Source organism: Hesperophylax consimilis, chromosome 12 (assembly GCF_061612785.1).
Source record: "Hesperophylax consimilis isolate HC1 chromosome 12, BYU_Hcon_1.0, whole genome shotgun sequence".
Classification (NCBI taxonomy): domain Eukaryota; kingdom Metazoa; phylum Arthropoda; class Insecta; order Trichoptera; family Limnephilidae; genus Hesperophylax; species Hesperophylax consimilis.
In genome coordinates, this window is record NC_142847.1 from 19582440 (window position 1) to 19726618 (window position 144179).

A 144179-nucleotide genomic window follows, 5' to 3' on the forward strand; every position below is an offset into this window, starting at 1 on the left:
AGATATAAGACAAAAGACAATAATTAATTATTTTATAAAATGCCCAAGTAATAAATAGCGATGGGCCTTTATCATCTTTGTCTACTCCTGGATCTTGAATTATGTGTCGGCGTATCAAAATTAATCTGTCTTACAACAGATAAATGCGCAATACTTCTTATTGGAGGTAGCTGTGGTGACATGGGTAAACGATGAGGTGTACACAAATTTCCTGAAGATCCAATAGACGACCCTCCCACTAGAGAATGTTCCTCACGAGATATGTTTTGCGACCCACCTATTGACCTACGCCTAGGAATACTGTATGTTCGATCACGCGGTATACTGTATGTACGATTTCTCGGAATACTGTAAGTACGATCGGCAGCACCCATGGGTGATCCCCCAACAAGTGAATACTCTTCTTGGGATATGTTGGAGGTATTCGGTAGTCTTCTGCAACTTTGATCAAGTGGAGATCCCCCTACGAGTGAATACTCTTCTTGGGATATGTTGGAGGTATTCGGTAGTCTTCTGTAACCTTGATCAAGTGGAGATCCCCCTACGAGTGAATACTCTTCTTGGGATATGTTGGAGGTATTCGGTAGTCTTCCGTAACCTTGATCGAGTGGTGATCCCCCTACGAGTGAATACTCTTCTCGGGATATGTTGGAGGTATTTGGTAGTCTTCCGTAACTTCGATCGAGTGGTGATCCCCCTACGAGTGAATACTCTTCTCGGGAAATGTTGGAAGTATTTGGTAGTCTTCCGTAACCTTGATCGAGTGGTGATCCCCCTACAAGTGAATACTCTTCTTGGGATATGTTGGAGGTATTCGGTAGTCTTCCGTAACCTCGATCGAGTGGTGATCCTCCTACGAGTGAATACTCTTCTTGGGATATGTTGGAAGTATTCGGTAGTCTTCTGTAACCTTGATCGAGTGGTGATCCTCCTACGAGTGAATACTCTTCTTGGGATATGTTGGAGGTATTCGGTAGTCTTCCGTAACCTTGATCGAGTGGTGATCCCCCTACGAGTGAATACTCTTCTTGGGATATGTTGGAAGTATTTGGTAGTCTTCTGTAACCTTGATCGAGTGGTGATCCTCCTACGAGTGAATACTCTTCTTGGGATATGTTGGAGGTATTCGGTAGTCTTCCGTAACCTTGATCGAGTGGTGATCCCCCTACGAGTGAATACTCTTCTTGGGATATGTTGGAGGTATTCGGTAGTCTTCCGTAACCTTGATCGAGTGGTGATCCCCCTACCAGTGAATACTCTTCTTGGGATATGTTGGAGGTATTCGGTAGTCTTCCGTAACCTTGATCGAGTGGTGATCCCCCTACCAGTGAATACTCTTCTTGGGATATGTTGGAGGTATTTGGTAGTCTTCCGTAACCTTGATCGAGTGGTGATCCCCCTACAAGAGGATATTCTTCTTGGGATATGTTTGTCGGAAAACTTCTGTAACTTGGAACGAGTGGTGATCCCCCTGCGAGAGCATATTCTTCTTGGGATATATTTGTTGGAAAACTTCCGAAACCTTGAACGAGTGGTGATCCCCCTGCAAGAGGATATTCTTCTTGGGATATATTTCTCGGACAACTTCTGTAACCTTGAACAAGTGGTGATCCCCCTACAAGAGGATATTCTTCTCGTGATATATTTGAGGTGTCCGGTAGTCTTCTGTAACCTCGATCAAGCGGTGATGATGCAACTAGTGGTGATCCTCCTTGAAGAGTGTATGTTTCGTCAGATATATTAGAGGTGTCGGGAAGCCTTTGGTAAGAGCGGTCAAGGGGAGATTGGGGATATTCTTCTTGAGATATATTGGTATTAGTGGGGTTTAAAGATGCATATTGCTCATTGAAGATGGCCATCGGCACGCACATCAAACCAAGGTTAGCAGCTTCATGTACAACATAATCACTGTATTCTAAGATTGATGGTGATTCATTTGAAATGTTGTTGGGCGTACGCGGGGAACCTGAAAATAAATTAAGATAACAGACTTTTAGAGAAGAATCAAAGAAAAATAATTTTATATTTTTAAAAATTGCACAATTGTAAAAACATAAAAATAATCCATTGCATGTCATTGGGTAAAATTGAGTTTCCCCTTTTTAATGTATTTTATTTGAAAAAACGTATCTCTGATGGACTTACCATTAGGAGAACGCATAATTTAATCCCTCCTCTGCAAAAATCACTATTAAAGAAATTCTATATAAAAAATCTTGCGTGTTATCTCAATAAGTTTTTGAAGATTGCTAATTTGCAAAACGTATTTAAAATAACGGAAACATTTAAAACTTTAAGATTTGGGGTTTTAAAACTTATTTTTTCGTGATTAAACTTGAGTTGATTTAGCAAGAATTTGAGGTGATCTAAACATCTTCCAGATTCGACAGAATTTAAGTTATTTGTTTTAGATTATACGTCGTCTACTTGATGGTTGAAAAGAATCCGTTGGGGTACCTTTTTCATTTTTGTATTCTTTACTTAATAATTTTTTAAATGTAGGTATTTTAAACCATTTACAATTTTTTTTTTAATCAGACGTAGTTCCATGAGTTTCCAAATAAATCACACTTCAACAGTCAGAATATAATTTTCTTTTAGTAAATAATTTCTATTTATCAAAATGCATTTTTTACTACTGCTTTGGCATAGTGATGCTGATATTATTATCGAATGACTTCATTTTTTTAAAAACTGAAATTTTGATTTGTTTTTACAACAAAATGAATAAAAAAACATATGTAAATTTTGATGCTTCAAATAATTTTATGGAGTAATGTTTTATTTGTTGGTTCACACTGGTTGACACTGACAGATTTTTTTTTTCGGGACTAGTTCCATTTTTAAATAATAAGGAACCTACTTGTGTGTAAAGGGGCTTACCTGCCTGAAATGATGGGAGTAATAATATCATTCTCGTCTTATCTTCTTTCCCTTTTCCTATTCTAGTCTAGTTTACTTGTGCTCTCTGTCCATCATCTCTTCGCAGTCTCTGGAGTTGCTACAACTTTGCCAACGGTAGAAATACCACCGATAGTTTATAAGGAAGTCGGCATTCTGGCATCGGAGTGCATGTTTATTTTGACCAAGCCACCGTTTTTGCCGCGTTTCACAGTGCTGCCGTCCCATACAACCTTATTAAAAAATATTGTAAAAACATTTAACCCAAATGATTAACATTTCTATTGGCAGGATGCCATTAGGCAAACAAATCGATAATCTCATGTAACCATGAACAAGGTCATTAGACACGATGCGTTAAATAGTTAGAAAAGTGTAAAATGTGTATTTTTTAAATACATTGTAACTCAAATAATTAACATTTCTATTGGCTGGATGCCTAATGCATCACGTTAATTTGGCAAACAAATCAATAATCATTTGTAACCACGAACAAGGTCATTAGACACGATGCATTATATAGTTGGAAAGTGTAAAATATGTTTTTATTAAAAACATTGTAACCCAAATAATTAAAATTTCTATTGGCTGGATGCTTAATGCATCGCGTTAATAAGGTTAAAAAAAAAAAAACAAAAAATCACATATAACTATGAACAAGGTCATTAGACACGATGTATTATAAAGTTTGAAGAGTGTAAACTCAATCAGTTGTTTTATGATGCTGATGAAAAAATTATCTTATTTATTTGTGATTGTTTCGAGTATGGAGTCTATTACCAAGGTACCTATGCATATTATTTGGCATAATATTTTTTACTATCATGTATGTGGCTGCCGAAAATGCTCTTGGCAAAAGTTCCCTGACCTGACCAATAAAACAAAATGTCCCTGGCAAAAGTTTCCTGACCTGACCAATAAAACAAAATGTCCCTGGCAAAAGTTTCCTGACCTGACCAATAAAACAAAATGTCCCTGGCAAAAGTTTCCTGACCTGACCAATAAAACAAAATGTCCCTGGCAAAAGTTTCCTGACCTGACCAATAAAACGTCTAATAAATAAGTACTTTAATTTTATGCTTGCACGGCCGCAGAATTCTGTTAGTAACAAAATATCATACAAAATAATGTAAATAGCTGCATTGGCTAAATGACTAGCGATCTCTATACTCAAAACAAGGTATAATTTACCACTGATGCTCACACTTCAAACTTTGTGTTTGAGATTGCACTTTCCCAATTTAAAGACTGCATGAATGCAATGTCACTGGTGCATCATTATCTAAGATTATTTCTAGTTTAGTGGTTTCTCCAGTATTATGTAGTTTTGTTTGGCCAATACATTTTTGCAATCGGTAGAAATTGGGTACCTACGCTTAATTATTATCATTTTTTTTAAATGATAAACTAACGGATAACAAATAATTATAAGCAATAATTAGTCATCCGAAATACTAATACAATTACTCGGGAGATATTTTCAATTTGTATTAGTATTTCGGATGACTTATTATTGCTTATAATTATTTAATTATTATCGTTTTAAATATTAGCGCGCTCCCCTCTAATATTCGTATTTAGATATCTCCCTCTTAAACCATCTTCTTCTTCTTTTTGTATCTAGTACAAAAATAAATCATTCCATTCTTAATAGTTAAATCGTTATCATAACTTTAGACTGCTTTTCATCACTATCCCAGGGTGGGATTTGACCTCCGCAAACGTTCTCCACTGGATGTGGTCCCTCGTCATTCGCCAAAAGTTTTACCGAAAATGTCTGTTACATGGAATCTTGCCATATTATTATGACTGCAGATTGCCAACGAAACAACAACAAGTTATCGACATTATTGATAAATTCTTTATCCATGTACTGTGCTAGACAACCTGATCATTGTACATAAAAAAATGTTTATTTTATTTTTATTTAATTTTTGTATATTTTTTCCATTGTAATTTTATTTTATTTTTATTTCTTTCTCATGTTCCACATTATTCTTCATGTCAAAATTATACCACATTTACTTATGTAAAAGCCCTATGGGCGTAAAATGAATAAAATAAAATAAATACGTCCTTCCCGTATTGCTCCAATACTTTTCCACGTAGTCTGTCCACCTCTGTGTCAATCTGTCTCTGTTACACCGAGGCATTCTTGGAGTAATAAAGGGGGCACTTTCTTGCCCATAATCTTCGGAGTACCTCACCTATGCTAGAAACTACCCATCTTTTATTAACATAGCAAATTATTTTTACAGTATTACTATTTGGAGAAACATTTATTTAAAATGAAGTAAAATACTTTTTGTTTTAAAACCACGAGTTTTTAATAATTTTTTGAACCGACCGGTTTCGGTTTACTCAAGCATCTTCATTTTATTTGTTATATCTTTATTATTTGTTATATTTATATCATGTTGTCTCCCTCAATTTTTTTATATATAAGCTCACACTTTGTACTTCTTGTCTAGTAATAATTTGTACCCTGAAGATGCTCGAGTAAAGCGAAATTAAAAACTCGTGGTTTTAAAACAAAAAGTATTTTAAATATTGAAGACAATATTAGTGATTTCTAAACGAAAATCTGAAACAGAAAAATCAGAAAAGGAAACGGTCACATCTGGGACTCATGTGACCGTTTCCTTTTCTGATTTTTCTGTTTCAGATTTTCGTTTAGAAATCACTAATATTGTCTTCAATATTTAAATATTACAATTTGAGGTTTTACTCAATAAAGTTATTCCGAAAAAATAAAAAAGTGTTTTATTTCATTTTAAATATGTCAAACCACAAAGTGATTGCTTTCTAAAATAATAAACATTTATTTAATAATATATCAAATAAATGAGTGATTACAATCATTATTGATTATTTAAAAAATGTTATACAAGCATATTTCATTAAAAAAGGTCCTGTTTGTTTCTCAGAGAAATAAAATTAATTACCAATTTGTAGCATTGTAAATATGTTTTGTTTTCGTAAGAATTTCCTTACAAACATTCAGACTTCAACATATTATTTCTCATACTCATTTTCTGTACAAAGCAACAGATGATATTGTCTACGCTTCGAATCTTTGATATTGTGAGTCGCACACCTTTAGAAATATACATTTTATGAAAGTAAGGATTGTAGACGAGATGTTTAGGGATTTCTCGTAATGTTCAAGGACCATATTAATAAATATTTCATCAATAAATGCCTAAGAAGTAGTGCTGAGATTTTATCATCTACTTCTAGATCTTGAGTTACCTATATGGTGAGCCAAAAATAATCTGTCTTAAGACAGAAAACTGCACTATACTTCTGATTGGAGGTACTTGTGGTGACATGGCAGAACGACGAGGTGAACTCCGATTTCCTGAAGATCCAAAAGAGGACCCTCCCACTAGAGAATGTTCCTCGCGAGATATGTTTTGCGATCCACCTATTGACCTATGTCTCGGAATACTGCACGTTCGATCACGCGGTATATTATAAGAACGGTCTCTCGGAATACTACAAGTACCCATGGGTGATCCCCCTACAAGTGAATACTCTTCTTGGGATATGTTGGAGGTGTTCGGTAGACTTCTGTAACCTTGATCGAGTGGTGATCCCCCTACGAGTGAATACTTTTCTTGGGATATGTTGGAGGTGTTCGGTAGTTTTCTGTAACCTCGATCGAGTGGTGATCTCTCTACTGGAGGGCATTCGTCTTGCGATATAGTTGAGGTGTCCGGTATGCTTATGTAACCTTGATCAAGCGGTGATACATAATAATTACTGCTTTCTAAGAATGACGGCGATTCACCTGAAATATTATTGGGCGACCGCGGGGAATCTGAAAACATGAGCAAATAAAAATATAGATAACCAACTTATGTTTGCCGAAGAAACATTGTGAAGGAATTTAAATTTGGAAAAATTGGATAAGATTGATTTTAATCAATGCACTTAGTGCTCGGCCTGAGTGCAAACGTGTTTGAGGCACTGAAGCGGTGCGGGAGCGATTCGGGAGAGGTGTGGGAGCGATGCGGGAGAGTTGCGGAATGGTGCGGATGCGGTGCGGTAGCGGTGCGGTAGCGGTGCGGGATCGGTGCGGGAGCGATGCGGGATTGGTGCGGAGCGGTCCGGGAGCGGTGCGGTGTTCTTAAACATAATAATATGATAAGCAAGTGAAATGTCCGATTTCCATAGTGACTGCGCGTTTTCGGCAATCTGCGCCCGCCTCGGCACTCTGGCCGAGCACTCAACTCAATTCGATAACCAAAATATTCCATCACTGGCCATTGAAAAAATTCCCCCTTTTCAGAGCATTTTTATTTGCATCCATACGGCTGGTGAATTTTACAGTTTGCGGACATAGAATCTATACATTACTATAATATATAAAATAAAAAAGTGATGTATAGCTAGTTTGGGTTGCAAGAAGAGGATGGAGAAGTCATAATATCAAAAGTTATTATATTTGTATTAAGTGATGTAGATGTCATTTTGCTGTCCTATTATATTTTTTTTCAATTAAAAAGAAAAACAATATTATGCGCATCGCGTTATATGCACTCCCTCTCGTTCCAGCAGCACCTTACAGATGAGACAGAGCGCGTACCTTTTATCCGTTATGACGTGAGGTATTGTGATCAGATTTAGAAATCTTTACCGAATCGAAAAAAATAATAAAATCAAGTAAGCGTCGGTTATTACCTGCCATTTGTAAAATGTTAGTTCCGTCATCATCTTCTTCAACCTCACCAAAATCCAAACGTTTCGGCATGGCAGCTCTCGGATTATCACGGTAGCGATAGAACCGTCTGTCGCGGGGCGCGAACCTCCGTGGGGTTGTGACCACCGGCCCAGTAGGGGTGGGACCTTGCATCTCGCAGCCGCTAATTGAAAAATCTGACTCTGCCTCCAAAGACGGGTAATTCGACATCGGCGATGAAGGCATCAAACAGTTTGGATTTACAGCGTTGGACGTAGGTGGCGAATTCATAATTTTGGCCATTTGCTCTGGAAAGCACATCCACAAGATTTTTTCGTCGATGTTTTCTCGCGATTGGTTTGCTCGCGAGCTGTTGAGTGATGATCTTCTGGACATTTTTAAAGCTTCGTTCCCTTCCACAGATATATTATTTATTATATTGTCAGCACCTATTGGCACGCATCAGTCCGAAGCTGGCCGCATATGATGCCACTGCGATCAGAACTTCTTTGCAAAATATAAAAAAATTGTTACTCTGTAGTGGTCATTTGAGCATGATTGGAGCAAATAAAACATTTAAACTTTGTCACTTCATGTTACGTTGGTGTTTATGTGCACACCGCACAAGCTGCGGTGTAGGTCGCTACGATGGGATGTAAATACAGTAGGTTTAAAACTTATAATCTTTAATCATTGACGTCTTTTCACGTGTTTCCAAATAAATCCAAGTTTCAATTGCAACAAATATATCCTCTACAAATATCCTTTAGAAATAATAGTTTATCAAAATGCTTTTTTACTACGTTGGCGTTAATGGTGCTGTTATTAGTATCGAATGACTTAATGGAATGATTGAATGGTTGAAATTTTGGTTTACTTTTAAAATGAAATTAATGAAAAATAACTTTAAATTTTGCGGCTTCAAATTATTTGATTACATTTTTTTTTGTCAGTTGACACTGTGTTGACACTGACAGATTTTTTTTTACATGAGTGGTTCCAGTTTTAAATAGCAAGGAACCTACTTGCTTGTGGGGCTTACTTACCTGAAATGATTTACTTAGAAGAAACGATCGGCTCATTTTAATATATCACTCTCACAAGGGCGGATCCAGCTTTGGCGCCAGGGGGGGGTCACGTAGTCGTGGTCAAGTTTTTTTTTTTTTAAAGAAAGACAAACATTCCCGGGTTACGAATAACCCAACAATAACTCCTACCACCACCACAGAAAGCCGAAAATGCTTGCTTGTGTTGTGATGGAGGACTTAGGTCCGGTCAGTTACAGTTACAAGAAGTTATAATTTAATTTTGATAATAATATATACAAGTAAAAAGTAGGTATTGTTGGATATGGTAACACTAGGTATATCATTAAGATTGTCTTTTGCCCCGCAAGCCCGGGCGGCGTAGGCTCGTGTAATGTCAATTGTCAACCAATACAGTACAGATTACAATTATTAATCGTGTTCTTATTTCACCACAATATAACATGGTGTCAGGTGTGTCTTCAACATAGTATTGTGTGTAGGAATCTTGCAACTTTTTGAATTTCCTTTTCCTCGTTGTAGTTATTCGCCATCATATATAAAAGAAATGATTGCTTAAAACGTTTCCACTCGCCAACCATATCCGTAGCATTCTGCATTTGCAGAATTTGACTCGACATTATTATTGTAACACTTTGCTTGTCACGACAAAATAGACAAATAATAACAGCTTGTTGACCGTTATTTCTTTGCTTCCTGGTAAAGAATTTGAATCGTTCCACTGTAATATTCACTGTAGGTATGAAGTGTCTATCCAGTCTATCGAATAGTAGAATAATGCCTTCCAGCGTGCTCTTCTCAATAGTGAGGCCGAATGAATTAAAAATTTGAACTCCTTTAGGACCAATCGTGTGCAGCAAATGTTATTAATAAATGTAAGTACTGTACTTCCATATTTAAGAGGAATTAAAACAAATACAATAGATATCGCGGGTTCGAACCCCGGCAAACAAATCTCAGTATTAGACATTTTCAAGGAACAGCTCACAGCTACATATATTTAAAAATTATTCTTATAAAATATTAACTCTGATCTACCAATACTGAATTTAAGCATTATATTCGTCAACCTAAAATTTCTCAAATGAAAATATTCTACATTAGATACATCAATTTATAGATACATAGACTTAAAAAAAAAACGGTGAAAATAAATAACTTGCATCTACCTATGCTGAATTTATTCCAAAAAGAGCATAATTAAAACGAATACAATATATATTATTTTAAAACAAAAAGTAAAATTTCGACGGCCTCCATGGTAGAGGGGAAAGGCTGCCAGCTAGCGATCCGGAGATCGCGGGTTCAAACCCGGCAAACAAATATCAGTATTAGACATTATCAAGGAACTGCTCCCAGCTACATATATTAATAAAAAGAAACTTGATTAAGTGAAATATAATATGTATATATATATATATTAACAAAATGTAACTAATACATACTTTTAAAAAACTAGGTATATGTATTTTTATCAAATTTACATACACCATACTAAAGGTCCCCATAAGGACGTCAACAACAGAAATTTTTAGGAAGTATAGGAAGGCTGGTAATTCGCGCTGGCGCGTTAGACCTGTCCAGACCTGTCAAAAAACTTCCGAAAGAATAAGTTCTGTAACTTACTAAAATTACGTTAAGTGACTTTTGGTGTCGTTTACATTGGGAATTTGGCCAAACTCGCCTTCAAGAGCGATTTACAGGAAAAAAACTTACGAGTCTAACCCCAGCCTTAGAACATTAACAAATAACATTTGAGTTTAAACACACATACACTGGCATAATGAAGAAACTGATTAGATTACTTACCATTTCTTGTAATGAATTGAATTTGCAGCAACAATTTTTAAGAAAACTATTACTTATATTGGAACTTATTTTTTTTAACTTAGTAAACAAATAAAAGTAAACACTTTATTAATAAAGTTTAGTCGTTCCGATTGAGGTTAGGTTTTGCTAGGCGCTAGACGTTAGTCGAAACAAAGCGCGCGCAAGCGTCACACGTGGTTACACGAAATGTGTCATAATAATATGAAAGGTGGCGGCCGAAGCGCGCGCCGGTGGCGGTGCGCGGTGACGCGGTAACATTCGAATTTTCGATGCGTTCGTTCCCGAATAATGCGTTTGCCGTCAAACAAAATATTATATTAAATTAATTAAACATTGAAAGTACTTAAATAAAATTTATATTGTGACAAAAAATATATAAAAACATTATGTTTAACAATTTTAATTAGTGGTCCACCTAGGTCCTGGATGGGCCCAGGGGGGGGGTCATGACCACCGTGACCCCCCCCCCTGGATCCGCCACTGCACTCTCATGATTGTAGACTTATCTTCTTCCCAGGAGCGTCGCCAGCTTCCAAGATAGAAGAGGGCAGCTCAAAAAAATGTATAAAGCTTGTAGGGAAGGAACAAGGAAGTAGTCAGAATAAACAAGAAATATTTACATATAAGCTGACGTGTACCTGGCTTTGCTCGGGGTTATGATGGTCGCTTAAGCCGTGAAGGGGCCCATGGGCAGTATGGGCACACTTCTGAAATCCGTAAACGCAGGAAAACAAGTCCCGATTCTTTAATAACATCGGAACCTGTAGAACTAAGCGAACCCCAACTAGAGTAAATGACGAGAGCGAAGGGAGTAGAAATTTTTATAAACTCTTACAAAGATACAGAAATGCGCGCCAGGCGAAAAAAAAATCATGGGATATGTGGTGTGGGTGAAGGGTTATGATATGAGTGATTATATTCACAAACACAAGGAAAAAGCGCCGCAGACGAAATTTTTTGTAGGTCGAAGGGCAAACAAAATTTATAATATGAAAAAAAAAATATTTTTAAAACTAAACTTTTAAAACATATCAGCTTAATTGGCTAGCAGCCCAGTGAGCAAATGCGTCGGATTCCCACCCAAGCTTCGCGAGTTTAAACCACTGCTAGCTAGGTCCTTCATCATTGCGGAAGAGTCCTGCGTCCTATGATATATTATTTTTCGAGTCCTGTGTCCTTATCATTTATTTATTTTGTTATTTTATCATTTATTGCTATCAAATATTTGGCTGCTGATAACCCTTGACAAAAGTTCCCTGACCTGATTTTTTTACAACCTCCTACAATGTTCTTTGATGTATATTTCATATAATTATAGACCAATTATACATAAAAGCTTTACAAATAAAGCGAATTAAAAGCCTTATAAATTAACAAAAAATGAAGCTTTTTCGAACTCACAATTCCCTCATGAGTACCAGTAAATACGATGTTCTTTAATTTTATGCTACAGAATTTAATTCATTAATTAATAATAAGAATGAAAAATGAAGCTGTTTCGAACTCGCAATGTAAATATGAAGTTCAATGCTCAAAACAAACATAAATATTTATCTACCATATCAGATATTAAGGACCTTGGGGTTATACTTGATAGTAAACTGAATTTCAATAAACATATCAACCACATAGTCACTAACGCATCTTCTATGCTGGGTTTCATAATCCGTTCCTGTAAACAATTCAAAGATATTACTACATTTCAAAATACTGTATTTCTCATTCGTTCGTAGTATCCTTGAATACGCATCACAAGTGTGGAACATAGGCTATGAAATACATAAAAATAGTATTGAAAGTGTTCAAAATACGTTTTTAAGGTACCTTAACTTCCGCTCTTTCCGAACTCATATTAGTAATGAAGACTCTGCAAAGTTCTTCAATATACAGACGTTAACTTGCCGAAGAAATATAGCAGATTCGGTAATGTTATTTAAAATTACCTACACATAACTTAATCGATAGTCCTGATCTTCTTCAACGCCTATTATTCCATGTTCCCAATCGCAACAGCAGACGCTCACTTTTAATCTCCCTCTTTGCAAGACCAATTCCAAACAAAACTAATTTATCTACAGATCCACACATTCATTTTACTTAAATTATTACCATATTGACATTTTAACTCGACTTTACGCGACATAAAACAAAAACTCACTAATCAACATAACTCAAACTAGAAGTTCAATCCCTATATTATATTTATTTATTTATTTAGACGCCGTAAAAGGCTTTTACAATATACATGATTTATGTTTACAGTGGTTCACAGGAGCGAAACAGTATTTTGTTAAACAGAATAATTACTGAGAAATTATGTTGAAAATTAAACAAGAATAACATCTGGTATACATAGGTACAATAGCATTTTTATTTTCAATCCGTACAGTAGTTTAGTATTGAGGTTATTGTTACCTTCAATATTGGATTTGGTTGAATTTGCTGAGAACTAAGAGTTAGCTCTATTGAAACAGGGCTGTCAGTAAGACATCTCATAACAATTTTGGGAAAAATTATAGTTTTGATTAAGTATATAAAATTATTAGATAACACTCTTCTGTCTGATATCTGATGTAAGTGCATAGTTTAGGTTCTGTGATAACTTATGAATAGAATGGTATTATGCCTAATAACTTTGATAATTACGACAGAGGTATGTTATTATAGCCTTCTTATAACTATATTCCGTGCAGTTGAATACATCTACTACTTCTGAGAAAGCATTGCCAACTGCATGCAATCTAGGTATAAGCGAGTTTTTAAATGACTCAGTCCTGATATTGTTATTGAAATTAAAAAGAATTTTGGATCGAGTGGTTCTAGTGGGTATATGGAAGGTAATTAGGCTTAATATATCAGGGCTGTCTATAATACCATTGAAAATTTTAAAAATAAAAGTCAAATCGGAAATAAGTCTTCTATCTGAGAGTTTAAGTAAGTTTAATTCTTTCATCAAGTGATTGTAATTTATTGATTCTATAGGTAGACCGAGTTTATAGTTAATGTATCTTAGGAATTTATGCTGAATTTTTTCAATAGAGTCGGAGTGGATTTTAAAGTAAGGACACCAAATAGGAGAATTATATTCGATTTGACTTCGAACAAGTGAGGAATATAAGATTTTTAGTGTTGAAATATTTTTTAAGTCTTTGCCATTTCGGAGAATGAAGCCGAGCATTTTTAGTCCTTTGTTGGTGACTGTTTCTACATGTGAAAGAAAGTTAAATTTTGAATCGAAAATAATGCCGAGATCGTTAATTTCACTTACAGAGGCGAGAGAAACATTATTAATTTTGTATTGATAGTTAAGGGGTTGTGTTGTTCTAAAAAATCTTATAATGTGGCATTTACTAATATTGAGATAAAGTTTGTTAGTTTTGCACCAATCTTGAAGTTTATTTAAATTTAATTGAATTTGAATACAGTCATTTATTGTTTTTATAATTTTAAATAGTTTAAGGTCATCGGCAAAAAGTAGCACTTCAACATTTTTATCAAATACAGTAACAATATCGTTTATGAAAAGGAGAAACAGTATTGGGCCTAAATGTGACCCTTGGGGTACACCGCTAGTAGCTATGAATTTGTGTGAAAGGTTAGAATTATTTTTTACTTGTAGATTTCTATTTGTTAAGTAGCTTTTTATCCATTCCAATAGTTTACCCTCAATTCCGATTTGACTAAGTTTATTAAGAAGAATTTTATGGTTAACTTTGTCAAACGCTTTTACAAAGTCTGTATATATTGAGTCGACTTGGGTTTTGTTTTCGAGTGAACATGCTATAAAATTTTCATATAAGGAGAGATTTGTTAGTGTGGATCTGCCTGGCATAAATCCATGTTGATTAGTTACAATGATGTTGTTAATATGTATGGAGATTTTATCGAGGATAAGTTTTTCAAACAGTTTGGGGATAGTTGAGAGCATGCAGATGGGTCGGTAATTAGTGACATCATGAATATCGCCTTTTTTAAATACAGGTGTTAGATAGCAATTTTTCCATAGGTCGGGGAAGCATCCAGAATTTAATGATTGGTTAAATATATGACATAGTGGATTGGCTATTATTGATGCACAGTTAATTAGAAAGGCAGGACTAATTTTGTCAGGACCCGCTTTTTTCTTTAAGTCGAGTGTTTTTATTTTGCGTATAACATCAGGAACATTTATATGTAAAGCGCGGAATGTGGACCGATTCCTTTGGATGAAAGGGTGGAAGTTGAACATTTGGGATATCATTATCGTAAACATTTTTGAAGAAGTCGGCAAACAAATTAACGATGTCATTAGTATCACTACTACTTTTCCCTTCGAAATACATGTATGTTGGTAGGCTAGGTTTGTTTTTTCTTAGTGAGTTTACATGTGTAAAAAAGTTTTTGGTATTTGAAGGAATAGACTTTTCTGTGTTGAGTATGTATGATTGATATAATTTTTTGGAGAGCTTTTTACAGTCAGTTCTATATTTATGAAATATTTTGTAGTCTGAGATAGAGTTGCTCTCTTTGAAATTTTTGTGCCAGATTTTTTTGTTAATTATCAAGTGTTTTAAATCATTATTAAACCATTTGGGGAACTTAGATGGTTTGAATTGAATTAAGGGAACATATTTTTCAATAGCCGTGTTGATGATGGAGTAAAAAGATTCAAGATTTTGGTTAACATTTGTGTTTTTGTCTAAAAAGGACCAGTCTGTACTTTCTAAGTATTTTGTTATGAGTGGATAATCTGCCCTTGCAAAATTGTATGAATATTTAGGAACACTATTAGAGTAAATGTTTAGGAAGTTGTTAGTAATGGTGATGTTTAAGGGAGGATGGTGGGAATCTTCGGGAAGAAGGGGGTCTATGGATTTACATAATTTTACTGAAGGATCGCTACTAAATGCAAGATCTAGTAAATGGTGATTAGAGTTGTATACGTTATTAATTTGTTTAAGACCTAGGAAATTTGACATATTTATAATTTCACGAGCATTAGCAGATGTATTAAAATGAGTTGTTGAGTTATCGCTATGGGTAATCCAGTCTGTATTGGGAGTATTGTAGTCGCCGATTAGCAGCATTCTAGCTTCCGGATATTTGAGCTTGAGGGCCTCTACATCTTCAATGTGGTTTACGTAAATTTGTGTAATTGATCCGGGAGGAATATAAACACATCCAAGAATGATTTTTCCTAGGTTCGTCTTGAGTAGTAGGAAAATTTGTTCTATATTTTTGTGTTTGCATTTTAGCCTGGATGAAGTTATAGATTTGGTGACTGATATTAATACACCTCCTCCTCTTGATTTGGTGCTGGTGGCGGTACTTCTATCTAAGCGGTAGGTGTTGTGTGAAGTGAAGCCTAGTTCTTCTGTGTTAAAGGACGGATCCAACCAAGTTTCAGTCAGGAAATATATATGAAAGGGATGGATTGGAATCGATGATCTTAGCTCATTAAGTTTTGTGCGGCAGCCTCTGATATTCTGATAGTAAGCCATGATAGGTTTTAGTTTTTTGAGTTACTATTTACAATAACAGGTTTATTATTTTTGTATTTTATTGTGAGTCCAATCTCACCATCTTTGGTTCTTTGTTCTAGTGTTAAACGTAGCTTGGTGAGATAGTTTCTTTGAGCTGGGGTTTGGTCTGAATAAATTTTAATACCGGGGTATTCGGTTATGTTGTTCTTTTTCTTTAGTATGTCTATGGCTTGGATGGAACTGCCAAGGATGACTTTAAGAGGTCGAGGTTTGTCAGGTTTTGTGATTCCCAGACGAAAAGTTGTTATGTTGGCTCGGGTGATGGATGAGTTAAGAGTTGTTAGTGTGGTTAAGATTCTCGTTGTATCATCAGTATTTTTTTCTATATGGGAACTGGCTGAGCTTTCAGGGAAGTTAAAAATAATTATGTTTTTTGACCGTTTTTTCCTCTCTTCGAGCTCATCGGCAGCTTCACACATTGATACAGTTGATGAGTTTGTGGATTCTTGTGATGAGTTTGAATCTATCAATTTTGAAGAGACCATGTGCTCGTACGACTTGACCTGTCCCTCGAGAATTCCAACTTTTACACCTACATCCAACATAGTGCCAGAGAGGTTGGACAGTTTATTGAGTAGTTTGGTCATCTGATCTTTAGTTAGTTTTAAAGCGGGATCCGTTATGTTACTGTATAGAGCACTAATTTCTTCTTTCGCTTTATTGATATAAGAAAGAGCATCTGTGGCACTCATCTTGCAAGTTGGATTCCCGTCCTTATTATTATCGTCCTTATTCCCGTCCTTAGCCTTTTAATCCTAATCCCAAGTCTCCTCCTCCTCCCCTCCCCCCTTCATTTTCATATGCTGTAACCAGAGATGTGCTTTATTTCAAATAAATCCCTTTGAAATGGAAATGCAAAATGCAAAATGGGTATTTTCCATTTTGCATTTTAAATGCTTTTCTAAAAACCATTTTGCATTTTAAATACTTTTCTCAATGCATTTTCCATTTAAAATGCTTTTTGCAACATTCTTCCTACTATCTCCACTCATCTTTTTTTCATAAGCCCCAAATATCAGTCGGTCCTCAACCTCGCTATGAGAGATAATTTACATTTGTCAAGTTGCTCCCTGGTAGGAGCCCTGGCAATTGAGTGATACCATTACAAAAAAATACTGATTCAAATAGGTACTGAACATGGGGCCATGACGCTGTAATATTAAATGTTAGATAGCAGTTTCTATGTTTTTACGTTGGCAACTTTAGTCCCGCGCAAATTTTTTGTGGTTTCATAATCTGTAGTCGTGGTGTTTTTGGATTTACCATCATGTAATATGTTTGTTCTAAATTGATGTCCATTATTAAATGACAAAATTGTTTAAAAATTCTATAATTATTTTAATTGTTTGACCTGAGAAACCATTTTGCATTTTCAATGCTTTTTGAAAATGGGTATTTTGCATTTTGCATTTGAAATGCTTTTCTAAAACCCATTTTGCATTTTCAAATGGAAAAGTTTTGACCCATTTCCATTTTGCATTTCAAATGGTTTTGGGTACCCATTTTGCACATCTCTGGCTGTAACTAAACAAAAAAATAATTTATGAAAACACCTCTACGACATTGTACACCTTACCATTAACTATTCATCAGTGGAAAGTTGATAATTGGCATAATTAATTATATTATTATTGTATTGTTGTATAATTACAGATTTGTTGACAACTTTTCCTAAAATATATAAATAGGTATTTACCACTGATTCTGATGCTCACACTTTGAGCTTTGAGAGTGCACTATCCCAATTTAAAGAATGCATCGTGTCTAATCCTGGCTCAGCTTTACCTGAGATTTTAAGTGTTTTTTGCCAGTGCATTTTTGTCATCCAATCTGTACGAATTGGGCGACAATTTTTTTAAATTTTAATGTTTTCCTTTGCCTTGTGTGGGACCGCAGCACTGCTTTTTTCTTTGACGATATTATACTAACTACATAACATCATAACTCTGTCTATTAAAAGAAACAAAAAATATAACATTTAATTTAAATAACACCTTTCTACTCCTGAGCCTAAGAAAGGCAAACGTCAACAAAGATCATTTTTTCTTGTTTATATAAAATAATCACATTCTCAGGAACTCAAAAAAAAAATATTTTCAAATAACTGCTGCAGTTTTGAAAAAGATTAAAAAGGTTTTAAAATACTAAATGTAAATAGTGTCTTAGAAAACCCTGCTAAACATAAAAAATACATAATAATAAATCATCAAGTGGCTCATATACAATTGTATTTTGATAAAAAATCATATTTTAAAAAAATTATCTAAATTAACACCTTATGGACCGAAATCTAACCTTAACGGGTTCGCTGCCACAAAGTGTTCAGGACGTAAATGAACAAAACCCGAATGTTCCCAGATGGGTACGGTCAAGTACAGTGGCAGGGAACCTGTTAAATTAACCTGCTTAGAAATAATTCAGGTCTGAATGGATTAAGTGAGGTTGATTGTTTTATTGCAAGGGTTACCAACATATTTACGGTCGAGAGCTATTTTTAGTTAGAATTTTTATAGTTTTTTGTTTGGACCACCTGAAAGGACACCTGAAATTGTCTGAGAACCGTTGTAAAACAATACCACTAAACGAATCTAGCAAAACCAGTTTATACTATAACAGGATATATGTTTTTTCAACATTTGTAATATTGAAATCATTATTACCTTCAATTTTCACATTGGGATGGACCAAATTTTGCTTGCGAACCATTGTTTTAGTATAATCAGCAAAATATGTAAATCGTTTCATTATTTATTATTATTAACACAATCGTAAATTTAGACAGATTGTGAGTTGACTCACCTCGGCGTAGTGTGTTCAATTCCTCGGTTGGCTAAATCCTCCATCACAACACAAGCAACATTTTCCGCTTACTGTAGTGGTAGTAGGAGATTTTCAAATATTGTCAGGTTATTCGTAACCCGAAAATGTTTCTTTCTTTCTTTAAAAAAAAACCATCACGGTGTGTATGTATATATACAGGGTGTCCGGAAACTCGTAGTACAAGCGGGAAACTGGTGAATCTACATCACATTTGGAGTCGATTTTGTAGTATATATTTTTTTGATTTGAGCTTTCGTTATCGAGTAAATCGAGTTAGAAGTTGATTTTTTTTTTTTTTAATCAAATTCTTATAAATTATTACTGAAGATCAAAGTACCCGACTAATTAAACTATTTGAAAGTAAAACAAATGAAGAAACTCGGATTTGAAGCATTATTTTGAAATCACCCTTCATTTAATCCGGTGTAATCATAAAATATTTCTGCTCTGCAGGGTTAAAACATCTGTTGTTCAACCCTAAACACCAGAAAAAACTTTAACCCTAAAATAGCCGAAAAATATTTTTTTTTGGTTTTTTTTTTTTTTTTGTGAAAATGCTCAAATCAAAAAACTTTGTTTATTTGGGTTCCCCATGTGGTGTAGATTCTCCAGTTTCCCGCTTGTACTACGAGTTTCCGGACACCGTGTATATACTATACATATACCAGGGTGTCATCTGTCTCTGTTACACCGGGGCAACCTTGGACGAATAAAGCGGACACCCATTCGCTTATCATTATTTTCAGAGTCCTAAATAATATTATCACCTATACTAGAAACTACCCTAATTATTTTTGTAGTTTAGTTACCTATTTACAGAAAATATTGTTAACAATTTTTTTTGGTTATTTTAGAAGATGATGTAAAATTTAGTTTGATTAATTTTTTTTTTTGAGTAATTTAATATTAATGCTGCAGACACAGTCTGGGATCTTTTTTATTGATTTTCATTATTGATATATTTTTTTGTAATACAAACATGTTTCATAAATGTCCTGTTCGTGTCTCATAGAAATAAAATAAAATACCAATTTGTAGCATTGTAATTTTTTTTTTTTTCTTAACCATTTCCATACAAAGCAACATATGATACAGTCTACGCAATGAATTTTTGACAGTGTTTGTCGCACACCTTAAATAGATACATATATTATGAACGCAAGATAGTTAATAGTAGACATGTAGAAAGTATAATAGTTTAGCTATTTTTCATTGAGTTCAAGGACCGTATTAATAAATATTTTATCAAAAATGCCCAAGAAGTAGTGCTGAAAATTTATCATCTTTGTCTCCTCCTAGATCTTGAGTTATGGTGTGTCAAAATTAATCTGTCTTACAACTGATAAATGTGCAATACTTCTGATTGGAGGTTGCTGAGGTGACATGGGAGAGTGACGAGGTGTACACTGATTTCCTGAAGATCCAATAGAAGACCCTCCCACTAAAGAATGTTCCTCACGAGATAAGTTTTGCGATCCACCTATTGACCTACGCCTAGGAATACTGTATGTTCGGTCACGTGGTATACTGTATGTTCGATCACGCGGTATACTGTATGTTCGATCACGCGGTATACTATATGTTCTATCACGTGGTTTAGTGTATGTTCGATCACGCGGTATACTGTATGTTTGATCACATGGTTTAGTGTATGTTCTATCACGAGGTATACTGTATGTACGATTGGCAGCACCCATGGGTGATCCCCCTACTAGTGAACACTGTTCTTGGGAAATGTTAGAGGTATTCGGTAATCTTCTGTAACCTTGATCAAGTGGTGATGACGCTCCCAGTGGTGATCCTCCTTGAAGAATGCATGTTTCATCAGATATATTAGAGGTGTCGGGAAGCCTTTGATAAGAGCGATCAAGAGGAGATAGGGGATATTCTTCTTGTGATATATTGGCATTAGTAGGGTTCAATGATGCATAGTGCTCATTAAATATGGCCATTGGTACGCACATCAAACCAAGGCTAGCAGCTTCCTGTACAACATAATCACTGTATTCTAAGATTGACGGAGATTCATCTGAAATGTTATTGGGCGTCCGCGGGGAACCTGAAAATATGAGCAGAAATATGATAACAGACTTTACAGAGGCATTGAAAATAATTTTAAATTTGCAAAAATTCAGATCAGATTGATAATCACTGAACTCTGATTCAATTCAAACGCAGACGCATTGTAGAATTCTTAAAGTGGCAAGCAAAAGAAACGTCTAGTGCCATGCTTTCGATTTTGTAGTTTTCGTGTGTTACCTGTAAGTAAATTTTGCTTGCGAACCATTGTTTTAGTATAGTCAGAAAAATATGTAAATCGTTGCATTATTTATTATTATTAATTAGTTTTATTGTAAGATCAACTAAACTGTTCAAGAATTCTAATAGCCTAATAATTCTATTCAATTCGTTAATCCGCAGTGTTCTTGAGTATGGGTCAACAGTCTGGAATCCACATTATATCACACAGGTATCTAGACTTGAATCTGTCCAAAGAAAATTTACACGGATATTGTCTTATCGATCAGGCGTCTACCATCTACTAGACGGTTACGAACAAAGACTTACATATTTCAAATTAGAGAGTTTAAATTAGTTAAAAGACGAAACATAAATGACCTCTTAATGCTTTACAAAATTGTGAATAATCAAATAGATAGTAACATAGTCCATCTAATCAAGTTAAACGCAAGACCCAAATTCACTAGAAACCTTGTGACATTTATATTTGACATTAAATGTGACATTTATATTTGTATATAAATTTATTTTATACTATACAAGAATGTACTTTAAATGTCCTGTTTGTGTCTCAAATAAAAAAATAAAAATAAAATAAATTGCATTAAAAAGTCCTTGTCATATAGAAACATTTGAATTAAAAATTTACTGGAAACATGAAGAGTGTTTCTTACTTGCCACATTTTTCCTTAATTTTGTGAGACAATAACAAGTCTAGATGTAGTGTATCGTCATTGTTCACAGGTCATTGAATAAATCTTAGCTACCCCCTTCTTTTCAATGTATTTATATGTGAAAAAACGTATTGTCGAGTGACTTACTATTAGGAGAACACATAATTCAATCACTTCTCTGCAGAAACCACTATTAAAGCAATCCTTTATTAAATTGCATATTATCTCAATATACAATAATTTATAGAAGAGTTATAATTTGCGAAAATGTACACAAAATGACAAAAGCATGAAAACTTGAGGATTAAAGATATCTAATTAATTAAAACATAAAATTTTCTGTTTAAAATATTTAACAAGAATTTGGTTTTATGAAAACATCTTCCAGATTTGACAGTATGTTTCTTGTTTTCAATTCCAATTGACACATCATAATCTTTCAAATAATAATATATTTGAAAACCTAACTATTACTTAGGTACCATTGTGGAAAAAAAATGGTTGAAAAAATAAATAATACAAGGTGGTTAAATATTATTATCTTGGGTAGGGTGAATGTCCCAAAGGTCAGCCTCTTAAGATTTTTACTTGATTTATTACAGTTTAAAAAGTAGTAAATAGCGTTTAAGTTTCTAACAATTACACCTTATTATAGTTCAAAGAACAGACTATTCACTTATCATTATTGGAAATATATTTGTTTCAATGAAAATGATTTAAAGGCCTTTCAAAAATTAAATGCCCAAATCACCCAAAGTCAGCCACCATGTGCCTATCTCCAGCCTTTCGAGTTCCTAAAGTCAGCCTAGTCGACGGCTGAGGGTTTTAAATTATTACATATGACGTGAAATTAAAAAAATAGGTATTCAATAGTAGCAATTTTATTTATATCTACATAGTAAGCAGACAAATATGGCAAGTAAATTCTTTAGAAGCAACTTCCGCATAAGGTATACCCCGTTTTTGGGTACACTTGAGGTGATACCATCTTGGACAGATGTCACAACCAACATTTTTCAGATCATCGTCTTCTACATCACTGATTAATTCTTCTTCACATCCAGTGCATGAAATTTTAGATTTTTTCAGATCATCATCTACTACATCACTGTGTAATTCTTCTTCACATCCAGTGCTTGAAATTTTAGATTGAGTAGATGTTACATTTAATTTCTTATTGGTTTCTCCAGTCTTTCGTCCTAGGTTCTTGTATTTGTCAGTGTTTGCTTTTCGTTTCATTTGTTCTTCCCTTCTTTTCATTCGTTCTTCTATTTTTGTAGCCTGTTCTTCTTTTCTTTTTTTTATTGCTTCTTGCCTTTCAATCCTCTTTTTTACTAGTGCCTGTTTTATATCTTCTTTTTTGGCCATGTAATTCTTCCAAGCATCAGACGAAATTGCCATCTGCATCGGTTCTCCTGGTTTCAATTTTCTTTTTCCAAATTGCAAACATTTTGGAGTGAACAAGTGATTGCTGAAGGAGGGAGATATTCCGCGCTTAATTTTGTTGGTTACGCACGACAAAGGTGTTGTTGCAGGCACCGGCGGTGGTGTATTTACAGACTTAGTAATAATTGAGGTAGGGCTTGAGTGGAGAGAGAAATTGGAATGATTTGTCATGTCCAGTGATTCAAAATCATCATCAGGAATAAACAAAAATAAATTATTTTGAGCATCTTCTTGGTCGCAATTTACTATGCAATCACTAATTTGTAATTCATTTGCTTCATAGCCTGAAATTGAGGGTTGAGGGTCAGCATCTGGTTCCAGAACACCTTTGGAATTTAAAACGTAGTTTCCAATAGTGACAACACGATTGTCTGCTTCAGTAAAAGAAGCTTCGATAATTTCGATAACACGGAGTGCATCTATGTTCTCATCCTCTAATTGTTTTTTTATGCTTTTGATGACGTTTTGTGCTGTTATTATTTCTTGTCTGTTAAAAGTAACCGCATCTTTTGGAGTGGTTAATTGTTCAATTCTGTTGGTATTTTCCGCACGCTCTAATGTATTTTGAATACACTTAGTGTAGTCAACGGCATCCGGGTTAAAAGGGAACAGCCCAGATTTTCTAAACCCATTCTTAATAATATCTGTCATGTCTTTTTGTAGCACTTTGTTCAGTAATGGACAAAAGGTGCTCTTAGACAAGACTGAATTATAATTTTCCGAATTCCCTTGCCATTCTCTAATAGTTTTTCGCCATTCGACTTTAAGAGGCCGGAAAACGCTGACGTCAGCTGGTTGCATCAAGTGAGTCGTGTTTGGGGGTAATGAATAGAGAATTATTTGATTATCATTGCAGAATTTGCTCAGCTCAAGAGTAAGGTGGGATTTATGCCCATCTACTAACAAGAGTACTGGTTTTGGAACAGAGTTTTTCTCCAACCAAGAATTCACTGCATTGGCTACGTATTCAAAGAATATTTCACTCCTCATCCAACCAGTCTCCGAACGACCAAGAAACCACTCATCGGGCATACTTTGTATTACATCTCGCGGTGGTCGAACATATGGAAAGACGACCATCGGTTGTAAGGTGTCACCTGCAGCTGTGAAAACTAACAATACCGTTATAGTTTCTTTTTCATTCCCGGCTTGAATTTCGTATACATTTTTCCAGCCTTTTGGTGCGATAACTTTTCCAGTTTTAGGGCAAACACTAAAACTGGTTTCATCGCCATTAAGTATTCTTCTCGGGTCTTCCAAAAGATCTATAGCATTGATGTCACTTAAATACTTTTTGAGATCATTAAACCATTTGCGTATGTACTCTTCAGTAACAACCGCTCTACCCTTACTTATACCTTCCGGGACACGCTCATTCAAGATTGGATGTCTCTTAATAAATAGGTCATACCATTTTCTTCCCGGTCTATCATTTGTGAAGGGGTTTGGGCGTTTGTCATCCTTCATAATTTTTTGAACTGTGTTTAAAAGATCATCCTTCTTTCTTGAAAATCCACATTTGGCCAATTCGGATAACCATTGCACCAAAGACTCTTCTTCCTCTTTAGTTAATGTGGTATCTCTACCCATATTTGTTTTATCAGGAACTCTGCCGTGGAGACGATCTTGTAGAGTTCCCCTGGGAACTCCATATTTTCTGCTGGCTTCTCTGATGCTAATTTGATCTCCCCTTATTGCTCGGAGAGCATCTTCAATTTTGCTTCGGTCGTATTGTAGAAGGGGTTTTTTGTATCCCTTTGGTTTGACGATCTTCTCTTTCGGCATGTTGAATTTCGTTTTTATGAATACCTACCTAGAATTCAAATACAACATTAAATCATTCACCATGCCATAAAGTGTATTAGCACGTTGATGGCTGACATTTGGATCATTAAGTTCCTAAAGTCAGCCACGTCTACCCCAAAACAAAATGAGGCGGCTGACCTTTGGTGTTTTTATTTTAATGCATTTATTTGTGTATGTAAGATCACATTGTAAAGATAGAGAACACTACTGCACACTTAGATTCCATATTTGAAATAACCCACACATGGCCTAAGGACAGCCCCCCCGGCTGACTTTAGGATGCTCTAACAAAATTTGTTCCTAAAGTCAACCACCACAACATTGCAAAAATCAAACATCATAAACATAATTTGAATGCTTGAAAACAAGGCAAAATAATCACAGAAACATAAAATAACACTTAACTCAACAATATTAGTAAAATTCAGGGTTTTTAAACTTACTTTGAAACCGTGGTCAACTGCAAATTTATTATGGCGCGCGGGAGAATGTCTGACAGGTCTTCACTTGTTTGAAAGCAACGGTCGAATATAGGGACAGAAAATAAGTTAGAGCCGCCATTTTGAAACCATGTTTGGTTCATTAGTTACTAGTGCGTGAACATTCTCATAGATGGTGATAGAGTGCACATTTTTCTCATTATTTCACGAAATTATGAAAGAGGCTGACAATAGGCACAGGCTGACTATAGGAGCGTTCACCCTATATATTTCCTCCAAGATATTTAAGTAATACATAAAAAAAGTTAAGCTGGTGATACATTTATTCAAATAATAGTGCATAAATTAAGGCAGTAATAATTGTTTAACATAATCATCACTTGCTACATCTAAAGGGGTCAAGTCTTCGTTGTCTTTCAAGGACTTATCAGCACCGTGTTCCAGCAAGAGAGTTACGCAGTCGGTGTGTCCACAGCTGGCGGCGTAATGGAGCGCAGTCTGCCCCACGTCATCCCGAAAAGATATGTCACAAGGAAGTTGGAGAAACAACTTCAGCATGTCCGCATTCCCCCTGTCCGCCGCCCAGTGGATCAACCCTAACCCCTCGGTGTCCAGCTTCTTCAACCAGTCAGGCTGGGAATCCAACAACCTCTTCACTTTCCAAGTGTTGCCCTCCTTGCAGAAATCAAATACAGTTTTGTCGGCTTCAGCTATGGGATCCTCGTCTGAGTGTAAGCTGGAGACAGCAGCCCAATGTTTTTGCTTGGGACCAGTCGAGTCTCCTTTTTGTCGAGTTGTCTTCTCGCTATTCCAACCAGGATCTAGCATATTTATCAGCCCGATATACTTCTCCTTCGCTGTTTCAGATGGAAGATCTGCCAAAGAATTCCAAGTGTCCCATTTTTGCTTCGCCTGCATTTCGTACCATTTAGGTCTGGGTATATTGCAAGGCCCTTCCGTTGCTTGTTTATAAAAACCGTATATTTCTAACAACTTTTCAGACTCCAGTCTACCTACGATTTTTTTGACATGGTCAGCGGCGCAATTGAATTCTTTATTTAGGTTTCGCACTTCGATGTCAGAATCTGAATCTGACATATCCAGGTCTGAAAATGTATCCAAAGCTTGGGCCATTTTGAAAGACACAAAAGTATTTAAGTTGACTATTACTTATAAAAGACTACTTTATCAAATAAATAACTAAGAAGATGCGGGTTGCAGAGAAAGAGAATGGCCTTCTAAAGTATGATTGCCCTTGTTAGTGGCGTTGTCATATCCATTTCTAGCAGAAAATTCAACAAAACCATAACCCCTGCTTAGTCCAGAGGAGCGGTCGAATACCACCTTGGCCACGTTGACATGCCCGAACTGGGAGAAATACTCCACGAGCTCTCGGTGGCCAACTGTCCAGGGGATGTTGCCAACAAACAGCTTGTTTATAATTCGGCTAGCTTGACTTGCCATAGCTTTCAATGATGGAGGGTAGATTAGTTGTGAAAGATTTCTAGCAGGTGAATGGAATGATCTCCCATCAACTCTGTGAAGTTTATTCCCGAATTAGCGCTTACGGAGTTCAGATCGATGAGATGGCACCGTAAATTCCACTTCTTCAACAAGGCTTCGATAGACCAATCTGAGCTTCTCTCTTGATAAGTGCAGAGAAATCTGGTATTTCCTCGCTCCAAGAAGTAAGAGACTGTTGCGAGAATATCTTCGAAGATGGCCGGATCGTAGAAACAATCGGAACTGATTATCAAATCGAAAGGTCCAATCTTAAATATATTGCTAAGGAACAGGCCCCAAGTTACTCCAACCACTTGGATGTTAAGTCCAGGAGTTAATCCGTTAGCTTGGCAGCAGCTAGTTATATGGGCTAGGGACTTGGGAAGAGTAGAACTGTCGGATAAGGTGACGATGGCTCCGCACTTGGCTGCTAATATTCCTGAAAAATCAAAAAGAAAATTAAAATATTAGTTAACTAATAAAATTTGTTTGGGGAATGAAGAACAGAAACAAAATTACGAACCTAGTGGGTTTGTTGACCAACCTCTGAATGTACATTTTTTTTAAATTCTCAACTTACGTAGTTTTGTAATGTAAATAATAAAAATAAAATGTTCATTTCACAATGTTTAATTTGAATACACATTCTCGGCTTCAAAGCGGCTATTTTTCTAGCTTTAAAAAAAATATGTTTAGATCTTGGATATGAGTTACAAACTTACTTGAATATTTACTAATACTTCATGGGACCCGTTAAGCCTTATGGTACGTATACATGTGCGAACCAAAATGCGAGCCGAGCCATGAATTACGAGAAAGGAAGGAAGGAAGCAACTGCAAGCGGCGTTTCGCACCATTTGCGGTTTCTTCGTTCTTTTCCCGTAAATTGAGGTTAGGCTAGGCAGTTTTTGAGGACATAAAGGGTGCCTAGCATGAAATGCGAAACCTCTAACTAAAAATTTAAGGTCTTTCCATCAAGCCTTGTCAAATAAAAATAATCAAGATAAAATACTTTTTTGATTCCACGGTAACAGGCAAGTTTTCACTCGATTTGTTTTAGTATATTGAATTAGTAAATTGTATTAGGTAGTTAAGGTCCTGTATATTATCTGCCTGAACAGAATATAATTAAATAATAATATATGTACATTCTAACGCGGCATCACATTTATTGATGAAATGCATTGCATATATAGTTTTGTATTAGTGCAATAACTTTAGCCATAACTTTATAATAGTTTGTCTACTCTATAGTTAATAATAAGATAGATCATGGTATAAATATATTATATATTTGTACACCGCCCTTCAGATTATTTTTCACAAAAACGGCGCTATATATACCTATCATCCAAATATTACTAGGTTATATTCTTGGAACCGATTGGAAGTTCTCCAAAGTATCATTTCAGTATAGTTTTTACTTTTGATGTAAACTGGTGAGTTGTACAACAGCATATTATGTACAAACCTGGGAGAGCTGTACCGGATCCGATTTCTAGGATACGTTTGCCGCAGATTTCTTGACGATGATGCCACAAAAACCACGCTAAGACAGGAGCGGAGGGCCAGGTATAGAAAGAGTAGCTCGCCTGTAGCAACTGTAAACGATATTTCAAATTACTAAATATTCTTGCGTGACACACGTGCTCAGTACGGGAGACCGTGTAAAAATAATCTTGCGTAATCTAATCTTTGTTCAAGTATGTGTGTTTACCTCCGGAATATTTATCTCCAAGTATTCGCCGTTCAGGTCTCCGTTACTTTTGGATTTCGATCTGAAAACAAACTTCTTAGTTTGTCCGGCTAAACCATCAGTCATTTCTATAATTATAAGCCATTATGAGGAAATTTAGGTATTTTCCTGTATACTTTTGGCATTTCTCATAATTTGTCTATGCATTCGGCATCCATCTTTTTATGGCTATTGGATTGATATAATGTGTCGTCGTCCATCGACGTGTGTTCGATCATTTCTACGTTCTATGGTTATGTCGATGGTATCTTATTGTAAAAAAAACTATTTTTTATTCTCTCAAGACCTCGAGACTCTCTGGATACTGCATTGCCTCTCTATCTTTTCATTTTTTCCTGAATTTATTAATTACTTTTTTACGCCAATTTTAATTTATTTCGACTAACAACTTATCTATCTCAAATTTTGGTTCATTGTGATTTTTTTCATTTTAAAATTTTTTTCATTACATTTTTACACATTTTGCAAATATAAGGCAAAAAAAAGTCCCGATAAACTGCTTTTTAGCAGTTTGCCCAATTAAAATAAGTTTAAAAATTATTTAATTGTGATTATAAATGTTATGAAATTGTGTTTTCAAAAAGGCTTTTAGTTTATCGGTCCGCCCAGGTAAGTTATGAAATATCTTATATTTAATTTTGAATTTATTAAGAATATTCATATAAATTACGTAAGGATTATACTTATCTGTTCAATCATTCAATACCACCCCACCTTCCTCTTTACATTTCCTTCCGCTTCCCACTACCTTCAGCTTCACATAATACAGATCAGTCATACTCAACCTGCGGCCCGCCAAGCTATTTTGTGCGGCCCTCAATACATTTAATATCAGGAACATGGTTTACAAAATCTGGCATTCTATATCACGTTAATTTGGGATTAATTGCGACTTTGACGTACAGACATTGAAACCGAAGAGGATAGTTGTTGTCGTGTCAACATCAGATCTGGTTTAAGAGTGTTGCTACTGCACACGCTAGATCTATCTCCAAAAAACAAAGATATGACAGACAAATAATATGCGCGCAAATAATTTTGCTCGTGGCAACACATACATTTTTGACAGCTCCAAAGTTATGTTACATTCACAGTGTTGCCAAAAAACGGGGGTGGTTGATTTCATGATCAAAATAAAATAATATAAATAAAATAGTGGGTAAATATTTTGTGGGGAGCACCCATTTTGATTTTTTTTTGTAGGGAATTATGTTTTACAGAAATTCTCTAACAGCCACCCCCCCATGGATTTCGAATAATAAAAGGGTGAATCAAGCTCACGTAGAATATTTGTGGGGACTATGTGGGCAGAATTACTGCAACTGAAATTCGGCTACATTAGGCTACTTAATGTTTGAAAAAACGGCGACATTAGGCCAAGATCCGTTGGCAACACTGACCAGTATAGTGTTGCGGCCCGCGTATCTTTACAAACATATGAATGTGGCCCGCAGAAGAAAAAGGTTGAGTATCATTGATACAGATGGTTGGAAGCTTTAAAAAATTTAAAAATACTCGGAGAAAATATTTTTCAAAGGTTCAATCAAATATTAATTAACTGTTAAAAAAATCAAATGTGTCAAACAAAAAGCAAAAACAATTTAGGTCAATTTAGTTCAGTTGGTCAGCAGTGTGATGAAATATCTGAAATAGTTATTTTGTTCGTCTTTTACTAATGATTTTTAGGGGTGGCCGAATAAAGACATTATTTTCGTTTCCTGGAGGGGAGGAGATTTCTGTGGTTTTTAACGAAATAACTCTTAAAATGTAATTTTTTGTTGATGACATTTAAAAATGAGCTAGATTATGTGATTATCTGAAAAACGAGCATAGAAACAAAACCACTTTTTTATAGCTGACGGCCTCAATAATCTGGAGGGTTTATTTACGATTTTGAGCCAGAACAACACATCACCTGCTCACCCATAAATCAAGTATCTACTTGTTTCTCATTTGTTTCTACTGCTCACAAACGAAGAACTTTGACTCAAACAGCATCAGTGTTGCCAGCTCAGCTCTTTTAGAGCTATATCATAAATAAACCACTCTCAATGTTTCAGATATTCTAGCGTCTTATGTAATACAGACCGCAGGACTTAAATCATTTACATAAAATGACAACTTTTATAAGTTACTAGATGTACCCCGCCACTTGTTGCTGTGGCTCAGGCTGTCTGCTGATAGAGAAACAATAGCGCGTGTTGCTTTAATGTTCAACAGACTGCACTTAAAAAAGCATATTTTTACCTGGTGACAAAAAACCTGTTTTTACCATTCATAGGTGACAATAAGCATGTTTTTACCTTTCACGGGTGATATCTATATAATATAGGTATATAAAAACAAGCGTATTCTAATGCAACGTTGTGTCAAAATATCAAAGCAATCGGCGAAGAACTTTCGGAGATTTAAGATTTTGAACAAATTATCATTTACATTTTTATTTATATGGATAGATTTACTCTTAAAATCACTTTTTGGCTATCCTTTAGAAACAATGTAACATTGTTAAAAACTATATATTTTTAATAAACTATAAAGTTTTGAAAGCCGTCTGCTTATATAAAAAAATATTGGTACAGATAAATTGTATCACTTCTAAAATATTCTGAAAAAACGCTTTCTTTTTTTCTCAGAAATTCTCAGGCTTTTCAGTAAGCTAGGGTGGGTTGAAAAATACGACATTTTCGATGATTTTGTGGATGAAAATGTTTTTTTTTTTCAATTTCTTTTTGTTGTTATGAAGATTATATTTTTATTTTAGTGAGACTGTGCCTCCCTAAACTGCAGAACCAGACGACGAAAACGGTCCTGGTCGCCACCCCCTCTACCCTCACCCCATTATATAGCTCTTCTCACTTGAAAGCCTGCCAACCAGTCCTGAGCAAAATGGCGCCCGGCGCTAGTAAAAATCTTAAGGGCATTGTATTAGGTGTTAAGTATGATCAGTGCCTTGGCTCCTTAGCTAGTTGGCGCCCGGAGCGGACTGCTACAATATTTGAAAATCTCATACTATTACTGAAGATTAAAGATATACCGACCCATACCAACGGATATCTTTTTTTTTACATTAGCTCCACACTGGAGGCCCTAAGGTAAATAATTTATCTCAGGGCCTATGTCATCTTTAGGGATACCGTGTGGAGGGTTTTTTTTAAGAAAAGAAGGAGAGGAAGATCTGGGAAAGAAGAATGTATTAGGGGTGGGTAGGAGTCTGGGGGTCAATGTATCCAGGAGGTTTAAATTCATCCTTCCCAATGCGGAGCAAGGCGATGGGTGGAGAGAGTCCTGCCGGTTAAAAGATTTCCCTCTCATCAATAAAACTCTTCAAATCCAGCCCGCCAAACAGTAGGTGGGCAGACGCATCCGCCGCCAAGACCTAGATAATTTTCCTAAAACTATTAACGTCCCATGTGGTAATCGTTTATTTTTTCGTAAAAAGATTCCCTTCCCTTGCCTGTCCAATAACCGGGTGGCGGTATAGTTCCTCTGTATTTGCATTGTGCAGACAGGGGCGCCCTTGTGAAGTATTACACCAAATGAAAATGAAGCAGGATAAGCAACGGAAATTTCTGTAGCTAGCCCCTTAAGTTCTTTGTCAGTGCTTATTCCGGTCATTTCTTCTTGTCACATGATTTCCGATTCATCGACGTTCCATAGTCAAAATGTCCTCAAACTTAGTTTTTAATTCTGTGTGAAGTACATTTAAATGTTGATAAACGTTACCCTGGACGTTTTTCAAAAACAAGTTGGGGATCAATGTGCAATTTTTTGCTTCAATATATTAATTCTGACGAGAAAAGAAACGTATATCTCTGTTTATGTTCCTCAATAAACAATTTTACGAAACATACAAATATCAAATAAGTAATTTCTCAGTCTATTATTAGTATTACGTAAACTGTGTTAGGTGTATTGTGTCTTATACGGAAATAAAATGTTGACTTGAGATAAATGTAGGTCGGCTTGTATGTACCTACATTTGAATCTTGTGGACCCATAAATTTTTTTCTTGCCGACATTGACCCCCAGCAAGCCAATATCGACCCCTGGGGATCCATATGGACCACTTTGGGAACCTCTGACCTAGACAATTCTCGATCCAGAAAACTGGGCACCCCTGCTAAGTAACTAAACGTAGCGAACGACTTGGGGGTGAACCTTAGGGTGAACTATGGCAGAGGTCTTGGTTATTCAATATATGGTTCCCGAGCATTTCCCGAGGCAGTGGTATCCATATCCGCCTGTCAAATTGATATATAAAATAATCAAAGAAGTCCTAAGGGTGATTGGTTTATGTATGTCCTAAAGCTTGCAACACTGAAAACAATAAATCCATATCCAAGAAATGTGACAGTTCACCGGAGTGTTCGATAAAAACATAATAGAAAGATGGACGTGAAAACAAAGATTAGGTGTGGAGTGACTAGAAGAAAATGCAATCAAATTAGAAAAATTAGTCCAAAAATTGAAAGAAACAAATCACTTCGTAAGGTAAATTTCCGGGTCAACTGTTGATGCGTCTGTCATATTTACATAAAATGCTTTCACAATACAGTACCTAATACTTATTATGATTTTTTGATTGCCTATTTATTTGCGATCTTCATTTTTATTAATGAATTTGTCTATCCTATATCTGTGAATACTGAAAGCATAACTACTATATTGCTACATTACCATTATTAGTTTCACATTTTACTCCTTGTTTATTTCAGGTTTCTACCATACTAAGAAAGAATGAATCACTTAGGAGTGCAGAAGAAATCGCAGTTTTAGCTAGTATGACGGACGAAGTCAAAGAAATTAATTTCCGAATATGCAGAAGACAGAGGACAATAGAGCGAAGTAAGGAAATAGAAGATGAACATTTAATTCTCCGCAGCAAATGCAAGAAGTTGGCGAATGCTCTGCAGCATGCTAAACATCTTGTGGTATGTTTAAAATACATTTTTATTATAAAACAATCGAAAATTAATAATCTTTAACATTTACTTCCTAAGAGTTTGTTTTACTGCTGGAATGATAATAAAATAGTAAACTTTGACAGCATATAAATTACCAATATACTAGTCCCAGCGAGAGATTGTATGTGACATCATCGTTCTATTATCTTCTGTCTGTTTTATTTTTAAACAAGACGCGTGAGAAGGAAGAGGACGAATGTCGATGATGTCCGTACGATCTCTTGCTAAGACTAGTTTACAACTTATTCTACAAGTTTTTAGAGAAACTATTATTTATTTGTGTTAAATTTACAAACCCTTGATAAATCAATATTAATTATTAAACGTACATAAATATAAACAGTCAAATTTGGTGTTATGCAAACCAGTGGCGGCCGGTGGTCAAAATATTTAGGGGTTCACCGGAGTACAACATTAAGTCAGAAAATAAATTAAATATAGGTAAATACTTATTATAAAGAAGTTCTATTCTCCGCTCCTTTTGTTTAGCGTAGACATCTATGACTCTCGTGTTGAAATCAGGCATAGACTGAATTAACCCTTTTTCAATGCTTAACACTGATAGTGCGTTCTGTCTGTCCTGGTTTAACGTGTTTCTTAAAAAGGATTTTATTATTTTTAACGTTGGGAAACATCTTTCACTTTCAACTGAGAACTTTGGAATGGTGTAGAAAATTTTTAGTAATTTCGCAGTTTCGGAAAAGTCTTCTAATAAACAAGTATTATAAAAAAGTTGTAAAATTGACAAAGCGCAGTCAACGTTTGAAAAATCATTGCGTGCGTAAATTGCACAGAGTTCACTTTTTAACTGAACTTTATTTAGGAAGTCTCTCTACTCGACCTACTGTTCTTAATATTATTCACAGATTTGTTTCACAGAATTTGTGTTACAATTTTTGTGAAACAAATTTGTTTCACAGAATTTTAACAATTCATCAAATTGATTTTCAAGTTCTGTGAAGGTTCTATTCAAGTTCTCATCATTTCAGTTTTGTAAACAACAATAATGATTATAACAATAAAACTTGAATAGAACCTTCACAGAACTTGAAAATCAACTTTGAATTTGATGAATTGTTCAAATTCTGCGAAACAACCCGTCCTAAGTAATACATACTTGTATTTAAAAAATATATTATATATTTGCGAATATATTGATAGTAGGTAGGTACATACATCTTAAAAATCCTATTTTGGAAATAACGAATAATGGCAAATTTAGTTGGTCCCTTTTTGCTCGTTATAACCAAGTTTGACTGTATTATGCTTTCTCAGAAATAGTAGATGTGTTCAACTGCACAGAATTTAATTACAAAAGGATATAAAAACATACCTTATAAATTAATATTAATGATAGCTTTTATTATTCTTTTGCTCTTCTATTTTATAATTTCTTTAAAAAAATTTACTTCTTTAATAATGTTCCACTAAATTATTATACAATCACATGTTTGTAAAAGCCTGTATGGGAGTATAAATAAATAAAGACATTTTACAATATCCTGAATATTATGTAATATATTAATAATTTACCGTGGTAATATTTTGATTAACCCAAGGTTGGGTGACTGAATGCAAGCATTTTGATTAACCCAAGGTTGGGTGACTGGATGCAAGCATTTTGATTAACCCAAGGTTGGGTGACTGAATGCAAGCATTTTGATTAACCCAAGGTTGGGTGACTGGATGCAAGCATTTTGATTAACCCAAGGTTGGATGACTGAATGCAAGCATTTTGATTAACCCAAGGTTGGGTGACTGGATGCAAGCATTTTTTGGCTTTAATCCTTTTTTATTTATGCTGATCAATGTTTTGAAAATTGATAAGTAAAGATTGTTTCAATTTATTTAATTTGTACCAATATTTGTAAAATCGACGATGGCAAATTTTTTATTTTTTTTATTTTTATTAATACCCAAAACTAGGCAAATGCCCATATTATGGTGGTAAAATAAATAAGAAAATATAAAAAGAAGTCATAAGGAAATATAAAAACATATAAAATAAAATATAAAAACAATTATACAATGTTGAACATATATCGTTATACAAATGGTAAAACAAAAACAAATATAATAATTAGGTTGTCGTTTTGTTTGCTCTTAATAATAATTAATAATTTTGTAAACTTATTTCCGAAAAAAAAAAATCATTATATTCACATATCTACGGTACAATCAATGTAAATATATGACATGTGGGACCGCACTAACCTGCCCAAATCCTGGAATAAAAATTATTATTGTTTTCAATCAACATTTTAAGAAAAAATGTTTGTTTTCAACCATTTCAGGTGTACACAGGTGCTGGGATCAGCACGTCAGCAGATATTCCAGATTACAGAGGTCCAAACGGAATATGGACTCTGTTACAGCAAGGAAAACAAATTGGGTACGTCGGGCGATATTAAACAGTTGAAGTTAATCCGTTCCAATAATTTGTTAACAGTAGCTAATTTTTTGTGCTTTATTTTAGGAAACACGATCTAACAAGAGCAGATCCCACAGCTACCCACATGGCCCTATGGCAGCTGTATAGAAAAAGATATTTAAAATTTGTAGTTTCACAGAACTGTGATGGCCTTCATTTACGCTCTGGACTTCCAAGAAGAGCACTCTCTGAAGTAAATAATAATTTAATTTAACCCTTTTCATTATCTGTATGTTTTTAACATCTTAACTGTAAAGTAGAAAATGTGTTTTCTGAAGCAGAAAAAACTTTTACCGATATAATATGTAGGTTAAGGTTGGGATTTTCGAACCCCCCTCGCATTTGATTGACAATCAAATCCATATTCGGTGCCAGTTTACCGTGAACCCGTAAAATCCTTGACATGGCTATCAAAATTATTTTTTTGGAAAGCTGAAACAGGCCGAGAATAGGCATTCAACAGGGACTGTTCAAATGCCAAAAAATAACAGTAATCGGCTATTTGATAGTAAAATTTTGTAGTTATTTTTCTGTGATATTTTAGCCTTTTGAATCTTGAGTTGGCCAGGATGCTTACTGTATTATTTTGTTTTTTCTATACCCCAAAATGAATAAATTGTTTTTATTTTTTAGGTGCATGGTAATATGTATGTGGAGATATGCCGGGAGTGCAAGCCAAATAAACAATACTGGAGGTTATTTGACACAACAGAGAGAACTGCTCGGTTTAGTCACAAAACAGGGCGGATCTGTCACCACTGTGGAGCTTCTCTAGTGGTAATTCCTCTAATAGCACGAATAACTTTATTTCTTCGCCTATGTATGCCAAAACACATATTTTTGTATGTATGTCACAAATACTTAATTCTGATTTGGAGTTAGCTATAGTAATTACCCCGCCATATTGTCTTATTGCTAAAATTCACAAACTTCATCCTACAGTCTAAAGTTTTTCCAGACACCTTGAAAATCAGTACTAATTCTTGGAAAATAAAGCATTTTAAAACATAGTATGTCGTAGGAATGCATTGCTGCATATATATATTTATTGTCACCTTCCACTACCCTCGCCACTCCCGTCGTCCAGGGCTTCCAGGGAGGGGATATAGTCTACTTTGAATCACAACACAATCACAATAGATGTATTGGCTATTTGATTAGAAATCATTATAAATTAAGTTCTTAACTGCTTTTCGGCAGATCATTACATTATACGTAATGCAAAATAATTCACCCAGGAAGTGGTTAAAGGGTTTCGCACACCTTAAAACAGGTATGTACCTACATATTTAAATGAATTATTTTGGTTTTAGGATTCCATAGTACATTTTGGGGAGAGGGGAATCGCCCAGTGGCCGCTAAACTGGACGGGCGCTCTTCACCATGCTGCCAAGGCTGATGTAATTCTATGCCTCGGATCCAGCCTCAAAGTCCTTAAGAAATACCCCTGGCTCTGGGCCATGGATAAACCCATCAAAAAGCGACCTGCTATCTTTGTTGTCAATCTACAATGGACTCCGAAAGACGATGTAGCAGAATTGAAAATTAACGGTAAATGCGACACAGTTATGAAACTAGTAATGGAATATCTCGGTTTAGAAACACCTTTGTATGAAAGATTTAATGATCCCATATTTGCACATACTAGTTATTTATCTCCCAGAGAACTCCACACAACTACCCAACCGATGCTTACCAGAATACCTAAAAAAGACTGCAGTTCACCTGATAAAGAAAGCAGTATTGCTTGTAAAGAACATTTAGATACACCACAAAAAGATTTAATTAATTCTCTTAAAGATTTGACTACTTTTGAAGAACATACAGAAGATACTAAAGAACCACCAGATAGATTATTAAAGAATCATAAACCTATGGAAGTAGATGAAGACGAAGATGACTGTCCATTAAATATGCTTAAAATCAAAATGAATATTCCGTCAACAACAGCAGAGCAAGTGGATCTAAAAACAGAAACAGTTCAACTAAAAACTGAAGTAAAAACAGAGTGTAACAAGTCTGATGAGACATACCATGAATCTAGTGCGGTTGTTGGCAGTCCGGTTGTTGAGAGTGAAAGCTGCCTGGAAATAAAAGATGACTCTATAACTAATTGTGATATAGCAAAAGAATCAAATAAAATAATAGATAAAGCTAGTGTGAAAATGGAAACAGTGGATTTCAGTTGTAGCGTTAATGTCGAAGAGAAAAATCATTTTTCCAAGTCTGAGGATTCAATTAGCTGTAGTAATCTTAAGATAAATGCCATTATTAATAGTAATTTAAATGTTAAGTCTGAGAAATCGGTGGACGGGTTCAACAATTCGGTGACTAAAGTCGACGGCATCTCTATGGAAATTTTAGCAGAAGAATTCGAAAGAGTACATGTAGAAATGAAAACCAACGATAATGAAATTCATAAAGTTAGTATTCTTTTGATAAATAAATCTAAAACTCCCCCTAAAAGTTGTGATAAGTTTCAACAGACTGACCCTGAAATAAACAAGTCAATCTTAAATGAATCTTCTGAATTAAAAGGTATTAAAGAAGATTTAGTTTCAGAAATAAAAGCAATCGATACGGGACAGGATTGCAACTCTTGTATTAAGAAAGAAGTTCCCCGCTTGAAACAAGAAAACCACACTGATCTGGATACTGACAAGGTTTCTTCTTGTATTGTCATCGACACCCATTGTATATCGAAGCTATCAAATGGACATGTTTCAATTTCTTCAAATGATTCGCAAAAACGCTCCATTATCTCTTGTGAAACTACTTATTTTGGTAAAGAAAGATTATCAAATTCACTTAGAAACTTTCGTCGGCTCAAAGAAATAAAGAAAACTTTGTTATTCGACCATCAAATCGACCCGTATTCTGTTGAAAATTATTTGGACGATTCAAAGTCTAAGGTGATTCCAATTCTGACAGAAGGACAAATAACAAAAGACAGTATTAATTCAATAGTAAGTGACTTGGAACAGCCTATAGACTTTAGTATTAGACAAAAACCTGTTCAGGACCCTTGTATTAGAGTGCCAACATTCTTCCCTGAAAGAAGTATCAAATCTTCATGCATTCTTAAAATTCCAAAACCTCCTTTGTTCGTTTCCAGAAATGTCCCATCACCCCATCCAAATGGCGCTATTGATTTGACTTTGCCAACTGACTTCCCAAAATGTCTCAACGGAAGACTAAAGATGACAAATCATAACGATAATGAAAAGCATTTGAATAATTTAGTAGAAGCGGGAAAGTTAGATGAGGAATCCTACATAGCGTTTAAGAGAAGATGCGAAAACTTAGCCCGAGCAATAATTCAAAATACACTTTTGGTCAATCACAACGAACTGCAGCATGCCTACTCCGGCATCCATAGCATTATCAATCCTGTTCCTTTCAATGTGCAATACGACTTTAAAAGTGTTTTCAATGCTTTCAATTTTATTCACTTGGGCCAGAAGTTAATGTCCCGAGGGAAAGGAGTTAGAAATACGATAAGTAATGGGAATATTAAAACGGTTAGTGAATCTATTACTAAAAAGCGATTGAGCTTGCGTAAACGTAGAAATAGCTTTAAAAGGAAGGACCCACAGTGTAAATTTTGTTACGAGCAATATAAATCTTACGCTTGTCAGTTTTATACCGGGTATAATTCCGATGATAGATTTGAAAAGTATTATAATAATAAATTAGTGATGTGCGATTGCTGCGGAGACTCGGAGTCGTCTGATGATAGTGATGATGACCTCCCCCTGCGCGAAAGGAAGGCCAAGATGGAGATGAAGAGTGATGAAAGTGCAAACAGTGAATGTAACAGTAGTAATGTGGAAGACGGGAAAGTACTTACTTGTAACAGTGATCTCAAAAATGGTGTTCAAATTAGTGTAAGAGATAATAATAATGTGGAAGGGAAGGACTCGGCGCAGGCCGGGTGGTTTGGTAAAGGTTTTCGGAAGAATAGACGAAGAAAGAGATAACATTCTTGATTTCATTTTGTTCATAATAATTATTTCTAAAATCTATGCTTATTTATTCTTTTAATACATTCCTTTTCACAGATGTAATACAGACTGATTTTTTTTACAGTATCAAATCAATTTTATAATTATTTATTTATTTTCAGATAGGTTTTATTTCTAAACCGCGGAACTTTTGATTAATATTTTATTTTGACTAGGTATTTATACAACATTCACATAATAACATTGTAGCTTGTAAATAGGGAATTGAAGGGTTCTGATCCAAAGTTGTGCCAATGAAATGCAAGGAATTATTGCACAATAATTTTATTTGATCTCTAGAAAATTAATTTTTAAAGGAACATAATTCGGCAGACTAATAAAAATCAGATACCTTTCTTTGAAGTTTGTTTACTCGTAAACAAAATAGTAAAATCAAATCTAAAGTTCAAAATCTGCCATCTCCTGGTAAAATGATTGGGATACAATTTCCTTAAACACTCCAGAAACTACAGGTGGGGCAAAAGTAATCACCCTATTGGAAAACGCTATAACTTTTGCAAATGGCGCCAAATGTCAATTCGGTTTTGACATTTGAAGTAAACAAACGCAGAATACAAATCGACAAGACATGAATTGGTTTACTCCGCAAGAATGCGGAATAACAAGCAGTAACAAAGTTATCATAAAAAAATAAAAATTACAGTAAAAGAACATCGGGTGATTACTTTTGCCCCACCCTGTATATAAAATCAAGATAAAACTCTTATCCCTTTTCAGGATAAAACTTATAGGGTTGAATTATAATCATAAATGAGTTGGAAAGATAAATCTATGGGTTTAACGAGATACAACTGAAAATAAATTTGTGTAGCAATAGTATTACAAATTTCTTTACATGCGCTTTTTGTCTTTCGAAAGAATTTTTTAGTGTTTACTTTATAAAAACGCATCGTGCATTGTCATTTTTATATTTGAACTAGAAATAAAATATAATAATAAATTGTAATGGTGCTCTAAGTCGAGATCTCAGATTATAGTCAATACTCACCAGTTTTGTATAGTTACGAATTATCACTTTAAATTGACTTTTTCAGAATATCATGATTTATTTTAAAGTTTTGTTTAATATAAGATAATCTGTCGAATGAGAAATTGTATGTTAGTTCCTGATCCAAATTTAGAAATGATTTCTTTTGCATTTTGTTTACAATAAAGGACAAAATTCTCAAATACAGCTATTCTCATATACACAGCTCTCCACATACACATTTTAAAAGAAAATTAATATTGTCAAAAAATTGCATTTACAAAAGCGGTATGCTGTAATAAAAAAACTTTCACAATAAATTATTTATTAGAGATATTAATTTATTTTGTCAATTTTTCCATTCAAGATTCTAGGCATATTTTGTGCCATTTATTGGGCATTGGAGACGATTTAAATTTTTTTTTTAGAATGTCCAATTGTTTTAGTCATCTACCTCTTTTAAATGAATATGGGTCAACTGAATCTTCTTATTAATTCCTCAGGCTAATTTATTCGGTTTTGGAAACAAACAGTTATCCATCCGTTGGGCCAGTTTGTTCGCTTTTAGGAACAGCTCATATGGCTTAATAGAAATCGTTGGATCTCCCCTGTGACAGACCACGCTATAACCGCGCTATATTTTCGTGGCTTGGCCTATTTCAGCGTATCACTCGCCACACATTCCTAAGATGCGTATAGCGTAATGAGTCGCTTACCTTACTGTCATGTTGAGAAATATGATTTACACGGTGTTAGAAAGAGAAAATATCACGCTTTATGTTCAAATCTAATAAACACAAAATAGTTGAAACGTACACCTCTGTGAAACCAAAGGTACCGACCGCAATTTGAGAAAAATTTATGAAACTTTGTGAATTTTATTACATTATTTTTATATAAAAACTTTAAAATACTAAAAATTATATGTTTATTTCTAATAAAAAAATTTTAAAGTGTATTTCATCACCTTTCAAAAACAGTTTTTAGTTTTCGGATACATTCAGAAATATTCCATTTATTTGAATTTTATTGCAAAGCGGAAATACAAACAAATTCTCCAACCATCTGACAGCGTCTTACACAAATATAACGGTCAGTATGCCAGAGGCCTGAGGAGTTAATACGCAGTTGTAAATTTCTCCCGTCTATTCAATGTGTTTAATTATCGGGATGATCATTTTACTTTAAATAATTATTTATAAATACTTTTTTACATCTCTATAATATTGTGCATAATTTAAAACTTCTCATTATTTACGATGAAACCAGCAGTCTGCATTTAAGGGTCATGACTACATAATCTTATTGAATATTTTAATTGCAGGGCGTTCAAGTAAATAATTTTTGATCACCCCTTAGCAATAAACCAACAATATTTACAATAGCCAGGTATTTCCGAAATGGGCTTAAGTATTTTACTTATCATTATTTATTCTTACTTTACGGGTAATCAATTGTCTCAAATTCAAGAGGATTGTAAACATTTTAATAATTTTAAGAGAAACGCATGTTAGCTGTAAGGATGTATTGTATTGTATTGGTGATTATTTTGTGTGGATGGCTTTTGTAATATTGAACACGTATTTATCATTATTTGTCATCTTATGTTGTTTTATATTGTTAACTGATAAAACTTTGAGTTGAGAAAATCTGAATATTTTTATATCTCGCTTCCATATTACAAACATACAACAGCTGAGCTACAGTCTCTAACCTCAGTCCTGGCCGCCTCTACACCGCCTGCATTTCCATTCCTTTCCCTTTCAGTTAATTATGCCTAAAGCTGTTGTAATTGCCTCCGCATCATTCAGCTAATACTCCTTCGTACAGCAGGTTTATTATGTAGAAGCTTCTTTGGTGATTGGCTTTCTTCCATTCTGCCAAGTGAGACATTCAACTTCTATAAATCTTGTTATTGGCATTTTGACTATCCCACATGGACATTGTAGATAACAAGAATAATTGAGCTAGTGGCATACTGCTGATAGCTCCATTGTAACCATGATGCACAAATCAAAAAGAGAGTTTACAACGTAACTCTCAGTAACATGACCCTACATATAATACTAGACAAACACTCAGATCTTTAAATACATCTATTGATACAAGTCTGATGAAATAAAATACTATTGGATTGCATCCATTCCATGCTGAGCTGCAGAATTGTCAAAGACACACACACACATATATGGTATATCTACTTTAGCATTAAGAGACTGCGTCCCAACAGTCAAATGTTCCATTGTTTGATGTGAACTCTGTGGGATACAATAATGCATGGCTTCCTTTGGCATTTGATTTTGCAGAGTCTTCTGCAACACATGCGCCATCTCTGGACGATCGTGTGTGATGATATTATACTCTGTCTGTGGAAGAATATCGCCTTGTAAAGGATCCAGGGAATATATGGTAGTGGTGGGATGATTCCAGAGTTCAGGTAGATGAACTTCGTTGAGTAAAGCGCCATCTGACATATTTATAACGGCGGTTTTGGACAACTCCGTGGCTGATAGCGTCACGAGTTCTCCCGACTGGGCATCGATGAGTGAGAAAACTCTGTCTTCTTGCATGCTTTGCGTGTCTGTCGTGATGACCGACTGTGACATGTTTAGTTTGTTCCCTTTTTGCATTTCTTGAACCATGTCATTGCTGTCTAGATCCATTCCTGTAATAAAAGAAGAATAAATTAACGATGCGGAGCACCGACTTAAAATTATACTGCACAAATAACTTACTACTTGGCTGCCCAAATTTGGGTAGGTAAATTGTATGAATTAAAATTAATTATAAATTTAACTATTTTATTTTTTATGAAACCTAAGAACATAGTATAAACAGTGAAATTTAAGTGGATTGATTGGCTTTAAACCGCAGTAAGCAAGTTCATATGTTTCCATATTAATTTTTCAATCGAAAACCAAACACCTGGAAATCTCCATCGCTCGATTAGCTTACATACAGCACAATATTATGTTGAGCATAATCTTCAAGCAGTATTAAAGATGCTGAATGGCAATCGAATTGATCGAACTTCTCATTACTCTGAATTAAGCGCAGAGCAAGCCTTATTATTATGACATTGGTGGATGTGACACTAAAGTAAAAAAAACAATAATTAATGAATAAAATTCTGTAAATACCATGGTTCTTGGGAAAGTGCTCTTTATGTTTAGATTTAGTGTGCCTTGTCAAGTGAGTGCGCCTTTTAAATCCCATGGGACAGTGCGCACAGGAAAATGGTACGGACAGAGAGTGGATAGCCTTATGTCGCGTCAACTGTCTCTTCAGTTTAAAGGCCTTCAGGCAAGTTTCGCAACTGAATTGTCTTAGCTACAAAAAGAAAGATTAACGTAAATTAACTGAAGCAAAAATAAATACATACTCATTTAACTCAAGAATGATAAAATCAAAATGAAAAAGATCTAAATTATTAAACTGGCACATTCTTCTTCTTAAGTCGGTTCCTCATTGCTGAAGATCGTGGCCCTCACTCCAATTTCCCTGGTGGACAAGTTTCCTCTACTCCTTGCGATTCTACACTACGTGGAGAGCTGTGGCGACAGACATGTCGGACGCCAGTGTTACTTGGTCACTCCAGTAATTAATTGGTGACCTTCCTCTGCTTTGGCTTTGCCAAGGGCTATGAATTTTTCCAAGTTGGTGTCCTTAGTTTGACGAGCAACATGTCCAAAGTCTCATAAAGTACATTGTAGGCAGTTGAAAGTTGTAAGCTGAAATTGAACAGTTGAAAGCCCATCTATGCTGTAGATGTCGACACATTTGAGCACTGTTTTAACATTATCAAATTGAAATAAAGGACACATGATTTGCATACAAAATCAGTCCTTCGCCAACTTTTGACACGTTAATACAAAGTATTCAACACTCCCAAACAAGGAACCCTAAGAGGAAGCCAGTACCTATTATAGTTCAATATGCTGGGTGTATCAACGTCTCAGTCCGTACAGTATTGTGTGTCACACATGTGAATAGATAGATGACTCACATCGGAATGTACAGAGCTGATGTGTTCCTTCACTGCTGAAGCTGCAGCAAACATGGCGGGGCATTTGTCACAAGCGTACCTCTTGTATCCAGGCTGATGGATGGTGGACTCATGCCTTTGCAGATTTGTTTTGGATTTGGAGCTGTAGTCGCATTTATCACACTTCAAAGGTTCTGTAAAATACACTCATCAATAATTATGTACTCTAACTAGCAGATAAAAATGTGCATTCCAAGTTTTGTAAATTTTCTTTTTGACATTTTCTCATCGGGGATGCTGTTTGAACACTTCAACAGTTCTTTTTGAAAATAACAGAGGGCACCACTTCTGTGTACAACAATCCTAAACTTTACAGTCATTAGGATAATAATACTAACAGATTATTGTTCATGCTGTGCGGTTACTGCTAAAAGTTTACTTATTAAAAAAAGCCAAAGCTGTGGTGATCGATAGTGTGCCTTTAGGTATCTAGTATGTCTGTAAGAAAATTATAGGCCCACCCATCTTTATAAAACGATCGATAGTGTGAGCCAAAACATTTTAACGGGCAAAAGAAAGGTGTGCGCTCGTTGGGTGCAAAAATGTTGACCAAAAGGCAATCAATGACGTGGCGCCACCCCAGTTCACCTCGCGTCTGAAAATTTTGTCAGGCAATCTCTGATAAGAAAGTCACAGCAAGCGTGTTTTGGGATCGAGTTCTTCCCGTTTGCTAAAAGGGAGCAGAAATAATGCTGATCGTTATTGTGAAACGTTAAAAAAACTTCGAAGAGCGTTACAAAACAAGCGAAGAGGGAGGTTGAAATCACCGGGATGTCCTTAGCCAACCGGCTTAAAGCATCGACCTGGTGCAAGGTGATTTTCATTTCTTCCTTTACCTAAAGCAAATTTGGCCAGAAAACGCTTCATGACCGACGAGCAAGTCCAGGAACAGGTGTCAAGCTGGTTGGGGACCGTGGCGAGAGATTTTTGTAACAAAGGGATCAGGAACCTTGTTCCCCGACTCAAGAAGTGCGTTGAACTTGCCGGGGATTACGTAGTAAAATAGTGTAGACATCGTAGAAATAAAATTTTCCTGATTTTTAAAACGAAAACAGTCTTTGGTGTTTGGACAACCCTCATAACAATATAAAGGATTTACTATAGTATCTCTGACTTTGAACAATTGGGACTCTGGTGTTCATTAAAAATTAGTATACGAAAAAAGCATTTACTTTGTGGCTTGTCATGTTTACAATATAAACACATTCATTTGTTTTAAACCACTCTATTTTATCAAAATGCTCTATCGGTTTCAGAAGTGCCCTTCTTTATCAAATTTTAAAGTTAGGGCCAGTTGTTTACTCTTCCAGCGTTTTAGGGTCATATATGACCTGGCGTCCATATTTTATAAAATATTTTTATCTTTTTTTCTATCATGCGAAAATACGTAATTTTTTAAGAAAGAAAAATTACAATTCTTTCCTTTCTTTGACTCAAATATTTATACTGGATGCCATTAATAAAATCCTAAATATATCCAAAATGAATAATTCATATTTCGGGTCGTTATAACAATCGGTTTAAATTATTTCTTATTTTTTATTATATGAACTAAGCGAAGTTACAGTTTTCTTACAAATTCCCCAAACAAAACTAATGTGTTTTCGAAAAATCGAGTTTCCTCATTTTTTCTATGATTTGAGTAAAAAATTAAGCAAAAATGTGGTTAGTGTTTTTGACAACATTGTTTATTTTAAATGCTTACACTGGAAAGATAATTTTATCTAGTTTCTAAAACAGTATTTTTTCTTACGGAAAATTAAAAAATAGGATGTATATAGAGCATTTGAAATACACAGAAAACATTGCAAACTGAACAAAAGTTTTGAAAGTACTGAAGGGTTAAAGAATTTGAACAATTCATCGAATTTCAAAGTAAATATTCAAGTTCTGTTATTATATTACGACCGGTCAGTGGTTGAGTGGGCATAGCGCTTGGGTCTCACCCGAGCGTCGCGTGTTCGATTCCTCGGCTGGCTAAGTCCTCCATCACAACACAAGCAACATTTTCGGCTTTCTGTGGTGGTAGTAGGAGATTTTCAAACATTGTTGGGTTATTCGTAACCTGGGAATGTTTGTCTTTCTTTTTTAAAAAATTTAAAAAAAAAAAAAAAAATATCATTATGAGCCAGTTGCTTCACAGAACTGAAATATTAACAGAACTTAAATAGAACTTTCACAGAACTTGAAAATTAATTTCTTGAAGAATAATTGTTCAAATTCTGTGAAACAACTGGCCATTTATATTCAAGTTATGTAAAAGTCCTAATCGGGTTCGGTGAAAGTTCTATTCAAGATCTGTTACTATTTCACCATGGACCGGTTGTTTCACAGTATGTACTTTGATAATAACAGAATCTTAATTTTGATATTTGATAAATTTTTAAAATTCGGTGAAACAAACTGTCCTAAAACTAACATAAGATACAAAATACTGATAGATATTCAAACATTTTTTTTTTTTTTTTACATAAATAATTGCGGTTTTATTATGGGGATACGGGGAGAATGAAAGGATTACGCTTTGTTTTCCCCAGTGGCGGTTTGTGGGGGTTGAAAAGTGGGGAGGCATAAACATATGTTTTTAGTATTATGAACAGGAAAATTAATGTGTATATATTGTAAATAAAAATACCCTTGTCCGTATGAATTTTGCTGTTGTGTGTGGAGAGTCCTGTTTCAGTTAAAAAGGTGATGCCACACTTTTCACAAATAATTGGCTTATTTTCTGAAAAATCTTCATTTGGATTTTTGATTTGCAGGTGACTTATTCTCTTACAGTGACGATTGTACGTGTACTGATCGTAAAAACTCTTCTTGCAAATGTGGCACCATATTCTAGTGGTCTGCATTTCTAAAAAGATAGAAAAAACCAAATAAGCCTAAATAATATGTAATGATAAAAAAAAAAAAAGAAATAAAAAAAACTGTCTTTTCTAATTTTGCAACTGATATCATTTGTGGTGGAAGTCAATTATAATTTGAATTTATGATAATTTAAATACTATTTAATGCTACTTCATCTTGTAAGTCAAATGGCTTAAATTACTAAATAATATTTTATTTCTTGTTAAATAAAACTATCCAGAACAATGACATTACAAAAGTAGCAAGCGAAAGACACGGTAATTGTTGTACTTTCGATTTAGTAGTTTTACTAATAAAATTAAGGTTGTGTGATATCTCTAATCGAATTGCATAAACGAGTGCAAAGATGTGTGATGATAAAATGTCTCCATTCCATGACAAACACTAGTGAAAAAGCCAAGGAATAGCACTTTATTCATAAATACACACAAATTACTTAGGACGGGCTGTTTCACGAAATTTGAACAATTCATCAAATTTCAAGTTCGGTGAAGGTTCTATTCAAGTTCTATTATTGTATCATTATTGGCCAGAGGCTTCACAAAACTGAAATAATAACAGAACTTGAATAGAACCTTCACAGATCTTGAAAATCAACATTCTAATTTCATGAATTGTTCAAATTCTGTGATACAACCCGTCCTTAGTATTATAAATAATAGAATTATTTAAAATGTTTCCGGAAGATTTTAAGCGTCATAAGAGAAAGCAAAATAGCGAACACATCAGCACAACGAGAAGGACAACCTACTGGCAGTAGGTCGTCTCATACAGTGTTCAGTATTCTTCTTAGTGTAAGCGAGTAAGCATACCTTGTCACCTCAATCACCCCCGTGATGCAGAATGTAGTATTCGCTGCAAATTTTAAACAAAAAAGCACCACCCAATCCTACCTCTATTTCGTTTACAAGCACATATTCTATGAATGTTTATCTTTGTCATAAATTAACAACGTATTAATTAATAATTTACTGGAAACATAAGCATGTTTGTTACTTGCCCCATTTTCTTTCAATTTTCAGAGGTTCCCAATCTTTTTTGTCCCGTAGACCAGTTGCCAAATTTTTTTTTTCCGTAGACCCCCTGCCTGCCGAATATTGAATTTTCCTAAAACTATTAACGTCCCATGTGATAATCGTTTATTTTTTCGTAAAAAGATTTCCTTCCCTTGCCTGTACAACAACCGGGTGGCGGTATAGTTCCTCTATATTTGCATTTTGCAGACAGGGGCGCCCCACAGTGGGCTGAAAATCGCCTTTCATAGACATAGAGACTTGAATTTTCAAGGGTATTTTTTTTGGCTAAAAATGGATTCTGCTGATCATTATTATGCTATAAAATGTCGTACGAAGCAATTGCGTGTACAAATGAAGGAGTTATAATTTTTTTAAGAAAAAATTGTATGGCGCTGACATTAAAAATGAGGCTATCTCTGGAATCATAAGGTTGGCCGTTCTATCCTTACACACAGATAATACTACTATTTATTTGTATTTTTTTGACATACTTCATATTGTGGCGCAAGGTGCGATTTTTTTTTTTAAATCCTAAAGTGGAAAATTTTTTTTTTTTTGTTGATGATTCATTTTAATGCTTAAATGCTTTATATATGAGTATGCTTTGTCTAGTTTACAGTATTTTATTTACACTGCAAGCCAAAACACTGTGCACAGTGGGCTGAAAATCGCCTTTCATAGACATAGAGACTTGAATTTTCAAGTGTATTTTTTTTGGTTAGAAATGGATTCTGCTGTTAATATGCTATAAAATTTTGTATGAAGCAATTGCGTGTACAAATGAAGGAGTCATCATATTTTTAAGAAAATTTTGTATGGAACTGACATTAAAAATGAGGCTATCTCTGGAATCATAAGGTTGACCATTATATCCTTACACACAAATATACTACTATTTATTTGTATTTTTTTGACATACTTCGTACTGTGGCGAAACTTGTGATTTTTTTTTTTAAAATCCTCAAAGTTAAAAAAAAAACTTTTTTATGTTGAAGATTCATTTTAATGCTTAAATACTTTACATATGAGTATGCTTTGTCTAGTTTACAATATTTTATTTACACTGCAAGCCTAAAAGCATTTAAGCATTAAAATGAATCATCAACATTAAAAAGGGTTTTTTTCAACTTTGAGGATTTAAAAAAAAAAATAGCACCTTGCGCCACAATATGAAGTATGTCAAAAAAATACAAATAAATAGTAGCATTATCTGTGTGTAAGGATAGAACGGCCAACCTTATGATTCCAGAGATAGCCTCATTTTTAATGTCAGCGCCATACAATTTTTTCTTAAAAAAATTATAACTCCTTCATTTGTACACGCAATTGCTTCGTACGACATTTTATAGCATAGTAATGATCAGCAGAATCCATTTCTAGCCAAAAAAAATACCCTTGAAAATTCAAGTCTCTATGTCTATGAAAGGCGATTTTCAGCCCACTGTGCGCCCTTGTGAAGTATTACACCAAATGAAAATGAAGCAGGATAAGCAACGGGAATTTCTTTCTGTAGCTAGCCCTACAGAACTGCCCCTTAAGTTCTTTGTCAGTGCTTATTCCGGTCATTTCTTCTTGTCACATGATTTCCGATTCTTCGAAGTTCCATTTCCATAGTCAAAATGTCCTCAAACTTAGTTTTTAAGTCTGTGTGAAGTACATTTAAATGTTGATAAACGTTACCCTGGACATTTTTCAAAAACAAGTTGGGGATCTAGGAAAATTCGCGGCTTCCGAATTGCAATGTTTTGCTTTAATATATTAATTCTGACGAGAAAAGGAACCTATATCTCTGTTTATATACCTCAATAAACAACTTTACGAAATATAAAAAATACAAATAAGTAATTTCTCAGTCTATTATTAGTATTACGTAAACTGTGTTATTTGTGTTAGGTGTATTGTGTCATATACGGAACTCCTAAATGTTGACTTGAGGTAAATGGGAGTCGGCTCGTATGTACCCCCATTTGAATCTTGTGGACCCCTAAATTTTTTTCTCGCTGACATGGACCCCCAGCAAGCCGATATCGACCCCTGGGTTTGGGAACCTCTGGTCTAGATGTATTGTAATGTCATTGATCCAGAATAAAATAATATGTAAGTACCTTGTTCTTCGTGAGCAGGATCCTTTTTATATGCTTTGAAATGATCTCTATAAGATATTCTATTCTGAAATGTAATGTTGCATAGGTGGCATTTATTCCTTTCTATTTTGACCTGAAAAAAACAGAATTTTTATAAAATTTGCAATGTTACAATAAATTGTCTACAGGTTTGCAAATAAAAAAAATCTATTGAAAACAAAACACTTTTCCCAAGGTTCGTAGAAAATGTATTTGACAAGGTTGGCTCATACAGGCAATTTTTGGAAAAAAACGCATTGGGCCGCTCGCAAAGTAGATCCAAGTCCAGTTGGAGTCCGAAAAGAACAATCTCTTTCACTTTTCACTAGGTATATAGTATTATTTTTTGGTAAATGTAAGTTAATTTCCTCGCTCTATTTGTACAAATTCCGGGTTCAGACTTTTTAATTTTAGTTTTGTCAACTTTTATTGAACGACTAGATTTCTAAAAAAAATTTGATCAAGACTTCAAATTGTTATTTGTTCTTATGCCAATTTGTAATTTGAATGTCTTCAAATAACCTCGATTCTACATCATCAATGCATAAGTAACGCTGCATATATTCCTGGGATAATAAATAAATCATTGCAAACGTAGTCTTGAGACGGTTGACGCCATTTGTATTAGAGTAAATTCAAATCGTCTACGGGCTACGTCACGACTTTCTAGCCAATCACAGCTCTAACCCCTCGATGAGCTAACCTTGTTAAATATGTTTTCTACGAACCTTGCACTTTTCCGCCATTTTCTATTTGAAATTAGAACAGCACACCGGCACTGGGTAGGTACCATTATAATAGTAATAATCGTGTGTATAATATGCAGGTACCTACTCACACAGAACATACATAATTAGAACTATCCTTTGTCATAAAAAACAATTAAATTAATAAATTCTAGAATACATAGTTTCAAATGGCAATATATTAGGATTAATATCTTAAATGGTTGTTTTCAGTTGTGTAAAATTTAAAACACGTTTATTAGTAAGGTGGGCGGGTCTTTACCTGTTCTTGATGAACTAAAAAGTGGGCCCTTAATAGTTTCCTGGTAGGAAATACAGAATCACACTTGGAACATTGTTCATCCCCCCTGTTGTGACTCTAGAAAAATAAAGTAGGTACTATTTTTTTATTGATAAACTAATGTTTATACAACAAGGTTTTATGCATAGCATAAAGGATAACAAATAATTATAAGCAATAAATAGTCGCCTGAAATATCAATACAAATTGAAAATTTCTCCCGAGTAAAAATAAATGCCGCCAACGGGAATTGAACCCGTGCCTTCTGATGTCCGGTCAGTCCGGTCGCCAATTATTTGGAGGGTCGGAAATAAGCCGACATAGCTCAGTGGTTTCAGAGCACCTGACCGGACATCAGAAGGCACGGGTTCAATTCCCGTTGGCGGCATTTATTTTTACTCAGGAGATATTTTCAATTTGAATTGATATTTCAGGCAACTAATTATTGCTTATAAAGTAGGTACTCTGTATTGAATAAATTTAATGCACAAATATAATAAGGTACTCCAGAATTTTTTTTTTTAATTAAATGTTTTATCAATATGACCTTTGAATATTATTTATTATACCAGTATAATTTATTTTATTTTTGTAGTTAGTTTTAAAAGTCAAAATAATTTTCAAAGTTTTAACTTTTCAAGACTCACCAAAACACACCAAATCTATGGCGTGTTAGGAGAAATGTCACAGGTGAGTGGTTCATTTATGTGTCACAGTGAGCTAGTGTTTAATTCGTCAGGGTCGATGGTTAGTACTCAGTACTGTATTTCATATAGCAGGATTGAGACATTTATTCTTGAATTTAACCATTGAAGCACACATTGTAAAATGTTGGCAACTCGTCACTGTTGTTATTGAATTGTACCGATGTGTAAAAATACAGCCATTTCTGCATTCAATTCAATTTTCCTGTGTAGTTGAAACTTGATCTGTGTTTTTGAGGTTAGATAATTCTTTTTCCAACTTTATTTCTTCGGTAGTTACCATCATATTGATTATTCCGATTCGACAGCTCTGGTGGGATAAAAAGGTAGTATCCAACTAAACCACCGTTAGAACGCAACAAACAAATTTACAGACAGATAAAATGCCAAATGGTAGAGTTAAAACAGGACTCCGTTGTGCTCAGTCAATAATAGGTTGTCATTCATAATAGGTATGTAGTTACTTGGAAGTATTTTATGAAAAATTATTGTAGTTTTTAACAGCCTTCAAAAGTGAAACTCTACCTTTTTATGTTTCTCCAAGATTTTCATAGTCGTAAAGGAAATGTGGCATTCGTTACACTGAAATTGTTTAGGTGATTTTGCAAGAGCAGCCTCTCCACAGCTTCTTGCTAAATGTCTTCTCAGGTTGAAGAGTTTAGAAAAACTATAAAATAAAATAGAAATTCATACAACTGTGAAAAGATGTAGCTAATACATGTTTTAAAAAATATATATATGAGAAACCCGCACAAGAGTCTGGAGCCAGTGAGACTATGGCATCCCAATTTGGGGTATGTTGTGAGGCTAAAGGTAGTGGAGAGGGGAAAGAGATGGGGAAGAGGAAGGTGGGAAAGTACCTGACTATTCAGATCTGGTCACCAAACACAGCCAAAGCCATTTCAAGCAATGTTTCAATTCCGAATGGTGATCTTACACCATGGCGATAGAGAGATTATCTTCCACTCTGGAACGTGCCGCAAATATACTATATATTATTTTTAATGAGTAATTTGTGAAATAACACAAATTAATCAAATAAAATTTACTTGTGCACTCCGGGATTTGAACCCGTGACCTGCCGTCAAAGGTACACATATACATAATAATGTAAATAACAACCATATTTACCTAGTTCCACAGTGGGGGCATATGAGAATATCTTTCAATTTATTCTCCAAGCTCTCTGTTATTGCAACAAAATGGTTGAAAACAACGTTTGAACTAGCCGACGCATATTGTAAACAATCTGTATTCAGATGTATTTTGTATGGAATTGCATTTGGAAATGAGTTTTTGCAATGGTTGCATGACCTGGGAGCCACATTGTGGTTAAACAAATGTTCTAGCAGTAAACTATAACTGTCCAAAAGTGTGTTGCAAATGTGGCAGTTAAATTTTCTCAAATCTTGTTTGATTTTTGTAGGAAAGTCTTCATTTGGTAAAGTCGCATCGTTGGCAATGACGAAATCATCTTTATCACTTGTATTTATGTCCACATTTTCATTGTCTTCGTAATAAATGGGCATAGAATAGGAATTTCGAATGGGAAAACATTGGTTATCTTCGTTTGTATTAGAAACATTTAATTGCATATCTTCATTACAGTTTTCATTTGTTTCAGGTATTGTGTTTGATTGATTTTCATCAAGATCCAAAGAGTCTGTTATTGATTTTAAAATCATTCGATTTCTTATCCTCCTCAGAGTATTTGTTTTATTTGCTCTTCGGTATTTAGTAGACTTGATTTTCAAAGCTTTTTTAAGGGATTTATATTTTAAAGGTGTCTTAGATGTTTCAGTATTACGGCGTAAATGATTCGCATTGAATAGTGATAACTTCACATATTTCAGGTACATATCCATGAATTTCAGAGCAGTATTTCGATCCAAATGTGACAAACAATAGATTTGTTTCATTAGCACTTTCACCTGCAAAGCAAAAAAAAAAAAAAATTTATAAACGATACAATATATATAGATGCACTATAGAAATCTCAAAGCGGCAAGAAAAAAAACCCCATTAATTGCAATGCTTTCGATTCAGTAGTTTGTGTGCTTCCTCTGAGCAAATTTTTTTATTTTTTTTTATTATGGTACAATATTTTACATTTCATAGTACAATCCAGTAATGTTGGTCTCACTGGGTGGTTTCCCGTGCTGAGGCCTCCATTTTATAATACAAAAAATATATACATAATACATTTAAAGAAAATATATATAATCTTGGTGGAGAAAAAAAAAAGATAAATAAAACGATTTAAAATGAAAGTTGAAATCACTCTATTTATATTATATGTTGTGTGTTTGTGAGTGATGTGTGTTTTATATTGGTTTTGTGTGTTACACGTAGGTTTCATTATTTTATGTTATGAAATTTTGGTAATATTGTCTTTTTTGTTCCTTAATCCATTTTGTAATTTTGTGTCTGAACTTTTTTTTGTTTTCCTCAATTTTATTTTCAAGTGTTGAGGTGCTGACTGTTGAATTGCATTAAAAAATGCCAAAATGGCCTTCTGTGTGATGAATTTACTAGGCAAACATTAGTAAAAGCCAAGGAATAGCATTTCATTTGTAAATAAGGTAATGATATACCTAACTGCCACACTTTTAGGCACAGATTATGGAAATTACATTTTTTTTTAAATAGACAAAAATTCCGAAGTTACGAATAACCTTACAATATTTGAAAATCTTCTACAACCACCACAGTAAGCGGAAAATATTGCTTGTGTTGTGATGGAGGATTTAGCCAGCCGAGGGATTGAACACACGACGCCTGTGTGGGACCCAAACGCGATGCCCACTCAGCCACTGACCGGTCAAATGTTATGTGTTATGGTCAAATGTTATGTGTTATGGTCAAATGTTACTATGTTTCAACAATGACTACAAGAAACAACTACTTACAAGCACAACATAGGTTAATAGGTTCTTATTTTGGGTTAATTAAGTAATTTTTGCGTATTAGATCAAAACGAAACTCTAGCAAGTGTCACTGCATACTAAAAAAGTCCAAAATGACAGCAAAGGGATCTTTTTTTAAGGTAAATTTTGAATTTTAAAAAAAATTAAATTATAACGCGTCTTCTCTCTTGTCCATCTCTCCCGACGTAAATAGTTGTTTTGTTATGCTGAAACGAAGTACACTTACAATTTTAAATTTAAATTAAAATTTTCATAATATGTGCCTATTAAAAGTGCGGCGGTTAGGTTAATATTTGTCACAAATAAACGCAAATGACTTATTTTTGCATGACAGTTTAGTACTAAAACTACGAAATCGAAAGCACTACAATTGACATACTTTTTGTTTGCCACTTTGAGATTTCTACAACGCGTCTAGAAATATTGTAACGTCATTGGTTCACACCTATGGATACTATAGTTCCATGGTTCACACATATATATTTATCTTTGTCATACATGAACAGCGTTTGAATTAAGAATTTACTGGATAAATAATGGAGTGTTTCTTACATTCCACATTTTATCTTAATTTTGGTAACTATTCGGGATCACTGGCCACGCTTAATACGATTTCAAAAAATAAAACCTTTTGATTCACCTTAATTACTGTAAAAAACAGCTATCTGCATTTGGTAAATTTTAATTTCAACATCCTAATTTTCTGTTGTAGTTAATTAATTTTGAGAGACAATAACAAGTCTAGATGTGCTGTAACGTTATTTTATAAAAACAAATAAATTGTAAAAAACATTTATTGTGTAAAAATTAGGGAGATTTTTCGTACCTGTAATTTAAAGGCAGGCAAAGATCTTATTATCATCGTCATTTTGAAAAGGTATGTAGTAAATAACAAAGAATTAGACCAGTAAACATTTATCGACCAAAACAAAACATTGGAGAAAATTCAGAAAATGTCAAAATCTGACAGCTAAAAAGGCTCATAGACAAAATCATAGATCAAAATCTTGTGAAAATGTTCCGGTGTGAATGCGGCATACCTACTTTTCTGAAAGTTGGATCCTAAACTACCATGAAAAAATTTATGGTAGTTTTGTAGTGCCGTTGTGTTGGTAATTCCTTTCTTTCCTGACATTGTCCGATACGTGAGTTTGTGATGTATTTTTTGTAAATAATAATCCATCTTAATCGTATGTTTAAGTTATAATATTTGTGACATAATCAATTTAAATATAAGCTCTAATATTCCCTGTGTTGTGTGCTTTAAAAAGTTTTATGTTTCAACCCGTCTTTATTTATTTTTTAGGTACGGACTGAACTGTCATTTTACACGAGAAACACAATGGTAAGCAGAATTACCTGCATCTTATTTTTCTGCAATTTGCTCATTTGAAGCAAGTTTTTCAGTATCTACATTGCGATATCTAATTTGTATTATTTTCTTGTAGCCCCGTGAAATTAAAGACATCAAGGATTTCCTCCTGAAGGCGAGGAGGAAGGATGCTAAATGTGAGTGTTTTCTTAATTTTGAACATATTTTGAACATTCCTTTTTAGTTTCCGAGACCTAGTTTCTATAGTTGTTAATTTTTTACGTGTTGTGTAAATTTCTAACCTCATTATCGATAGTGAGTTGTAAACAAACAATACCTTTTTAACTCCGGGCTTACAATAAATAGCGCCAGCCTACAAAGTATTCTAACTTATACCTGACCGCTAATATTTTTGAAGAGGAAAAATCCCCAAATGAGTTTAATCTAAATTGGATCATCAGTGATTAAATTAGTATTGAAACAGTTTTTGATAAGGTCTGGCAAACCTTTATTTTCTCTTTAACCTCGGCCCTTATTTGCACATATAAATTATGCTATAAGTCTTAAGGTAGAAATATACTTGGTCGACGTACGCTACATAAGCAGTGCATTAAGATATCTGGCCTAATTACAATCCATAAATTTACTAGAAGCTTTAGAAACACACTTGTCACATGTAATGCAAAGCCACGCTTCCATCGCTGCGCAGATCTGGGCTGTCCAGATTGGCATGGGACATGCAAAGATGGAGGGGGGGTGGTGTCACACCTCCTACCAGTTAATTTCACGCCTATGAGTGGTATTATCTAGGCAAATACTGTTATGTTTGGTACATCTATTAGTCTTGGGCAACTGGCTAGAATTTCAATAACACAACCAACTGGTTATTACCCTCTAAATAACTGGTTGTTAAACGGTTGTATGGTTATTTGGTTATTTCGTTGTATAGGTATATAATAGTTACTTCGCGGGCCGGCAACTGGCAACATGACTGTCGGCTACAGTTGCCACCAGTTGCCACTGGCTGCTGGCTAGTTGGCTGGTTGTCTGGTTGTCTAGTTGTCTAGTTTTAAGTTGTCAGTTGTCAGTTCAGTAGTTAGTAGTTATCATGGTTGTGGAATTATTTCAGGTAATGGTTTTGACCGTTTGTATTAAGTATCGGGTTAGTTTGTGACCCACTAAAAGGAATAGTGCTATCTCTATATATGCAGCGCGAGTACATACAACGCGAACTGCACTTTGATCTTCAGGTGGTGAGAACGCAACACGGCCTGCATTTTTAAATTCAGCAAATGCAGAAATATGTTATACTTTCAGATGGGTAGTTAAATTACCCGTAGAACTTTTGTAACTTAGAACAAGTTTACACAATCTACACAGTGCTTTTTTATCAGCATTATTATGTTTTTCAAAGTAGGTCCAAATATTGCCTGCCATATTTACAAATTCACAATTTTAAAACAAAACTTTCACAAATATATGACTATTTAAACTTCACTTATATATTTAACTTAATATCTAACAATATTGTTCTAAGCAACGCAATACACCACGATAATTAAATAAGTACTAAAAAGGTCCAAGCGTCTTACAAACTATATACGCCTATCTCGTTTCGCCTCACTAAAGAAAAAAAAAGATAAGCATGCAGCCCATATAGCGCCGTCTCTTTTCGTCATGGTCAGAATAGTTTTGAACGGCCCATGGCCCATGTGATGTGGTGATTGGTGATGTGAGTTGCGAGATGGTTGCGAGTTGCGAGATGGTTGCGAGTTAACCATAACCACCCAACAACATCCACAACCGAATAACCAAATAACCAAATAACCGAGCTCTCGACAGCGTAGTTGCGGTTATTTTCAAATAACCGTTGTATAGTTGGTTATGTTGTACAACTACCAAGACTAACATCTATGGTCGTTTGTTTTGACAGTTGGCTTAATAAAATAATAAACTAAGTAAATCGTCCTCAAATTCGCTCTCTGAATTTGCAAGACATGACAAAGCCACTAGTGAAACACATTAACATTACCTAAAAATAAACATCTAATCAATTGATGCGCCGCGTACTTAAGAACTGGAGATCACTTGCCACGTGGTCACACGCGTTGCATCTGTAGAACCAGTGTGCACTGCCTATGCGTTATTGTACTTCATCATTGCAAACTTTATCACATAAGAAATATAGTGAGAAAGTAATAGGAGGAACCTTTATCATGAAAATGATCCATATATTAATGGTTTTATTTCCACCTTCAGCTGTCAAGATAAAGAAGAACCCCGACAATGTCAAGTTCAAGGTCCGTTGCTCCAGGTTCCTCTACACACTTGTCATCAAGGATAAGGAAAAGGCAGAGAAGATCAAGCAGTCTCTTCCCCCAGGTACTTAATATGATTATTCTTTATGCAGTGCTAATATGTGGTACTGTCTTGTACAGTAGCCTTGATAATCCTTACCCAGGCTAATTCCTCTGTTCTCGTACCGAGGAGGCTTAAGTTATTTAGTTTTTCTTCAGTTACGCAAGGGCTCTTGTGCCATGTCCACGCTATTCTGTGCTGCATGTGCATCACATGGTGTTTTAGGTTGAAAACCTAAAACTTAACCATGGTGTAAAAGTATGCCATATTGATTAGTTGAAGAAGATGAAGTGTGGAACTTCATTTTCATTATGTATAATTTATGCATATGTAAGAAGTTCATTAAATATAATTTTTCTAAGCCAACAGCTTTTTCATTTATTTTTCTAACATACTATAATCCAAACGCTTGGTGCATCTGAACAGGTGATGTTTTCATTAGTTCGGATTATCAAGGGTACTGTATTTTCACTTCATATTATTACACGACAAATCAGAACAGTGACAACAAAAATAACATACAGAAAACAAAACCCAAACCATTTGTTTATCATATTGATTCTGGTTAGCTACTTCAGCTTAGTTATTGCGACAGAATAAAATATTTTTATAAAGAACTCTCATTAACGGATAGCAAATTGATTGATACAGTTCTTATTGCAGTTCATATTACGGTCTTTTGCACTGTGCATACTTACCATTGTTATGCCAACTGTTGAAGAAACTTCTATTTTGCGTGCCTTGTTCAATATGCCACAATTTTGGTGAAAAAATGAAGTCTAAAAACCCTAAATATTATTAGTGATCTGAAATGTATTCAAGTAAAATCTGCAAAGCAATATATGTTGAAGCAAAAATCAGTGTAAAATCATTAATTAATAAAAAATAAATAAACTGGTGGTAATGAATCTTCAAATCTACTACTCAACCTACTTTGTATCAAAATTTTATTTGAAATTATATTTCTTAAGAATTTCATAACAATTGTTGTTTGCCGTGAGTCAAAATAAACTCATTCCAAGAAGAACAATATCAAAGATCAACACTTTTTTAAACTATAAAATAAATCATAAAAAGTGTCAGATTCGACAGTATGTGTATCGCTTTCTCGCGATGATATTTTTGTGCGCACATACAAGAATTTATTGATTTTGTGATGAAATTTTTTTCTTTGTTAAATTTAATGGAAAATTTTTTCTGATTTTGTAATAATTTATTCGATAATTGAATTATTATGATGAAAATAGTGTAAAACTAATGTTTTAACATTTTAAATATAATTTGTAATTTGTATTGGCAAATATTGGCAATTTTCACATTTTTCTTTGTAGTGGAACGTTATTATGTCTTCATGAGTATGAGAGATCTGACTTGTATACTGCATTTCTAATATTTATTTTGTTTTTGTTTTGCAGGTCTCCAGGTTAAGGAAGTCAAGTAAATTATGTTATTATTATTTTTAATAAAATAATTTAAAACCACCCAACTTCTGTATTTTATTCAAAGAAACATTCCAGCACACTGATTACACAAAAGAAAAACAAAAACAATACATATTACTTATTAGGTACATTTTTATTTTTGGTTATACATATTTTTAATCTCTACTTGAGATAATATATCTTAATTCATTGTGCAATCTTTTTCATTGTGCAATATTGTTTTGGTTATTATTTTCAAATTTATTGATAATATATAATTACAGCGTTGAAGCGGGTCACCCTACAATCTACCTGGTCTGCGAGACCCCATTTTATCCAAGAAGGAAAATTCCAAAAACCTTCAAAAATTTGAATCAGATGAGCGTTTGAAATCATAGATCAACTCCTATGCATTTTTTCCTTTACCACTTTAATCTTGAACAATCTGTACACTGTGAGTTGTGAAGGAGTTGAAGAGAAATCACAAGTAAATAACCGGAAGGAGCTAACCACCTCTTTTTACACTAGGGTGAAGTTGGCATTGAAACTGTATGAATATAATAACGGATGTTCTCCCTTTAGGGTGTCAAAGTAATCTTAGTATCGGTAATTAGAGGTGTGAATAACGGTTCTTTTCCGATACCTAATATAACAAATAACACCCCAACCCAATAACATAGTATCATACCTGTTATTTAATAACATAGTATTCCAAGAATTTGGATAAGCTTGTAGATATGTAATAACAAACGGCATCGTTATTCGTTGCTGGGGCCGAGCGGCTGAGTCGATAATGAAATGTTATAATATGTTATATTCATATTAGGGCAGGAGAGGAGCATAAAATAAATAATGTTTATAATTTGATGATTTTTATTGCTTTGCACTTTTCTAGTGACAGTTAGGTTGCATATACATTATGAAGTACATAAAATTGTTGAATTAATTTTGAATAAATACCTCAAATAAAAAATATATATTTTTACCACTGGAGCGATTACAGAAATAAAAAATATTCTCCTTGATTGCTTGACATTCCTGCGCGCAAAAATTTCATTCCACATCAAAAATATCTTACTGCCGAATTTGAATATGGAGACACAAAACTGATTAAGTTGATATCTAGGCAATGAATCCAACTATATTTTATCATATATTTTTATCACATATTTTTAGGATTTAGCTATTAAAAAATCATAAACTTTTTAATTTTTTTACAGAATTTATTCTCAAAGCCACAAATCAATCCGAGACATTTAAAATAGTATCAAAATATGGCAAAAATCACTCCATTGGATAAGTATGTAAAGTAAATGTGTTCTAAAATTATGATAAATTGCACTTGCAGTGAAATTTCACGCAACTGCTGTACATAACAAAGACGACGTAATAAATAAGAACTATACATTTCTCAAAGGAGATACATGAAGGTAACATACTTGTTATTACATTTAAACGCTTGAAAGTTACTTGATTCCTAGAAAACAATTATAACGGGCGATCAAATTAAAGATTCCAAGAAGTTAACATTATTTCATAATTTTGTTATTCCGTTCCGTTCGTTATTCGAATTATTTAGTTATTCAGTTATTTTACAAGTCAACCGTTCCATGTCAGAACGGTCGGCTAGTCGACTTAGAAAATAACGGGAAGTTATTCAATACTATGTTATGCGGTACTAGAGTAACAGGTATGCCATTATTTGAAGATACTATGTTATCCATACCTGTTAACGTTATATTAGGCACACCTCTATCGGTAATCGGTAGTTTTCTTCCATGGAAGCACTACCTGGCTAAGAGGGATGGTTGATTACTGTGTCTTTTAATGCTGCCCTCCTGTTGCGCGCAATATGGAAGCTGCTGATGCACCCAATCTAACTTTGAGCAAACAATTTATTTATTTATTTATTTGGAAAAGTTGACAGCAAATCTTTAATTATATAATGATACAATAATAATATTATTAATTATGCCAATTATGAACTTTCCACTGATGAATAGTTAATGGTGTTACAATGGTGTACAATTGCATAGAGATGTTCTCTTAAATTAATTTCTTGTTTAGTTAGAAAATATTAAAAATATTAAAATAAAGGAGGGTGGGGGGGAGGAGGGGGAAATATAGGATAAGGATTAAGAGGCAAAGGACGGGAATATATAGGAATTGAACTTCTAGTTTGAGTTTTGTTGAGTTTTTGTTTTATGTCGCGTAAAGTCGAGTTAAATATGTCAATATGGTTATAATTTAAGTTAAAAGAGTGTGTGGATCTGTAGATAAATGAGTTTTGTTTGGAATTCGTCTTACAATGAGGGAGATTAAAAGTAAGCGACTGTCTGCTGTTGCGATTGGGAACATGGAATAATAGACGTTGAAGAAGATCAGGACTATCGATTAAATTGTGTGTAATTTTGAATAACATTACCGAATCTGCTATATTTCTTCGGAAAGTTAACGTCTGTATATTGAAGAACTTTGAGTCTTCATTACTGATATGAGATCGAAAAGAGCGGAAATTAAGGTACCTTAAAAATCTATTTTGAACACTTTCAATTCTATTTTTATGTATTGCATAGCCTGGGTTCCACACTTGTGATGCGTATTCAAGGATACTAAGAACGTATGAGAAATACAGTGTTTTGAAAGTAGCAATGTCTTTGAATTGTTTACAGGAACGGATTATGAAACCCAGCATAGAAGATGCGTTAGTGACTACGTGGTCAATATGTTTATTGAAATTCAGTTTACTATCAAGTATAACCCCAAGGTCCTTAATTTCTGATTTGGTAGATAAAGGTTGATGATTAATTGAGTATTCGTGTATAAATATGTTTTTGTTTCTAGTAAAGCGTACGATGAAGCATTTGGATATATTTAATTCCAGACAATGGGCATTAACATACGCGTTTAAACGTTGTAAATCCTTTTGCAGCTTGTGACAGTCTTCGATTGATTTTATAGGTGAGAAGATTTTCATGTCATCTGCATATAGGATGGTCTGCGAGTGTAAAAAGCAGTGACCAATATCATTGATATAGATATTAAATAGTAACGGTCCTAACAGGCTGCCTTGAGGAACTCCCGATGTTATAGCAACAGAGTCGGATTTAAATCCAGCAATCACTACTATTTGACTACGGTTGGAGATATAAGAAGAGAGCCAACGATAAAGATTGCCGTGAATACCAATCTTTAAAAGCTTGTTCAACAAGGTTGAGTAATCGACCTTGTCAAACGCCTTACTATAGTCGGTATAGACAGTGTCCACTTGTATTCTGTTATCCAAATTATCCTGCAGGTACTCTGTGAAGGTTAAAAGATTTGTGGTTGTAGATTTACCACTAATGAAACCGTGTTGGGTCGTATTCAGGCTGGGCTTAAGAGCAGAATATAGTTGGTCATAGACTATTTTTTCAAAAATTTTGTTAAATATACAAAGTTTGGAGATTGGCCTGTAGTTTTTAACGTCTGTTTTTTTGCCATTTTTGAAAATAGGAGACACATAAGCAGATTTCCATATAACAGGGACAGTGCAATCGGTTAGGGAACGATTGAAAATTAAAGAAAGGGGTAAGGCTAGATTGTGTGCACATTGTTTGATAAAGATTGAAGGTATTTCGTCAGGACCGGCACCTTTGCGAGTATCAATTTCCTTAAGGTATTTTAAGACAATTTCTCGTGTCACCTCAATATTGCTTATATTGGATGTATGGTTCCCGACGTCAGTTGGATCAAGGGTAAGTGGATCGGAGGGCTTACTGAAAACTGAACTGAAATATTTTGAAAATAAATTTGCAATTTCCGTTCCATTATTGGCTTTCAGCTCTCCAAAATACACACATTTTGGGACACCTTGGGATGCGTTAGAAGATTTGACGTGGCTCCAGAAGTTTTTAGGGTTTGAGGAAATATTGTTTTCAATATTACTCAAGAAACGGGATTTGCTTTTCCGACATAACTCTTTGTGCCGTTTACGAAGCAGGGAAAATGTGTCATAGTCAGCCTGGTTCTTGTGTTTTTTATATTTGCTAAAGTATTTTGATTTTTCCTTAGTTACCTTAATAAGGGCAGCACTGTACCAAGGAGGATATTTCGAGTTCCACGAAAGTTTATGAGGAATATGAAGATTTATGAGGTATTTCAAAAACGTATAGAAACCGTCAAGCGCTGGTTCTATTTGAGAGGTAGAAAAAATGGAAGCCCAGTCAGCTTGTTCAAGGGCGAAATTAATTGAATCGTAGTCTCCACGATTATATAGAAAAACTTTTCTTTTGGCATTTGTCAATGAAGAAGTTTCCTGAAATGGCACACTAATGGATAGAGCTTTATGATGTTCATCTTCGGGAACTAGTGGGTCGTCATTAGATTCGACGGAGATTAGTAGATTTGACAGAATCAGATCTAGGATATGGCCGCTTGAGTTTAGTTCACCGTTATATTGAGAGAGGTTCAGAAAATGCATACAGTCTATGAAGTAATTACTAACGTGAGTAGAGTAATTACTAGCTGCATAGTGAGCAGATGGCGTAGTTTGGATCCATGAAATTTCAGGAAGATTAAAGTCACCTAAGATAATAAAAGAATCATTGGGGTTATTTGATACTACGTCTGATAACATGTTCAGGAAATTTTCGATTAAATATTGATGTTGAGTCCCTCCGGGGATGTACACGCAACATATATGGACCAAACTGTGAGGTGTAGTATTGGTGCGAATGGTGACCCAAATGTCTTCAACAATGTAGGCAGGGCTTAAAAATCTTAGGTATACTGCCTCTGCTGAAGCTATACTTATTACACCTACAATCTAATGTGCAAGTGCGCCTAATTCCACTCAGAATTGAAACCTTGCTTGAGCTGTTTTCGGCGACTAGATTTTAATAGCCAGGTACTTCCTTACCTTTCTCTTCCCCACTACCTTCAGCCTTTCTGGCCAATACTGGCTTCAGACGATTGGGAGCAGTTCGGACTCTTGTACGGTATTCACGTAAAAAAAATTAGTTTATAACATTGCCCTGCCTTAAACTTATTTGAGGCAGTATTGATCATTACTATTACTCACGAAACTAATAAACTTTGGACGGAACTATTCGAGAAAAATATGAAGCCGCGGGGTGATGGGGAAGAAGTATGAAAAATGGCAGCACCTACTTTTTTAATGACATTCCATTCCATGTCTCAAAAAAATCATTACCCGTTATAATTGAATTAGCAATACAAAAATAAAATTATACATCACTTAGCGTACAAATCATTTCGAAAGTTAGGTAATTTCCCTCACCCTTAGATTTGGCTTCAATGCCGCTCACACAAAATCGCATTAATGCTCTGTCCAGGGCTTTTTAGGATCATGTGTAATGTCGTGTCACAGACAAAAGTTTGTGAAAATTGTTTATTTTCTACTTCTAATTTTTAAACAGATGTTTAATTATTAGAAAACATTTTAAAATGGCTTCTACAAGCAGACTACACGATAAAAAACATATAGGATATTCCATGAGAGGAACATTAGCGACGTCTTTTGGTATTTTATAAAATTTGGATGCTAGAAAATTGATGACAAAATATAAGAACTTATTGTAAATTCATTTTAATTCACGAAAATCGACTGCCTACGGCTACTGGACAGTTTGCAATAATTGTTGCAGAACAGACTGGTAATAGTATTGACTGTTAGAGGTGTTTCAATAGACGGTTTTGTTGAATTGGCCTCATTGGTCCAGCAGACAGTTGAGAAATACAGCAAGTCTACTACTGCAAATAAATGGTTGACATTTTCTCTGAGAAAAGCATTGAAGTATATAGATATAGTCTATATTCCTTCCACAATCGGTGTTGTTCCCATGCCGAAAGTAGGAAGGGGGGTGTGGCGGGTGATCAACGGTTATCCTCCCGACCAAATAGTTGATTTATGCTCCCGACCCGCAAACGAACAGAGTCGCTAATATTGAAAAGCCAATTTAAATAATATAGCCTATTTACCGACGAAAGTTTATACCATTGCTCTCCCTATCTTTTCCAGTATGGTTTGCACAATATCTCAGCGTGCATGTCGTGCAATATACATTTTGAAGTTATCACCGGAGACCCGTGACCAGCGAGCGCTTGTAACTTCTTGTAACCGACTGAAGGCTGTGGTATCCTATGAGCCACGAATTACGGTAAAGGAACGAAGCAACTACAAGCGGCGTTTCGCGCCAATTGCGGTTGCTTCCTTTTTATAAGTTGAGGTTCAGCTCGTCATTTCGGCAAGCGTATGTATATGTACCATTACAGCGGACAATGAAACGATGTTTGTGGCCCATACTCCGAACGCCAATGTTGGCATACATCAATGGAGATAAGTGATTTTCAGTTTCAAACACTCTGCTCTGGAATGACATATCTGGGAATGAATTAATAAATAAAATAAAAAATATGCAAAACCTATAATATTTATTAAAAAAAAGAATAGTACGATGTAAAAATAGTGAGGTATGGGTATTGTGCAATGAAATCAACAACCCAGAACTAATCCTGGTTTTTATTCAGCTCGGAGTAGATATTGGTGTAAATGAAGGTGACAACCTTTACCCAAGACTTCATGGTTTCTTCGTCGAATTTATAATCCTCAACGAACAATTGGACAAGGACGTCTTTCAGTTTCTAGGGGAAAAAAATACTGTTATTTGAGAAACTTCGTTACAACAAAATAAATACATATGAGAAAGGATATTTTGAACTTTTTTTCAATATTGAAGAGTTCGTCAAACTGGATGCATATGATTTTGGGGATAGTATCAGAGATGTGCAAAATGGGTACGCAAAACCATTTGAAATGCAAAATGGAAATGGGTCAAAACTTTTCCATTTGAAAATGCAAAATACCTATTTTCAAAATGCATTGAAAATGCAAAATGGTTTCTCAGGTCAAACAATTAAAATAATTATTGAATTTTTAAACAATTTTGTTATTTAATAATGGACATCAATGTAGAACAAACATATTACATGATGGTAAATTCAAAAACACCACGACTACAGATTATGAAACCACAGCAAATTTGCGCGGGACTAATGTTGCCAACATAAAACATAGAAACTGCTATCTAACATTCAATATTACAGCGTCATGGCCCCATGTTCAGTATTTTTTGTAATGGTATCACTCAATTGCCAGGGCTCCTACCAGGGAGCAACTTGACAAATGTAAATTATCTCTCATAGCGAGGTTGAGGACCGACTGATATTTGGGGCTTATGAAAAAAAGATGAGTGGAGATAGTAGGAAGAATGTTGCAAAAAAGCATTTAAAATGGAAAATGCATTGAGAAAAGCATTTAAAATGCAAAATGCAAATGGTTTTTAGAAAAGCATTTAAAATGCAAAATGGAAAATACCCATTTTGCATTTTGCATTTCCATTTGAAATGGATTTATTTGAAATAAATCACATCTCTGGATAGTATTAGGTCCTATTATATCTAAAACAGGATAGCTTTTAATAAGAAGGAAATAAATGATTTTACTCTATTTATGTAGTTACAAAATTTTAACGAAAGAATATGATGACATTGCGCACCAACAATGCTTCTAAATCTACTCCAACATCAGTTTGATTTGATTTTTTTACTTTGCTCCAGAGCAAAAGATTCTTTAACTTTAGCTATGTTCAGTTATCTTAATACCCAGAAGTTCTGGACCCTCCTCTTGCCCATCTCCATTTTTTTCAGCCACATGACATTCCCCAAATGGGTATATCCAAGTTGTTTAGTTTTACTGGCTCAGTGCAGGCGGAAATCTTGGAAAGAGAGAGAAGAAAGTTAATTTAAAGGTTCGTGACACTTACATTGAAATGCACCTCTGTTATCTTACGCGGTTGATGAGTGACACCAAGCTTTTTGGACATAGCCGCAGCTAACTCTGGCTGCTCCAACTTGTCTATAATAGCAGTTAGGGAGTTGATGACGTTGAGGGCATGGGCGTTAAACTGAATGTTTGTTCTCAGTTCTTCGTTTGGGGTGTTTTTAAACATTTTGAAGAAGGTTTTGCTCTGGGGATATGCGGTGAAGTATCTGCAAATATAATACAGTTGATTAAAAGGCGTGATGGTTAGTTAGATAGAATATATTTATTTAAGATATTCATCCATCGATGGGTAAACCATAGATAATAGGAACATTGGGCGATATGGCATGGAAGAATTCTGATTGTCACAGAACTACGACCAAACAGTACAGACTATCAAAACGGCGGAGCTAATGAAAGATATGCGTTTGGTGTGTAGGTGGAGACAATGGCGGGGAGCCGCTGTGTGTAGATGCAATTTGCAGTACTACAGGTGAACCGATACTAATATGCGGGCGCCCATCTCTCTTGTTTGTATTATTATGGACAGGACAGTTACCGAGCAAACAAGAAATAGATGAATGTAAAGGATTTTGTTTTTGAGAGATATTGTTAACACATATTATAATATTATTGGTGTATTTATACCTCAAAAACATTTCTGTCCCTGATGCAACACCATCAGCGGAGAAAATTTTCCATGATTTTTTCACATTGTAGAGATCTCTGGGAGACAGACCGGACTGAGGGTTAGCAGCATCGCAGTCTTGACCCCCCCACCACAGATAACTTATTAATGATCCCATTCTAAAAATAAAACATAATTATGTAATATAAGGAAATACATATAAATTTATTTATTCATTCTTCTGCATGCTAAGTTTTCTAGAAATATTTTGAAATCATTTATTTGTTAAATGAATTTAAATAAAAGAAAACTATTAAAAATAATTTTATGGCTGTTCAAACGTTAATAAAGATCACTTTTCTAGATTATAAAGAGACTTCAATTTTGCAGGTATTAAGAATGTTACATTTTCTAAAAATTGCTGCGGTTTATAAAATCGACTAGACCCATTCTTGAGTCTTTCCGGTGTGCAATATAATCCAAAAAAATTTAATATTTCTGAATGTATACGAAAACTGTTTTAACGTGATTTTATATTAAGATTATGAATAAACAGATGTTTTTAGAAATGTTAAAAATTTGAATGCAAACATATTAAAATCACTTCTTCTCTCTCGTTTTTTGTCAATAAAATTACTAATAACGAAAGCATATTTTAAAACACACCTATTTTTTAAGAAAAATATATTATAAACGTTTAAGTCAATTCTGACTGTTATGTTGTTTCATATGTCGGAACCTTTGATTTCATAAAGGTGCACATTTTAATCTACTGTGGTTAACTTCTATACTTAATATAAAGCGTGGTGTTTTCTCTTTCTAACACCGTTTTGGTCATATTTCTAACCTCAACAATGAGGGAGATACGACGATTTCTGCAAGAGTTTTATTTGAGTTGACAATTATTTTACAATCAATAATTATTAGCCTGAAACACTCATCCACATTGAAAAATTTCCTGATAAAAGATACATGACGCCAACGGGACTTGAACCCGTGTCCTTTCGATTTCCGGTCGACAGCTCTGACCACTCAGCTATGGCGGCTTATCTTTTATCCGCGAAATAATTCAATATACCTATACTAGTGTTTCATTCAACAATTACTACTTGTTACATTTTTCACCTGAAAACAACCAACTTTAACCCGCGGATAAGAGATAAGCCGCCATAGCTCAGTGGTCAGAGCTGTCGACCGGAAATCGAAAGGACACGGGTTCAAGTCCCGTTGGCGTCATGTATCTTTTATCAGAAGATTTTTCAATGTGGATGAGTGTTTAAGGCTAATAATTATTGCTTGTAAAATAATTGTTACCCTTTGTGCTATGCATAAAAAAATCTTGTCTTAAACATTAGTTTACCAAAAAAAAAAAATATTTGAGTTGTTCCCAAAAGCGAACAACTGTTAGTCTGAAGGGTTAAATAAAACGAAACGTCTTAAATCCATTCCGAATTACAACACATATAACGTAGGTACCTACATTATTATATTATTAGGCCTAATAATACACACTTTTTTTAAATACTATGTAATTATTGTATACAGGGAACAGGTATTTTTTACAAAACTCCCTACAGATAGCCCTGAGGAAAATAATTTCCCTCATAGTCTATGTCATCTGTGCGGATAATGTGTGGAGGATATATATAGGTATATCAGTGGCGTGCAGTCATCGATAATTTGGTCGATGCGTGCAGTCCACAAAGGCTGAAAAACCGTGCCCTAAGAATAAATACCCACTGAAAATTACGACAAATTTCTTATCAAAAGGATTTTTTCCATAAGTTCTGTAAGGAACTTATTGGTTCATTTATTCAGTTGGCTACAACAAGCGGAAGACGATAATAAAATGGCCATTTTCAAATAATAAATGCACATTTCATACCCGACCTTGAAAAACTGCACACAGTCTACCTTCAGCCATCGAGCAATGTACACCACTGCTAAATTCCTTTGTATGACTATAAATGACAAGTACTGATTTGGCCACCTTCTTAGAGGTTTGAAAAGAAGAACTAGATGTTTAAAAAACGCGTATGTATGTAGATGTGGGTATCTGATATGTATGAATTCGATTATCATAAAAATAAATAAGATAATACTTCAATACTTAATAATATGTTTAAAATGCTCCTCGCGTCAGCCGACATCGTCATATTAATAATCAAATCTAAAAGATATCAATCACAATAACAACTTATCGATAACAATGTTAAAATGCTTGGTAGCGTCGGTATATGGCGTGTAAAGATATAATTAGAGGCGCTATTGCGTTTTAATATCTCGTCTAAACTTGTTCCACTATTAGAACGCGATAAGCAGTGCGCGTACACCGGATTCGGTATGTTAGTTAGGGAGAGTTGGAGGTAAAAAAGCGTAACTTATTTTTTCGTTTTATGTCTCATTTAAATATGTCTCCATTAATCCGTTTTCACGATTTTTCAGCACGAATGCTAAACGGTTAAAACATTTAATTTAATAAAATTTTTGGTTTCTGAGTTATGAAGGAAATGCATTGAAATTGACTACATGTCGATTTTTTTTCTTGTTTTTAGATATTATTTGTTATGAAAGAAAATGTTGTGACAAAAACAAAACAAAAACATATTTCTGACAGAGAAAAGTGCCATTTACGAAAGATTATTTCACATTATTTGCCATTTTATTTTCAGAATGCTTAAATAGATTTATCTTATTTCTGCTCTTTACTCTGCAGTCTCCGAGGGATCTCCATCAATAACGACGCTGCTCTTAAAAAATGGTATATTTCGTGCAAAAATTATAAATGGGAAAAACCTTAACCACTTTGCTCTGAAAATAGTAATAATTGGAATAAACTGTCGTACGCCACTGATAATTACGTTATACACTTTTTATTTTATTATTACCTCCTAACATATTTACATGTCGGCTATAATGTTCAAAATTTCATCATTTGATATTTTTGTGATAAGTGATAAGTACCTACCTCTTTTATAAAAATGTTTCTGGCTTTCCTATTCAAGGGTGTTTTATGTCATCACTCAAGGTAAGTAATCACTTTGTGGTTTGACAATTATATTTAAAAGAAAACAATCGCCACTTGTAACACCACTATTAAAATATTGGTGACAACGGACAACTATATAATTGATATTTTTGGTTAATTACTTAGCATACGGTTTCCCCTAATCATGCGGGTATAACTCTGATCGAAAATTGGAACCGAAATATTTTGACGTCATATGATTGCCTAACTATATCCACCAATGAAAAACTCTGAAAGTCTATGGAATAAACTTTCAGGCAATTTCATTAGTGTACAGTAATAAGTAGGCACCGGATGAGAATTTTACTGTCTATATATTGGCATATCTATGTTTTTTTAGGACTAATTTGTTTCATACAAAAAGTCAGTAAATATCGATCTAGTGAGTGGCAAATTTATGCCCCTAATGATCTATGCTGACAGAAGGTTGTGGGTGCGATATTTTCCTTTACTCAAAACCCCCTTTCAATTTTGATCTTTTTAATGCAATTTATCCCACCAAGCGGCAACGCATGTGTTTTGGTGAAAATTCCGTGTACCACTGATAGTCCAGTCAAGTTAAACATGAAAAGGGGGTTGTGCTTGCAAAAGGTCCAGTCATTCTGAATTTTTAATATGATGTAAGGACCTAAACCAGTATTAAAAAAAAAAATTTGCAACTTCGAAAGTGCTGTGCGAGCGGCGGTGGACCTAAAAAACCACGAAAATTTCGGATTTTTTTCAGTTTTTGCTCAATACCTCAGTAAAGGAAGGGTCTGACCGGTGTAGTCGTTAAACATACTTTTAAAGTAGACTAAATTTGATATAATTTGAGACCAAAGCAAGCTATATAAAGCCATTGGTTTTCAAGATACAGTTCTTCAAAAATAGGCAACTTTTTCCAAAAAGTGAATTTTTTTCGAAATGGTCACTTATTTTGTAAAATAATTTCTAAAATACGCATCTCACGTCAAATATTGTATGTAATAAAGTTGTTGTAAATTTATTAAGCTTTTATTTAAGATTAGATTGATATCTGTAGACTAAACGGTTATCTCAAAAATGGCAGATAACCAAAAACAGTCATAAGTGGGTTTTGGGTGAAATGCAAATAAACTGTTCTCACGTCTTTTTATGGTTTTATGTATCAAACAGTTAACAGATTTTTGATGAAAAAAGAAAAGATATTACATCTATCGGGAATTACGTCATCTTCAAACATTGTTTTATATACCTACATACCAAAATGCTTGTACAAACATCATGGTACCTACTATAAGGACAAATTACATGTACACAAAAAATAAAACTAATATAAATCATGTAGGTATTGTGTTTTGGTTGCCAAATCATGTATTTCTTTTTATCTTAGCTGGGAGAGGCGCCCAGTCTGTAGTCGGGTCATCTTCATCGTCCGAGCATTCCACATCTGGGACGTTAATGCAAAATTTGCCACCGCATGACTGACAGAGGACTGAGCAGTGGAGCCCAGCCTTTCTACACGAGCAGCTCCCAGAGCATCCTTTATTGCATTTACACGAAATTTTTCGCAAAAAGGCAGGAGGTGCGGGATCCATCGTGGTGGGGATGGGGGTGAGTCCTTGAGAAGACAGCTTCCACCCCCATTCAGTGGGATTCAAGTTGACTCCCCGCCACTTCTGCACTTGGAGGTAGCACCTTGCTGCATGGTGGCCTGCAGCATCTTCCGTCGGTGGCAAACGGGCGAGCTTTATGTTTGTTGTAGTGACAAACGTCTTATACCTCAGGAAATCCAAAGTATCCCTCGCGATGTCACCCCCATATAGAGCCACGAAGCACTTGATGCCTGCTTCACTCACGACTTGTGGGGTAGAGTCTGGCCGAAGGAAGACCTCCACTTGCTCAGCAAGTGGTTCACTCTTGCTCAGAAGTGTGCTGATTTTGGTCTTTCCTTGGCCAAACGGTGCTGAGGTGGTATCGCACCCGGCAAACGCGTGTGTAAATAGTACCGTTCCTGGTAATTGTCGGGAGTCCTGGTTGTTGTAGGAGGTCGTAGAGTAGTGACAGCAACCAGCTTCACCCTTCGTGCTCTTCTGAAGATAGACGTTTGTCTCTTCAGCGCCTAAACCATTGAGAAGAACGAGCAGGTCGACATCTTCTCCCACTATGACGACCCGATCGGCATCTGCTATTTTTGATAACGCCATCATGACGATCTCTCGATCAGCATCTTCTTCGGCAACAGCCACTTCTACTCCCTCCTTCTGAAAGGCGTCACAGAGAAGGGTTATAAGGCGTCTCTTATTGTTTTCATTGCCCAAAACATGCTCTTGAGCAATTTGAATTACTGTGGATTCATCGAAAGTCAATTCGTAGCTGGAATGAGCTGCTTAGCGCCGGAGTCGTTCCGCTGTTTTGGTGTTTTTTTTGGTAGCATCTTCGGGTAGCCATCAAAAACGATGGAGACGTTCTTCCCAAAGTGGTTTCGGACGTAGGTGGTATAACGCGCCAAAAGTGCTCGAACCGTGCTTTTCCGCTGCCACACGACCTTGTGCAAGAGGTAGCCAACATCCAAAATGACGTGAGTGCTGGCATCTATCGGCGTGTGGCTGGAAAGAGGAGTGAAGGGAGAGTGCAGAGTAGATTTTGTGCCCTTGCGCATCCCTTGTTCATTGAACAGAGACATCGGGAACGGGGCCAAGTCATACTTGAAGTCATCCTGTAAATCCTGTTCAGATTTCTTTGCAATACACACTCGCTGAAAAATTGTGAGCGGATCCACATCCACTCTTCTGTTTTTGTCCGGCAGTTTAACGGTTGAGGTGATCGATGCCAGCGTGGTAACTTTATTTTTCTGTTTTATTACTACCTTGTCGTAGATTTTCCCCACAATTTTCATTACTCCTTCCGTTCCAACTCTCTGGGCTGTGTGGCAATTAATTTCAGGACCTGTCAGTAAACCACTACTGATAGAAATTAAACTGTCAGTTTTGGGAAATGGAGGGTGGAGAGCAAACCAGTTTTTTTAGTTTTTCCACATCACTATTATCTCGGATGATTCGAGAAGGTCTCATGTCTACATGCTGCTCTCCAGTATGACATGATAAGCTGCAAAAACTTTCCAGTTCTTCACAAATGTTCAACATAAACACCATTCCTGTTGTCCACCTTGCCAGAACACTTTCGGAGATTCTTCTTCCTTGGGTCAACCCACCATAGGTTTTCATGGATCGCATCAGCTTCTGCTCAATTGTTAGGTCTGACCACAACCCAGACCGAAATTTGTCAGACCGGCAAATGGTGAAGGATCCTTTTGTGAACATGTCGTATTCACTTTTATCCATCCGATCTTATAGAGCCATCATATCCTGAAGATAGAGGTGCGCGCTCTTAGCATACAAAAAATGTCCAGCTGCGTGGAAAAAAGGGAGCATCTTGTGGACAGTGTACAAATAAAGGTTCCAATAACCAGCACGCTCTGCCTGGATGAATAGTTTTATCAAAGTGGTCATACGAAAGTATTGGACCCACAACTGTGATGTTGGACCATTCACTTTAATTTTCTCCAAGGCACTTTTAAATTTTGCCTTTAGTATTTGGTAGGTATCAATTTCTTCTGCTGATATAGTGAGAGACCTTTCAGTGTCTCGCAGCAATTTTTCAGTCTCGTCTCGCTCCTCAGGAGTTATGTCAACCTCATAAAAAACAATGCTGGCCAGTGTGAGGTTTGCCAAAATGTGGGCTCGAACAGCTCGTGAATATGCGTGCCCATTCATATGGGTACCCATGGGTATAGGTACTAATGGGTACTTGAAATTTGAAATAGTCGTAATTATATTATAACCCTAGGATAAACCCACGATGATTAATGGATTTACTTCACAGCCCAATAAAACCATAAAAAGACGCGAGAACAGTTTATTTGCATTTCACCCAAAACCCACTTATGACTGTTTTTGGTTATCTGCCATTTTTGAGATAACCGTTTAGTCTACAGATATCAATCTAGTCTCAAATAAAAGCTTATTAAATTTACAACAACTTTATTTCATATAATATTTGACGTGAGATGCGTATTTTAGAAATTATTTTACAAAATAAGTGACCATTTCGAAAAAATTTCACTTTTTGGAAAAAATTGCCTATTTTTGAAGAACTGTATCTTGAAAACCAATGGCTTTATATAGCTTGCTTTGATCTCAAATTATAGCAAATTTAGTCTACTTTAAAAGTATGTTTAACGACTACACCGGTCAGACCCTTCCTTTACTGAGATATTGAGCAAAAACTGAAAAAAATCCGAAAATTTTCTGGTTTTTTAGGTCCACCGCCGCTCGCACAGCACTTTCGAAGTTGCAATTTTTTTTTTTTAATACTGGTTTAGGTCCTAACAACATATAAAAAATTCAGAATGACTGGACCTTTTGCAAGCACGGATGTACATCTTGACTGGACTATGAAGATAGCCCCCGATGGGTTACATTATTCGACAGCCCGTAGATATAAATACACTTGAGGATCGGCGTAGGATAAGCGACCTTTGCTTTGCTTCTTCTTCAAAATTGTAAATTCAAAGCTCGCCCGTTGCGAAATTTTGAGACTAGTTAATTTAAGAGTACATACTCTACACACTAGACTTATAGATCTATTTCAATGTCACAATTCACGAACAAATTACGTAGAAAACTCACCACTATTCCTCGGCTATATAGTTTAGCAAATGAATATACCAATGATGTCGACATTTTTAGTAAAAAATGATAATTTCATTTTATAGTTATGATTTTATTTTATTTATTCCAATTGTAAACCACTGGAATGTAAGAAATTATTTTTTTATTCTTTGTTTACTACCATTATGTTCAAAATTGTAAACATTTCAATGTACCCGATGATATTGCCCCATGGGCGTCACTCGAGTAATTTGGTAAATGTATATATATATATATGAATACAATTACCACATTATTTCATTAATATCATTCATATTAATATGAAAACACACAAACTGCTTACTGCAGTTTAAAGACAATGAATCCACCTAGAATTCGCCGTTTATTCCAAGCGATTTTTTTTTTGCAAAAAAATCTTCGAACAATATTCCCAAGTGTCCTTCATCAAGCTCGCTCTGAAGCTCAGTAGGTATACTTTGCTTGTTTTGTTTCCATGTCTTGTTTTGGAACCAATTGTAGAATTTTAATCACCTATCAACAATGACATTATCCTGTCAATCAGTGAGCTTCTAACGACTTATTAATGATGGATTCGGATATACATAAGCTAACCAAGAGTACCCACGGACCGAGATCAAACATATTTGGGCTCTCTCACAAAGTACTTCTATACCTACACATCACACAATAGTACGTTAATTACAATACGAATAATTTATGTGTTCACTCTTAAAAGGATACCGTTGATTTTGTTAGCATACAAATAATGTATTTTTTCTATGATCGAACACTAAAAAAACTTGAAATTCATATTTTTTGTGTTAAGTTTTGAAACATAATTTTTTGGTTTTATTATTGACTAGCTAACGTGTACTCGGCGTTGGTAGACTTTTAACTACTTTGTATAAACATAATGTGCATGTATTATATATATAAACCTTTCTGAAGAAATTCTCTAAATTATAGTAAAAAACCTATCAAAATCTGTTGCGTGGTTTAGAAGAACTAAGCACACAAACAAACAGACGTGGATAGCGACTTTTTTACTAGCTGACGTGTGCCCGGCGTTGATTGGGGTTATTTTAATGTATCTCATAAGGTTTAGCCAGCGTTAGTAATGAAAGCGCCCGAAAATATTTTTTACGACTTGATTACAAAACTTTTCTCTACTTTCCATAAAATATACAATGCATGTATTATGTACATATATGTTTTAAGTATATTCCGGAAGAAATTCTCTAAATGATAACGAAAACCCTATCAAAATTTGTTGCGTAGTTCAGAAGAACTAAACGCACAAACAGACAGAAATAATACAGATTTAGGAAAATCTGATTTACATTTAAATAATTATTCTGAGAGATTCCTGCTTATTCCGATTTTGCAGCTCATTTATATTGATGCAAAACCGTCACTAAAACTAGATTAACGTAATTGAGAATATAAAAATAAAAAAAACCGCTGGAATATAGCTAATGGCTTTGTCCACAAATAGTGACACATCAATTTTTAAAATCGTCTTCTAGAAGAAAAATATGATCTTCGGTATTAATACAAGACACCCAACAGAAAAAGGATTTTTGTTTACTGGAAAAGATTGAAAACAAGCAATAATATTAACATATTCAACATTATATTGATAAAGTGCTTAACATCGTTTTCTGGTATAAAATGTGTATTTTTATAGTCTAATCGCCCAATCAAGTGTGCAAGTTATGGTGATCATTTAATTAACATAATTATTCCAAGAACTTATTTTTAATGACCATTAAATTAATGTGTTTTATACAGGGTGAAACAGGATATACCTAACAGACTACATCATTGGATTCCTGATCATATTTGGAATATAATTGTATATGTCATTTGGCTCCAAGATGACAATTCCTTTCTACTACAAACAGGAGCAAAACAAATTTGTTTTCAAATGTCGCAATGGGCTAGAACCATGGATAACAAGGGAGATGGGCCATGAAAGTGTCTCGAACACCGTTCATTCATACATCACATGTACCTATGAATCGGCTCGGTAGAACTCCTAACATGGCCTATAAATCCTACTGATCCCTCAACATAAATATTTAAAAAATCTTTCGTTATCCTATGTATTTAAATAATGCCAGTAGCCGAAATAACGAATGGTAATATTTTTATAGTCTGAGAATGCCAAATTATTTTTATCTCATTTCCTAAATCTGTGTATTTTCTTATTTTTTCATTAACAGATTTTTGAATATTACAGGAATTTGGAATAGCGACATCAATGATATAAGTAATTTTTTTAATTTTGTCATGTAAAACTATATCGGGTCTATTATGACTAATCGTTCGGTCTATTTTATAAAATTCGTTTTCTAAAAATGAATTTGGTTCGTATTCATAATATGGTATTATATTACGGCAGTCAATCAAGTTATGTTTAATTACCAAACTTTGGTGAATTATTTTTAAAACTTGATTGTGCCTAAATGTATACTCGGACGGTGCTAATATAGAATATCCCGATATAATATGTTCTATATTTTCCGGAAAAGCCAAAAATTTTCTGCATAAATCATCAATTTGGTTTGTATCTTTGATTATATGCTTCCTATAATTTTTAGTATTAATGACTCTATCTTGAATGGCAAGCATAAATCCTTCTATTTCTGCGCTCAACTCTCCAATACTCAACCATTTGTTTGACGAAAATTTGTCAACGTTTGGTTGAGATAATTGAAGTGTTTTGCGTGTAAAATTTTATTTGACCAGGAATCTAATAATTCCTGGTTGGGATTTATAAAAATTTTATATTTTATAAAAATGTTTTATTTTATTATTATTATTACAAGTGATTTTTTTTTAAGTGAAAAAAAATGCTTTTGTTTTTCAGACTGAATATATTAAGAGTGCTAATAACAATTCACTAAATAAAAATATGAAATATAAACATTATTTAGTTTTTAATCAGCACACCATTTTTTTATTTTTTATGATAATAAATAAAGGAGTTACAGATTTATCAGACGATATTGAGCATTTGCAACCACTGAGCTGCGTACCGATGTATTTATTAAATGCTTACATAATTATCTAGATTTCTACGAACGGATTTTTTTTGTGCTTTTGCATATTATTTCTGACTGAAGTTTTTTTTTCTGTTAGTCAAAACATCAAACACAAAAAAATTTTAAAAGTGCAAATACACATTTTCACAAGAAAACGTCCGTATTTATTTTTACATGACATTGACCAACGATTCAATAATCGATTCTGTAACATTTGATAAAAATATATCTTTAAATAATCTTGTTCTTCGTAACATTTGCTTTTAGCAGAGAAAATAAACCAATTTAAGCGTGTTTTTGTTATTTTTAAAATACCTTAGTATTTTTACACATAATCATATAATTATACACTATTATAAGGTCGTGGGAAATGGTTATCATTCGAAATAATTTCACAATCTAGCGGAACTAACAGATGGATTTCATATTGTTAAAAATGTACCTCAACGAACACCAATTTGATTTATTCATTGAAAATATTTTCAAGGAAAAGTGTTTTCAAAATCTTGCATTCCCAGATGATATTAAATAATGTTGAAACAATATTATTAATCAGTTCGAATTATGGTCACGTGGAAATCCTTTTTTTGTAATATATAATTATAATTTCATAATTATTAATTCTGAATATTGTTTATTAAATTATAATAAAAAATATATAAAGAGTTTTATTCCAGTGTAAATTACACACATATACAAACATAATATGAAATAAACTCTACTTACCAATATATTTTTCTATGTTAAATTATAAATACAAATAGTTTTTTTTAAATACTAAATAAAACATACAATAAAAAAATTAAAAATTACCTTAATCGTTAATTATTCAAAAATTCGCTCTTCAAAAAAGTGAAACTTTTAACAATTTTGTTTTAGAGGTTTTTATGTTTACGATCTGAAATTTATAACTATGTATTTTCACTATTTCCAATATTATGTTTTTCGGCTAGATTTTAAGTGATAAGAGAATTTTAAAGATTACAATGGGAACACGATACACAATAGATTAACGACCTCACAGTACGGCGTCTGCCGATTTTGTGAACGGGTTTAATCATTTGTCGTGTATTTATATGAAATTGGTCGTGGCTAGGCCAAACACTGTACAGTGTATACCGTCATGCGTTAATTTATTTGTTTATCTTGGGTTTCGAACCCGTAAGGCTTTTCGTGCACATATATACTTACAAGCTACGTGACGGTGACGCAACTACAAGTAGCCTACCGATATGCTACTCTTTAAAGCTAGTTTCCGTACACGGCGTAGAGATACTTATCAGCTACGTGAGTAACACGACCACAAATAGCCACCGATATGCTACTCTTTAAAGCTAGTTTACGTACACGGCGGAGAGATACTTACAAGCAGAGATGTGCTTTATTTCAAATAAATCCATTTCAAATGGAAATGCAAAATGCAAAATGGGTATTTTCCATTTTGCATTTTAAATGCTTTTCTAAAAACCATTTTGCATTTTGCATTTTAAATGCTTTTCTCAATGCATTTTCCATTTTAAATGCTTTTTTGCAACATTCTTCCTACTATCTCCACTCATCTTTTTTTCATAAGCCCCAAATATCAGTCGGTCCTCAACCTCGCTATGAGAGATAATTTACATTTTTCTAGTTGCTCCATTACAAAAAATACTAATTCAAATAGGTACTGAACATGGTGCCATGACACTGTAATATTAAATGTTAGATAAAAGTTTCTATGTTTTTACGTTGGCAACATTAGTCCCGCGCAAATTTTTTGTAGTTTCACAATCTGTAGTCGTGGCGTTTTTGGATTAACCATCATGTAATATGTTTGTTCTACATTGATGTCCATTATTAAATGAAAAAGTTGTTTAAAAATTCTATAATTATTTTAATTGTTTGACCTGAGAAACCATTTTGCATTTTCAATGCATTTTGAAAATAGGTATTTTGCATTTTGCATTTGAAATGCTTTTCTAAAACCCATTTTGCATTTTGCATTTTCGAATGGAAAAGTTTTGAACCATTTCCATTTTGCATTTCAAATGGTTTTGGGTACCCATTTTGCACATCTCTGCTTACAAGCTACGTGACGGTGACGCAACCACAAGTAGCCTACTGATACGCTACTCTATAGCTGGTTTCCGTACACCATGCTACCCAAATTATACTCAACTTGATACTTTTGCAAGTGCAGCCAAGGAATTAATACGATATCAAGTTAATTTAGCGACGAAGACAATTGTATTTTTTTTATTCTGTTAATATGAATAAAAAACGATCTAAAAGAAGATTTTTGGTTTACCCATCCAACGAAATGCATGTTAATTGTAGGGCGTTCGGTGGTATGAGAATGGACTTTTATTTCCAACCTAAATCCACGCCTTCTCCGCTAAATCCTTTCTAACGTATACCGATAAATTGAATATTTTCCCACCTCCAGAACAAACATTTAAAATTATTTTTCCTTATGCCTTTTTAACATTCAAATCATGTTCGGAAGTAATTTGTGTTCAACAAGTAGTAGATGCGAATGCAAATCACGTAGCGTGCTACCGGCACTGTCCGTAACGTGAAACTGACGTGAAACCCGTAGTCGACGCATCGCATCGTGTACGAACACTAGCAAATCACGTAGCGTGCTACCGGCACTGACCGTAACGTGAAACTGACGTGAAACCCGTAGTCGACGCATCGCATCGTGTACGAACACTAGCAAATCACGTAGAGTGCTACCGGCACTGTCCGTAACGTGAAACTGACGTGAAACCCGTAGTCGACGCATCGCATCGTGTACGAACACTAGCAAATCACGTAGCGTGCTACCGGCACTGTCCGTAACGTGAAACTGACGTGAAACCCGTAGTCGACGCATCGCATCGTGTACGAACACTAGCAAATCACGTAGCGTGCTACCGGCACTGTCCGTAACGTGAAACTGACGTGAAACCCGTAGTCGACGCATCGCATCGTGTACAAACACTAGCAAATCACGTAGCGTGCTACCGGCACTGTCCGTAACGTGAAACTGACGTGAAACCCGTAGTCGACGCATCGCATCGTGTACGAACACTAACAAAATAGTATGGCAGATACTCATAAGCGGCGCGTATGCTACGCGCACAAAACTCAAGTCACTTGCAAGTATCGCTTTTAAGTTCGTGTATGAATGGCCTTACCTGTCTGGAACCAAGAAGCTTACCGGTGTGCCACGGATAATCCGAGGCTTTTTGTGAGAACCTCTTCAGACCATTATGCTGAAAATTTCGCACGAGAATTTGGGATGAAGAAGCTTTTCCGCAAGACGACTGCCATTTTGTTGAAGGTTGATCAGAAAAAAACGTTTTACGAGACTTGGACCACGGAGACTAAGGATGGGTTGTTTCACAGAGTTTGAACAACTCATAAAATTTCATAGTTATAATTCAAGTTGTGTGAAAATCCTATTCAAGTTCTGTTATTATCCTAGAATGCATTGTGAAATAACCGGCCCATGATGAAATAATAACAGAACTTGAATTTTAACTTTGAAATTTGATGATTTGTTCAATTCAATTTGGGAGGCGGGTTTGGGTACCGCCGCACCGAGAACCATTTATTATATACCCTGCCATAGGTACCCCAAGTGGTTCGCTACGGCCGGTGATTTAGCTGGAGTGCCCGGGTTCATGGGGTGAGGTGAAGTCTTTGCGGCGGATGCGAGCTGTCTGGAGCCAGTGAGACTATGGCATCCCCAATTTAAGTATGTTGTGAGGCTGAAGGTAGTGGGGAGGAGAAAGAGATAGGGAAGAGGAAATCGGGGAAGTACCAGGCTATTCAGATCTGGTTACCAAACACATCCTATAGTATCTTCTGCTCTGGAAAGTGTTGCAAATATGCTATTTTATTCTAAAACTACATCTTTCAGTCAAAATATGTAATTTAATTTTATGCGCTTATGATACGAATATTGCTCACAAAGCATATTGGTTGTATCTAAAGGTGGTTAACACTTAAGTGATTATTATTGTTATCGTTCTTTCTAGAGTAACTGCTTTATCTAAGAACATCGTAAGATGAAAAGAGTGAAGTGGCAATACATATTTTGAAGAGTTTGATAAGTGGTTCTACCAGTGAGAGTGGCCTAATGGTTGTCTAAATATGTCAAAGTGGAAAAGTAGAAACAACGTAGTAAAAAAATAGATATTTATCCATCTCCGGCTTAAAACGTGCTGTTTTCCTTTCTACTTTGGAAACTTCAGAACAACCGGCATGCGGTCAGGCTAATTTTTGCATTTAAGATTTTTGTCAGCTGGTTGAATATTGAAGCAACTTTTAAAAACAGTTCGGGGGTCAGTATAAATTCCTCATGGTCCACGGACTTGATCAAAAAAGGAATATAATTGAATTGAAGAATTGTGTATATAGCACGGTCGATCGACAGAGGTTTTATCGATAATGTGGGTAACTTTTCATCGTTCCCGAGCATGACTGCAGATCGCCAACAAAAAAAACAATATTTAATTATTGAAGACAATATTAGCGTTTTCTAAACGAAAATCTGAAACAGAAAAATCAGAAAAGGATACGGTCACATCTAGGACTCGTACCCAGGACCCTTGACACATGTGAGATGTGACCGTCCTAGATGTGACCGTATCCTTTTCTGATTTTTCTGTTTCAGATTTTCGTTTAGAAATCGCTAATATTGTCCTCAATAATTAAATATTACAATTTGAGGTTTTACTCAATAAAGTTATTCCGAAAAATAAAAAAAAAACAATAGTTCACAACGACTAAGTGTTCTTAATTTATTCGACGTGAACTATTATTGGTACGTTAGCGATCTGCAGTCGTGCTCGGGAGCGATGACAAGTTATCGACACTATCGATAAATCCTTTATCGATCAAGTGTGCTAGATACCCAAGTTTATTGTATCGCAACACATGAGTGATGAGTCCAAGCAACTGATAACACCATTTTTGATCGAATATTTTTTTAACTTACCTACTTACTTGAAAAACTAGCAGAGGATCTTGGATCCTGGAGGAGGACCACCACTTCCCCGCCCTGTTTTAGGTACTGATGGTACCCCTTCAGAGCTCTCGTAAGGACGCTAATGTTTTTGATATAACGAGTCTACATTTAAAATTTCAAAACAAGACCTCAAAAATTGCCATGCATACAATGTTATTCGCAGTATGCAAGTGCTGAGTATTAGTAACTCGTTAGTAAAATCTACTCTATTTGGTTAGTTTAACAGGTCATATGTACAAGGTATCAACAATAACAGGTAAAAATAATAATTTACAGCCACCTGCAAAAATGAAAAATTATGAGACAAAAGAAAATGGTGAAATGTACACCTCATTTTTTGTGAGGGGGTGTTGTCACCCGCTCCCAGGCAGTCCTAGGGGGAGAAAGCAGGGCATTGGATAGGTTTCACGAGGATCAGGTTCCGCTCCCCTAAGCCAGGAAACCGGTTGTGCCTCGACGAAAGATGTAAGTTGGGGTTGGGAAGATCCCAAAGACCATGAGGAGAAAGCGTCGGAGAACCTGGAGGCCAGGGCGGAAGGTCACCAATTAACGATCAGCCCATCCTCAGTCCCGTTCCTGGCCTCAGGGGAGGCACTGATGACAGGCGACGGCACCATTCCCTCATCGCGAAATGGTCGTCCAAGCTGGGTATGCACGGACGAAGTCTTATGCCACCCCAGAGTTGGGGTACACCGGACAGAACAAAAAAAGAAATCGTGGATCCACTGAAAGCAGGTACAAATTGTAACCGTGTCCTGCTGCAGATTTTTGAGTTGCATGGCGAAATTACCCAGGGGTAAAATTCACACGCCAATATTATTACACTGCCAGAATTACGTACGGATTACACTTGGACGAAATTACATGTAATGAGAATCACACCTAATGGACTTACTGTTTATTAATTCATTAATATAACCTAATCAAACTTCACCCAACCTAATTAGTGATTTTTTTTCAAATATGAAATTTATTTAGCACTCACATAAAACACCCAATTTAAATCAGGTTTAATTCTAATAGATGTGATTCTCACCACGTGTGATTTCATCCATGTGTAATTCCATCTGTGTGTTAATCCCCTGCATACACACTTTCTATCGATTTATAACAAGTTTCTAGTTAACTCTTTAAGTTAAGTTACAAAAAAAAAGTTATATAAGATAATATCTATGCATTTGTTATGGCGAATCGTTAATTATATGAAATTCCCTCGATAGCAAAATTGCTAAGTAAGCTCCGAAAATTATCAAAATACATACATTTGTTCTGTTATTTAATGTGTTATAGGAATGAAAAAAATCACAGTGTATCTTTAAATGCAAGTAAAGCATTTTTCGAGTGATTTTTGCTCTGTTTCAAACGAGTCGTGTAATTATTATTGTTTTTTAATATTACCGCGCTCCCTCAAACATTAGTATTTACATATCTCCCTTTCAAACCATCTTTAAATGCTTACTACGGGGCCTTAATCTGGTCTTGTTATAATGGTAAGTGAAATTCACGTCTGTTTCATTTCGTCCTGTCTTCAAGGTATCCGATAAAACCTTTTTTCGTAGAAACAGGCAGTTCGTCATGGATTATTTGATCTTCTTAGTGAATAGAGTGAAATCATTGAAGTACATGGTGACAATGCTGTGTCTGTTTAACTGTATTTCGACAGGAGGTGTTGTGTAATGCGAGAAACAGACACACACCAGGAACTTATTCACTGTCTACGCCACTGCGCTTTGAGCCTCCAGCTTTTGTTCCCCTTTCCTTCCTTCTATTATGCATAAGACCCGTTCTTTTAAATCCCCTAAAAAGATACTCGGCACAGCATTCTCAGAGATTTGTACAGGGTTTTCCAATAAGTGGTGTTATTTTGATATTCAATCGTAAAACATCAATGGTTTCGTTGCTTGTGTGGCACGTAGCGCCGTCTTGTTGAAAGTAAAGGTTGTCCAAATCAATACTATCCAATTCCGGCCATAAAAATCATTAATCATCTCTCGATAGCGCAATCCATTCACCGTAACTGTTGCTCCAGCACCATTTTCGAAAAAGTAAAGTCCAATGACACAATGCCGGACCATACCAAACAGTCACACGTTGAGGATAGAGAGGCTTTTCAACAATAAGTATTGGGTTTTCCGAGCCCCAGATGCGACAATTTTGCTTGTCGACGAAGCCACCGAGGTGGAAATGGGCCTCATCACTTAAAATGATTTGCATTTGATTCACTCAAGTGAATTTTTTTATAATTTCAATGCGTAGTTGAAGCATGTATCGTTCAATTTTTATTAATGGCGTAGTTTCTACTTGTCAAATGTCAAAAAATGACAGCTTCAAAAGTAACATCTACCGAAATAGCGGGCTATTCAAAATAACACCTCTTATTGGAAAACCCTACAGTTTAATTTAAATTTCCAAAATATATTTAAGTTTTAATTTATTTAATATGTGTATTTTTTACAAAAGATATAAATATGATTTTTCGTCCGCAGTGTATTTATTATGAAGAAAAATAATAATACGTTTTCCTCACCATAAAGATTCAAGTCTCATGTGTTTGATGAGGGAATTCAACCTCAAATGATAAGTAAATAAGTAAGTAATAAAATATTGTTAATGATAATAACAAGAAAATAAATAAGAAAAATGCAAGATTTAACGATAACAGAAAAAGAAGATTTTCTTAATATAACAACAATAATGGACTCTTTTTAATTTAAACTGGAATTCATGAATATTATTAAGATTTAATGAAGGTTGTTAATATGAAATATTCGTTGATAGATTTAGGTATTTTAAATTTGCTAGAATATTTATATTTAGAATATTTATTTAGTCACTTACAAAGTCTATACCGTTTCAGTCACAGTGATGGCAGTAGTTATAGATCATCTTTTGTTGGTGCATTTACTTTGTTATTTATTTATTAAAAAAATCATTTGAAGGCTTAACAGTCACAGGGGCCTCAAAAAACTAAGGACGGGTTGTTTCGGAGAATTTGAACAATTCATCTAATTTCAACGTTCATTTCGGGGTTCTGTGAAAGTCCTATTCAAGTTCTGTTATTATAATATCATTATAGGCTAGTTGCTTGACAAAACTGAAATTGAAACAGACTTTAAAAAATCTTTCACAGAACTTGAAAATGAACGTTGAAATTTTATGAATTGTTCAAATTCTCCGAAACAACCCGTCCTAAGTATTTTATATTTCAAATGTTCAATTTAAGATATTTATCCTAGCGTTTTGTATAACCTTTTCTTTATTTTGATTCCTTTTTTTTCCATTTCTGACAGATTTTTTATTTAGCTCAATATCCTGAATAATTATTCTAATTCTTACATAAAGAAGAGTTTCTCGGTGTGCGCTTGTTTTTTTAAAACGTTTTTGGTTTGTTTTTTAAACAAATCTAATTATATTGGTTCTAATTATATAGAGGTTGGTGAAATTTTGCACATTTGATCTTTGAATCAAGAGATTAATTTCTAAAAATACCCTCATGCGATTTTGCTACCTCTTGAGCAGAATTTTAATACTTTTAGACGAAATTTTGTACACTTGATACATGCCAATCTTTATTTCCGTTTAGCTCAAAACCATGTTTTTGTAGAACGGCCGCTGTGATCCTAAAACCCCCACATAGCACTAAATATTTATATCACTCGCGCAATTTTACCGCTAATACAAATACACACTTTTAAGGAAAAATACGTTTATAGGGAAGACGCCCTCGGAAAATAATACATCAAATTTTCTATAGGGCCACGATGTTGGACGGTGCCCCGGCTAGGTGCCAAAATGATACACATTGAAGATACACAACAATATTTCACATTTTTATGCAATCGAAAAATGTTGCTTGAGAAATGCTGAAGGACTTAGCTAGCAGTGGTTTGAACTTTAATTACTCGCGGCTAAGCCGATATGTTTTAAGGGTTTCTTATTTAAACAATACTAAAATATTTCAATTTAAGAAAATATAAGATTTTCATTATAATATTGTTGGGATTTGCCAATTTGAGCATTTATTGGCCCTTCGTCGTTGAAATTTTTTACCATAAATCATCTTTACCCTTTACCATCATCCCACTCACCACCAATCAACTCCCTTCCATGTGATTGGTATATCTACGCCGCTGTGGATTTGTATTGTTTTAAGTCTACAATACTAAAAGAGTAATGTGTTTTGTACGAGGTGTTTGAGACCTCCATTCAAGTTGCACTGCAAATGTCTCACGATGTACGGCTCACCTCACCACCTCACAGCTCTAGTACAAAAATGTCTCTCACGTGAAATGTAGTGATGTAATGCCAATTCACCAACCACCTCACCGCCTCATTTGTTGTAATACAAAGAAAAAGAGGTGGGATAAATACATTTCATGAGGTGGCAGGACATTTTGCGTTGGAACATTTTTAGTGCATCTTGTATGAGGTACTCAACACTTTATTAGGAAAGGATCAATAAATAAAAGCAGAACTATACAAAACCTATAACATTTATTGATTAAAAAAAACTTTTATACATATTTTTTGGACATACATAGATTAACATTTCACATAAGTATGATGTAAAAATAGTGAGGTATGGGTATTGTGCAATGAAAACACCATAATATAAGGCGGTGCCAGAACTAATCCTCGTTTTTAGTCAGTTCGGAGAAGGCATTGGTGTAGATGAAGGTGACGACTTTTACCCAAGACTTCATGGTTTCCTGGTCGAATTTAAAAACCTCGATGAACAACTGGACAAGGATGTCTTTCAGATCCTGTCGAACGAAATAAAACAATATTATTTAGAAAGCAAAATTTTTTCTTCTTTTTTAATGTGTTTACGAATCAAATATATGTTTTTTTACAAATACTTTGTACAGTCAATATATGATAAACCATTTAAGTTCCATCTACTCATTGATATTTGGTCATGATTTGATTATGATTACACTACAACGAAAACAAAAACAACAAAACAAATAAATAATAAGAACAGTAAAAACAGTAATGATATACATTTAGGCACAATCACGTTTTAAAAATAATTCACCAAAGTTTGGTAATTAAACATAACTTGATTGACTGCCGTAATATAATACCATATTATGAATACGAACCAAATTCATTTTTAGAAAACGAATTTTATAAAATATATTATGATAAAACTATACTAACAGACCGAACGATTGGTCATAATAGACCCGATATAGTTTTACATGACAAAAATTAAAATAATAACTTATATCATTGATGTCGCTATTCCAAATTTCTATAATATTAAAAAATCTGTTAATGAAAAAATAAGAAAATACACAGATCTAGGAAATGAAATAAAAAGAATTTGGCATTCTCAAAGTATAAAAATATTACCATTTGTTATTTCGGCTAATGGCGTTATACCTAGCTCTCTCATTAAAAATTTAGGCGTATTAGATCTATCAAAAAATTTATATATAAAGATGCAAAAGTCGGTCATTTTGAATACATGTAGGATAACGAAAGATTTTTTAAAATATTTATGCTGAGGTAGGATTTATAGGCCCTGTTAGGAGTTCTACCGAGCCGAACCCTCTGATATGAAAATATCTGGAGTCGGTGAATTATTTTCCCATTTGATCTCTGGTGGGTTGACGTGTTGTTCTTGTATTGTTTTGTATTTATATTGGATATATAATGGACTAATGTTGATTGACTAGATGATCATTTATGGAAAAGTGTGTGGAAGGGTTTAATTTTTCCTATGGGAAAGATTTAACCCGGACATAAAATCGGAAAAAGAAAAAAAAATTTAAAATGGTATCTAAAAAAATTTTTCATCAAGTTGGCAGTTGAAAATGCCCACATCTCGTAGGGTGACTATTTTGCAGATGCGTTCCATGAATGATTTTTGCGCATAATTAGACTTAATCATATGATCTGTGTGAAATCATTTCTAATTAATAGCTGAATAACAATTATGAATAAGAAAAACGCATCAGTGAATTTTCAACGTTTATCTAGAATCTAGATCAATGGGATTAAATTGATTACTACTAAAGCTGGATGACAAATGATTAGTATTTTTTTTAATAACAAACTAAATAAATTTAATTTTTTAATTTTCCATCAATGAAAAACAAAAACCGCCATCATTGCACAGGCGCCAATTTCAGTACTATGAGGTCATTTGTAACCAGGGAATGTTTCAAGAAATTTAAATTAAAGGAAAGGGTAAAATATTCTCTTTTATAACCTCGATGAGAGATTACCCTCAATTTTTTTTAATATTCATGGTTTTTGCTATGTTGATTTAATAGCTTCCCCCGGCTTCACAACTGGGGTGCTAATAATTCCACTGACTCCAAGCAGTAGGAATACTTGTGTAGTATAAATAAACTTTTGGAAAGATTTTCACTATACTCACATTGAAATGCACCTCCGTGAGTTGGCGTGGTCGATGACTGGCTCCAATCTTTTTGGACATGGCCTCGGCTAATTCTGGCTCCCCCAATTTATCTATGATAGCGGTCAGGGTGGTGATGATGTTGAGTGCGTGCGCGTTGAACTGGATGTTTGTTCTCAGGTCGTCGTTGGGAATGCTTTTGAACATTTTGAAGAAGTTTTTGTACTGGGGATGCGCTGTGAAGTATCTGAAAACAAAACATGCTTTGATTAATCTTCATCTGGCGATGGATCAAAACAACGACTGATAATGATTGTCAAACAATGAACGATTATAGACCCAATTTGTTATCACGGGGTTTCATCCCAGGGTGGGATTTGACTTCCTCCACAAATTCTCCACTGGTTCCTAGTCATTCACCTCTAATCCTTAATATTTATCTTCATGTTTTAATTCATTTCCATGCAGTATATCCACCTCTTTCACGTTCACCTCCACTTTCTGCCTTTGGGTTGCTTTCATTGGACGCCCACGTCCCACGCAGTCATAATTTTCATTGTCCTATTATCTGGCATTCTTTTCAAATGTCCAAAACATAGCAGTTTATCGGACATACCAAATCTTACAGTGGGTTCATGCTCAATTCGATTTTCGAGTTCATGGTTCATTCTTATTCTATGCGACTTAATTCTTGGATTGACCCAATTGCCCTTACTTATTGATGACTGACCGGATTGCCCTTATTTACCTATATAAGACCTTTAAAAAAATCTTTAAAAAATAGTAGGAGTTTGTTGTTAAATGTTATATTACTAATATTTGAGGAGTTTACCTCAGAAGCAACTCTGTCCCTGATGCAACACCATCGGCGGAAACTTTCTTCCATGACTTCTGCACGTTGTAGATATCTCTGGGGGAAAATCCTGATTTGGGGTTGACTGCATCGGGATCTTGCCCTCCCCACCACAGATAACTAATTACTGATCCCATCCTGAGGAAACAAAGAAAACAGGTGGTATTAAATGATAGAAATCGGGTACGTTCCAGGACAGAAAAAAATCATTCCATGGTTGTTAATAGTTGAGCGGCTATAACACGGTAATGTTTACATGATAATCTGGTGATACGATTATGTATATGGTATTATCATTGTTGATTATAATAATTCTAATTAAATAATGGTACCTACCGAAAAGGAAAAATTCTACAAACTATCATGTAATTTAAAAACAAATAAGTTAAATTTTTAGCAAAACACATTAGATCACCCAAATTAAACTATTGTACTTGCATTAAAATGATCCCCGCAACAAAATTCATTTGACCTCAGTCACCTAAGTGATAAAGGAGCATTTTTCTTAACGGTATATTTATGTATTTAATATCCACGGCATAAATATTCCAAACACAATAATTAAATGTCACGGAATACAAGCATAATAAAACACTAGTAATAATATAAACCAAAATAAAAATTAACTGTGGCATTTGACAATGAAATGACGATAGAAAATGGTTAGTTTGATGGCGTCACATAATTTTTTCGATCACTGTTAAATTGTTTATCATGTGCGGTCACGGATGGATTTTTACACTTTTGTACAATACAATAACAGTAGTGACGAGATGCTGTTTTTATTTACTTAGGACGGGTTGTTTCGGAGAATTTGAACAATTCATCAAATTTCAACGTTCATTTCCGGGTTCTTTGAAAGATTTTTTCAAGTTCTGTTTTTATTTCAGTTCTGTCAAGCAACTAGCCTATAATGATATAATAACAAAACTTGAATAGGACTTTCACAGAACCCGGAAATGAACTTTGAAATTTGATGAATTGTTCAAATCCTCCGAAACAACCCATCCTAAGTGTTCTTCAATATTGAAAGCGGTTAAACTTAAGAATAAAAAATGCCTCTAGTCTTGACGCCGCCATCAAAATACAGTGCCTGTTGAAAAAAATATAGACACCACAGATTTGGAAAGACCGAAAAAAAAAACCTGAGAGACCTGATAACCATTTCTCGGTAAAAGTTTCAAGCATCCTTCGCAAGGCAAAACAGATGTCACGTGTAGTATTTAAATGTTGGTTCCTACTAAGGCGATGCACTACGTCGTGTAATATTTTAAATTGAGCCGCTATCAATAACAACCCTTACGTAGATGGCGATAAGTTTTAAATTCCCGCTTAACACCATCCGCCTGTTTTGATTTCTGCAAGAAAAAAACGTGGCCAAAAAGTGCCTTTTATTTTATTTTGTGGATGTTCAGACATAAATTTTTTTTTCGATCATTTTATAAATAACTTAATTTGCCACATTATACAAAAAAATCATAACAGAAAAGGGTTCGTAAGTAGGAGATTTTGAACTTTAAAGTAGTTTACATAGGTCTTATACATTATTTTTTTCTGGGCTTATAAAAAGACTAATCTAAAAAATACTCTATTATTTCAAATGCCAAGATGTATTCTACTCGCAGTATTTAATTAACACATCTGAAACATTTTTGGCGACCAAATTTTCAAACCGAAAACACATGATTTTGCATTACTACGTATGGCATCGCCTTAACTATTAAAAACATCAATAAGAAATATAAGTGCAATACCTATGTGGTGTGTAAAGTGTACACGATTGAATATTTTATATTATTTGAAAAATGAACTTTATTCATTTTAACAGGCATGTTCTTTTCTAAAATAGAATAAGTTTTAAGCATAGTGTATGCAAGCAATGCATCTGTCTGAATACTGTGTTCATCTCAACTTTGGTTGCAATATCTAAAACTTTATATAATTCCGTTTCCGAATATCCCGTCTGTTTTTAATTGCGCACCTACCAAAATTAAATAAAAAAATTATTAATTCTTAATAAAAGTCTATTAAATATCGTGTTTTAAAACTTATTCCCAAATAACAAAGGTTGGTTGAAAATTATTTAATTATGCGCATGGATAATTTAATAACAAAGGTTGGTTGAAACCTATTTAATTATGCGCATGGATAATTTAATAACAAAGGTTGGTTGAAAGTAGATTTGTTTTAAAAAAACCACAAACGTTTATAAACCCAACCCACAAACGCAAAACGGGACACTCGTCTTTAGAAATGTAGTTTAGAATACGAATAAAAATGTGCCTGAAATGGAAAAATGGGAAGCAATATCACAATAAGATCAATATAAAGAAAAGGTTATACAAAACGCTAGGATTATACACTAGCAAAATTGAACATTAAGTGAAAAAAAAACATAAAAAGTTTTTTTTCTGCGGAAATGATGAATTCAATGATGAAATTTTTATTTTATATATATTTAATAAACATAGTATACTCACTCAGTGCAAAAATGATTGCTACATATACCACACATAATACCATCTGGAGACATTTTGAATTCAGATTTTACCAGACAAGATGTCTGTACGGGTTAAGATTCCGAACAACAATGGTTCATGTGTGGTCCCCAATAATATCCTGGTTATTTTATTAGTGTGTTTTATGTGACGGGTGACTTCACTAAGTGCAAGTGTTAATGTGAGTACTTATTAGTACATAAAAAGGGGTGGCAAAATAGTGGTATGGAGGACAAAATTGGTACAATTTGGAACTCGCAATTCTGGACGCTCACATTTTGATTATTTCTGATGAACGTATTACTAAAATTTCAAATGTTTCTAAGGGGATCTTATATTTAAAATTATTAAAACAACCTTAACATAAAAATATTTTATGTTAAACGGTTTGAACATTTTATAAAACGTTTTTCAACTATAAAATTAGCTGTAAGCACCGAATATTTTTTTTTAGATGATGAATTAGTAACTTCCTGAAGGATACTTATAGGAACATTTGAGATTTTAGTAATAACTTCATCAGAAATAATTAAAATAAACCCTTTAGATTTTTTAGGCCTGCTAGGGCAAAGTCGACCGTAGGTCCATCTATTAAGCTGGGCCGCGCGCCGAACATTGTATTTACACCACTCCGTCACTTATGTCGTTAAGATTCCCACTTTATTTTAGAGATTTGTTATGGGAAATTCAATCGTAGGTCTGTCCAATGCACCAGGGCCGAAGTCGCATATTTTGGTGCACGGCTGCTTCAGTTACATCGTTAAGATTCTGGCTTTGTTTCAGGGTATTGTCTCGTCTTAAGTGATCTTCTTAAATTGCTTATAGCTCAGGTTTTATGGTACATAAGTTTCTGCTAATCGTTTTTTTTATGTACCCAATAATCGTTTGGGATATTATTCAAGTTCAATTTGCCATCCCTGTACAACTATAAAATTCCTAGTAATACCTTACGACGTATTGAGATATTAAAATAAGTAAGTAACATGTCTTGCATTTTAATTATGCTTAGGTCATTTTGTCGATGATAACTCTAATGTAACCTCTGGTGTTTATCAAAAACAAAGCATGTAACATAAATAAAGGTTACATCAGTGGTTGGCCCATAATAAACAAATAAATATATATTTTTGAAGGTGGCTAAAAACTTTGTGATCATCCATTATAAATAAATAAAACAAAATTATTTTGCTAGAACTATACTATTTTTTATATCTAATCCGGCCGTTTTCGGAAAAACTGTTTTTTACTCAGGGCAAAAATTAACACTTAAATACATATGTAGGTATATATTTTGCCCTGAGAGTGGACCGGTTGTTCCGAAACCGGTCGGCTTTGCAATGAAAAATATAGTATTTCAAACAAAGTTATATTGTTTCAATCATATAATTAAATAATAATAATAATAAATTTATTTCACATAAAAATCATACAATAAAACATGCGGAAACTTTGACTAGCCAACTAGGAATGGATCCTGGTTTTAGGCCAGTCAAATTGACAAGTTTAGTTCATATCATAATTTAGCACTTAAGGCGATGCCATACGTAATAATGCAAAATCATGTGTTTTGGTTTGAAAATTTGATCGCCTAGAAATGTTTCAGATGCTTTAATTGAATAATGCGAGTAGAATACATCTTGACCTTTGAAATAATCGAGTATTTTTTATATAAGTCTTTTTATAAGCCCAGAAAAAAATAATGTATAGGCCTATGAAAACTGCTTTAATGTCCAAAATCTCTTACTTACGAACCCATTTTCGGTTATGATTTTATTGTATAATGTGGCAAATTAAGTTATTTATGAACATCCACAAAATAAAATAAAAGGCACTTTTTGGCCATGTTTTTTTCTTGCATAAATCAAAACAGGCGGATGGTGTTAAGCGGGAATTTAAACCTTATCGCCATCTACGTAAGGGTTGTTATTGATAGCGGCTCAATTTAAAATATTACACGACGTAGTGCATCGCCTTAATATAAAACAAAACCGGTAGAGTAATAACAGCCAGATAGTATTAATAAAAAGAAAGATCACCACAGGAGTTGTAAGGTAGAAAAAATGGGAAGAGTAGTTTATAATATAGTTGGGTGATTAGAAAATAATCGATAGCATTGTTAAATAAAGTATAGATTAATACAGATAGACAATTGTGTTCCGAGGTGATAAATATGTGTTTTTGTATTGTATGGATGTACATTATAGTGTTGTCCTGTTTTAACTATACCATTTTGCATTTTGTCAGTCAGTAAATTTGTTTTTATATTCCATTTCAAAGATGATGGCCGTTGTAATGGTTCGGTGAATTTGGTTTTTAAATAGTAAATCGTCGAGTTTATTTGGGCTTTTTTTATTCTTATTTAAAAATATATTATGGTACCTACCTGCCCGAAGAATGTTTAAAAAATAATTGTCATTGAAATAGTGACGTTTCGTGTAAAATAATAATATTGAACAAATTTTAAAATTCATCATATGAAATAAAATAAATATTGCGTAAAATATATGGTTCATGTTATGTGCTCAGAAATCTTATGATTTGTGAGGAAATTTTGGTATTGATTTAAAATATTAATTAATTAACATGGGTCTTGGAGGTTAGCCCTATAATGCTGCGTATTCACTCACCAGCCGAAACGCGAGCCGAACCACGAATTATGGGAAAGGATTGAACAAACTGCAACCGGCGCGCACCGCCGCTTGCTATCGTTCATTCCTTTCCCATGATTCGTAGTTCGACTCGCAAGTGTATACGCAGCATTGGACTACAGCGCCGGATCTATCGTAGGCGTAGACGTAAGAATGTGTTACAAGTGAAATATAAATATTAGGTAAACGACTGTAGAATACGCTGATATTTTAAAAAAGCTTTTATATAAGTAAGTAAACATTTTTGAAAATATAATTTATAATTTTTTTACGAAATTTCTGCTGATAGGTTGTTAGGCATGAAACACATAACGGTTACAGCATTATTTTAAAGGATGGAATATTATATCAGTCAATTATATTTAAATTTTTTTTTTTGATTTATATTAAGTATTTTTACCTCCTGGAGCCAGAAACGCTCAAAAATCAGTTGTAACATCCATTCTGCATTGCATCATCTCTCGATTATGTTTGAAATCAGTCACCGAAGTGTGAACTGGTAATGTTTTTCGAATTTAATTTTATCCGAGTAGCGGTTTTACTTTTGAAACATAACATTTTATGACTGCATGAATTCCGACTTTTTCCGTTTTCGGAAAATAATAAAACTCTGCAATTGTCATGATCTGTCACACAAAAACGAAGTGCTGTAAGGCGCCAATATTTGAATTTTGTTCATATGAAAGACGCGACTAACTTTCAAGAACAAAAACTTTCAATCTTTTTTTTATTTTTATTTATTTTTTTTATTTATTATAAATTTTTAAAGATACAGGTATATGCAGTCCCACAAAGCTGTCACACATGACGGCTTGTCTGTAGGTTCTACAAATAATATATATAAAACATTTTTAATTTTTAATACATGTATGACACAAAATTATACAATAAACAATATCACAAAATAATATATATCAAAGTACCTACCTATATACAAATTATTAAGGCAGGTACGTTGAGATGTTCAGGAATACATCAATAATAATGTTCAGAGATACATTGATTCATCGCTTATTAGCCAACGCTAAGGACGGGTTGTTTCGGAGAATTTGAACAATTCATCAAATTTCAACGTTCATTTGCGGTTTCTGTGAAAGTCCTATTCAAATTCTGTTATTATATCATTATAGGCTAGTTGCTTGACAGAACTGAAATAAAAACAGAACTTAAAAATATCTTTCACAGAACTTGAAAATTAACTTTGAAATTTGAAGAATTGTTCAAGTTCTCCGAAACAACCCGTCCTTAGTGTTTTTGGGGCAGGGTCTCTCATTATTCTGAGGTTTAAAATAATTATTAAATTTATTGAAAATCTCTGGTATTAAATATTTAAGCGTTCGGCTTCCATACTTATTTGTTACTCTTGGAATAATGAGGCCCTTATTTTCAGTGAATCTTGTTGTGTGATTATGCACTGGTTGCTTTTTATATTTGCTATCTCCCTCATTATCCATTATAATAATGTACCAAAGAAGACCCTTTATTGGAAGTAGGCCCTCAGAACCATACAGTAGTTTTAGATTACTTCTTTGTCTGTAGATATTCGGTGGTACAATTTTTTTTATTATAGCAATTTGTAAGTTTTGTATATATTTAATATAAATATTGCTTGAGTGCCCCCAAGTTCGTATGCCATATCTGAGTATGGATTCGACCATAGAAAAATAAATTATTTTAAGAGTACAATGAGGCAAAACAAATTTCAGTTTATAAAAATTACTTGCAAAAGATCGGAGCTGGTTACAGATTTTAGCCACTTGTTTATCCCATTTAAATTTATTGTCTACTATTAGTCCCAGATAAGTATATTCGTTAGTAAAGTCAATTGTTTCACAGTGGCAAATATTTTCAAATTTTCTATGAATACATTCAGAATTATGAGCAATTATTTTGGGTATATTCCATATTCCCAGGCTTGGTGATTTTACATACATACATTTTGTTTTTTTAACATTAATAATTAAACCAGTCTACTGCGGTTATTTGTAGTTTCGGGTATTTCTTGTCAATAAGACCTCGTATATTTGGATACGTGGTATGAAAATTGCATACAACAGGCGTTTCGCTAAAAATGTAGTCACTTACGAATCTAAGTGACCACATTTTTAGCGAAACGCCTGTTGTATGCAATTTTCATAGCACGTATCCAAATATATGAGGTCTTATTGACAAGAAGTACCCGAAACTACGAATAACCGCAGTAGATGTTATGTTTGATAAAACAACAATAATGCTGGTAGGTACCCTAAACGAAAAAGCACAGCATTTGGATCACCAATTGCTGATTGTATTTTATCAATTTTCCATGTAGAGACACGGGAACAAAGCTAAGAATAAAAAAATACAGTGTGTGGCAAGCCTACGCACGACGGAAGTGAAACTTTTAGTATTCTTCTCTCTCTCTTTTCATTTCATATTATTATTATTCAAAATGCTGTACATTATAGTTTTAAAAAGCATAAATTTATTTATAGGCGTGTTGTTAACAAATGAACGTTTAACTAGATTCCAAATATTGACATATTTATAAGTAGCATGTGATAAAAAAATTAAAATTTATAAAAATATGGGATTCGAACCCGGGTCCTGCATAACGAGTGTCGAACGCTCTGCCTCTAGACCGCGAGGAGAGGTATCTCGCGCGACGAGAACCGCGTATACAACGTGTACTCATATCACATAACGTCTCGTTAACGCTTTATATATGGTCGAATCGAAGATATATCGGCAGTGTGAAGTCATATCTGTCGTTTTTCAAAATATTTCCGTATATTTGTCCGTTTTGGAAAAGATCTATCGTGTTTTAAGATTCTCATACCCGTATGGAGTCTGAATTTGAAAAAAAATTCTAAATTTTGAAAAACTCACTTACGGCTGTCTTTTTTACTAAAAAAACTTGTCACGCACGTCTGCGAGGGTAATTAGTCGCGTTATCGGCCTTGATTAGTAATTTTAATGATTCAAAATAAAAATAATTAATGAAAATACCGAGCGACTCTACCGGCTCGATTTGTAAGCTATATTTCGACCAAAATATCATATAGTCAAAATATCTAAAAGTCGCAGCACCAGAGCATTTTATCACTTTTCCTCGTATTAAAAAAATCACAAAAAGAAAAAAAAAATAGTTAATGCGGGGATCGAACCTTTGTTCTTCACGACGAGAGTCGGGCGCTCTGCCTCTAGACCGCGAAGCTGAGTTTGGAGAGTGACCTAAACTAGGTATATAATATTAGCTAGGCTCCTATAGCGAAATGATCACGGTTTTTCGTGACGGTCATGAGTCGGTTTTACTCCGGTCCTCGAAAATGCATAACGCGCGTAAAGAAGTTTCACTTCAAAAATAAAAATAATATATTTTACACATTTTAGAAAAATGTATAAGGCTGATTTATTAAAACGTGATAGCATTCCATGACCTGTTCCTAACAAATTGTTAGTTATTTCTTATTTTAATATATCGGAACACGTGTTCATGCAGCTGAGCTTATCCTGTCATTATATAAAGACGATATTGGAAAATATTAGATAAATTATATTTTATAAACACGTGTTCCGACACCCTCATACACATTCGTGTTTTACTCATATTTATTTAGGAAATCTGTCAACTCTCCGGTTTTTTAAAGGATTACGAATAATTGACTAGATTTTTAATAATTTATCAATATTTTATATCACTAAGTTTTCTCCGTGTAATAATGCATTTTCAAAGGAGTTTATTAGCATTTGTTAAAGAGTTCTTGCTTAGTAGCATCTTCGACTGAATTAGAATTTGATATTAAAAATTGCATTTGATACTGTTGTCAGCGTAGTGTGGTGAACCCATCGCTCAAGGAGTGGAAATACGACCTGCAATAGTCTTCCCAAGCCAAGGTGTGAGCTACCATGCTCAGGCGATGTGACAATGGGGAACGGTGTCACGAACGGTGCCTCAGGGTGACACTTCCAAATATTTAGTCCTTACCTCAGCACTCGGGGCTGCTGGGATGGACCTTTATGTCCCTAGATAATCATAGGATCAAAAATGGACTTTTATAAAAACAACAAAAAAACAAGGGGCCTTTAGTGAGCCTAGAGCGAGCGGAGAGGAGAGCTGTGGCCACCTAATTAGACTCTTCTCTCTTGGAGCCTTCGGGGAACCAAGGAAGAATGAAGAGGAGAGCCGAAGCAACCTCAGTGGGTTTTTCCCTTGTAAGGCCTTTGGAGCCTTCGGGGAACCAAGGAAGAATGAAGAGGAGAGCCGAAACAACCTCAGTGGGTTCTTCCCTTGTGGAGCCTTTGGAGCCTTCGGGGAACCAAGGAAGAATGAAGAGGAGAGCCGAAACAACCTCAGTGGGTTCTTACCTTGTGGGGCCTTTGGAGCCTTCGGGGAACCAAGGAAGAATGAAGAAGAGAGCCGAAACAACCTCAGTGGGTTCTTCCCTTGTGGAACCTTTGGAGCCTTCGGGGAACCAAGGATGAATGAAGAGGAGAGCTGAGGCTACCTCAGTGGGTTCTTCACTTTCGGGGCCTTTGGGGAACTTAGGGCGAGCGGAGAGGAGATCTGTGGCCACCAGATTAGACTCTTCTTCTTATATAGTTACTCATTATAATTGGAACGCGGAAGGACAACATGAAAGAACAATGTTCTGCATTAGCAATCTCTAAATCTCTTTATCCTTGAATATCGCTGGTGTGCTAATCTTTCACTTGGTAGTGTATGCTAACACCAACAACATCTCTTGGTAACTCTAAATTATTAACTATTGTTATTATATTAGATTAAAGACAAGACAACATAAATACATTAAAATATATAAACGCAGAAGTTATTTTGGAGTTCCAAAGAAATAATGTATCAGTCATTAATAAAACTGCTGAGGAAATAGCTTTAAAGAGCTTTTGACAATGTTTTTTTGTTCGTTGCCGGAAGTTTTAGATCACTAGGTAATGCGTTGTATTGCTTATTTGCAATGTATTGTAAGGAGTTAACTCCAAATTTATTCGTGTAGGCAGATGACAATAAGTGTATTTAATAATGTTTTGTTCTGGTGTGTGTCGGAATTAAAGACTGGTTTAGTGTTAGTGTTAATAATAATCTTAGTTTCCATTTATATCTACTGGCGTACCGTACGTAAATCGTTTTTATAAATCATTGAAAAAAAATATTTACAGAAGAAAATAATTAAATTTTAATTGAAAATATACGCCATTCTTTCATCTCTTTTTTTATTTTTTTATATTAACTCCACACAGGAGGCCCTGAAGAAAATAATTTCCCTCAGGGCCTATGTCATCTTTGGGGATGCTGTGTGGAGGGTCTTTTTGTGGAGAGGAAGGAGTGAACATGGGTCTTGAAGAGTCCCATGTTGTAGGAGGGAGGAAACACAGAGGCCAGCAGTTCGTTCAACAGCCGAGCTGTTGAACTTAAGAACGAATCGTAGAAGCGACTCGTTCTCATGTGACAAGTGTCAACTGTGTGCAAATGTTGGGCGCGCGTTTGGCGTGTATCCCGACTACGCACCGGTGCCGAAGGGATCAATGACGCTAGTTCCTCAGAGCATCTTCCATTGTAATACCGATAGAACAAGGACAGCATACCTACACTGAAAGAAATGTTTAGGTACTATTTACTAAATTTTCAGTAATTATCTACTAAACAGTTTAGTTGCTGTGGTGACTGCCGAACTTTTAGCTACTGTTTGCTAAACAGCAGTTTATTTATGACAGTTTAACGATTCAGATATTCTAGCTAAACTAATCGGTTGAGACAGCTTTCTGTGTTTAGTTGTATTACCTAAACTGTATTTATGACAGCTTAACGATTCAGATATTCTAGCTAAACTAATCGGTTGAGACAGCTTTCTGTGTTTAGTTGTGTTACCTAAACTGTATTTATGACAGCTTAACGATTCAGATATTCTAACTAAACTAATCGGTTGAGACAGCTTTCTAACTTTCTGTGTTTAGTTGTGTTACCTAAACTGTATTTATGACAGCTTAACGATTCAGATATTCTAGCTAAACTAATCAGTCGAGACAGCTTTCTGTGTTTAGTTGTGTTACCTAAACTAAAAATTATATACCTAAACCATTTTGTAGTGTTTGGTTAGAAAAACATAACTGTTTAGATGTAGTAACCTTATTATTTAGTTAATATTACAAAATGGTTAGGTTGATTAACTAAACTTCGGTTGGAATAGCCCTACCGATATAGGTGTTTTACCTCTCTACTGCTAGCTAGCTTTAGGTACTGTAGCTTAGCTTTTTGGTTAGATTATCTATATTAAATAGGAAGTGCAGCTTTGCAGTTTAGCTGAAAACAATACAGGGTGTAAATGTAACCACCATCAACTCGAACGATTATACCCATAATTCAGAATCATGGGTTAAATACTTTGAGTTGCAGGTAGTTTATTACAACCCTTTTGAGAGATGAAACCTAAATAAATAAATATTATGTTTTGTAAGACTAGAATGTACTTATTAAAAACCTCATTCATATAAAAGTTATTTTGTTAAGAATCGTCTCTATTGTTTCCAGCTACCAGCAAAGCCTCAAAAAAGAAAACATGTTTGATCATACACACATTTATATTATCATTTTTTATTATAATTTTTTCTTAAATATAGTAAAAATTGTTTGTGTCCTGATTTGGCAAATTCTTTTCGGCGCTGCCTGTATGTGTCTAGTAATTTACCTTTAGCAGCATTTTTTTGGGTAGGCCCAAAACACACATATGGGGTGAAATACACAGCTGCGCTTTCTTTATTAAAGACTTTGGTGATTTGAAAAGCAAATTCATAAAATCTCTTGTTTGTAATGGATCTATCTGGATTACCCTGCAATTCCTTACTTATAATAGTACTGCACAGTCTGGCAGAATTTTCCAACAGACCCTTTGACTCAAACTGCATTAAAAGTTCTTGCCCTTCATTGATTGATAGGAGATGATGTCCTAGAAAACAAAATTGCATATTGATTAAATAACTAATAACCACTTCTATAATCATCATAATATCAGTCACAGGACGGCTATTCTACGCTGCCACTACTAAAATACACATATCGGAATGTATAAAACAATTAACCTAAGTTACTTAGGTATCTGAAACCTGCTAAAATTATTTAACTTACATTCGAAATTTGCTCTTCAAAAGCTTCTTGCGTTATTCTTTGTGATTTTTTTATATTTTCCAACAAGGAAATGTCATTTCCAACGAATTCATCGTGTTAATAATATATGGGCGTTGTTTGTTTGGAATTTGAAGGTATATCTTCAAACTGAAACAAAAAGCAGGTATGTACACAAAGGCGAAAGAAGGGGTGAAGGGGTCAAGCTTTGTTTTTATCCCTTTGGAATTGCTTGACCCCCCGGCAGTCGATTTATTCATTAATTACAGGAATTATTATTTTAAATACTATTATTTTTGTATCAAAATACGTCCGGTACAACTATTTCCAAATGGTTAGCCAAAAAAGGCCTAGGTATACAATATGTCATCATTACTGCTTTTTAAAAGCAGTAATGATGAATTAAAATTTAAAAACTTACACTTATGACAGGTGGATTAATAACATACTTGAGCGCATCAATGTGTGCTGTAAACAGTGCCCGGTGCCCTACAGTCGGAATCAATTCTTTAATATCATCTTCAGATATTATCAGGAGTGTTTTTGAGTCTATGTCTTGTTCTGAAATAAAGAAAAAAACGACGAGAAAATACAAAAATTTTCAAATAAGAAAATAAAAAATTATTTTTCAAAGGAATGAAAATTATTCATTATAAAATGTATATTTATACAACAGCAGATACCGAACACCCTGTATCATGAATCAAGCGGAGATAAAATAGTTTTAATAATGAAATTATTTAATTTATATGAAAAATTCCAATGTAAACATAAACAATGGGTACACCCTGTATTTAAAAATACATATCCCTCCCAAAAAAAAATCAATAGAATTCAATGTTCAAAATGATATGTCCGAATTAATAATTGCAATACACATTTATTAAAATTAAACATAACCTGCTATGATTGACCATCCATCGGTACGATTTAAAAGCTAGTTTGGTTGGTTCTAGTTTCTGGCTAGGGTAAAACTGTAACTTAGAAAATACTGCAGTTTCAAACAACATTCGTTCAATACAAAATAATACTGGCATAAACGAACAAAGAAATAAAGGCGCCCTTGAGGTGATTTTGCACAAAAACAGCGCTATACAAGTCATCCAATTTTTTTTTTTTTTTTATATACCACTTTCTGTAACCTGTGTCATGACTCCTGACATAATCTGGTTGTAGCGTCCACACGCACTCTTGAAACTAGGTGCATAATAAATACAAATCTACTAAATCTATTGCGTACTTGAGTCGTGAATAATGAAGGTGCCAGTTTCTAAATAAAAAAGAATGGATATTATCGTAAAATATATCATAGTTCCATGATCTAAATTCTAGATCAATAAAAAAATGAACAAAAAACTCACCTTTAAATGTTTCTATGTAAGCTTCCAGATTCCAAGAAATTAAATAATCCTCCACGGTGTTGTTTGCCATTATCACTAGCAACAAACGTCAATTCAAGTATGGTGCGAACTGTGGCGAACTGACAACTGCGTCGTAAATAAACAACTCGTCATCGCGGACCGCTAGCGACAACGATAAGATCTATCAAAGTTCGGGAAATTTAACTAAAGTTTTGTTGCATTAGCTCAAGTTTGTGCAAAGCAACTAATTGTTATGTAAAAATACCAAATTTAGATATTCCAACCTTAGTTTGGCTATAAGAACACAACATTTAACCAAACTAGATGTTTAGTTAAATTTAGCTAAATACTTTGAGAAGTAACACATAAACTTGAGTTACTAAAGTGAAATAGGTTTAGTAAATTACTTTAGCTTAATTAACCAAACCGATTATTTTGTTTAGGTAAGTAAGCCTTTAGTATGGTATTATTAAAGTTTGGTTGTAATAGCTCAAGCACATTTTACTAAACAACGACGGTATCTGCACATAAAGTAGTTTGGTACTAGTAGCTCAAGTTTAGGCGATGGTTACACAACTTCAATTAGCTTAACACTTTAGCTAACTCATTTTTTTCAGTGTACCTGACGCCTGTGCTCTAAAGATTGCAGTCCGTCTGTTAAGGGGAATCTATCAAACGGACCGCCCGTTTTTGCACAGAGTCTAGGGTTTTTTTCAGGTATTTAGGGGCTCCGGACCAGAGATGGCTGCCAAATTCGACAGTAGGGCGCACTTGCGATTTGTACAGGGTCAGCAGTTGTGTATTATTAAAGTATCTGCGGGCCCTGTACAGTACGCCCAGCTTCTGAGAGGCCAACTTTACTCTGGCTTCGATGGAGCCCCCGTACCTGAGCTGGTCACTTATAGTTATACCAAGCATATCAATGGAAGGCCTGTTCGGAAGATTACTTCCGTTGAAGGAGACTAGATTATCATTTGGATCCCTTTTAGACGTAATCAGACAGGATTGGGTCTTTGAAACATTAAATTCGACGAGATTATTTTTACCTGTCAACGTTAGAAATTAGAAAGGTTGTGAAAAAATGTTCCTTTAAAATTATATTGTCATACTTTGGAACTTGTGTCAGTGGGTCGATCTAAATTTGGGGTAGGTGTAATCTTTCCGCTCCTTTTCCTTACCGATGAGATCCTGCTTAGAATGTCACCCAACCGAAAAATTTGCACCGAAAACGACTCCATTATGACAAGATTTTAATTACAGTATTAACAATTTTTTGACACTTTTAGGTGTAATCAACAACTTTTGTGGTAGGTATAGGCGATATTCAAAAACTGTGTAAGCGATATTCAAAAAGATTCATTGATCATGATTCAGAATTGTTTAAAAACTGTTGTCAAATTGTAAAAAAGAAAAGGTTCATTTATGATCAAACGGACTAATTTCTATTGTGACTCTGAGTGTCCCGTGAAATCTGGTTCAATGAACTCAAATTTGCTTAGAAGTTCAAAATTGAAACTGACTGTGTGAAGAATTTAGACAAGCGATAAAGTATTTAGTACCTGCCTATAGTATAATGTTTTATCAGAAAATTATATTAAATTTAAAAATTGGATTAAATAAATTTTTTTTAAAGAAAGACAAACATTCCCAGGTTACGAATAACCTGACAATATTTGAAAATCTTCTACTACCACCACAGTAAGCGGAATTTTTTTTTCTTGTGTTAGAGTGATGGAGGACTTAGCCAGCCTGGGTGGTGGATACCCAAACGCGATGCCAACTCAGCCACCGACCGGTCCCAATAATATCACATAATTTTGAAACTTTACAAACTGTAAAAACTTTAATGTTTTTCATTGTTAGGTATGAGGGGTGGATAGGAATCTTGTCAATGTATCCACTAAAGCCGGACGTATAAATTCACCCTTCCCACTGCGGTGCCTGGAGATGGGTCGAGTCAATTAAATTATTAGTAATTTGAATTGGCAAGTCTAACAATTTGAAAAGAGGACTCACCCCGTGTTATCTATGTCTGAATTTTTAGGTTCTTGCACGGCTTAAAAAGCGGAGGGTTCGGACAGGTTCGATCAATTTCATTTTCTCACTATGTCCTTAAAATTAGAAATGATTTTGCGACCGAAATTAGATCAGATTTTATGCGATTTTTTCTCGCTCTTCATTTTAGGTTCGAATAAAAATTCGAACATTTTTAATGATAAAAACGGCATAAAACCTTAAGATTTTTTTTTTAACACTGATTATATCTAAAACAGTTTTGTTTCATAAGAATTAAAAAATAATTATACTGTTTGTAAAGTTTTTATATTCGGTTTGTAACGTTTTTATATTTGGTTTGTAACGTTTTTATCTTTGGTTTGTAATGGTTTAATACCATTTCGATTTTTTTTTAAATCTTACATACTTACTTACATCTATTTGAATTTCACTTTTGCTTACGGGAATGAATGAATGCAAATCTTGGAAGCGGAAATTAACCCACTTTCGGATATCCAGTTGAGCTGAAACTCGGCCGATAGACTCATTGTCGATGACAATGCATTATATCATCTTTTGGTGGCAATCACGTATACTTATGTGGACATATACGTATTTTTCTGAAATCAGATGACGTTAGAGCAGTAGAATGTAGGTAAATAAATATCGATCCTACTCGTTCAGAATTTGATCTAGTCACTGGGAAGGAAGGTCAAACCGAATACTTTTTATTAGTATTAAAAGACATTTTAAAAAAGGTTTAAGTAGTATAGAAAAAAAACTTTTCAGGTTGATTTTTATATGCAGAGCTTTTTGCGTGTGTTAGAGATGGTTGTGTATTCAAGAAAATTATTAGAAATTTTTATTGACATAAAAAAAATTGACGAAGGTGTGCTTTTTACATTAATTTACAATTGTTATTGGTATTCGGTTAGTTAAACTACCCCATCAATATTTCTCAGGCCGTGCTGTAGACTTGGCGGGAACAAAAATCTCAAAGTAAAAATTTTAACAAGAAGAAAAAACAATATTCCAGCGTCGATTTTAAAGATTTCCTTAGAAAATATCGGTGAATTTAACTGTGATATAACAATTTTATTTACAATATACAATATGACAAATAAATTCAAATTCGATGTTTTTTTAACTTATTCAAATATCTACCTTAATGTTACTGCATACCAACGTATTTTTTAACAATATGGAATACAAAATGTTATGAAAAACGTTGAATAAATTGTTTAATTCATTTGCATGAACTCTGGCCGCTTGATAAATTCATACTAAACACATAGGCCAACGAAGTCCGAAAATAGGTCACTTCAACCGTCGGTGCATTTTTCTCATTAGGTACGATAATAATTTAAGAAACAGACCAGTTTTAATCAGTGCCATTCTAATATTCCATGGACAAGTTCTGAGATAAATATAAATAGGTAGGTAGGTACTTTTGCCAAAATTTGACGAGGAGGTGTTCATTCTTAACGATCATTAGTCAATGTAACGCTCCAGAGGCGGGTATCATCATTAATCACGCACTGGGCATTGGTTGCTATAGTGTTATCCAGTGTTGTGTGGTGTAGTGTATGTGGTATAGTGTGTGCGGTGTAATGTGTGTGAAGTGTTCGGCGGGGAAGTCGGCAAGCATCGGGCACGGTAACATACTCGACAGTAATACGGGATAATTGGATAATTCAATCACAAATGCTGCTGCTTTGACTGAACAGATGCTTCGTTTAGGAAACCGCTGGCAATGAGCTGGGCTCAGATGCGAATTGGCTCTGGATTATGAGAATATGCCTGATGGGATTCTCAAATGACCTTTAAATTCTGAACTGGCTAAAAGATACCTTACTCGGGTCGCGATACAATTGAAATTGCTTCAACGCGTCGATTGCCTGTCTCCAAAAAGCATACTATTATATTATTAAAAGGGGGTGGGGTGGTTTTTCAAAATCTCATATATACAGTAGCCTTTCTCTTGTTTCCAGAGTAATATGTATTAAAATTTCATAAATCTTGGAATAAAACTGTAGATTTGTATAAAAGTCAAAATAACGCCGTCCGCCCGCCACTAATATTATTTTATATATCGTTTTTAATATATATATTTAATTTTCTTTATTTGTATCTGTACATTACGATTAAGAGTTGGTTGTTACATTGTTTTCCATTTTTCAACCACAGAACTACGAATAGTTGTTCTAATATCAGTGTTTCTAGCAGATATATGAAATGGTGGATATAAAAATAAACTATCTAATTACAGGCAGGTGAAAAGATGATACATGGATTGTAATTTGAGGTTTCTCAAAAAAATCCGTGATAATCCAGAATACAGTAAAACTTTGAATTTCAATTTTTGGCAGAAGAGGCGTGAATCATAATCACTCAATCAATTACACGTGGCAAGCGGTAAGACAGTGACGGTAATGGAGGTTAAGAAGAGGTAGTTGGAAGAGAAAGCGATCATTTTACATTGTGATTCGGTGAAAACGGGATTTATCACGGGAGTATATTAATATTCAGTTCCAAAAAGGTTTTGTCCATTTCAGATTATCATTCTGAGATGAATGCCAAAGTTTTCAAAATTGGTTTGTTAATTAGTGACTTATTCTGTTATGTAATTTATTAATTTTCTTATTATAGGTTTACCTATATTTTTTCCATTTTATTTATAAAAAAGTATTATAATTACAAATAATGATTTCCCTACGGAACTGGTATTATTATAAGTATTACTTTTTTACATTAGCTCCAAAGGCCTTTTGGGAAATTATTTTCATCTTCAATTATGTCAACTTCGGGGAAGCTGTGAGGAATGTTTTTTTAGGAAAGGAAGGAGAAGAAGTTTTGGGAAGGAAAGAGGTATGATGGGTGGGTAGGAATCAGGAGGTCAGTGTGTCCAGGAGTGACTACTTATAAATCCATCCCTCCCGTTGCAATAGAGAGTAATGCGTCGGGAGAGTCCTGCTGGAGATGTCAAAAGGTTTCTCTCAACCAGTCTCTCCCGATCTGGCAAACCCGATTGACGGGCAGACGCTTCCATCGCCAAGACCCAAATAAACCTCACCTCATGATCCCGGACACCCATCGATCAATTAAGACTCACATCAATGCAGGAACGTTCCTAATTCACCAAACGTAACAATCTACAATCTTATTCAATAAATGGTTCCCGGATGGCAGTACCCATTCTTCAAAATTCAAAATGTTTTATAAATTGATAACTTCTGCAATAATTACCGCCCGCAGTAAAAGAAAACCAATTCAAAAATCTCCACAATCCGAAAACACTATGGGTATCTCACACTAATTTGTTTATTGATATGCATTTAAATTCGGTCCGGAAATTCAAACTTGAAGGCATTTGAATTCAGTCCAGAATAAAATAACGATTTTGTTAAATTTAAGTCGAGAACCTTGTAAAACTTCACCTGCACATTTTATGGTTGAGTTTAGAGTCGCTAGATATAGTTTCTCTTCAACATACTCGTAGCATACTTCTTGAGAATGATTATTCTCAAGAAGTCGATCCGGCCCTGAGGTTTCTTTCGTTATAATAATCAAAAGTCGTTCTCAGGGAAGACTGCAATTCGTATCGTTCGTGGTTTAAAACCATTAAGTTATATTACCTTTATCCCACTGGTGGTACTGTATTTGACCCAAAACAACGAAAGCTACGAATGAAGGTAAAAAGATTTATGAAAGAAAGTACATTTTTCACCGTAGAATGTCGTAAAAACATAATTATTTAAGTACCCATTGCTACCATTGCTCTACCTGTTAACATTTAATATATTATCTGCTGGTTTTCAAAAAAGTGTAACACGATAACTTACATCTAAAACAATCAACTGGAATCCTTCCACTGTTCCTGATCAGGAGACGAGTATAATTTAAGATATTCGATTGTTTTAAGATTCAGTGAAATTATTGATAATAGAAGTTTCAACATTTTCAAAATGTCTTATGAAAGACCCCTTCAAAATTTTCGCAGAAAAGGTAAGACTACCGCTGTTTTCAAAGACCGGCTCACTTTTAAGTTCTCTTCTTCCTGATTTATCGTCAATGAATCTTCTTAAATACTTATTCAATTTTCACGGTAGATATATTTTAAGCCTTGGTGGAGTTTCGCTCCCTTCAATTATGTAATGTTACATTTATTATTTTTGTGTCTAGAAATTAATAAATGGAAACAACGGAGATTTGCTGGTCGACAACATCATTCACCCGTAATATTGCTGCTCGCATCTAAGAGCGGTACACGCTTTAGATTTTACCAACACACCAAACGCTTTTCTTTCATTCTATCCTTTGCTTAAGGCCCTTCATACCCAACTTCCATCGATTTATAACAAGTTTCTCGTTAAAACTTTAAGTTTTTAAACTCTTAAAAATATGTCATTTTTGAAGGTAATCTCTCTACATTTCCAGAGCCGAAAAAGTAATTACATGAAATTCTCGCGACCAACACATCTGGTTTTGTTATTTAATATGTTATGGGTATTTATTTATTTATTAATGGACATCGTCCAAATTACAAAATAATAACACGAATACAGTAAAATGAAAAATACAGGATTAGACAAAGGTACATAAAAGCAAAGACATAAGGTAGATATAATATAAGAAAATAAAGTGACAAGTCTAATCAAGTTAAGACTACGCCGTGGGTCAGTACCACGGGACACTTATAATATTCCGTCACTTGTTTAGCGACCGGCAAAAATCATTCAGACTTATCCCAAAAAAGTTAAGGTTTTGACTTGAGTTGACCAGTCTACACATTCTGGACAATGGTGAATAATATCCAAAATTTGTCGAATGGTGGTTGAGGAAGAGCAGTTCATTATTTCTGAGTCTTTGCGAGGGGATATTGAAGGGAATGAGTTGCAGTAGAGTAGGTGAATCAATAATACCATTTATAATTTTGAAGAAGCAAATGAGGTCATTTCTTTCCCAAAGGACTTCCAAAGTAGATAGGTTTAGATTTAGTTCAATTTCATCATATGAGTATTTGCCTTTAAATTTATATTTAAATTTCATAAGGGTATGACAAAAAATCACAATGTTTCTTTAAATCCTCCTTGACATTAGCCGGGAGATTTTCCCCCGTTTTAAATAAGTAATGCAATATTAAATATTTTCGCTTAAGCATTACAATAATTCGTTTTTATTTTATTTTTATGTTTTAACATAAGTACACACCTCCGTTTAAAACAATCTTCTTCTTCTTTTCGAATGCTTACTAAAGAGCCTCGATTGTCCGTGCAGTTTGGTCGTAGCTCGGGAAAACTCTGTACGCTTTTATGCCACATATTCTTAATAAATTAGTAAAGAATTAAAAAGCCATCTCTATTTTACGAATCACGTAGTCGTATGTTGTAGTGTAGTTACTTGTGGTAAGATTATTCATAGATGTAGCAATGAATTTTGATTTCAGGGACGTGGACGGGGTACTTCACAAATGAAATTACACCTGCTGTATGTCTTTTATTTAGAGATAAGCTAATTCTTATTGAACAAGATTATTTTCAAGGCTACACGTTTCTTTTTAATCTTATTTATATACATCTGTAAACAAAACTTTTACTGTTAGTAGAAATTTCATACCCCCACTATAAAACAATTTAAACATTCAACAAATTTCAAAGATAATTTTCAAGTTCTGTGATAGTTCTGTTCTTATAGTCTTAGTTCTGTTATTATATCAATGTGGCTAGTGGCTTTACAGAACAGAAACAATAACAGAAGTTTCACAGAACTTAAAAATTAACTTTGAAATTCTATGAATTATTCAAATTCTGTGAAACAACCCGTACGGAGTGTTTTTAAATTTATATTTTATGGTCTCTCTATATATATATTATGCAAGTTCTCCAACTCGTCCTGGAAGGAGATTATAAATAAATGGTTTTTTTGTGATAAATCAGGGATTTATTAATACTTCGCGTATTACAATGGTGACTTGATAGTCTACCTAACTAGAAGCTAGCTAATTGAGATCTGAAACAGTAAGTTTGTCTGGGAGCATTCTCACTGGCCCTGGCGACTACTGGTCACTGGCTGCCATCTTACAGACTTCCACGCAAGCTCTATGCACTGCCCTCTATGAGTGCATCTATAAAGCTCTTACTTCCTAACAGTATTTAATATAGTTTCATATCATCAAATATAATCAAACTTATTTCGGTTGTCTGTGATGATGTGCGTGATGTCAAATATTCCTTTCAACAAACTTAAATTGATTTCATAAATTCAGATAAACTTTTTTAAATTTAATTATACCTAATTCTATGTTTGGAATGTGTATTTGTTTTGTATACATCAGTAATAAGGTCCAGATTTTCTTCAATTTAGCTTTAATAATAAGCTGTACGCAGTAGAATGACTTTCAAGAAAAAAATGTGACTGTTAGATTAACATAATTAATATAATTACTGCAAACTCTGATACTTATAGCTAGAGCAGTGTTTCTCAACCTTTTTTGTGCCATGCTCTATTTCGACGTTTCAAAATCTCCACAACCCCCATACATCACAATTTTGTACGGAATTAACAAATACATTTAAAAAATCGATTGTGGTACTAATAGTCTAAGCCAGCGTTTCCTGAATTTCATCGGTCATAGAACTCTAAACGGCCGAATTATAACCACAAAGAGCAGCAGGCGAAAATTTTACTTGGTTCTACAAGAAAATAATAAAATGTATTAATTGATGATCGAAAAAGTGTTTTCTGCGATTTTTTTCATTTTAAAAAAGGTTACATTTGAATTACATTTCTTACGTATCTAATTTTGAGGTAAATTACAAAATGTAAGTATCATCCTGAATGTAAATTTTCGACAGTTCTTTCAAAACATTATTTTCTTATGTGAACACAGCACAAAAATCCCAACTGCTTCCAACCGTCTGCAGCCAGTGAGACTATGACATCCCCAATTGGGGTATGTTGTGATGCTGAAGGTAAGGGAGAGGGGAATTAGATGGGAGAGAGGAAGATAGGGAAGTACCCAGGTCTTCGGATCTGGTTAGCAAACACGGCTAAACCCATTTCAAGCATCGTTTAAATACCGAATGGTGAATACGATTGAAAACAGGACCAATTTTTCAATTCATCAAATGGTAGCTCAGCGCCATTTTGTTTTTTTGACAGCTGAAAGGTTAACGTTAAATGCCGATTATATGTCCGTTTCAGCTTTTGAACGGATTGATCAGCAGAAGAGAACAACTATCATGTGTTTAATCCTAACAGCTTATTAAAATTTGATACAAAGCTGAAACTTACCTAGAATCGGAGTTTAACGGAGACCTTTCAAGTATCAAAAACAAAAAAACAAAATGGCGCTGAGTGGCCGTTTAGTGGCAGAGATACAACTGAATTTATGCGAAACAACTGGGCCTAAAGTTAGTCGCGAAACCCATTAGTTTTACCCTTTAGTTTTATTTTAAAGGCAAAAGTTCTTCTCTTCATATATTCGTATGAACTAACTTAACATTCTCCAGAACTAAGTGATAAAACGTGTTTGTTTAGTACTAACATTTGTGTAATAACGGCAACAAGTAGGTACGTACCTCCGAATTGGGCAATGAAGGTTGAAATCGTGTTGGTAGGTTACATTTTATGATGTAGTTCCTAACTCTCTCTACATTTTCAGTGTATAAAGTAATAAATGAAATTCGTCGTTCATTTTTTTGTGTTAATAACGTACAAAAATTTCTAATGATCCTAACCATCTGGAGTGGGATTATGAATTATTAGTAGGAAAAGTAGTTCTGTGAAAATGCGTAAAAAATGTGTTTTTTTTTCTCTTATGTAATACATAAAAATGAATATTTCTTCCAAATCGTAAGATATGTAAGTAGGTACTTAATATTTACACTATACACTTATACATAAATATTATACTTATTTTATACATTTACCATGAATATATTGCAATGTAACATTTTTTTTAAATTACAAATTAGCAATTATTCAACTTGTTAAAAGAAACATCACTTTCCAAGTTCTGCAAGTATTTCGGTTTTTATTATTGTTACAGCTGTTTAGGCTTTCAGGCCATTTTCAAACTGTTTTTTGTCTTTTTGAAATAATGGAATACGGAGCTCCGGGCCAAAAAAGCCCCTTTCTCTTTCAATATGATTTTAATTAATTTCTTTAAACTAAACTAAACTTTCAATGTTATTGAAAGTTTTTTTTCAAACTATAGTCATACCACGTGACTTATTTTTATGATTCTGTGTTACCCCCTCCGAATCGAAATTTTATAATGTCTAAAATGATTTATTACCGGTTAAATTGATACTACTTTTTCTATTGTTCTCTTTTATGTATTTTATATTTTTTTTATCTATGTATATTCTGTATTCATATGTAAACCATTTTTTTTACTCTTTTGTAAAAGCCCCTATAATCGGCGTTAATAAATAAATAAATAAATCGATGTACTAATATAATAATTATGTCAATAGATTTCTTATTCTGTGGGGTATTTTTTGAAGTCTGTTTTCACCACAATAAAAGCATAAATTACTATACTACTCTGCATAACTCAAGTACAATAGTAGACACCTTTGCAAAGACTTTTTCTGTCTTATGTTAAATCTGTATTTCAAAGCTGGTCACTAAACACGGTTAAAGCCATTTCAATTAATGTTTCGATTCTGAATAGTAATCTTTCACCACGGCGACACTAGGAGTAACTACCACTTTGGAACGTGCCACTTACATACTAAATACTTTTTAAGTTTTATTGAATGAAATCCTATAAATTCTAAGTCGGGGGCATTAACCGCTCGACCGCGTTGTAGGGTTTTGAACTTTCTTGCGGAAAGACTGATATATTTAGGTTCCCTTTAGAAATGTCTCAGGATGCGTATAAACAAGTTTTTTCTGCTTTTTAGCATAACACGATGAAAACAACTTAGCAAGCTTGTAACAGACTTATTTAAAATACCTACTTGATTTTAATCTTTATTGTTGTTTGGTTGTACCACAGACATACGAATTAATAGACGAGAAGATAATGGCGAGGGGTAAAATCAACTGTTGAAGAACGAAGGGAGTGAAGCTGACTGTGATTCGTCAATAAATCAATCTGACAGTAAATAGGCATCTCGCATTATAATATCACCATTTACTTCTTAAAAGTAAAATCTGCTTTTGAATGAATAGAAATTTTTACATGGGAGCGCAAATTACTCGCCATGTTATGAACAAATTTGCGAAGTCCAAATTCGGCAAAAAAATTCGGTTCTATTTTCAGAGTCGAATATTTCGTTTAAGTATTTAGTTAAGACACTTTTATAAATGTTCATAATTTACTTCCCAGCAACCAACCAGCTTTGTGTTTCTCGATGTGATAGTAACAACTGATTCATATTATACGATGTGAATATGCTTAAAATAAAGTAAAATAATGCTTATATATGGAATGTAATACGACAATTGGGTTTATTCTCTTTTTCACATCTATTTTTACAAGTTTTCATAGTACAAGTCAACATTTGCCGTGTTATTTCGTAAAATGAACCGATGATGCCTCGACCATAGTTCGCACAAGAATGATGACGTCACGTTTTCAAATTTCACTTGAGGCCATACGCGAGCACAGCCGGCTCCAATGGAACCGGTATGGGGAGTGGGGATAATACGGTTTTAATCACTTAGGGCAGGTCTACTAATATTCATATGTCTATGGGTTGTACCTATTTTGATAAGTATTTTTCATCTTTCTAATATAATAAATGAGTTGGCACTGAATTCTATATTAATAGTAAAAGAAATTTTCACAATACGTCAATTGGTTCATGAAATATTACGTAGTCAGGTACTGCCGAATACATTAGTGTCTATCATAAACATCTACATATTCCGTCAATTTATTTAAGTAATTAAAAAAAACTACTTCAGTAATAAATAACATGATAGGTAACTGACGTATTAAAAACAAATGCCATTTAACATAAAGGGGTACACGAACAAAGTTTTAAATTCAAATCCATTTCGAACACGAAACAAAAAAAACATAACCTTTAGTGATAATTTAACGAAAAGTATTGTCCAGTAATATGCGTACGGTAAAACGTATCAATATCGCATATGTACCATGCAGGAAATTACTTGTTTTACGTCATATTTTCAGGGGTACAATATAATACTTGGTTTCCCCATTCGGCTTACATTTCACATAAGCCCGTTAGTTTCTTGCGTGTTTAAAACATAAAAAATTAGCACATTTAGTGATGAAATTAACTAATGGAAAGATATAGTATATGAATACATTTTTTACAGGCAAAATAATTTAAAAAAAATACAAATGTAATATTTTCCACCTCTAGAGCAATATTTTGTCTTCGTAAGAGTAAGAGACCCTTATTCAGAATTGAAACGTGCTTTGCTTAAATTTGTTTTAGCCTTGTTTAGTAATTAGATCTATATAACCAGGTACTTACCAACTTTCATTGGTATATCTATATTCTCCACTCCCTCCCTCACTTTCCTCAATCATAAAACGTTCCCATTCCCATGGGGATGCCATTGTATACTTGGCAGTATGGACTCTCGTTGGATCAAACATTAAAACACACATGTAATTATTAAAAAACACGAAACATGGCCAAATTTTCACAAAATATAGGTAGGTATCATTGAGGAATAAGACAAATAATGTTAATGCTTTTTTAATATTATTTTCAAATTAATCAAATTAGGTTCTTCTAGTTTTAATAACACAAATTAAAATATACCAATAGTGTACGAAAACTATGAATACAAAAGGGTAGTTAGACAATGTAATGTACGTAGGCCGGAGACTATGGAATAATAGTGAACTTATTATAAGTTTATTTTCTCACTGTAATACACGTACTACAACACGTAATACCTATCACATTATAAATAACTACAATAGTGTACTGTGCACTCCTCTTCCAAACACAACCTAACGCTTCTATGGAAGAGTTATATTCAAATCTCTTATATATACGTAATCGCTTTATTTCTGTACGTCTCTGATGTACGATGCGAACGTGTGGTATAAAAGGCATGTTTGCATGTTCGAGGCTCTCTTACATTTTTAACCGTCACACTAGTTGTACATTGAATTATACCATTTAATTTAGTTAATGTTAACTGGAGCCCTCTGTCGGTTTAACTCTGCTATTAATTTGCAAGTTATTAAACTTGCCAAAATCTGTGTACATATATTGCTAAGTGCGCACAGGGTAAAATAATTTTCCGTTATTATTTGATATATCATGTCGTTTTTTAGCAAATACGATGTGTTTGCTAGAATCTTTTTTCTTCCAATACAACCGCAGAGCAAACAGGTTATTTCAGACCACATCGGGCATCGGCCCCTTTTTCAGTAAAGATATTAAAATCATCACGTGATTGTTCCACGTAAATAAAACTCAACGAAGTTATCGGAATGTTTTTTTATTGAATATACCTTTAAAGCATAACAGAGTCCATATTTCATTGTAACTTTCTATCAACACAACGGTAATATTAAAGACAATAATTTTTAATCTAAGATATACGATATTAATAACAGCTCGATACTCAATTTTATCCATTTTCACAAAAACACTCACATCGAATCACTCAAACGACTGTCAACTAAAAACTGCGCGTCCAAAATGGCCGAAACTTTGGTGAGTAACTGTCAAAAGATGCACAGCTACATTCACTAGCTTTTATTGACGAGTACCGCCATCTTTGCGTTGAGGTCGGAAACTTTTCAGACTACCCTCGTATAAGCCTCTGTATTGAACAAGTAGGCGGGAGTTGGGATGGAAGGCACCAGGAAGCAGGAAGCCGGGAAGATGAGAAGGAAGGTACAAGGTACCTACCTCTCGAACGTGACAAGGGTTAGCCCGAGAGATATGAGAGACTGTGAGCAGAGGCCAATTGATCATCTCAAGAGGAACTCCGAATAATAATATTTAATATTTATGGAAATTAAGCCATCGCCATTCCGCAAAGCGTCCGAATTCCGTGTTGGGCATTTGTGTCGCGAACATTCGGAATAATTTAACCGAATCTCCATCCTTAATCTGCTAATCTGAAGTATTGGAAATTATTTGAGGCCTGTTCCGCAATCTCCCCGGTCCATGTTTATCAATGCAGAAATTTGTCTGTTTTTCCGTGAACAAAGATAAGAAACAAATAATTGTATACAAGGTTCAAAATTTCGGACAAAGCCTAAAAGTAAAAATTGAAACAAAATTATTCGAATTGAATTGAATTTAATTTTAAATATTGAATTTTAATGTCGAAAATAAATTTGAAAATCTTTTCGGAGTTGAATAGATTTTTGGAAATAATTATTATGTAAAATGAGCTGGACAAAATTGTATTTTACCACTCATCATCTAATCTAATGATGAAATTTGACAAGTTTATTGGCTGAAATTTTGGGTTAATGCAACTATTTTAGATTTCACGACATTTCCGTCAATGATCTTATAAATGTTAATTTAGTCAAAAATATTAGTAAAGGAGATTATAAATTGTTTGTTTATTATTCTATATTCTATATAAGTTGTGTGGATTTCATAAAACCGGATCCGGATATGTGTACTTGGGTAGGTACTTGGTTAAGTAGTAAAAAAATAGGTTGGAAGTTGTGTAGGGAGGTACCTACTCACTCCACGTCTTGTAAATTTTCTGTCGGGTAGTGGTAAGGGAACCGGCTGGCCATGGCGGTTTGGGGCCAATCGCGTGGCTTCCGTTTCCCTGTTCTTCTTTTGAATAATTAAAGGGAGCGGGAAAACCATATATTTCCCGCCACCGCCGGATAGCTCGTTTATAAGCGGACAAAAGTGCCGGCATCGTCCCGAATCGGGGAATACCCTCAACCAATTGAAGGGCGACCGAACCCATAAAAATTTAAGTGCCAGAATTTAAATTGGGACTTTAATTTTTAAAATTCTATGGCTTTTTGATGGTACCTAAAAGTTGGCGTTCCAATCTCATAAGTTTTTAGTGTGACGATTTAATGAGATGATAAGACAGAGGAAGAAAAACACGAGAGATGGATAAACGGGGATTTTATTATTGGAGATATCCAATACTTTTCCGATCATACGATAGGTTATTTCTGTGAAAGTCATCACGAAATTTCTCCATTGGGTTCATAGATAGGATATACAGCTACAAAACCCTTATTGCTTTCAAACACACTGAAAAAAATGAATACTAAGGGTTTTCGGAAAAGTGGTATGACCGCTTACAGAAAGTAACATAGTTAATTATGTGCTTTACCTCAACGTTTGATCGCATAGCAGCGCCTGGTTTCGGAATTGTTTACTGAGATCAAGTATTTTCTGTTATGCTTAAGTATACTCGTATGCATAAAGCATTACAAATATAAATGCAATCTAATGAAATATATACATTTTTAATTTTGTGTTATTAATCTATCATCCATATATATATATCAATTTCTCCTGCAATACACGTGGATGAAAGTCGATCCTAATTAATGTGACCGCATTATGTAATATTCCCCATTGAATATGATTTGAATTCATACCACTTCGGTCCAACGTAATTATGTGGAAAATTAACAAAACATGATTTATTCGATTTATTTTTGTCGTGTTAACTGAGAAAATTATATCGTTTTGGTCTTCGTCTATTTCATCATCAGATATACGTATTTTAAATGCGGAATATGAATGATTTGTTTTATATGCCAAAAAAAATACGTCTATCTACTCGTACCAACGTACCAATATCAAAGAACATTTATATTTACTGCAAATTCTTTTGATTTTATTGACACATTTGTTGTCAAAAACTTCCATCAATCATCAACCGAGTTAAATTTAAACCATCACCCAGAGGCTAAAATAATAGAAATAATGTGTGTTTTAAAACATATTGCAATTTAGAGTTATCTTATCTTGACAGATGATGTAAAAAGTACATACAAAAATAATCGGCAAAAGCAGCAATGACAAAGTTCATATAATTTAATCGGTAATATTTAGCGATGACTCAATGTCTTGCATAAGCTGGCTCGACCAGGGATCTGATTATCAAAAATTTAATTGGAACATTCGCTACATAGTCAGTAACTTCATAAGACTCTGTACCTGAGATTAAAATGACAGGGATTACAATCAAAACTTAGTGGTTCCCTGCTAATTGAATACATTCATAAATAATACATTCATACACAACTGTTACATCTATTAAAGACCTTGGTGTCTCTCTTGATAGCAAGCTTTCTTTTCGGGATCACATAACTGCAATCGTTAATAAATCCCTCAAAATACTTGGTTTCATCACTAGAATCACTTCGGACTTCAAAAACGTAAATACCCTTAGAACTCTTTACTGCTTCTTGGTTCGCGCCCATCTTGAATATGCTTGTGTTATTTGGTCTCCTTTTTATTCTGTCCACATTTAACGCATTGAATCTGTTCAACATCGGTTCTTAAGAGGGATTGATAGGAGGCTAGGATTAGAAAAAGGAAAATACTCATATGATGAAATTGAACTAACTCTAAACCTCTCTCCTTTGGAAGTCCGTCGGGAAAGAAATGACCTCATTGGCTTCTTCAAAATTATAAATGGTATTATTGATTCACCTACTCTACTGCAACTCATTCCCTCCAATATCCCCTCGCAAAGACTCAGAAATAATGAACTGCTCTTCCTCAACAATCATTCGACAAATTATGGATATTATTCACCATTGTCCAGAATGTGTAGACTGGTCAACTCAAGTCAAAACCTTAACTTTTTTGGGATAAGTCAAAATGATTTTTGCCAGTCGCTAAACAAGTGACGGAATATTATAAGTGTCCTGTGGTCCTGACCCACAGCGTATTCTTGACTTGATTCCACTTGTCACTTAATTTTCTTATATTATATCTACCATATGTCTTTGCTTTCATGTACCTTTGTCTACTCTTATATTTTTCATTTTACTTTATTCGTGTTATTATTTTGTAATTTGGACGATGTCCGTTAATAAATAAATACATACACCAAGAAATGCAAACAGTCACGTAAGTTAATTTAATTGTTTAAAATGCTAATCTAAGGTGAACATATCACATATTCACAGTTGACTTCACATTGCCATTGAAGGTCCCACCCCAAAGAACGAAATGAGCTCTTAAATTTATTTTGTCGCACTAATCTGTGCAACTGCACGCTTGAATAGCGAGGAAAGTTACAAGTAAAAACTTTTAGAATCTTTCACATATACAGGGTGTCCGGGGATAAAGTGCGCTAACTTTGGGAGGTGTTTCTACGTAATGGTAGAAGTATAAAATGTAATTAATTTTTTTCTCGAAATTCTAATGTTTATTTTCCCACACAAGCAATTGAACTTTTCTTACTTAAAAACATGTTGAATCACCCCCCGAAGTTATCGCACTTTACCCCCGGACACCCTGGATAATGATCAGTGGCGGTTCGTGGCCTCTCAATCGGAAATTAAAAAGGGAGAAAAAATTCCCTTAGATATATGAAAAAATCCTCTGTTGGTCTTTTCGTAGTTAAATAGTAGTAAATACGATAATCACCGTCAAAAATCTGTTGATTTTGTTAAATAATCTCAATTGCAGCGTACACGGTCACCAAGTAAAAACCCGAGGTTTGCACGTCTACCGCGTTGGCGCCACTAGTATTGTGTATTTTGTAACTATTTCTTATAGCAGAAGACCCATAGTTGCTGACATTGAAAAATAGGATTCATTTCGGAATCTTTTTCTATGAATCTACGTATTTGTATTTATTTCTTATCATTTTATGAGAATTAACTGCAAAAATGCCCCTTAAAGAAAACGACACTGATAATGATATTTGTTATTTGTTATAATGTTATTTTTTAATCATTGAAGACATCGCATCTGGGAATTGAATTTATTTCTATTTTCACTGTTTTTTTTATAAATTCTCGCACAGAAAAAAGTGAGAAAAAATTACGGTAGTGAAGGCACATGATCGTTATGTTGACTAATACATTTTAAAATGTGTCATTTTTCTTTTTCTGTTTTTGAAATCATACAGGCCCGCGCCACCTTAGCTTTCTCGTCATAATGTCATATTTCTAGCCATAATGTCGCCATAGCCAATTGGAACCGTTTCAGAATGTGCGAGTTTAAGTCGTTCTTTAAAATAATAATTATGAACGAAAAATATCCCACTTTTCATTTTCATCATCACATGTCATTCATAGTTTGTAAAAATATCGCTTTACTCTTGGTGCATTAAGTACCCATTTGAAGCCCAACTCATTCGGTATCATTATTTGATGATTTGCGGTTCAAACAATAAAGATCAGTCGAATACAAATGAGCAGGTACATCATGTATGAATTATGCATTACTTAAAAAAATGTAGGCCAAAAATGTCTTGTCTCAAAAACGTTCGTGAAAGGTTTGCAGCTGCCTTCGGTAGCTAAAAAAAATAATTGTGGGGCACCTCTCCTGTCAGCTTCAGAGGCATGATAGGAATAATAAGGTATAACAAATAATAAGACTTAAATTAGTAGTCCACTAATAAAAATGAATTGGTGGCCTAAACAAAATTCAAAAAAACAAAATTATAAATTAATAACATGGGTATGATTAAAATGCACCTCGTGTCGGCAGACACCGTCATATACGAGGTTGAATCGAAATTATATCAATCACGTTAACACCTCCGTGATAACTTATATTATTTTATCTTTACTAGGAATAATGGTGTGCAGAGACGTATAATGTTATTCTAATTTCCGAAAAAAAGGTAATTTTATTTTATTTGTTTACAGACTATTATCCAGTAATAACATAGTGCAAAGCATATAATACGAACTGAAAATAAGTAGCAATGAACGAAGATAATGGTAGGTACCTGGCTACAAACGGCGCCTGGCGCGTATAAGTTTTGACTCCCCTTGTCAAAACCAGGAGACACCTAGGTCACTGTAATCGGATAATTAATCGGATATATTCGGATGATTTGTATTTTTGTGTAGCACCGTTTAGTGAAAAATAATCTGAAGGGCGATGTGTTAGGACTCTTAGGTGTTAGGTATTACCTGCGCCTTCGCGCCTTGACAATTCCGCGCCTGGAGCGGATTGCTCCAATTGCGCCCGTATTAGGGCCGGCCCTGGCTACAAATTAGCTATACCTGCATAAAAATGACAGATTGCACTAAAACATACATCAGTAATATTATGATTTCTGAGCAAGGTTTTGATGGGTTAATACCTACGTAAGTGGCGTATTTTATTTTCAAGACGAAATAAAAAATAAATGTACGTGTTAAAATATAAATGTCGTTTTAAAGCTAAAGAGTTAGTTATTGGTAATGTCGTAGAACAGATTTGTAGAATTGTATGTAGCTAGAAACGTTCGCGCCGATTACGGGCAGAAATAAATTAACACACTACCTAGCTTTAAAAAGCGGCTTCTCAAGAGTTAGTTTGGAAGGCTATCCAACAATCTCAGAAGAATCTCTATTATCACTTTCTAACATCTTAACTATCAGATTTCGTCAGGCGTGGAATCGAAAACTGAAAGTCCTGAAAAGAGTTATTTTATTTCAAGCAATACCTAGTTGAAGTATTCTGATAGTAAAACCTAGTATTTTACCAGCTCTTCCCTCTGAAAAATCGGAATAAAGCATAATTGTTAAATAAATTACACGATTAATACTTCAATAGCGAATCTAACTACCTCATCGTCGATGATAATGATCACAATGTAATCTTTGGTATTTTTGTGATTACCCCTTGCGTTCTTTTACTAACTTATCGAGCGTGTAATGACATTTTTAAACGTTACCGTCAGCTACAAAAAATATCAGAGCATTGATGTATTATACAGCCAATATAATATCAGCTTCATCAAGTTGGCATAAGTACATGAATATATCAACACATGGGTGATATACGTCATAATTATACTGTCTCGCAATGCGCGTATTTATGAAGATAAGATTAAACAAATAAATTATCTATTAATTTTCCATTATTATAGGCATGGGCATAATAATTAACGAAACAGCGATAAATTTTTATAATTTTACTTTATTACCAGTAATAGTCGCATAAAATAATATTATATATCCATATAAATGGTTGAAGTAAAACATAAAGTGGAGTTGATAGAAAAAGAAAATCTAAAAAAAAACAGATTAAAAGTATATAGGTAGATAGTGCACAATTAAACAAAATTTAAACATAAAAATTAATGCATACTTACATCATAAAATAATGTTCAAAGTGAAGAAAATAGGAAAGTAAAACAACATAATGAAAATGAGAAAATAATTTAAAAGACCTTACGCACAGCAGGGGTAGAGGGTTCGTCATTAACAATTTGATTTTTTTTTTCTAATTTACGTTTAGTAAATTGACTCGAGGACAAATGAAAAATATCAGCTGTATCATAAAAATACATTTACACCTTTATGCACCTTCCCTGAAAGTTGTATGTAGTTAGTTATTGAGTGTGGGATATAGAATAGTTGGTTTATTTATGTGTTTCCCACTTCGCACTGGACAGTGAGAATTAATGTTTTCCAGAAGGAAGTCATTGTCAACAGCGTTGTTGATGATTTATAATAAAAAAAAATTGTCGAATATATTTCTTCTATCTTCTACTGTTGATAATTAATGGAATTCTAATCTTTAAGATGACCACATGTTCGGAAGGATTTAATTTGTTTCTGAGAATTTGAACAAATCTTGAAATTGCTAAGTTAATTTTCAAGTTCTTTGAAAGATTATTTCATGTTCTGTTATTATTTCAGTTCTGTCAAGCAACTAGCCCATAATGATTCAATAATTTGAATAAGACTTTCACAAAATCCGAAAATTAACGTTGAAATTTGAAGAATTGTTCTAATTCTCTGAAACGACCCGTCCTTCAGTTTTTCAAAACCATTTTTTGAATACATTCCAAGCTTTCAATATTACCTTTGTATTGGGGATTCCCAAATAGTATTTTAATTACATTTGGTGAGCTGAATAGTTTAGTCACTCTTACAATAAACCCTAGAATTTTACACTACCTGTTACCGATGAAATTTTTATACGTAATCGGAAAGACATTCCAGAGTCCAAAATTATCCCTTGGTCCCTTACTTCACTACATCCAAGTCATTAATTTTGTACGGGAATTTTGAGGTTCAATGCTTTTGTGATGAAAGCTATTCAATGAAAGTTATTGTGTTACATTTTTCCAGGATAAGGAACAGTTTACGATTATTTAATTATTTCACAGTAATTTGCCCGTTTGACATAAAATAAAAACATATCATATTTTAGAGTTTTTTAAAAAACAGCTTGAGAACAAGTGGAAGATACATTACATGAGATTAACATTTTTTTGCTGTGGATGCATTTTAAAATATTATCTGTATTTGTTTAGACACTTTCTTACATTTTGTATTATTATGTGACATATGAAAGGTTCATTTAATCAAATCGCTGATCCTAGATCAAATGATATTTTTACGAATTTGGGTCTACAAAAGTACAAAATAAATGGATATGAGTAAACGTTTATTATGTTTAATTAGAAACAAAAATCAATCAGATCTCTTCTCTGCCTTGAAATGAATACATTAAATAATCCACGGCCAAAAATATGGTTTTCTGTAAATTAAAATTGGTAATTTTTGACGCGTATACTTTTACTTTGAACAGAAATATTACAAAGTAAATTTTTCTTGCAAATTAATTTTAATACTTACGTGGAAAACAAGCACGTTGCGGTTAGAAATTATATAAATAAAACCCTTGTTTATTAAACACAACTCAATTGTAATAATTATTTTTAAATTATTAGGAAGCCATAAATATGTATATTTTTAGTGTGCCTTATTTAGCCACGAATATACATATGTAACAGGCATAAAAATCGATTGGCAAACGGAGTCTAGAAAGGTTCGATTTAAAGCACAAAAGCTATTTTATTTTACATCGTAAAAAATTTTTGAAGAAAGGAAAAAAGTTAATCAAGGGAAACTGACACAGAAGATCTTAGCCATTGTATTGTATTATATAAGGTTGTTTTTTTAGGTTCACACTTTTCTGATGGAAAAAATACGTAGTTAATAATACGTAATTAATAATACAAAAATTAGTAGTTTACATATTTTTTCAGAAGTAATTTACTAAATTAATTTGAATTTTCTTCTGGGAAACGATAGGAAAAACTTCATTTTATCCAAAGCATTTTGGTATTCATAGTGTAAACTGATACCATTTAAGGATTAATCAAAAATTGAAATTAAGCTAAGCATTACGTCCTCCATTGGTTTACAGTTCCATTCCCAATCAATACCAAAAAATATTAACATATTATATATTGCAATACAACACAGGAATCTCAACTGCCCAAGGCCAATAGGGCGTCTCAATTTTGGATATCTTGTGAGGTTGAAGCTATGAGGAGGTGAAGGAGATGGGAAAGGTGAAGGTTGAGAGATAGTTACCTGGGATCTCAGATCTGATAATAGTGATGTGTAGTCTTTCTTTGTGAATGATCCGACGCAGAGAATTTAACATGTCTGTGAAATTAATTAGAGAGTCAAATTTTAGTGAGTGATGTCGATCAAGATTAATTCAAACTGATTCATGATCGGATTACGAATATGTATGTTGTATCAATTTCCACGTGCCATTAAATTCAGATCATAGATCTACAATGAAGCGGTTAACCACAAGGTTCAGTTGAAGACACTCTAATACATGAGGTGCCTATTATAACGCTCATATGTAGGATCAATCATTAGGATTAGAAGCTGGAGCCAATTAACATCTGTAATATAGCGATCTAACTAGACAGTTAATGCTTTATCACGTACATTATAAGCACTGCTGGTAAGTGAAGGTAAGTGTAAGGTATCCGGTAAAATAAAATTGAGCAAATGAATCCGGAAGACCCAGAAAACCGAATGATGACAACACGTAAATATATAAGTAAAATTGCATACGTAGCATTTCATTTCTAGTTTCTTTAATTTTGAAAATAAAAATTAATAAACGCCCACGAAAAATGGCCCCGTAAAAAAATCAAGCATCGTCATCAAAAATACTAAATTAGTGGTATCTGTTCGTGTAATTCTGGTTTAGTGAATTGCAAGGAATTTTCAAGATACCCGGTTCTCATAGTATTATTCAATTCCTTAGTAAGAAGTAGACCTGAACGTGGGTCGGTGATTTGGAGTCCATACCAGGTAATATATTTTCTCATCTTGGAGAGAGTTCAGAAGAAATTCCTGAGATTTTTCTACATCAGCTCGGATGAACCATCTAAGAGTAAGACTTTTTGACTCAAAATGTTTGTGTTAAGCTTTTTTATTCAACTTGTTTCATCTTTAAAATTGACATATTGCAATTTATAAACATAAAATCATATTTCAAATACAAAATCTAAAATGAAATCTAATATTCAGATTCTAAATTGTTATTTTTTAACGACATCTTCAAAATATGTAGAACATTTAAAATACCCACCAAAAATTTTCAATTTAGAATCGAAATTATAATTATTTCAATTTTATACAACAGATAAACAACTATCTTTGGCTGGGTAACCAACGAATACATTTTATTTATCTTTCCTAATTCTTAACCAATTTATGTCATTTTACGTTTCAATTAGTAAGGTTTTCACATACGAGTATATGGTCGTTTATCAATTGAATAAATTTTTCACTACGTTTTTTAGTTAGACCGTATATGTGTAATACTTAATATGTCATAAGTTATACTTTATATGGTATGTGTAATACTTAATGTGTCATATGTAATACTTTATATGCCTTGTGTAATAATAATATGTATAGTGAAATTCTTAATTTTGACAATACTTGATTATCTATTTATACATATACCACCCAAAAATATGAAAGAGCGAAAAACAAGAACAAATTTGCAATTTGGCACAGTCCCACTAAAAATTACTTGGTAATTTAAGACGCATATACTCGTATGATACGGCCAAGGACTTCTTGCATAACACCGTCCTGAAATAACTTTGAGGATAATGTACATAATCATAAAGAACAGCAAACATTTACGTATGCAACAGTGTACGTCGTAAATACTGAATAACTATTCCGTTATTTTGAATAACGTAATAAATATTTAGAGAAAATTCTCACTAAGTGACAATTTTTTTACCCTAACGGCTCTAGAATCTAATCTATTGGTAAATTTGGTTGTTGCCGTCTTCTATTTCAAGGTGTAAACACGAATTAGGCATTTATAATGAAATATATTCGATAAATATATTAAAATATTATCTATTCAAGAAAAAGCATCACACTATGAATTGTTTCACTTTAGTTACAGAGATCCATAGTTTCTGACTTCACTAAAGTGCTGATTAGGTAAAATGCTTGTCAGGTAAGAATTGATTTGTTTAAAGAATAAATTTCAAATAACATCATTTGACAAAGTCACTAAATTGCGACTTTGTGTTTTTTTTTACGTTTTAAAGATTCTAGGTGAGTATCAAATTGTAATATGTGGACAAGCTTAACAATGACAGTTCACCTTTTTTGCTGATCACAATTTGTTCAAAAGCTGAAACGGATTTAAAATCAACATTTGCCGGGGAGTTCTTTCAACTGTCAAAACAAAAACAAAATGGTGCTGAGTGGCCATTTGATGAAAATGTTGAATTTCCGCCAACTGGGCCTAAGTTGCAGCGCACTTGAAGTGAAATGACACTAAACTGCGCTATATAAATTCCATGTTATTATTATTATGAACGATAATTTATTTAATAACGATAATATAATTTTATTTATTCGTTGGTGACCGCAGCCTACCAGCACCAAGCGCCACTCCTGAATGAGCGCTGGGCCCAAGCGTACTCAAGACCACACCCTGCATAGTTGTCCTTATTTGTTAATTTATTATATCTATTATACAAAAAAAATGTATATCTATATGGGACGTGTGGGATTGCACTAACCTCCCCAAATTCTGGAATAAAATATTATCAGTATTATTATTCTCTTGCTATTGGATTGACCTCTCCATCCAAATCGTATAAAGTATCTATTAAATTAGAAAATTAAAGAAATATTATTTTATTACAAAGAAATATTTAAGCAATCCAAAGGGCAAAACAATGTGTATGAAATCATTTGTGACCATAATTGTATTCGGGCCTTCCCATTAATGTTCAAGTATTTATAAAATTACTTGCTATTTGGTAGCCGTTCTAGTGCGTTGTGCAGCCTATTTGATGCAACTATTGAGGAATGTGGTTGAATATTTCTAATGCAGTCCAATTTACACGTCTTCATCAAATTAAAATCACACAGATACAGAAATTACAGTTTTTAACTCAATGAATTAATTTATATTATTTTCACACGAGGCCCATTAAAGGTTTCCCAAAAAGACAAACAAAAACACTTCCGTGAGAAATTTCCATGCGGACAGGTACACAATTCAATTTGCTTATATTATTCAAATATTCATTTCAAAATGATTTTATTTTACGCATTCATTTTTTCCAGAGTGCGAATTAATTATATTGGTTTTACAAAATACGTAAAACATGGGTACATGCACGCAGAAAACTTACTGATAAAAATATTGTATTTTTATTTAATCTGGTCAAATTTTTTGTTTTCCTGTTAAAAACGGAACTGGAGGAGTTTAAAAATTGAATCGACAGATTTCATAACATCAGTAAAGCACTAATAATATGTTATAAGGAAGTCCAAACATGTTTTCTTCAATATTATAATATTTTCTTATTGAAGACAATATTAGCGATTTCTAACCGAAAATCTGAAACAGAAAAATCAGAAAAGGATACGATTGATTTTTCTGTTTCAGATTTTCGTTTAGAAATCGCTAATATTGTCTTCAATAATTAAATATTATCTACAATTTGAGGTATTACTCAATAAAGTTATTCCAAAAATTAAATATAATATTTTCGTTCATTGTATCTATTTATCAGCACACCTGCGTGAACACTTGTTCAGATGTTTTCTGAATTACTAATATTTTGTTAGGAAATAGACATTCAGTCATATTTTTGAAAGTATTTTGTTAAATCATCAGTACTCATTTTTATCCGTGTGACTGGTTTTATTTAAAAAAAATCCACATTGTTAAACAAGATAAAATGAAGATATATATATATATTATATTGTGTTTGAATATATTACGAGCATATAAATTCCAAAAAGCTGAACTTATTGATATAAACTGATCGAATGTCCTGAATTACTGAACTACCTGTACCTATACATTATTTTATTAGTAAATAAATTTAATCTTTTTATTTTTACTTCCATTCGCTTTTTATTTATCATCAAAATATAAATAAACAATTTTATAATTACATCGAAAAGTACAATAATCAATAGGGACTGAAAATCGGTTAATTTACATCTCATGAGAACCAATCTAAAAAAATATCCAAGTGCATTTTATGTAAGGTACTGCGTCATAAGTTTTTTCGTTGAAGTACATACGAGTACCTACATTCACACTGAAAAAATTATACAATTGTTGAAACATCAAAGATTTTCAATTGAGTACCTACTTGTATTCTAATTAACATTTCAACAAGTTTGTAAAAAACTTCAATAGTTGATAATTTTTTTGGTTCTAATCATTCCGTGACTTCGGTAGTGCAAAAAGATAGACTTCATTGTTAGCACAGGATACAAAAAGAACACACGAAGCTGGATATTACCTGGGCTAACATTTTGATGTGTTACGTAAATAAACAAAAAATCATGTCAGTTTAGGAGTTTTCCTAAAAAAGTTAGACCTTGCGTGTGACCAAGTTCATTGATCCATAGTATATCACGTTTTACTAAAAGAGCCTCTCCCAAATTGGCGTCAGTTTTTTAAACGGCTACTATCACGAACTTGATAAAACAAATTTATCGTTAAAAAACTATACTCATTTTCATTAATTAACGCAGATTCTGAAAATATAAGTTTTATAATATATTTGCAATATAGGTAGAACTAATAAATCGTAATTTAAAAACTATTAAAATTGTAGGAAACTTAAACGTCTTGTGATTGGTCGGTGGGTTCGGATAGAACTTAAGCCGCTTTCTCACGGCTCGATTGGCTGCGTGCATTAATAATGCAGGCAACATGCAGGTATAGAAACTATTTTGTATTCATGCTTCTTTTTAATTCTTGCTAATTATTTATGTTGGCATTTGTTGATCTCATACCGACCCGTGTGGGAATGGATTTAATTTTAACCGACAAAACCGAGGTACGTATGACGTCATGCGTACCCCGCCAGATATCGATCATTTTGGCGGGCTTTGAAAAATTCAAACATTGAAAATGATTTTAACTATGACAACGATATTTATTTAAAAAAAATACTGGTAGGTAGGTTTAAGTTAGAAGGAGAATATTCATTATGATATACATAAGGGATGCGACACACACAATAATATATAATGTTTTAATAGCCGGTAGAGAAATGTCCGAAATGAAATGCCATATTTTTTTCCAAATTTATTTAACCTAATCGGAATGATCTTCGGTCGCTGATGTGTGCAGCTGAGCAGGATTTTGTGGATACGAAAAAATTATGAATTTATAAAATAGTTCATATAATCGTTAGTTCCTCATTTGGCCGACTGCTAATTTTATTTGTGGAGCTGTATAATAAATAAATGTTATAATATAGGTATTACAATTTATGGTGTCCAGATCAAGCTGATATTCGATTTATTATATTTTTATTAGAGCCTCTTGTTTTTTTGTGAAACATTATCTGAGTACTTACTTATGACCTACACATTAATGTAACCTAATAATAAGAATATAGTTATAATTTAAAAAGTTAGTACAACTCATTCAAATTCCCATCGAATTAAGCAAATAATTTAATAATTAAGTAGGTACTTACCTACTTAATAATACAAAAAAATTAATGATTGTTTATGCGATTTGAAATACACATAATTTTTTTAACTAACCTTACACAGGAGGCCCTGAATAAAAATTTTCCTGCGACTTTCAGCGAAAATAGAATACAAAATGTATTAAAGATGGTACCTATACTTTGCTAAACCGGAGACAGCAAGCAAATTATCGTGAGGTTATCAGTGGGTCAATTGAAATCACGGCCAGTACAGTATATTTTGAACATCAGCTGTCAGTTTTTAAATGAAGATAAATGGACAGTATCCAATAGTTACGTGATTTTAACCCGATGACATTGAATGGTGAAAACAAAAACATCGATAAGGTGGAGCGAGATAATAAAATTGAAAATATTTTAACATATTGATTTTTTGTACGAATTTCACAATATCAAGAATTTCGATTTTAAAATAGTCGATTTGACAAATAAATAATTTCCAGAAAACTGTGCATATTTATTGATTCCAGAGCATAGTTTTTGTTTTACTGTTATGGGTGTGGTTTTATTGTACTACACAACTAACCCTCGCCGTTCGTTAAAGACACGAAAATAAATCTATTTCGCTACCTGTGAAACATTTTAAATTGGTCATAAGTAATGACATGATTAGAGATATGATCTAAGCGCTGTTAGAAAGAGAAAGCACCATGCTTTATATCTGTTATGCCCTCGGTATTTTGTGAATGTATTAATTAATAAATCAGGCTCCGAATAAAAAAATATATTTATCATTAATAATACTTTCTACAATATATTTTGAGTAATCTGATAGTATTTTGCCTGTTGTATGCTGATGATGCGGTGCTGATTGCTAAAAGAATGGAAGATCTACTGTTTCGCGTGTCTAGGATGAACGAAGTATGAATGATGAATGTAAGTAAGTCTAAAGGAATGGTGTTTGAAAGAGAGAGTACGAAAAAAGTGTGCAATATGGTTGTGAATGAGGAATACTTGGAGCAGGTGGATGAGTTTGTGTATTTAGGAAGTATGTTTACGAGAGATGGGAAGGCTGACAGAGATATTGAAAGAAGGGTAAATGCAGGTAACCCTATTAACGGAGGATTGAACGCAGTTGGCGCTAACAAAAAATTGTCCAAAGAAGCCAAGCTAGCAGTCCAAAATGGAGTGCTGGTACCTACCCTGATGCATGGAAGTGAGGCATGGAACTGGCAGAAAAAGGATGAAAGTAGACTGAATGCTGTAGAAACAAGATCCCTGAGGCGTATTTGGTAAAACCATGTATGATCGTGTGAGAAATGTGGAGATACGCAAAGAGTGCAAGGCTGACGGAAGCGTAATGAGTAAGATCAAGAAAGGGACGCTTAGATGGTTTGGGCATGTAGAGCGAATGAGCGAAGAAAGGAGTTTAAGGAGAACAAAAGACGCAAATGTGAATGGTAGCAGAAGTCGGGGACGCCCGAGGAAGACATGGCACGACAAAGTGAATTAGATACTTGAGTCGGGCCATGTCAAGAGTCAGAATAATAGAAGAGTATGCATGAGACGATGTATGAATGTGAATGAGGCAAGGAGTGTGTGCCAATACCGAGTTGTTTAGTGGTCCTATCCCAGATACCGCGATTGTTGGAGGTATCTAGGATACCATCCACATCAGCATTTACCACAAAATCCAAATCTAGAAGTTAACCATAGAAACATTTTAAAGTATATTGTACCCTTAATTTTCTTACGCTTACTTAATCTGTAATAAGATATATTATTTTAATTATCTTTAATAAACTATTTTCCTTATTTGTGTACCTGATATATTGTACCCTTAATTTCCTTACGCTTACTTAATCCGTAAAAAGATATATTATCTTAATTGTCTTTAAAAAACCACTTTTCTAATTTGTGTACCTATGTTAATATTATGTTTGTATTTATATCATAAGTTTCTGATTATTGTTTAAAAAATTCATTAGAACATTATTTTTAAATCATTATTTTTACTCTAAATGTAAATACTCCTCCCATAAACACGAGCTACTGGAGCTCAACTTATGGAGTAGTAGAACAATAACGAAAAATATATATATATACATATATAAGTCTGCATAATGTTATCATTTGTAATGTTAAATAATTTACAAGTAATAAATAAAAATAAAAAAAAAAAAAAAAATTACACCTCCGTGAAACAAAAATTTATAATTTAAAAAAAAATTATTACTATTTATTTTTATATATAAAGAAAAATGGGGGAAAATAATGTTTAAAATAAATTTGTTTAAAAATGTGTTTTTTTTAGTTTTCAGTTATTCTAGTTCAATGTTTCGACGAAATGAAAAAGAGAGACATTTTTTAAACTCCAAATTCATTCCAAATTCATTCAAACTCATGTTTATTTCTAAAAATAAAATTTTAAATAGTATTTCGCCACCTATTTCAAAAACAATAAGATTTTTATTTATGTTTTTCGGATAAATGTAGAATAATTCGATTCGTTAGGATTTTTTTATTGCAAATCTGAAATACTACGACCTTCTGACAGAATATGCCAGTGGCCTGGGGGGTTAAAAATAAATATCCCCACATTATTTTTTTAAATAGTTGCACAATAAACAATAATATAAGAACACCTGTTTTTTGTCCTGTTTACTCCTCAATTCTATTGTTGTGCAAGAAGGGTCTCGTCGAATTATGGGTACCCGTCCTTGAAACATGCAAAAGGTTTTTTTTAATCTCTTTTGGGGTATCTACGTGACCGAACATTCTATTATAGAGTAGTGTCTATATAATTGTTGACAATAATTAATAGTAAGCAAATCACATTTCTAAAAAATGATCAATTCTTTTGTAAATCTACACTGCACTTCCATTTGCACATCCATTGATCATTTTTTTGTGAGCTTCCCAGTCGCCTGGAGCCAGTGGGACTATGCTATCCCCATTTGATGTGTGTTGTGAGACTGAAGATAGTGGGGAGGGGAATGGAGGAAGAGAATGGTCGGGAAGTACCTGGCTATTCAGATCAAGTCTCTAAAAACGGCTAAATTCTGAATGCTCTTCTTTCTTTCTTTCTTGAACGTGTCGCAAATATATTATGTTAAAAATTCAGACTAACTACCACATGTATTCTTCTTTGTTCAGAGTACTATGGAGGGAAAAAATTATACCAAGTCAGTGGACATCATCAATTTATCTTTAAAAAATATAAAATGTCGTTAACGAAGCAATTAAGTTATGTACAATAAATGATGTACATTTCTTAATATTCATATGTAAACGCCCTGAAAAATGACGTTAATTAATAAATAATAAAATAGGCGAAAATCTATTATCCGTCCAACATCGTATTCTATCGTACAAGCTTGACGTTATAATATTTTGTAAATAGCAAATGAACGAATATGTTGAGAAGCCATAAGGTATATTTTTCCTGGTGCGCCCCTCGTTGTTTTAAAGAATTCCTTAAATCAATATTTAGTTGTATGTGACAAGATAAATGTAAGAATGCAAATAATCGATATTGTAAAAAATATAGTGACTGCATAAATATCTAAGAATTATGAATAATTTGTTTTCACAAAAAATAGTGATAACTTCTTTCCCTGAAACGAAAATGAAATGGATTATTTCGAACAAACTAAATAAAAATAATAATTGATTTCTATATTTTCTTTTAAATAAATAAATAAATGTATTAACTTATATTTAAAGGACGGATGATTGATAAATAATAGTGATTAGATGTAGGGCGGACCATTATCTAAACGGTTGATCCGATTGCTCTAATCGCACCTGCACAGGAACGATCCTGATTAGGTGTGCAAACATTTGTGAATATATATGTGCAAAATATGAGCATTACAAATTAAAAAGTATTCAATAATAATTAATGATCATCTACCATAATCCAGAAAACAGTTTTGTTTTTATGTATTATTAATCACAGAAATAATGTTATTAACTATCTAGGTTACAAATAAATACAAAAAAAATTGTAATCATTCAAAAAGATTGCAGCCAAAAATAGTAGAAAATTTAGTGGAAGATAATATAGTTAGTTGTGAATTAGAAATATTAGATTGACAAAAGTGACGTAAAATAATTAATTCCCAATGATGGCCCGTGATGTAAGACAGATATCCTGAGTTCGATTCCCTTGTTCTATATCTGATTTCATTTTGATATTAGTATTATGTCCTTCTTCACTGATAAATTATATTGATTAAGCTTCAAAGTTAATCTAATAACATATCTAAATTATGATAAACATTTCACTCTTTTTTGGTAAACAAATATTTAATATATCACCGATTGCTTAAATTATGCTACGAATGAATAGTTTCATGCGCATAAATAGTTTAAGAAGGTATCTTATCTACTAGTGAAAACAGTAAACCCGTGTATATTATCGTTATTACTTTGACGGCCAATTTTCTTACTGAAGTTTAATTTCTTCCAGTCAATGCATCAAACATCAAAGAAAAATCCTTAAAAAAATACGAAGACTGACAAATAAACATATTTTAAAAGAAAATGTTAGTATTTATTTTCACAACAACGAAAATAGAACCAGCGAACTAACAAAGTTTAAATTTGCTAATAAAAAAAAATATATGTTTGTATCTACAGATACATAAAATATGACCTTAAAATAATCCGGGTCTCCATAGCATTTACGTTTAGCCGAGAAAAATATTCAAATAAATATATTAAAATGCATAAATATTAAGCTTTTGTGTGTCGTGGACGGAAGTTGGTATTAAAAATAAGTCCATGTTTATATAACTCAGCGGAACTAAACGATGAATTTCCACAAAAAAATGTAGAACAACAACATGAGAAATGATGCTAAAATCATCGTAATTCTTACATATATGCAATTTTTTTAAACAAAATATTTACCAGAGCGTAACACTCATCGATGATATAAATCAGAATGTATTTTCTCATGTTTTTCAATATACAAATGTTATAAGATGATTATTATTATTATTGTTTTAATCTTAATAAGGAATTAATTCCAGCATGGTAGTGTGGGGTGTGCATTACATTGTACAGATACTATAATATATTTACATTAATAACACAACTAAAAAAATCAAAATCGTTACTACAATATCTTAACTATAAACAGAGAAAATAATTACCTTTATCTTTAGTTTTCCAAAAATTCAGCTTTCAAACGTGGAACTTTTGACAACTTTCCGCAGACGTTTTATTTTAAATTTGGAATAATTTCAACCAAGTACAATCTTATAATTTAATATCAACTGTCTTCACTGTATAAATTGAATTACAATATCTTAAGTTATTTCGGCTATATTTGAGCCTTGAAATTTTTTATTTAAGCAATTCTAAGTTAGCGAGAGATATCCGATTCCGATGTATTCCTTTGGGCGGCGCGAGCACAGTAGACTAACGTCCTCACGGTACGGCGTCTGCCGATTTAATGAGCGGGATTAATTGTCGGACGTGTAGGCTTTTGGCAAATCGGTCGGGGAAATGCCAAACACTGTAACCCGCTCTAATAGATGAACATATTTTTTATGTGTGTACGTGTGAAAATCGTTAAATTTATAATATGTCAACAAACAATGTGATGTAAGTCGCAGATCATTGAATCCCAAAGTGCACCATACCGCCTCCTGAGGCGATGGAGGAATCCAGGTAGCGATAACAAAGTATTCAGGGAGGCGATAAGTTTTATCGATGTTTCCAAAGATTTTTTTTAAGAAATAATTAAAATAAACCGACGATATTTGAAAACTACACGGAGAAAAATGAGTATTGTTTATTTTTTAAGAATCTCTTAAAAATTTTGGTAATCCAGTTACCCGGTAATTACAGGCGTCGTGAGTTCAATTTTCTTGCTAGCTAAGTCATAAATTTATATCCATCATTGTACCAGTAATAACTTCCATTTATAATGATGAAAAAATAGTAGGTATTGCAAATGTATTAAAACCCCGTAGTAAGCGTTCAAATACGATTTGAAAGGCAGATAATATATTATGTAAATACGAATGTTAGAGGGAGCGCGCTAATATTAAAAACGATAATAATTAAGCTAAAATGGTGAAAATATTTAATAAAACACGACTCGTTTGAAATAGAGCGAAAATCTCTCCACAAATGCTTTAGTTGCATTTAAAGGTACACTGTGATTTTTTTACGCCTACAACATAAAATAAATTAAATAACAGAAAAAAAACGTGTTTCTAATAATTTTTGGAGCTAACTTTGCGATTTTTTCGTATCGAATCGGGAAATTCATATAATTAACGTTTCGGCATAACAAATGTTTGTATAAAAAAATGTATTAAAAATTGTGTTTGTCAAAAATAACTTTTTTTGAAATCTTAAAAACTTAAAGAGTTAATGAGAAACTTGTTATAAATCGGCAGAAATTGGGTATGCGGGGGTTAAGAATATTTTTAAATTAACGGTAATCCGGTTAAAAACAGGAAGTAAAGGGTAGGCGAAGGCAGGGTGTTGGAACTGGTAAAAAATCTTGATCAACTAAAATATTAAGTCTTGTCGCGAGAATCGTACCTTTAATTCCCTCATAGCATATGCTTCAAAGCGCTTTATTTTCCAAGGACAGCAGATACCCACTTAGGGAAAAAGTTTTCCTGAAACGGGAGGAAAAGGCACTGAAGAAAATTTTAGGTTTCGTTGAAAAGAGGGCGGTGCGTCAAATAAGATTGGGAAACTCTGAAATAAACGGACAGCGTTGTTGGAATCCTATCCAAAATAGTTGTCTGGGAATAGAACCCAAGACATTTTTATCTGTTGGGTTTTTAACTTTCTCGAAATAGTTATGTTAATATATCCACGTGTATCAACAACGAGTTTTATCGAGTTCCCATGCATAACGAGAATCAGGCAGTCTCTTAGAAAAAGAAAACTTGTTGGAAGTGAATCCATTCCGACAACATTCTTTAGACGTGTTTAGGTAATTGCCCACAAATCAAATTACATTCTAGTAAGATATATTTCAGGTTTTTAATAAACTCACTAGCATCAATAATAAGACACAACTTAAAGTTGTAATCTATTATTTAAAAAAAAATTGTGTTTGTTTGTATATTTTTCACTTTGAATCAAATATCTACTTATAGAGTATCGACACATACCCGAAGGATTTTAACCAGCTTCCAAGAAACTGGTCGTCTTGTATACGGCTAGCAGGTTCAGGTATCCAGCTACTGACCCTGTATATATATATCAAGTACAACCAACAATTGAATTTGGGAGCCACCTCTGGGCTGGAGCCCCAATAAACTTGATAAACCTAAGAGATTCTGTGCAAAGAAGGGCGGTCCTCCGGGTTGATAGGCCGATTTCCATTTCTAATGAGCAGACGTAGGCATGATTAGTCTGTTCTACAGGCATCTTAATGGAACCTGCTCTAAGGGGCAAGAAGCATTGATCTCCGGTGCACAGATGCACGTGCGTGAAACTCGACGTACACGAGTGGAACAAACGTTAACAGTTGATGTTTGCTTCATGAGAATGGGCCGTTTCTTCGACTCGTTTTTGTCCATCATATCCGAGCCTCTTCAAGACCCGCATTAATAAATCCCCTCCTACAGCCTATCAGCCCCTACAGCCCGAGTATATATGGATTAACAAATAAAAGGATGTACCTAACAAAGACATAATATATACGATATAGTCTACAAATAATGATAATTGTCGAGTAGTACAATTTGGCAGATGCAAGTACATAATTATATGGTTAAGAAAACTCCAGATCGTTTTTAAAAATAAAATTGTTAGAATCGTAGAATAAATAATAACACAAGAAGTGCCTTATGGGTGTGTCTCGTGATTCATACATTTGCTTATCGAGGCATAAATTTCCAATGCAAAACTGTCTTTACAAAATTCAAATGGGATGGAGTTCTACGATGTCAGGCGAGTGTAAGTGAGAAGGCTAAATGGAATATTTGTTTTAACTTTTCCATTTAAGGTCCTTTAAATGGAAATTTTAAATGTTTTCTGTCTGAAATTTTCTGTTTAAAATAATATTTTTTTCTTGTTTTAATATTCCCACTTACATTTCAATAATTTTTTACTATATTGCTATTTTTGAATTATCATATTTGAATATTCTTTTAGTCTATTCTCTACGTTTATATTATTTAAAATATATAGTTAGCAACTTCTTATATCAACCAAGAAAACTTTTCATATTATTTATTAAGTGCAATAACTAAGTAAAAGTCAATACACTAGACTAAACAAGAATCGCATTTAATAAATCTGCCTATTTCTGACTGTTCTAAATCAGGTAATCTCCTAGTTGGACAGCCAATGATCACTGTAATATGTAATATGTCATGTTTTTTAAAAATTAATAAATAAATAAATTTACTAGGTAAATTTGGGTAGGCCGTTTGATACGCGGTCATAACTAAAACGACAAATTGTTACCTATAATACTGGCCTGGGGGATAGTGCTAGAATGAAGTAAACAAATATGTTAGTCAAAATTAGGTTTAGATTTAAAACACCTTTAGCTTACATCTCGCTTTGCCTTTATCTCATTAAACAGGCTATCAGATGTCTTTATTCCAAATTTCTCTACTCAACCGAAATTTTTCTACAAATTAAGAATTTTTTTTAGAAATCTTCATTACAACCAAACGTTTTGCCACATCAGCCTCACAAAGTGCCGACACGACGCCGGACCAGTTACACCAGTGCTTCTCAACATGAGGCGCACACCCCACCGAGGAGGAATTTTGAATATTTTAGGGGATAATGCTAAAATCATCAATTATTGATATATGTGTTACATTTTTTGCTACAAATTTTTATCGACAATTTTGTATGATATTACAACTCTGACCATACCCTGACATTCCGGGAAAGGGTCAAATGAAATGGGGGGCGATGGCGTCATTTTTTTTGCTCGTGAATTCAAATGAGCCGTGCATTAATGGATGAGTTTCATTGATTTTTGGACGAATTAATAGTTGTTTTTGATATGTTTCTACAGTGTTAACCTATTGAATTGGAAACAGCTTAGAATTGATCAAACGTACCTAACCATACTTATTTAAAAAATCCATGTAATCAAGGGTGCTGTAATCTTAAATTTACTTTATTGCAGTATATATAAGTAATAAAGAAAATGTAATCTATTATATAGCAATGATAATTTTTTTTTTTAATTTTGTTTCTAAGGATAACTGCAATGTTCTCTTTATTATTCGTAATTAATGAAATGCGTGGTGAGCTTCCCTCACAAACTTGCAACTTTCACTAGATATTTAAAAATGAACCAAGAAAAAGTTCGTGTTGATTCTGCAGTATTTTTTCTTGAGGTGGAAAGAGATTTGGTTGAAATAGGGCATCGCAATACTATGATTGAGAAACACTGAGTTATACTAAACAGTGTGTGTACAGTGTTACACATTACACCGACGACCGGGTGATCCTATAGAGCGCAGGTGATACGCCGGCGCGTGTGTAGCGGCTAGCGCTTGGTGTGTAGCCGTTGTTACTATGTAGTAACTAGTAGGTACCGCCTTGGCGGGAAAATTCCGATATACATAGACAACGTATTATGTACATATTACCATACACCTACTACTAAACGGACAATGTATCTACTGAAAGCTGGGATATCGAAAGCTGACAAGCTTTTAATTGAAGATCATTTATTTATTCACGACTATAATATTACAATTCAAGTTTTATATAGCTTTTGCTTTCTATTTAAAGTACTCTTCTATCAAAAGCATTTACTTATGGATGGAAGAGGAGTGTACATTTGCGAAAACAAAATGGTATAGTAATATAATGCATTATTTGGTGAAATAATTAACATATTTTAAATTAAAGTTTTATGTTACATTAAGGTCATGGTTAAAAAGTAAAAAATAATACGAAATTAAAATCCATGCAAATTGTTGAATTTGGAAAGAAGAAAATAATATCATGGAGGATAAATACAGTATTGTACGATAATTTGTGAAATTTTTAAGTGAAACTAGTAATATTTTGTATTTATGTTTTTTGTTAAATCAAATACGGCATTTCATATTATCTGTTTACGTCCTATTGTGTTAATATACTGGTCGATACCACAAAGGTACCTACACACGAATAATATTTATAAATAAGTTTTCATACTGGTAGTAGTATAGTACCCAACTGCTGACACTGTACAAATCGCAAGTGCGCCCCAATGTTGAATTCGGCAGCCACCGAAGTCCAGAGTCTGGAGCCCCAACATGCGGATTGCAATCTTTAGAACACAGGCCTCAGGTAAGTATGCTGTCCTTGTTCTACCGGTATTACAATGGAAGGTGCTCCGAGCAAAAAATGTCATTAATCTCTTCGGCATCATTGCATAATCGAGAAAAATGCCAAACACGCGCCCAACATTTGTACACGGTTGACATTTGTCACATGAGAACGGGTCGCTTTTACCCATT

The 144179-nt window shown here is 34.0% G+C and overlaps 8 protein-coding genes across 14 annotated transcripts; 2 read left to right on the forward strand and 6 right to left on the reverse strand.

The window, feature by feature from the left end:
• Positions 1-25715: 25715 nt before the first annotated feature.
• On the reverse strand, positions 25716-26544 carry anox (acyl-CoA-binding domain-containing protein anorexia). Its single transcript, XM_089637766.1, has one exon. The coding sequence runs from the start codon at positions 26542-26544 to the stop codon at positions 25756-25758; it is 789 nt and encodes a 262-aa protein (XP_089493892.1). The 3' UTR covers positions 25716-25755.
• A 66-nt stretch (positions 26545-26610) lies between these two features.
• LOC149419295 (SRA stem-loop-interacting RNA-binding protein, mitochondrial-like) lies at positions 26611-26874 on the reverse strand. Its single transcript, XM_089637768.1, has one exon. The coding sequence runs from the start codon at positions 26872-26874 to the stop codon at positions 26611-26613; it is 264 nt and encodes an 87-aa protein (XP_089493894.1).
• Positions 26875-26897: 23 nt separating this feature from the next.
• LOC149419296 (histone-arginine methyltransferase METTL23) lies at positions 26898-28793 on the reverse strand. Its single transcript, XM_089637767.1, has 3 exons — positions 28631-28793; positions 28385-28514; positions 26898-27352 (listed from the first exon to the last, which is right to left on the reverse strand). The coding sequence occupies exons 1-3, from the start codon at positions 28733-28735 to the stop codon at positions 26898-26900; spliced, it is 690 nt and encodes a 229-aa protein (XP_089493893.1). The 5' UTR covers positions 28736-28793.
• Positions 28794-33019: 4226 nt separating this feature from the next.
• On the forward strand, positions 33020-40072 carry LOC149419297 (NAD-dependent protein deacetylase Sirt7-like). Of its 4 annotated transcripts, XM_089638200.1 has the most exons (6): positions 33020-33163; positions 33388-33603; positions 35931-36028; positions 36113-36260; positions 36701-36844; positions 37381-40072. In XM_089638200.1, the coding sequence occupies exons 1-6, from the start codon at positions 33062-33064 to the stop codon at positions 40045-40047; spliced, it is 3375 nt and encodes a 1124-aa protein (XP_089494326.1). In that variant the 5' UTR covers positions 33020-33061; the 3' UTR covers positions 40048-40072. The 4 variants fall into 4 exon arrangements, with proteins under 4 accessions (XP_089494326.1, XP_089494328.1, XP_089494330.1 ...); XM_089638202.1 differs by lacking the exon at positions 37381-40072 and having other exon boundaries at positions 36701-37123; XM_089638201.1 differs by lacking the exon at positions 33020-33163 and having other exon boundaries at positions 33503-33517.
• A 3093-nt stretch (positions 40073-43165) lies between these two features.
• LOC149419298 (uncharacterized) lies at positions 43166-56763 on the reverse strand. 2 transcript variants are annotated; one of them, XM_089638205.1, is made up of 9 exons: positions 56595-56763; positions 53973-54772; positions 53367-53508; positions 52120-52215; positions 51094-51205; positions 47740-47958; positions 45066-45238; positions 44200-44389; positions 43166-43724 (listed from the first exon to the last, which is right to left on the reverse strand). In XM_089638205.1, the coding sequence occupies exons 1-9, from the start codon at positions 56634-56636 to the stop codon at positions 43186-43188; spliced, it is 2313 nt and encodes a 770-aa protein (XP_089494331.1). In that variant the 5' UTR covers positions 56637-56763; the 3' UTR covers positions 43166-43185. The 2 variants fall into 2 exon arrangements, with proteins under 2 accessions (XP_089494331.1, XP_089494332.1); XM_089638206.1 differs by lacking the exon at positions 53973-54772 and having other exon boundaries at positions 56595-56756.
• Positions 56764-56853: 90 nt separating this feature from the next.
• On the forward strand, positions 56854-60924 carry RpL38 (ribosomal protein L38). 2 transcript variants are annotated; one of them, XM_089638209.1, is made up of 5 exons: positions 56854-56913; positions 57075-57113; positions 57217-57277; positions 59340-59462; positions 60854-60924. In XM_089638209.1, exons 2-5 carry the CDS (start codon positions 57111-57113, stop codon positions 60877-60879), a joined length of 213 nt encoding a protein of 70 aa, XP_089494335.1. In that variant the 5' UTR covers positions 56854-56913; positions 57075-57110; the 3' UTR covers positions 60880-60924. The 2 variants fall into 2 exon arrangements, with proteins under 2 accessions (XP_089494335.1, XP_089494336.1); XM_089638210.1 differs by having other exon boundaries at positions 56904-56958.
• Positions 60925-67277: 6353 nt separating this feature from the next.
• LOC149419300 (hemoglobin F-I-like) lies at positions 67278-81051 on the reverse strand. The gene is made up of 4 exons (XM_089637769.1): positions 80832-81051; positions 69333-69491; positions 68686-68911; positions 67278-67504 (listed from the first exon to the last, which is right to left on the reverse strand). The coding sequence occupies exons 2-4, from the start codon at positions 69488-69490 to the stop codon at positions 67370-67372; spliced, it is 519 nt and encodes a 172-aa protein (XP_089493895.1). The 5' UTR covers position 69491; positions 80832-81051; the 3' UTR covers positions 67278-67369.
• Positions 81052-89492: 8441 nt separating this feature from the next.
• LOC149419301 (hemoglobin F-I-like) lies at positions 89493-139196 on the reverse strand. 2 transcript variants are annotated; one of them, XM_089637771.1, is made up of 4 exons: positions 138876-139196; positions 92220-92378; positions 91409-91634; positions 89493-89780 (listed from the first exon to the last, which is right to left on the reverse strand). In XM_089637771.1, the coding sequence occupies exons 2-4, from the start codon at positions 92375-92377 to the stop codon at positions 89646-89648; spliced, it is 519 nt and encodes a 172-aa protein (XP_089493897.1). In that variant the 5' UTR covers position 92378; positions 138876-139196; the 3' UTR covers positions 89493-89645. The 2 variants fall into 2 exon arrangements, with proteins under 2 accessions (XP_089493897.1, XP_089493896.1); XM_089637770.1 differs by lacking the exon at positions 138876-139196 and adding an exon at positions 94721-94857.
• Positions 139197-144179: the final 4983 nt, after the last annotated feature.

Bases quoted from the DNA above. Each gene is read 5' to 3' on its own strand.
- LOC149419297 (XM_089638200.1), top strand. From the start codon at position 33,062: ATGGACGTGAAAACAAAGATTAGGTGTGGAGTGACTAGAAGAAAATGC. The intron at 33,164-33,387 runs GTAAATTTCCGG...TGTTTATTTCAG, and splicing joins GAAACAAATCACTTCGTAAG to GTTTCTACCATACTAAGAAA. The intron at 33,604-35,930 runs GTATGTTTAAAA...CAACCATTTCAG, and splicing joins AGCATGCTAAACATCTTGTG to GTGTACACAGGTGCTGGGAT.
- LOC149419296 (XM_089637767.1), bottom strand. From the start codon at position 28,735: ATGACTGATGGTTTAGCCGGACAAACTAAGAAGTTTGTTTTCAGATCG. The intron at 28,515-28,630 runs GTAAACACACAT...TATCGTTTACAG, and splicing joins TGGAGATAAATATTCCGGAG to TTGCTACAGGCGAGCTACTC. The intron at 27,353-28,384 runs GTTTGTACATAA...TTGATTTTTCAG, and splicing joins ATCCGGTACAGCTCTCCCAG to GAATATTAGCAGCCAAGTGC.
- LOC149419301 (XM_089637770.1), bottom strand. From the start codon at position 94,773: ATGTCTCCAGATGGTATTATGTGTGGTATATGTAGCAATCATTTTTGC. The intron at 92,379-94,720 runs GTGAGTATACTA...TTGTTTCCTCAG, and splicing joins AGCAATCATTTTTGCACTGA to GATGGGATCAGTAATTAGTT. The intron at 89,781-91,408 runs GTGAGTATAGTG...TTCGTTCGACAG, and splicing joins TCACGGAGGTGCATTTCAAT to GATCTGAAAGACATCCTTGT.
- LOC149419300 (XM_089637769.1), bottom strand. From the start codon at position 69,490: ATGGGATCATTAATAAGTTATCTGTGGTGGGGGGGTCAAGACTGCGAT. The intron at 68,912-69,332 runs GTATAAATACAC...TTATATTTGCAG, and splicing joins GGGACAGAAATGTTTTTGAG to ATACTTCACCGCATATCCCC. The intron at 67,505-68,685 runs GTAAGTGTCACG...TTTTTCCCCTAG, and splicing joins TAACAGAGGTGCATTTCAAT to AAACTGAAAGACGTCCTTGT.
- LOC149419298 (XM_089638205.1), bottom strand. From the start codon at position 56,636: ATGACGATGATAATAAGATCTTTGCCTGCCTTTAAATTACAG. The intron at 51,206-52,119 runs GTAAAGACCCGC...TGTTTTTTTCAG, and splicing joins TTTTAGTTCATCAAGAACAG to GTCAAAATAGAAAGGAATAA. The intron at 44,390-45,065 runs GTGAGTCATCTA...TTCTTTTTGTAG, and splicing joins TCAGCTCTGTACATTCCGAT to CTAAGACAATTCAGTTGCGA.
- RpL38 (XM_089638209.1), top strand. The intron at 57,278-59,339 runs GTGAGTGTTTTC...TTCCACCTTCAG, and splicing joins GAGGAGGAAGGATGCTAAAT to CTGTCAAGATAAAGAAGAAC. The intron at 59,463-60,853 runs GTACTTAATATG...TTTGTTTTGCAG, and splicing joins CAAGCAGTCTCTTCCCCCAG to GTCTCCAGGTTAAGGAAGTC.
- LOC149419295 (XM_089637768.1), bottom strand. From the start codon at position 26,874: ATGGCAAGTCAAGCTAGCCGAATTATAAACAAGCTGTTTGTTGGCAAC.
- anox (XM_089637766.1), bottom strand. From the start codon at position 26,544: ATGGCCCAAGCTTTGGATACATTTTCAGACCTGGATATGTCAGATTCA.